Below are 121,896 nucleotides of genomic sequence, written 5' to 3' on the forward strand. Positions count from 1 at the left end.
TAATTCCCTCCGGGATTTCGAAGCGTTATAGTAAACAAACGAAGACGAATATGGCAAAAAAGAACATATGAAATTATTCCGAAAGTATTCACGTTTTAATTTAAGTAGTTCCCGGTAGATGGCAGTAACATGTACCACTGAAGCCAGTTGTAGTAAACATAAGGTTGTAGTAAACAGAGGGAATTATGAATAACCCTGTATATATAAAATGTATACTGCGAAAAATGAAAAATAGCACACTCCGAATAAATTTTGATCTTATAATAGGATTTTTGTCTACTAAGACTCAATCTTAACGGTTCGTGGTTAAATATAATAATTAATTAATGCAGATGATATTTTAAATTACAAAATAAGACACAAAAATTTACTTTTTCAACAAAAAAAAAGAAAAACATACCATTATTTTCGAAGGATTCGGATTCCTGACAATCTAAATATGGGGAGAAGTAGCAGCAATGTAGAAAATATGGCCCAATAGTTTGGCCAGGAGAGTGGTCGAAAGTGCCTACTCCGCCATACTTCTAGAAGTTTTTAATCAAATCAAAAAAAATTCCATGCATTTATATAATCCGTATAGGTATTTCCATGCACACAAAAAAAGAGTTTTTAATAATTATTAATGATTTTATTTAAAAATAGTCAACAAGAAGGAAGTTAAATTGCATATAAATTTTTAAACTAGATTAAATAGCAAAATATAAAAGTTGATCAAAATCAATAGACTAATTCTTGCGAAATCCCATTTTAAATATGTCGCTATTTTGAAACTTGATAACTTAGAAAATAATCGACTGATTACGCTCAAAGATTATATTTGGTTATTTAAAATTACATTTTTTAAAATAAAGTAAAAATTTGTAGTTCTTACAACTCAAATTAATATTAAAGGTTTTCCTTGGATAAAAAAATTGAAATAAAGTATATTTATACGTTTCTGTGTACGTTTTTACGTCGATTTCGAAACTTAATTAAAATATCGTCAGCACTAATTAACTAGTATGTTTAAAGTTAAGATCTGAAATCATTAAAATTGACTCCTTAGATTAAAATTTAATTATTAGTACTTTCAGGGTGTTCAAATAAAAGATAAAAGTTATTCAGGGTACTCCCTTTTTTTCTTGCTCACTGCACACACAGTTAAAGCTACTATTATGATAATTACTATTAATTGATGGAAGTTGCTTTCATGTATGATTAATGGGATATGATTAAAATAATTAAGAATAAACAAATCTTATTCATTTATAGTTTTACAAAATTTTTCATCTTGAGTTCAATGTATTTATTATTTTTAATGAAACTTTTAATGTGAGGGTAAAACAGTGAGTTCGGCAATCTCTACTTTACGGAATTCCTTTCTAATTCGAATTCTGCGGTTTATGCATCATAATCATGATATAATAGTCCATAAAACTGAAATAATGCTCATAAATTGATAAAAATTATTTATATTATACTATTTCTAACGCAATCTTGTATCTTAAAACGACAACTAGAAACCATATAAACAGTGAGCATATAAACAGTTACAAAATGCATGTATGTTTTTAGATTTAGTCACATAAAATTAGCATAAATCTGCCAATTGCTTAAAATAATTATATAATATTTAACTTCGATTTACTTCGGTTTTGTTCGAATTCATATAAATATTTTGTCTGTGCTAAGTGTATGCTTGATTAACAAATTAATTTTAATTTAAAGAATATTGCAGACTGGCATCCTAAATTTATGATTCTTGTCTTAGATTGTATCGTAAAAATAACTTTACCAATTTTTCTGTGTATCATATCTCACTGTAATTACAAATTTTAGTGTTACTGAATAACAAACAAGGTAGCAGCTGCTTTACGCCAAATAGCGTAAAAGAACATTTCTGGTGTCTCACTGCGCCATAAACTATCCTTAGTTTTGATTTTGATGTAGTGGAACACTTAGGGAGACACCACTTTGATGCAAAGTAGTTGCAACCAGTGTTCAACTACACAAACATGTTTTATTTGAATGTTAAATTTGGCATTTTGCGCATCTTCATGCATGAGAATAAGTTAATTGACTACATTATACACATCTTCAGACATGAGAGTCAGTATTTGCTAAAAAAAATATTTTTTCAGCTAATGGTTTTAAAATAAATTCTAAAAAGATTAAATTAAGTTTTAAACTAATGTTTAAAAGTAAATTTCTTTTTTTACTTAAAATTACTCAAAAAATTTTCCTCCCATCACCATTTTTCGAATGTATGCAACATTTTTTGAATGACATTTTTCGAATAAAAATGCTTCGAAAATACTTCTCGAAAAATGTGCGACCTCTCATCTTTATTTCAGTCAGTAGTTCTTGCGTTAAACGACCACCGTTGTTTGTTCTAACCGTTTTGCGTTAGGTTTAAACAAAAATGTTCTTTGCATTTGCGGAAAATATTTGACAGCGCGAACATCGAAATTTTTCTGACACAGCGATAGAATAAAGAACTTTTAAAAATAGAGAAAAACTAGTTTTTTTTTGTTCTGCTTTGTTTTATTCTTAATTCTAAAGGGTTTTTCTAAGACATTCCAATATCTAGTGCTACACCCTGATTCGTATTCTATTCAACTCATGAATAGAAAAATAGAGAATGGCCATAAATAAATGATAAAACTTTGTTATTTAAATAAATATATTACTTTGGTTTCGTGGAGAGAAAAAACAGACATAGCCCTGCTTAAAATCTCCTATTTTTAATTTCTGAACCACTCAAATAAATAAACAAGTTACTTTGCTCAAAAACCGTGATAAGTCATTTTAACTTTTTATTCACTATATAATCTTCCTTCTATTAAGGAAATCATAAAAACAAATTTCACAAGTCACCACCTCCGAATCAAATTAAAACCTTCTTATTAAAGCGTTCCCTCCATTTGCTTTTATTAAATAAATTAATTTCAAAATAAAAAAGTTAAAAACTAATTCAAGAGAGCCTATTTTAAAAAAATACTTAACTGAAAAACATAATTACGATTTAAATTAAGCTTTCAAGGTGACGGCGTGAGTAAAAATATAAAATAAAACGTTACTTTGAAACAGGATTTAAAAAACATATAAAAATTAAAACACCGCCTTACCCATATTTAAAATTGCTTTTTTATCGAAAGAAAAGAATTTTTTAAAAAAAACCATTTTAAGCAGGTAATGAATTGTCATGATGATTTGACATTGAAGAGGAAATTAATAAATACAACAGTACGTGCAGACTTAAAACAAACTTTCATTTATCAACGAGATAATATTTTTTTAATATCAATTAAATTTATTTAATCTTTTATTCACCCTTATCTTAATAGCTTGACCTAAATAAATAATGATGTTTAAACTCCCATATTTTATTCTCAGGTTTTAGTAAATAGGAGCAATTAATTATCTTTACACTCTTGACGACGTATTAAATTATTTTCATGGCTTAAAAGCTTAACCAAATATCTTCATTTAGCGAATATCGTGTTCAAACTTAATTACTTAATCAGATAAAGGAAGTGCGTTTGAACTAAAATTACATTGTTAAATATTTTTATAAGATTAATATGAAAAAAAATATGTATAACACGTTTCATTCATTTGACTGACTTTGATTTTTTAGTTCCAAGAAATGAAATTTTTAAAAAGAAAATAATAATTATTAAATCGATAGAATTAAGACTGTTTAAACGCCATTCTTAGACATTCCTGCTTTAGAGTTAAGTCAAGTCCCTTATAGATATCCCGAAAATGACCTATTAAAATAAAAAAAAAGAGGGATATGGAAGTGTGTGATTTGCTGCGTGCTATATAGCTAACCAACTAATTTATTCTCGCCAAGCTTCAAAATTAGTTACATAGTTGATCAACAGATGGCACTAAAAAACTATAAAGCAATGTTTTCAAAACAATTGTTTTTCTCAACAACAGCGTGGCACAGTCTACGGTCAAAATTTGCAGACTGAAATAGTTCAGTTTAGATGGTTTGACATGCTGCAAAAACATTGTTTTATAGTTTTTTTTTACCAGTCAGTAGCAATTGTTCCATCCATTGAAGAAATTTTTTAATAATTTTCAAATTTTATGCTAATAAATTTAACTTCTAGCAGAATGGAACAAATCATGCATATCTATTCCTCCTACTTTTCTTTAATTGATTTTCATCATATTATTCGCTTTTTCGACACTCGTTAAAATCTCATACTGTCTTAGTTTTCATGGAAATGTCACGAAAACATTAAAGAACAATTTTATGTTTATTCATTATTATTGTCATTCTACTTAACTTTTAATATAATTTGTATTAGTTTTTACTTTAAAGGGGATGCCAACTTGCTCCTCTTTGTGGAAATAGTTTTCCCAGTGGAAGAAAAATTTATGTTGATTCTCAGGTTTTAAATTTCATTGCAAAGTTTTCCTGTTCATCACTATACATTTAGATAATTCAAATATTCATAAAAAATGCTACTTTGTTTGAGTTCTTTTTCAGAAAGCCTTTTGAAATATAGGCGTAAGTATTTTATATTTAATTTCCAAATTAATGATATATTGCCAAGTTACTTATTTTATATTTTATTTAGCAACCAGTGTTGAACAGCTGACCAATTGCTTGGACATTCGACTTCAATATTCATTTCCATAGTCTTGTAATGGACAACTAGTATTATTTTCCCTTTGTGACGTTGAGAAATTAATTATAGTCAAAACGTAAATATTTGCCACAACTTTGTTCTAAATCTAAACAAATACTGGTTCTGCAATGTACCCAGAACCGGCTTAACCTCTATCCTAATTTAAACTCTATCCTGGTTCAAATATCAACAAAAATTGCGATAAGTATTTATATATTTACAAAGAAAACGAAGCAGTTGAGAGGTACCATCCATTACGCGTTGTCTATTTTTAAACCCAACCCAGAAGACAAGAGAACTCCAAGATCAAACATTAGATTATCAAACAAACTAACCTTCGTGTCTTTTTTAATAGAACTAATCCGCTTTTGTGTTACATGGCGAGGATACACATAAAATCTCCGGCTGTTACGGTAAAGCGGGTTCTAACCCATGACTCATCTACCACTGAGCGGAGTGATCAGTGAGAACCGTAACACAATTCGTATCGACTAGTCATCGCTGGGATTCGACCCTGGGTCACGTTATGGGGGTTAAGCTAGCAAGCATAAACGAAACCTGGCTATGTTAATAAGCGAAAAACTGACCCCATATTATGCTATTCCGCACGTACGTATATATATATGTATATATATATATATATATATATATATATATATATATATATATATATATATTTCTTTAGAAACATTTATACGTTATTTATACGTAACTTTATGTTTTATTTATACACCAAAAAAGCTACAAATTACTTTCCCGGTAGCCAGATATGAATAAACTAAGAAATCACCTCTCCCTTAATTATATCACTTACCTGAAGCGAGAAAGGTCAAACGAATCAAAGTTTCGGTCACCATCTGTCAGTCAAAGTGACGTCATGCATATAAATCCCCGCCCACTTCAACAAACGAAAACTCCAAGGATGAGGAGGAAGACTTTCTTCTCTCTTTTGTATCTTGGAATACCTTCTAAACAGCAGCTTCAACTCACCGTTTGCAGCTGCACATTAGCAATTGCTAATTGCAACAAAAATTTCTATTTCAAATTATTAAAAAATATAATTGTGCAAATATGTTTAATAACAATGTATTGAAGTTTTCTTTGATTTTCATCATTTCTTCATTTTGGAGCGTGGAGTCCAAACGAATCCCGAAATGGCACTTAAAACTAGCCCAGAGTCAAGGGTAAGTTAAAATAAAAATTATTATTTGCATTTGAAATTTCAAAATCAGTTTGTATAAAAGTATAAATGCTTTAATGTAAGATAATTATGGTTATGGTAATTACGTTCAAATTTCTTCTTTTAATAAAAACAAATGAGTTTCTTTATTTAATTTTATGCAATGAAAATAACAAACAGTGAAATTAAATTAATAAACAATTTTTTCTATAGGCGTGCTATTTTTTACTCAATATCATTTGAGCAGAAAAATTATTAATTAAAAAAAACAATATTAAAACTATTTGTTTTGAAACCAGGTAATAAATTATACTCGAATAAATGATGATTAAAAAATGTCAAGAACTTTTTGGTACATGCAAAATATTATGATTTTTTGTTTGGTTTTCCAATTTTTGATCAATGATCATTACAGCTATTACAGCAAAAATTTCATTAACATATTAACAAAAGACAACGAATTATTTTGAAAATATTTAACGTGATAAATGATTTTTTTCATTAACTTACAAATAATAGTTAAAACATCAGATTTTATCTCAATCAATTTAAATTTTAGGACTGGAACAGTATCCTATCTAGTTTTTTATTTGTTTTGGAGTACAAATAAGCAGAAAACGAATAAAATAAGCTAAATTAAGATTTTCGAGAAGGAACTTTTATAAGTGGTATCAATGTTTTTTAAAGAAGCCTAATTATTTATTGATGAATTTAGTTATTTTATTTTGAATTGAAAAATATGATGAGAATACAAATTTTAGTAAATGCATGCTCGTTTCTTAATTTATTTAATATATTGCTTCAATTGCCTTTTGTAAAAAAATATTTTTTAAATTATATAAATATTGTAATAAATAGAATTACAAGTTTAAAAAATCATCACTTGTTACAAAAAAAACTAAATAAAATCCCAAGTGTTCCCGACTTGTCCCTACTTGATCTACCGAATCCTAGGATTCTGCAGAACGTCTTTTAAAAACCATCTGAGTGAAGAGATGTAACCAGAAGGAGAAATACGAAAAAATTTCCCAAAACATGTAAAAAAGGCTTTTAAAAAATCAAACAGAAATAAAACTTTTTCTGGCTAGATATGATTTAAGCATTATTCCAATGATATCCATAAAAAACAAGTTTTAATCTTAAAAAGTTGAAAACTATAAAACTTCCAATGAAGTTATAAACATGAAAAAATTATTAAAAGGAATAATTGAAAATACGTCAACCACAATATAAAAAAAATGCAATGGACATTAAAGATTTAAGAAAAGTAAATAGATTAATAAACACTAGCTCAGTGATTCCCAAAGTGTGTGCCATGACACCTAAGGGTGCCATGAGTTGCCCCCGACTTCGAGCTAATATTTATGTTCACCTGCTCAAATCATGATCATTTGCTTCGTGTTCATCAATTTAATTATTCACTTCTTTTCATTTGCCCAAGTGCGAAAATGAATATCGAAAAAGAAATGTGAGTAGCTTTATTCAACGATTCCACAGTATAATTAATGAGCGAAAAACTCACACATCATAAAAAAGGAATTCACAGTACATTTGAGTGTATTTGTCTTCATTTATATTTTCTCTTATAAATACTTTTAATATTATGTATTTTAATTAGTTTCTAATTAATTAAAATACTTGAGTATACTTTAAGTATAATTTATTGTATTAATTATGTTTATATTTTCGCAACTTACTTCCATAGTTTCTGTTTCATAGCTTTACGCATGTGAAACATACAGTTTAAGAAGAAGAAAATATTATATTTCAAACAAAGTGCCATACAGGGGTGCCAGAGATAAGCTTAAATTTCGGAAGTGTACTGTCACATGGAATAATTTTGAAAACCCTTGCCGCAAACAAAAGTCATTCTTCTTAAAATCAATAAATTAGTTCATTAATGAATTAATCAACAAATTAGTTTTGACAATTACAAATTGTTTGAAATATTTTGAATGTATATTTCATTCGAAATATTTCAAACAATTGTAATGTAACTATTTTATTCGCTACATAAATTATAAAGGTGGAAAAAGTTGTCATGTTTCAAGAGCTCAATATGAAATTAATAAACAAAATACAAAACGCCCTTGAAACAAACAAAACAGAGTGGGAAAAGGAAACGCAAAGTTGCTCACGAAAAATGAAAAATAAATTTAAAGTGATAAACCAAATTTGAAAAACCACGGTAGTCACGAGGCAAATAAGCGCAGGAAGCATTTCCAAGGATCATTGAAGTGTAGTGAGGAACTCACATCGTTAACTAGAGAATCGGAATTTATGCGAATTATTTCCTCTTCTGTTTCGTGGAATTATTCACACCAAACTGTGAATCCCCAAAGTTATGTTACCCCACAGGTTTTAAAATTCTGTTTTAATAATTAAGTTTATTTTTACAAATTAGAAAAGAATAATAATAATAAATATGGACTTTCTTTTTGTTCAAAATATGTGTCTTATTTCATAAGGTGAACAGAGGAAGAAAATCACAATTTCAAACGAAACGATTATCAAACTACTTTAGAAAAATAAATCTTTAATTACCGTACCGGTCTCAAATGTATCACATAAGAAATAAAATTTGATTACAATTAAATTAAAGATAAGATTCTTCCGCCAGAATGAAAGCAATGAGGAAGTTATTTGTTAAAGACCTTGCTCTCTCTTCGCGTTTATATCCTATTTCGAGGCTTTGTGATTCACCGTGAAGGTTGATTTATGAATGAATCCTTATTCTCTTCCAGCCACATAAGTGAATTTTTTACACAAAAAATTTAATTTCAATTAACAAGTGATTAGGATTCTATTACACGTGAAGATAACTAATTGAAATAACATTGATTTGATACGATTTAAATTAATTTTACTTATAATTAATCTATATAATTGTTATCTACATGCATACACTGTAAAAAATTCTGGATCAAATTATGGTATAAAGTACTGACACACAGACTGCATCCACCTTAACATCCACTTTACCGTAAAATTCATTTTTACTGTGATATTAAATTTGCTAAAATTTCAAACGATATATTATGGTTTAAACTGCTCTAAAACTTTTAACGGTGTACGCAATTCGCACATACACTGTAAAATATACCAAATCGAAGTACGATAAAAAGTACCGGTATCATATAATCGATGCTTTTTACCGTAAAATTCATTTTCACCGACACATGTTATGGATCAAAATATCTGATATTCCGTAATTTTCTCAGTAATAATTACTGTAAAATCAATAAATTACTCGAATTAAATTAATATTACTAAAAAATTACTGTATAATATTTTACCATAAAAATGGATTTTAATGTTAAATGTATTTTGCGGATGATGCACCCAAAGTGCCGGTATTTTATCCCGTAATTTGATCTAGAATTTTTAGCACTGTATATTCTAGTAAAATTACCGTGATGTATGGTAATGACAATCTGAAGAAAAAAAATAGTCCTGGTAAAAAAATATATATATAGTATTTATGAACCAGTAATTTAATTAGTAATTTTGCCGTTTATATGTTTACTGGAAACACTGGGTTCCAAAATTATAGTTCTTATTACCACATATTTAGTAAAAATTGCAAAACTGAAAAGTAAATTAAACCGAATAAATGATTTTTATTCCATGCTCTGAAAAATCCTGATAAAACTACCAAAATTTGCCAAATTTATTTAATTTTATCGCATATTATAGCACTACATTTTATGGTGAATTTGACCAAAATCATTACCAAAGGGCTCTAGTAAAAATTGCCGAGATTTTACTGCTCCCATAGAGATAGAAACACGGTAAATTTAACCATATTCAGGTAGTTTTAACTATTCTTTTTTTTTTTTTTTGCTTAATATAACTCATACGTTTTCAAAAAAAGCAAGTTTGTATGTTGTCAATGTAGGAAAACTTTTTCACAAATAGTTTCTTTTTTAGCATTCCTTAATATATATTTTTTTAGCATTCTCTAATGTATTTTTTAGCATTCTTTAATAGATTTTCATTTTAACATTCTTTGACATATTTCATATTTAGCATTCGTAAAATTATTTTCTTTCTAGGGCTTACAGGTGTGTAGATTTTGATACTTAAACTGATTCCCTTGAAAATTATTTTTATAACCAAAACGCTAACTTAAGAAAAAGAAGAACATCAAAATACTATTTAGAGTGTTACACAAATGGCAAAAAAATGACAGAAATAAAAATAAAAACAGTTTTCTTAAAACAACCATCTTCAAACTCAAGAGTTAAAAAGCACTTCTGACAGATATTATGATCTGCAGGAGCATTAATAATTTCCGTATTTTTTCAAGGCTTTTGTTTTCTTTCTAAACACCATCAATCTTATCATGACACATTTCTATTTTAACAGGAACGCGAAGACTTTATCAAATTACAATTCCTTCAATAAGCATTAAAATTGTCATTTGTGACACTTAAAGGATTTTTTTTTGCATTTATAATTCTAAAACAACTAGGCTCTAAATTTAATATTATTTTAATTTAAAATAAAGATTAATCGGAATAATAATTATTATATAGGGTGTGCCGGAATCCCCATCCTATGTATATATTTTCTGAATGAAGAAAGTATCTCTATTAAGTGATGCAAATTAATATTAAAACTTGAAAAAAGAACGCTATTGAAATTTAACAAATCACGAAGAAGGTGGGATAAAAACCAGTTTAATTGCTTGTTAAAACTCGAAGATTTTTCCCTGTCATCTTTCATCACTTTTCTGCTTCCTCCAGCAAACAAAAAGGCTGTGTTGTTTTTAATTCCAACTTCTGTAGGGATTCGCTCTATTCTTTAACGTTTTTATTTTTTCCTTGTTTACATATTAAATTGAAACCTCTAATGAGTGCTCGAGCGCTCTCTTATGGCCTCAGTTTTGGCAGGAATTCTGAAAATATAAATTAAGGGTGGTGATTACAGAAAACCATGCACACAACCAATAATATAATAAATTATCTAATAGGGGATGATTCCATTAGTAAGAAGAATTCACACCTTGGCTTTCAAACTGTCCGCAATTCAAACTATTCTAATAAATTACTTATTTAAAAAAATATTAAATTTTTTTTATTTAAATTTTTAAACAGATATGAATTTATTTATTTTTTTAATTGCGAATTTTTGTTTAGTTCTTAATTAACAGAAAAAATTTTGATATTTTTATTTTATGATTGATAGCAATAAAGAATAGTCACAAATAAACTTGAGATATATTATACAGAAAAATTGAATAAATTTTAAAAAATTTAAATTAAGTATTTAATTAGATTAATATTAGAGCTTATGTCATATACTTCACATTTAGGTTTTAACTTTATCTTTAAAAAAAAGTAAGAAAAAATTGAGTTTTTTCTCTACAAACGAGTTTAAAGATTGATTGTTACAAGGGACAGTTTAGAAGTTAATATAGCAAATTTGTGCATGGTGCTAAAACTATATTTTTAAGACCTTAGTAGATTTCGCATGGCATTCTTTAAAATGATGCCAGACATTTTGCATTGGAGTTGTAACCTTGCCTGAAAAAACAAGCAAAGATAACGTTTTTTTTTTCTTTTCTTCTTTGTAAACCTGTTTTAAGTTTTAAAGTTACATGGAACACTTCAGAAAATAATTTTGCAATCTGGAATTGCGAAACTTACATTTTTTGGACCTAAGTAGTATCAGTCTTTAAACCTGCTTTAAATGTTAAAATTACGAAGGAAAATTTAGAAGTTAATGTCGCAGATTTTCGCGACAAAATCTGTATTTTTTAGCTCATAAGTAGTTTCTTATTAGGTCATCCTTCAAAATATTACAATGCACTCTGCATCAGAGTTGAAACTTTGTCAAAAAAAGGCAATCAAAAGTGAAGTTTTTTTTTTCTTTTGCATTAAGCCTACTTAAGCTTTAACGTTGTCAGACACAGACAAGGGATTGTGGGAAGAAGGAATTATCTGAAATTTTTATCTCAATGTATTTCTTCTTTTAGTACTTAATTTTTCTTTCTCTTGTACGCAGAGGATATTTAAAAGAACCATTTACAAAAGTTAAAGAGAGAAAGAAATTTTTTTAAACAAATAATAAGAACGAAATTCGAATTTACGATGGTGTTGAGCTGCGTTGAAAATAATAACTGAAATACACAATTCGAGATTTCCATGTCGTACTATCTTATTAAAAATGAATTCGATCCAATTGTATCCAAACAGAAAAGGGACAAATATGTCTCAGCGATAAAATAATTCTTCTGTTACAAATCGGAATTTTCAACAAAAGTGCTACTCATTAAAATATAATTTTTTAAAAAATGAGAAAAACGCCATTTTTTCTAGCGAACAATCTTTTAAATGCTTGACATTTCGGAATTACTTTTAACCTAACCAATTTTATATTTCTGTGCTTGCCTCAGTAGTTTATTAAATAAATTTATAATTTATTATTAAATTTATAATTTATTATTAAATTTATAATTTATTATTATTAATTTTATATTTTAAAATTAAATTTATAACTTATTATTAAATTTTTTTTCTCGAAGTTTATCCGAAGTTGCATTTTTCTCTAGCAAATCAATGTAAGAAAAAAGTCGCTATGTCGTATGAAAAGAACTTAGAAAAAAAAATAGGATGACAGTTAGGGGGAAATACACTCTATAGCAAAAAAATCGACGCACTAAGAAGGAGTTGTCCGGTTGAAACGAAAATTGGTGGATAGGAAAACAATGTACAGAATAGTAAATGATTAAAATTTCAGAACAATTGAATAATTTATTGCAGAGTTACAGTAACAAGTTCAATAAGGTGTTGACCCGCCTCTAGCCTGGATACAAGCTGCCACACGGCTTGGCATAGACCGATAAAGCTCCCGGATGGTCACTTGCGGTATTTCCTGCCAAATTCGATCCAATTGTCGAACGAGGTCATCAACATTCCGTGCCAGATGCAACCGCCTTCCCATCATATCCCAGACATGCTCGATGGGAGAGAGATCTGGTGATTTGGCAGGCCAAGAAAGAGTTTGACAAGCATGCAGACAGTTCATAGCAACACGTGCCGTATGTGGTCTGGCATTGTCCTGCTGAAAAACCAGCCCAGGGCGCTGCAAAAGGAACGGTAGCAAAACAGGTCTTAGGATGTCGTCGACGTACCGCTGTGTAGTAAGTGTATCACTAATGACGACCAAAGGGGTCCGGCTGTCAAAGGAAATGGCACCCCAGACCATAATGCCTTATTGAGGGCCGGTGTGGCGTGCAATAGTGAAGGCTGGATCCCCCCTCTGCCCTGTGCGTCTCCAAACACGTCTTCGATGATCGTCAGGACACAGTTGGAAGCGGGATTCGTCGCTAAAGACTATACGTCCCCAGTCGGCATCATTCCAGCCTGATCGAGCGTCGATTTTGCGCGTCTTAGTGCGTTGTTGGTGCGTCGATTTTTTTGTTATAGAGTGTATATGCTTCGTAAACGAAATTTTAACGAAGTAACAAAAATTTAATTTTAGATTAGTAGAGCTCCGAGAAAATTCTGTCAGAATATAAATTACTGAGCACGAATCAACGATCTTGAGATTCGCGGAATTACGCTAATTAGGAGAAGAATCATATGCCTTAGTTGTATCGGACATTTTAGATCTTAATTTCACAAATGCTCACATCGAAACCTATATTTTTTGGACATAAATAGTTTTTATGTGAGTCATTCTTAAAAATGGTTCATTAACTTTCCATTCTAGCTTAAACTTAGGACAGAAAATGACAGTAAATTCGAAATTTTTCTTATTAAAGTGTGTATTAAGTGTTCATGTTACAAGAGACGCTTTAGACATTAATCATTCAAATTTTTTCATTAGATTTTCTTGTCATGCAAATGTCTTCACAGCTGTATGCGAAAATGTAATTTGTTGTGTTTTATTTACCATACTGCATGAAAAAATGTATTTTATTTACCATACAACAAAGTAATTTCTCCAGACTTCTTTTTCCGCATAGTTTTGTGTCCGTTTGTTTGTTTATGTCGAAAAAGGGTCAAAATTTCAATTGGCGATAAATTTCCTTTGCCTATTAAATTGCAATAAATTCTGTTTGTAGAGTCAGAGAGTTCCAAAAGAGATTTAAGAACTCTAATTAGCCGGTTAGTCTAGTTGGTGAAAGAAAATTTTTTTTCACAGCAATCCAGAAACGCCCCAATAGATGCATAAATCTTCTAGCGTTTTGAAAATCGTCGCAAGTGTTTGTGTAGTTTTGTGTCTGGAAGGGTGCAAGAGTACACCCTTCCAGACACAAAATCAAATAAAAAAGACATCAAAGTATATTCAAATCTCTTTTCCAAAATCTCTTTCCCAAAATGTTTGGTCCAAAATCTTAGATAAAGCATATATGAAAATACATACCAAAAAAAACACGATTTCATTTTAGATAAGAAAACCCATTACAGATATAAAAAATGCATTTAAATACATTGAAATTGCTTCATTATGCTTGTTCCAAACTCTTTTTTCAAAATCTTTCAAGCTCTAAATTATGAATTCAAATCAGAATGAGCTAAACGCTAAATTAACACGCCCTCTCGTTTTATTCTCCTGATTATAAAAAAAATAAATGAAGTGGTCTGCAACCGGGTCATCCCTCCTTTCAAGGGCATGTTTAAGCATTAAATACCAACTAAAAGAAACTTCAAGGTCCCGAGTGAGTCGACATATGTCACCCATCCGTCCAATAAAATAGTATGTGGTCCATCGCAATAAACATCTGTGGGCCGAGAGCAATTTTTTACGACCTCGTAAAATAAAGAAACAATTTAGGTGACAAAGAAAAATCAACTGTGGGCGGTCTCAGTTAACGCATTTATCTTTTAACTTTGCTTAATCCAGACGGGACTTTTCAATTAAGATGTTTTAAATAAATCTTTTTTTTGTAATTTGTATTGTAATTATGTCCGTGTTACATTATTTATCGCTGAACAAAATCAAAGAGATTAACTAAGTATTTATTATAAAAAATTTCAATGATTGTATGACCATTTGACGCAGTTAAGTCACCGGTGTTCCTTTTATATATTTTTCTAACGTTCTAATTACGAGCAGAAACATATTTTGGTATTTTTTAACTCTAAAAAACAATCTAATAGTTAATAAAAAAAATTTATTAGATTATCAGAATTATAGATGTACTAAAATATAAAATTTAGTTTGAATTTTCTTTTACATTCATATTCAAAAATTTATCAATGGTAGATTTTGTAGATCTCTATGGTAAAATTTATCAATGGTAGATCTCTTAGAACTAAATAACTGCAACAAAATGTGAATTAGAAAAATTATTGCTTGGAAGTGTGCCTCCTTATGAAGATTTTCCATTTAAAGCAGAAAAAAGCACTGGTGCTTCTTGCTGTATTTCATAACCACAAGTTTTTAAAATGCTAAATATAATATTGTTCACTTTTTTATCTCATTTTCTTATCGAAATTTTATTATTTATAGTAATTAACGTTAGATTCAATTGTATTTTACTCTGTGGAATGCTTTTTACAAAAGATAGCAGGGAATAAAAAATATTTACTATATGATTCAAACTAGAGATTTGCTACAAATATACTCTATTATACTTTAGGTGTTTAACGTAAGCTAACTATTTAAAATAATTTATAATTAAATGTAATAAAAATAGTAATTTTCAGTAAATAGTAAAATTTAAACTTTTATACCGTATTTTATGGAATCGAAAGGTTTTTTATTTGAACTCCTTTTTGAAAAATCTTTTGAATTTAAATTACAAGAAAATGTCATACAAACATTTATAATAGATAAATAATGTATACAAACATTTGCCATAATCTCAAATTATTAATGTTTCATGTGTCATAATGTCATACTAATGTTATGATCTCAATTTAAGCTTATTAATAAGAAATTAATGAATGTTTTAAGCTTTCTGATTGCTTTTTAAGTCTCCCAATAGCTTTTGAATATTCACATTTTTACAATATTTTAAGTTAAGAAAATAATAACAAAATTGAATCAACTTGCTTTAATTGTCTGCTTGATTTAGGACGCCAAAGAATACACTTCAATTTATATTTAAAAAAATAATTGTCTAATGTTAATGAATGAGGTATATAAGTGTGGAAAAATTCGTTACATGGACGCAAGATTCCCTAAAATTTCTATCACAATGATTCTATAAAAGTGAAAAGAATGGGAAAAGCTCCTTTTTATGAAAGGCATTTTGAATTATTCTCAGAAATGATCGCAAGGCCTTGCAACAAATTCAAAAATAAGAATTTCTCTTCCTCGTCGCTATTTAACTTAGACAGGAGTGACATAATCCTTCTTTCGGTTTTTCCCAATTTTTTTTACCAAAAAAAAATACTAAATTTACTTGCTGGTTTAATACGGACAAACCCTAACCTAACAGCCAAGAACAATAGTTACAAATCGCACAACTCTTATTAAAATTGACATTAATTTGTCAGAAAGTGTTACGTCATATGATGACCAAACCTTCGAGGAATCACCGTACGAAATATTACGTTTTTATCTAGATTCCGCTAAAAAATCGTAAATAATTGCAAACAAAAAATACCAGGAGTGAGGGTTGCTTGAACTAGTTACAATGTATATACCTCGTGGGATGTGAGGAAATGACACTGTTCTAAGATTAGTTGTTGACTGATGAGGTAAGAGGGGAAAACTTAAATGTAATTATTCGCATTTAGATATGACAGATGGTTGTGATGAAACATCTTCATCCAGCTCGGTTTTAGTTCATTAACACTCCTAGAAATCTGCTTCTTTTTCATTTTTGTAGCCAAATTGATGTCATAAATTTTTAGGGTTCCGGAACTTTTTATGGATTTGAAAAGAAAACTAATTTCTGAAAACGTTAGAGATTAAACTTATGCATTTTGCTCTCATTTATTGGAATTTTGAAGTAAACAAAAAGTTATTTATGTAAAAATGTATAGTTTATTGAGCACGCTATAGACTAGAAATCTCCTTTTTCGTTTTTGCAGCCAAATTACTGCAATAAATTTTAAGGTTCCGGAACTATTTGTGAATGTGAAAATAAACTTTTTAACGTCAGAAATTAAACTTTTATTTAATGCAAAAATGTATAGTTTGTTGCGCAAACTATAGAAGAGATATCTCTTTCTTTTTCGTTTTTGTAGCCAAATTTCGGCTATAAATTTTAGGTTTTCCGGAACTATTTGTGAATGTAAAATAAATTGATTTATGAAAGCGTCAGAAATTAAACTTTTATTTATATTTTGATTTTATTAGAATTTTAAAGTAAAGACATAGTTATTCATGTAAAAATGTATAGTTTGTTGCTCAAACTATAGAAGAGATATCTCTTTCTTTTTCGTTTTTGTAGCCAAATTTCAGCTATAAATTTTAGATTTTCCGGAACTATTTGAGAATGGGAAAATAAACTGAATTATGAAAATGTCAGAAATTAAACTTTTATTTATATTTTGATTTTATGGGAAATTTAAAGTAAGGACATAGTTATTCATATGAAAATGTATAGTTTGTTGCTCAAACTATAGAATAGAAATCTCCTTTTTCTTTTTTGCAGCCTAATTACTGTAATAAATTTTAAGGTTTCCGAAACTATTTGTGAATGTGAAAATAAATTGAATTATGAAAACATTAGAAATTAACTTTTATTTATATTTTGATTTTATTGTAATTTTGAAGTAAAGACATAGTTATTTGTGTAAAAATGTATAGTTTGTTGTGCAAACTATAGGAGAGATATCTCCTTCTTTTTCGCTTTTTGTAGCCAAATTTCGGCTATAAATTTAAGTTTTCCGGAACTAATTGTGAATGTGAAAATAAACTAATTTATGAATTATGATTGTGATGATTTTTGATCTTTAATATTTGGCTTTCATTTATTTTATTTGTTATTTATTGGCCTTCATTATCATTATTATTTATTTTGAAGTAAAGAAATAGTTATTTATGTAAAAATCTATGGTTTATTCAGTTTAGTTTTAGCTAAAAATATAAATAGAAATTCAAAAATTATTATCAGACTAAAATATAGCTTAAATTAAAACTTTGAAGCGATATAAGTTTCATGACGAACTAATAAAATTTGAAAGAATGCGGCAGTTTTCTTGTTGTTCTCTAGACAAAGAATAAAGTTTTTTGAAAGTGAGAAATGAACCAAGGAGTTTTCATTTACAATTTTAAGTTTACTTGATCGTTTAGTTTTATTTCAAAAGGATAATTGTAAAGAAAAATAATTTCCTCAATATTTTATAGTATTAAATACTAAATTAAATCTTCGATAAATGCTTCAATAGAATTAGTTAATCTTCGATCCAATTTATGCTACTTTAGATAGCATATGAGTTTTTTTGGATCCCATATAGTTTGCATCCCACTCCGATCCTACTCTACATAAGTAGGGGAGAAAACTCTTATGCTTCTCTAGATAGCATATGAGTTCTTTTTTTCTTTTCTTTTTTTGTAGAATCCAATGTCGTGTGCATGGTGACATATGAAATTATTTTATGTAATCTTAAATAGTTTAAATCAAATTGATAACGCAAGATTGTATTTTATATCATTTCAATGTATGCACTATCTACACAGAGAAAAGGGTATGGTTAAAACTAACAGAATATGGTAAAATTTATCGTGTTTCAGGATCTATGGGAACACTAAAAAGCTCTGTAATTTTTACCAAAGAGCTTTAGTAATGATTCTGGTAAATTAACTATAAACTATGGTTTTACAATATGTGATAAAATTTGGTAAATGTGGTAAAATTTGACAATTTCCTCATGATACTCGAGAGCATGGCATACAAGCCATTTATTCGGTTAAAGTTGCTTTTCAGTTTTGTATTTTTTTGTTCAAAATAAGTGGTAAAAAAGCAAAATTTTAAAAACCAGAGTTTCCATTAAACCGTAACCTTATGTGATATGAGAGGAAAAATTATGAAATGAATATTTTAATTCCGTATATTTCGGTCTTTATTACTAGAATTATGCGGGGTTTTTTTTTTACCAGAAATGTCATTACCATGTAGTACGGTAGTTTTACTAGAATTTTTTTCTCCGTTTAATGGCATCAAATAAGCGTATTTTATATCATCCCAATAAATGTGTACCCAATTATAGCTTAAGATAGATTTGTTTTTTATTAATCACAAACTATCGTTTTACCAGAACAGCATTTCAATGGAATATTAAAAAATACAATTCATGAAAAAAATTATTAAAAAAGATTAAAAAAGCAAAACCTAACAATACAAAAGATATATTCTCCATTCTGAATATATTGAAATCAAGTTAAAATTTCAAGCATATTTGAGGTTACCTCCTTGAACCATTATGTTTGAGTCCTAGAACGTGAAGATCAGATCATTAGATCAAAAGTTAATCAGGGTAGTCTTTTTTTTTGGCTCACTGTACAAATATGTATTTATTGCAAATTGTAAAATGATATGCCGGCTTAAACAAATGAAAACAGCTAATTCAGATATTTCTAACAGGTTCAAACTGATTTTAAAAGTACCACACGTTCACCAAAAGTCAGTAAACAACTCAAAAGGGTTTATTTCATAGATCTGATTCCCTTTTAAGGTCAGCCTCAATTCTGCCAAAAATCAAATCAAGCTATTTCACATGGTTTCATGAAAGTCAAAATAACAACAGGTTGGGAAACCGCACGCTATCGCTTACTTCTTGCTGAGAAATTAGTAAACGGGTTGGGCGATAATTATCTCGCGGTATGTTATACCGTTGATAGGATTTCTTTCGATTACTTCAAGAAGGAATAATTATTATTCCATCAAAACATTGATTTATGATAAATGGTAATCCGACGTCAAAACATGATAAAAGGAAGTATAATAGATACCACTATAACAAAATGAATGTTTGATGTTTTAATTATTATAATGAATAGAGAGAAAAAAATAAGTCTGATAAAAAATATATATTACGTCATTATTTTAACCTACTTATCAGCAAAATCATTCAGATATTATTTAGTTATACCGTTTCAGAAAATTCTTACGTAACTTTTATTTGTGTCCTCTTAAAGCCAATAGTAACCACCGTAGCTCACAATGTTTTATTTATGTTTTCGAAGCTTCTTCAACTGCCGCAAAATTTTTTACAGTTTTTCTGCTCTTAAAAATGCCTCCTATGAAAATCTCTCTCGAAAAATTATATCAATTTGAGAAAATAATAGTTTGATAGAATTTTAAACATGTCTGAGTTGTTTCATCAAAAGTATTACGTATTCGCTATATTTTTAAAAATATTATATAGTTTAGTATCTGATTTAATCTTTTTGAAAATTGCCATAAAATGTGATAAAATCAGGAACTGAATTTGCAAAATAAATTTTGGGTAAAATAGAGTTCCGTCGTCAGTTTCGGAAAATGCTGTCCCGATCATGAAACAAGAATACAGAAAGTGTTAAGCAAATCATTCAATAATTAATCATTGGCTGAATTTAACACAAAGCAAAACAAATTCTATAATTTCCTACCTAATAACTAAGATGTCAGCTCAATATTTCTACTTGAAATGTATTTGTAATATTTATGATGCTTTCCAGGTGTGTAAGCAAAAGTTTCTGAAAATGGTTACAAAAATTAAGACATTTCAACGTTTCAGGAAGTAAATAAAAATAGTTCTGGGATCACTTCATTGCTTCTCAATGCAATACTAAAAAAAAAAGCCTTATTACTATGAAGAAAATAAAACACCTATGTTTAAAAATTCTAGATCAAATATAACTTGTTCATATCTGAAAGAGCATTTACACGATACAAATACTCGAAAACTAGAATTTTGAACAAAAAACATCAGCTGAAGTATAAATCAACAAATTTTTACAAAAGTATAATGCGAGAAATTTGTATCTATGTATGCTCTTCACGTATGCTGAAAATACTAGTTCCAAATTTTCTTAAATGTGAGACTTTTCGAAAATATTTCAGCATCATATAAATTAACGTTTTTGCTTTTAACACACTTTAGTTCCATCCCCAATTTTAAATGCAATATTTCTTTCTTAGACGAGATTATCCTCTTAACAAGATAGGAAACTAAAAATAGCTTTCTAATGCCGAATATTAACTCTTTTTACCACTGTGTTAGCAAAAGTTCTTGTTTATGATGAAATAAACTCAATTTTTGACTCCATGACTGCGACAACTTGGGATTTAAGGATTAAACAGAAAGAAAAAAAACTTTAATAAGAAACATGACTTTGGGTACTTTGTATTTTTAGATCCATACCTTCATTGGATGTGAGATGTTTGGAACATAATTTTTATCCGGGCTGTCAAGTCAAGTGTTAAAGATAGAAAATAAGTAAATGAGAAGAGGGGGGGAATGAGTCCTTCCAACAGCTGAAGAAACTTGTTTTTTAGTAGATCCATCGTCTTTTTGAATCAAATGAGTCAAGACAGAAACACCTTTTTCCCTTCAGGATGAAAAGAACAATGAACGAACATGAAAAGAGAAACAAAATTCTTGTTCTGAAACAAGAGCAAAAAATAAATAGGAGTATTGGATGTGGCAGTTCGTTGCCAATAGAACTTTTCAGAATATAAAAAAAACTGAAGAATAACATCCTGTTTTTGAATGCGAGACTATACGATCGATTTTGAAAACATTAATGAAAGCTGCTCTAATTTTTTTTTTACTTCTTTTGGTATTAGTCTTTACGCAGACGACATTTAATTATGATAATATTACGGATATTTCTGCAATCTCTAACTCATAAGACTATAAACTTACACTAAATAATTATGCCTTCTACATAACCTACACTAAAGCAATCAGTAAACGTTTTTTCTCACACTGAATATCATCTTTTTTACGGTTATTTAACTGTTTCGATTGAATATGGTAAAATAACAATTAAAAAAATTACTATTTAACCATTTTTTCCGAGAAATTTTTAACAGTGAGAACTGAAAACTTTTAGGATAGTGTTAATAAGTTTATATGTATTTGGAGAGTGTTAGGGATTGATAAAGGATCGTTAACAAGCTATGGATGAAATTATTATTGGATATGCATAAAATATTCCTGAATGTTTTGTTCTGGAATAAAAAATTTGTTTACATCAACTAAAGGATGTTCCGCGGTACCCTAGGGCTTCGTGGTAGAGTTAAAAAGGTTCCGCGAGTTAGTACTATTTATAACCTATGTTTTGAAACCTCTGATTATACTTAGATCCAACTTAGAGTTCATAATTTATTTCAACTTTCGGTTGTCTTTATGGAATTATTTTAAGTAGAATGCTAATGAAATAAAAATAGCATTTTTAGAGAAATATAATTTTTTTGCAACATTATATTGAACAAATTATGAAAAAAACAAGTACACATAAAATATTGCATTTTTCAAATCAAAATAACTAAATTCTTTAATAACGAATTATGCTTCCCTAATAACATTTTCAGCTTTTATAACAGTTCTTTTATGTTTTCATTTCGAAGTAAACCATAATTCAGGTTATTTTATTCACTTTCAGCTTGTGAATATACACCAAATACAAATTTTTAGCTAGATTATATAGAGTAAAGTACTACAAATTGAATTGTCGGAGATATAATTTAATTTAAGATTATTAATGATAAAACAATGAAAACCCTTCATTCCTCTAATTAGGTATTTTTAAAATAGTCTTTTGTAGGTTATACCGTTCACAACGTTATTTATAAAGTCGGGGTTTTGCCGAAAAAAGATTGATTATTTATTCTGGAAAAAATTAGGAACTGCTGGTTTACATGTTTGCCATTAAATGTTTGCATATATTTTCTTAAATTTATGTATTTTTGTAAATATGTAATTTTTTTTTAAAAAAAGTCTGAAATTTATTAATCAAAAACTTTAACATCTGAGCACATTAGTCCAGTTTTTTTCTTTGAACTTTTAACTGCAGCATTTCCTTCATCAAAGTATTGCATAGTGTAAAAATTGACAGTATGAAGAGGAGTAAAGAATTTAAATTAATGTTCACTGTTTCTCAATGAATAACTCATTTTAGAGGGAATTTTTAAACATATTTTTAATCGAAAACCAAATTCAGGTAGCAGGGAATCCTTCCAAATACTAAAATGGTCGTATAAATGGTAGAAAATTACTGATAAATCATGTTTTGAGTCTTTACCAACAGGATCTCAGCCTCTATTCACCACTCACACCTTGAACGAAAAAATTGAGAGCAATGAAATTCAGCCAAATTTATTTAAGACGGTTGTTGAAAATTTTAACAAAAAAGTGTGTGCGTACGTGCCAAAAGCCCCATATTACCCTTTTTACTATTCTATACTTAACCTTATATTGTACAGTTTAAGAATGAATAAAAAAAAATTTAAATTTTGCGACTCGTTGTATTTTTGAATATATTAATTGGTAAATATGATGTTTAATATCACTCTGTGTTAATTTTATTCTTAATTATAACTGATTAATTTTTCAGACCAAACACGTGTGCTGTAGAAGAAGTTCCAGGTACAAATAAGAAATATTGGACGGAATGCAAGTACTGGATGAACAGAGAAATTTGTGGAGTCAAAACGCAAGTCATTTTTTTTTTTACTAAATTCTTTAAAAAAATTTTAACTTTACTCCAATTTCCAAATAATTTATTCCGATTGCTCATTAAGTTGATGAAAACTTTTGAAGTTAGTTTTTTTTTAGTTTCGGTTTAATATGCTGTGTTCTCTTATAATTAACAAACAAAAATTACTTTAGAGAAATACAGTAATTGCGCCAACGTACTTTTTTTTAACACAAAAATCGCTATTTTACATTAAACAAAAACCGCAATTTTATCTGAACCAATTGTAATTACTTAAATGTCACATATTATATGAATAAAATTGCAAATTATCAAAAGCGTGAATGTTTTATTTATACCTCTTATCCATTTAACCTGAATGTATGTGTATGCCTAAGGTGTTTCGTAATGATCATCCTTCGTGCATGTTTTTTAGAGTTTCTTGTAAGAAATGAAATCAAAATCTCTTCCGAGTTTTCCTCCTAGCAGAGCGTCTAGCGGTCCCTTAAAATTGTTACAGTGTTAATTAACTTAACATCAAAGCAGTGGAAATTCATTCAGTTCAAGAAGCATTTAAATGCTAGAAATTTTCATCCCATTCATAATATAATTCTTTATATGTGTTTGAGTTAACGAATTATTGTAGCAATCAGGAAAGTTAATTTATTAAAAATCCGAAATACGTTTTAAGTCACTGTAATAATTTTTAGGGGTGCCCCGTCATGGCACCATAATTAAAAACCTTTCTCATTCAGCTGTGTAACTTATATCTCTGTCTCAACCAGAGAATCTCAGCACAGTTTAATGTTATATTATTTATTTTAAATGTGTGAAAAAAAAGGAAAATTTTAAAATATGTTTCTTGGATTGAAAAACTTTATGGATTAAAATGATAAGCCACATTTTAAAGTTGCTCAGTTGCGAGCGTTAAGGAAACAATTTCATGAATTTCACATTAGTAATAACATATCACTGTTTGTCCTGCTGTATGAAGAGTATATTTCAGAATCTATCAGGAAACAATATTAATGATTAGCTTGATGCAAAAATGTCATCTGTGTAAAAAGTGTGACCTATAACTACATTGCTCCAAGCCTTATGATATCAGATACTTTATTCGTGTGTTCAAATCATATTACCGATTCAGAAAATGTTACAGGAAAGTTTCAATGATGATATTAAATTAGAGCAGTATTCATTAATTTTTTACAAATTAGCTTTTCAAGAAATTAAAGAAAAACTTTTTTTTTCTTTATCTTTCATTTATTTGAATATTAAAAGCAATTCCATTCATTTGCAATTCATTAGCAATATTAAAAGCTTAATAGGAATTAAAACTAATTTTGCTAAATTTTGATTACAATAAAATTTATTTACCTAAATGTTAATTAACTACAAAGTTAAAGATTTCAACATGTTTAATATGGTTAGAGGTGAAGTAAATTCAATAAATACTAAAAGTCTGCATGCATTGCAACTTTAAGTTTCATTGCAACTTAAGACATTTCATTTTTCACATCAATTTTGTTTAATTTCTTAAATCTTGATAAATAACTCTATTATGTTATAGTTAAACTAGTTACCTGTAGCTAAACTGAAATAGTTAGAAAAAAATTAACAATATTATACCAAAAAATTTAATTAAAACTCACGAGGCTTTAACTATATAAAAAAAATAATTTAGCTATACAGAAATCAAATATACATTTAGATGTATGCTTTTAATTTGCATTTGAAAAAATATGTAACAAATATGTTTTCAAATGTTCTCATAAGTTTATCAAAATGAATTTTGAATAAGTCTTACTAATTAAACTTCCCAAGCATTTTTCATAATATCATAATATTAAATTAGTTTCACTCAAAAGTTAATTAAGCTAGCTTCATTTTCAGTATTTTAATTTCACTAAAGTAGTCATTTAGCTTTTAGTGTTTAATCCCTTTGCTCGAATTGAAATGTGGTTAAGTGCTACAAAAAAACTTTTTAGTATGTAAAACTATTCTTAACATAGTATTTTAAAAACATCCATACGTGTGATTTGCAAGGAGAAAAAAATTCAGGAAAAATTACAGTACTGTATGATATTGACATTTCTAGCAGAAAAAAAAATCAAAACTCTAATTAATAAAACCAAAATATAAACTGCTGTTTGTAGAAAATGCAACACCATGAAGGAATCATCAGAATCAAATGAAATTCGCAGCAAATGTCAATTATAGGATATTATGCAAATTAATAAAGTTTCAGAGCCATCGCGCGTGCGTGGCGCGCGCAGCGCCCTCTGAATTGATGCTGAAAGCGTATAAATAAAGTGCTGTAGCGGGACGTTGAAAATAGTCTATGATTATTTGTTAGTGGCAAACGTTTAGTGAGACCTGAGTATGCCTCCACGACGGAAGAATAAGAAATTCAAGCAACTTACGGAGTTTGAACGAGGGAGGATAATCGGCCTTCGAGAAGGAGGATTTTCCTATCGCGCAATAGCAGCTCGTATGCAGCGGAACAGTTCCACAGTGATGCGAGTTTGGAAGCAGTGGACCGACGAGCACCGAACAACTCGAAAAACAGGCACTGGACGACAGAAGGTGACGTCAGAGCGCGATGATCGACACCTGCTCCGCATGGCGGTGAATGATCGCACAGCTTCCTCCAGGCAGCTGGCAGCACATTGGTCTACTGCTACAGGTGTACAATTGTCGGCTTCGTCAATTCGTCGTCGTCTGCTGCGCCGTGGATTGCGTGCAAGGGTGCCATTATACAGGATTCCCCTCACGGCGGATCATCGACGGCTGCGTCGGCAGTGGGCTCTTGAGCACAGAGACTGGCGAGCTGATTGGCACCAAGTTGTCTTTTCAGATGAATCACGCTTCAATTTGTGGACCCATGATGGCCGTGTTCGTGTTAGACGTTATGCCGGTCAACGCTGCCTTCCTGAGTGTATTATTGAACGACATAGTGGTCGAACACCCGGAGTTATGGTCTGGGGTGCGATTTCGTATCATGGACGATCCAATTTGATACGAATTGAGGGTAATCTCAATAGCAACAGATACGTCCGTGAAGTGCTACAGCCCGAAGTCGTTCCTTTCCTTCAAGGCATCCCTGGAGCTATCTTTCAGCAGGATAATGCACGCCCACATGTTGCGCGGACTGTTAGAGACTTCTGTTCAGCACAACGCATGCAACTTCTTCCTTGGCCTGCTTATTCGCCGGATATGTCGCCTATTGAGCACGTGTGGGATATGGTTGGTCGGCGTCTCACTCGTGATCCGCGTCCTGCAGTTTCCAAAGACGAACTTTGGTTGCGCATACAAGCGATATGGAATTCTCTTCCTCAAGCAGATATTCAACATCTGTTTGACTCCATGCCACGTCGTATAGCAGCACTTATTGCAGCGCGTGGTGGCTGCACCAAATACTGATTTCGGACGCTTAATTTGTTTCTTTTGTTTTGAAAATTTCATCATTTATTTGTATCAGTACAAGTCGTTTCTGCATTAAATTTCATTTGATTCTGATGATTCTTTCATGGTGTTGCATTTTCTACAAACAGCAGTTTATGATATTTAAATCATTCATTTAATAATTTTCCCATTCATATGGTAAACGTTTGCTGGGGAATTCTGGTTTTTCAAAATTATACATCTTATTATCACGCATTTATAGATCTTATTTTTAATAACGTTTGATCTAAGGATCTGATTTTCGTACAATCTTAATGATTCGAGAGACTAACACTAAATATACTAAAATATTTCTTCAGGCGATATTTTGAGTTACAAAATCAGACATAAAAACGTACTTTCTCTGAAAGAAACAAACTTTTTACCGAGACATTGGGATTCTTGACTCTCAAAATAAAGGCGTAATAGCAACTCAGAAAAGAAACTTAACGTTCAACTTAAAGTTCACAATAACTAAATCAGAAGATAGATTATAATTTTGGGTTCCTCCACTTTTCACGTTTTTCACCATATCTTTAGAATTGTTTAAAAAAATAAAATAAATTCTTCACACAGTTATAAAAATCATTTATTTTGACATAATTCAACTCAAAATTGTTATTTATTTTTATTTATTACAATTTAATATTACGTATTTTAATAATTGTCAAAAAAAAATTTTAATGACAAGGTGTGCACAACGCTCAAACAGAATAACTTTTGATCTAATTATCGGGTTCTCACGTTCTACAACTCAATCGTAATGACCTCAAAGCTAATTAATTAGTGTTAAAGATAAGCATTTGCAGTTATGCTAATTAATTAATGGTAAAGTTGACCTTTTAAATTACGAAATCAGACACAAAAGCGCACTTTTTCTGAATAAATATTAATTTTTTTAATGGATTCAGATTTTTGACCCTCAAAATGCAGGTGGTAGACGCAATTTGGAAAATATTTTCCCCGTAGTTTGATCTGGAGAGCGGTTCATAGTTTGAACCACTTAATGTTAATTTTATTTTTTGCGTATTTTGTCATATCTAGAATACATTTTAAGCGAATTTGAAACATTTTTGCATACAATTATAAAATTAATTCATCTAAATATAATTCCATGCAAAATACAACTTTTAGTAAATATATCTTATTTTTTATTACTTTATTTAAAGATGGTCAAAAAAATTTGAATTGTAAAAAATACAATTTTTTACATCATTTTAATGAATGTAATTCTACATAACTAAATACAAAATTTGAGCGAAATCGGCAGAAACTTGAGAAATCTAATTTTAAAAATGTCAGATATTTAAAATTCGATTTCTCAGGAATCCATCGAAAAAAAGGTATTTTTATTCAGTACATTTTTGCGTACGTTTTTTAACGTTTTAAAGTACGTTTTTGCGTCTGATTTCGTAACTTAAAATATCGTCTTCTATAATAAATTAGCATATTTGAGGTCACCCCTCAAACTATTACGATTGAGTCCTACAACGTGAAGATCCGATCATTAGATCAAAAAATATTCAGGGTAGTCCGTTTTTTAAAATTAGATTTCTCAGGTAGTATTCGACCGATTTCGCGAAAATTTTCACTTGCAAAATCACCAATGTTGGCACCCCCTGGATACCGCCAGTAATTTGCAATCCAGAATGAACTGGCGAGATTTTGTTGTTCTTTTCTACACTGCCATACATCAACAGACATAAAAGTTTGATGTTAAAATATGTATGTATATTTTTAATAGTATAATAAGGATAATCATATTTAAGTTTTTAAATATCTGTGAACTGTTTTAAATGATTTTATAGTATATAATTTCCATTTGCTTCCATTCAGTTAAGCCTAGATCAAATTTGTCTTAATATTCTAGCTGTGCTATGCTCATGTTTGACTTACAAACAAATCTTATTTTAAGAATTAATTTATATATGCATTTATTTAATGATTCTTAAGTATCGTAAAAATAAATTTACTGACTCTTATGTGTATCATATCTTACAGCAATTATAAATTTATTGTTCTTGAATAACAAAATGGTGGCGGCCATTTTACACCAAGTAGTGTAGAAGAATATCCTTGGTTTTTGGTGTATAGGAAAACACCTAGATCCAGGATTTATGTATGAGGTTTCACTGCACCATTTGAGTGAAAAGTAGTTGCCACCACTTTTGGTTCTGTGATACACTAAATTTTTTCTTACAATGTGCATATATTTAAGTAACTAAATGATCCTTATTTCTATGTTTTTAGAGTTTTGAGATACGAATGCTGTGAGGGATTTCATCAAATAGCAAGAAACGAAGGATGCAATGGAGGTAAGTGGAAAACACTTTTTCGTATCCACGTGGAATTAAAAATAAGAAGCGTAAAATTTCACTTTTAAAAAAAATTGTTTATTGTTCTGAAGGGATCCTGCAATAAAATACCCTCTGTCGTTTTAAAAATCGACTTGAAATTCGCTTATTTGAAATTTTTCAAAGAATGACAAAATATTAAAGTAATAGTAAAATTAAACGTAAATTAAAACAACTTTTCTAATTATTGATTTTATGGAACTTAATATTTTTCGGGGGATTCTAAATTCTTACTCGATATCTCTCAATTTTTATGCGATTTACTAAAGGATAGACAACAGTTGAGACTCTCAGAATAAAAATAGCTGATCAAAACCAAACACTTGAATTTTTAATTAAATTTTTCAGATGTACTCTTGCCATCACACTCTTGTTTCACAAATTAAAGTACTAAGGGAATAAGGGCGTGTAATAACTCCCACTAATTTCACAATATTTTTTATAACCGACGTTGAACAGCAGACTACTAATGTTTAATACTACGAACTTTCAACTCTGCCGCCCTGTAATTTTGAACCCAATCCAGAAGACAGAGGAACTCTTGGATCAAGTATTGGAAGAAATATGACTTCGCGGAAGAGTTTTTGATGAAGCTAACCTGCATTTGCGTTACACGGAGAGGAAAACCTTAAAAACCTCCCACAGTTAGCCTGACGGCAAGGGTACTTTAACCCATGATCCGTCTACCACAGAGGATATTTTACAACAGCACAGTTGTTCGTCCGAGCCGGGTGCTTAATTCATATCGACCAGCTATCGCAGGGATTCGAACCCAGTTCACCTCATTGGAAGGCGAACGCTGTATCCCCAAGACAGTGTTTCAGAAACTTATGACTTTTGTGTACCCTTTCTAAATTTTTCGTAACGCTGTGTACCACTAATAAAAAAATGAATGTATTTTTTTACTATAAAAAAATTTCACAAAAGTTAAAAATCACAACTGGCTGTTGACACAAATTATTAACTATTAACTCTGAAAAAAATAGCCAATAGAAAAATAAGTAATCGTAAATTTTAATGGCTAGCTTTGTTTTTGAACAAAATTTTTTGAAATTTTCGTTTGTTGCAAGATATTTCGTATAAGAACGCGTACCCCCGCTAAACTGTTCCCGTACCCCTGGGGGTACGCGTACCACACTTTGGGTAACACTGCCTTAAGACACCGCGGCTCTTAATTTCACAATTTGTCTAAATTTAAAGCAAACATATTCTAAAAAAGGTTTGACTCACAAAAAGTGAAAATAATGTTTAATCACTCGCCAAACTAAATTATTGGAACCATATTTTCTAGATTTGAGCTACAACTAGGATAAAAAATGCAAATCCGTAGAAAACACATTTTTGTGTCTGATTTCGTATCTTAAAACATCGTCTGTACAAATTTATCAGCTTTTTCATCTTAGTAAGAATGCATTTTATTACACGGCCATTCATTAAGATCGAAAGTTATTAATGTGTTCCGTTTATTTATTTATTTTTTTCTCACCTCACTACTTCACTTCATATTTAAGTAAGCTAAGTAAGCTTCATTTTTTTAGTAATTTTTTTAGCATATTCCAAGTAAGCTAAAATACGTTTTATTTAAAAATTACCAAACATTCATATTTTTTTAATTATTTTCAGTGAAACCTATGACAGATGTAGTACGAACAGCTCGGGATATAGGAGCTACAGTATTCGTCGATTATCTGAACGAAGCAGGACTGACCGATCAACTGAAAAGCCCCGGTGAAGCAATTACTTTATTTGCACCGACAAATGAGGCTTTTGAGGTAAGCATCCAAAATCACTTCAAAATAAATTTCCTCATTTTTACAATATTTTTGTAATGAGGCAGATTTAATGTCATATATAATTATCGTCGTATCATGTCATTTGTTGACTCAATTATTCTATTATTCATTCTGATCCATTTAACCTTTTGACGCAGAATTTTCATTAAACATATTTTTCACACTTTTTTTCATCATTTTGCGCAAATTTAGGTCAAAATAAGTAAAAATATTAAATTTACCATTTTAGTAATTTTTTGTTATGAAATACGGCATTGGTCACCGGTGTCTCTTTATGCATAAAAAAGTACAATTTTCCAAGCATGACTCACTTCCGAACAATAATTTTTCCGATTTGCTCTTATTTAGATCTAAAAGAAACAGTAATTTGTGATAGAAATTTATTAATAAATTTTTAAATATAAATGAAAAAAAAAATTCAAACTGCTTTTGTTTGGATTTTATATTTTAGAACAAATATAATTCCGAGAACCTAACAGATTTTTTAAGCCACTATTAGACTGCTTTTTATGTTTAAAAAATATCAAAATTTATGTTTACTTGTCATTAGAGTGCAGGAAAAAAAATATTTAAAAGGGTCTCTGCCGGTGAGGCTAATAAAAAGTAGTAAATTTCACTCTCGGTACTTTCGTTAGTCGACTCAACTTATCTATATACACTTAACCAAAAAATATGTTCTGAAATTAGCTAAATATACATTAAAACGTGATAATTATTGTTACAAAATATTATTAAATTAATACTTACTGGTGAAGAATGCTATCATGAAAAGACTGGTTATGTATTAACGGTTAAATAACGTTAACATTAAATAACCGAAGTTTAGTAGCTAACACTTAAGTATACTAATAGACACTTATAGTAGCTAACACTTAATTTTTCAAAAAAAATATCGCAGTTCCAGCAATAGATTCAAATTAGAAGCTTTATATTAATACTATTCCTCTAATAGACATGTTTTGTTCATCCTAAATAAAACAAACTATTAAAAAAAATTAGTATGAAATGCAAATCTAGAGAATGGGTACCTATTTTTGAGCGCCAGTTTCTTGGGATTATTTGCTTACTATTATGTTACTTGTTACTGCTCTTTTGAAAATAAGTACTCTTAAACGGGATGCTGGACACTAAAGAGTTTATTATATTAAATTATAATTTTATTTATTTCAGCAGATTTAAATTCATACAGTGAACGAAATGCCGTACTTTTTAAAAAGGATTAATTGAGCAGTTTTTGTAACAGGAACACTAAAAAATTACACTTCATATTGCATTTTCTTTACAGATTTGTATATAAATCTTTTTTATAATATGGTACTATTTATTTCACTATATGACATACTATTTCACCTACCAAACTTTGGATTTCTTGATTTCAACTGAAACTTTTTATTTGTATGTTTTCTTTAATTCTCCAAACAACAATAAGTATTATCTTTTGACTTAATGTTTTTCCTGATAGAAATATTTTTTATAGACTAAAACTAATTCAGCAATAAACAGCACAGGATTTCCTACTAAATCCAAAGACAAAAGATGGAAACATAATCATTAAAGAAAAACAAACAAAAAATTCATTTCTGTCTTTTTCTGACAATCATCCTTATTAGTGTCATTAAAGTCATTTCTTAGAATAGTATGGCATGCATCTGTATCGGTCATGATATTTCAATTGTTCTTAAGGAAATGCAAAGTGCTGTTATCCCCACCTTTTAAATTTGTTGTCTATTAAATTAAGGAAATTTACTAAGAAAAAATTATTTGTTAATTTAAATACTAATATGACACAATTTTTGCTAATGTTCGTGATGATTGTTACAAAAATTGCTTGCTCTATACAATTATGAAATTCATACTTATAATCCATCTCCATAAAATATAGTTTTAATTCTTTCGTTATTGATATAATCAAATATGTAAATTTTGAGATAGTCTCAGAACTTTTTAAACGAGAGCAATCAAAATATTATAATGTGTTTTATAAGAATGATATATTTTCAGCGACTAAGTCCAGCTGATCAGGAAACCCTTCGAGTAAGTCTTTTAGAACGTGAATCGCCATTTTTATTGTATCACGTGGTCAGCGGCAGAAAACTTCATTCTAAAGATTTCAAAGGTGAACAAGAAATCGAAACCTTAAACAGAGGACATAAACTGAGGATCAACAAATATAATCATGGAGTAAGTGGCTTTATTAAAACATTTAATGCAACATTAGTCCACTCAATTTTATATATGGCATGATACAATCTAATATCAATTGCTACTTATAATATCAAAGTAATTTAACTTTAAATACTTTGATATTATAATTACTTATAATAACATTTCATAATCAAAGTGTTTACTTATTTCTTAATTTATATTATTTTGTAAGTAATATTTATCAATGTATTTAAAATAATCTTCGGGAGAAATAAATAAAAAATAAAAATGCAATCATTATTGCTTTAATTTATTTTACAACTAAAAAAATAATGTGAATCAATGGCAGTCAGTTAAGAATAAGTGACAGTCAAGCAAATTTCAAGCAGTTGTCACTGATATTAATTTCTTACATGAACTAGTTATTTTGTAACAGTTCTTTTCGAATATAAAAGGTATACCTCAAACTCCGCTCTTGACACATATTTCCAGAATCCTAACAAGAAATAAAAATTCTTCATATCTCTCAGCATTTATTAATTAACAAATTATGTTCTTCATTACAAGAGGTTATTGTAAAAGCTTTAAGATAATGTTGCTTTTTTATACTTATTTTGAATTTGTATCAATAAAAATATTAATTTATCGGGAAAAAAAATTTCCCATCATAAATGTAGGTGCGATTAATCTAATAAAATTTTTTTATTTCACTTTAATTCTAATTTATATAATTTATAATATTTTTAAGCAGAGCTTTGGAGTTGGTGGTTAAAATATTCGATTCCATTATACGCACATTTCTACATAAATAACCTAAGCATATCGTTATAAAAAGACTTCTTTGATTAATATTTATGAATTAGAAAACTATTATAAATCATTCGTACAATTCGTTTATTAATTATTACTTCATTAATATCGGTAGTTCAAAATTTTAAAAACATGTCTGTGATCTCTTTCATAACAAAACAGGAACTTAAAAACGTTGTAATAAATTAAAATCTTCGAAATTCGATTGTAATACATTTGCGATAAGTTAAAATTTAAATAATTATCATAATATTCTTTAAGGTAAACTTTATATTCACTTTTTTAAAAATATTTACCTCTTTAGTTTTAATGACATTTAAAACTTCTTTTCTTTTTTTTAACTTATGCGACCTCACTTTCAACTAACTGGAGTCGGAGGTGATCAAATCTATCCGACTCCAACTCTGAATCTCATAACCCTAGTTCTAAGCAATATTGTTGTATGCATGTAATATTGTTCTATGTATATCATGTTCTATGTATATCATGTTCTATGTATATCATGTTCTATGTATATCATGTTCTATGTATATCATGTTCTATGTATATCATGTTCTATGTATATCATGTTCTATGTATATCATGTTCTATGTAATATTATGCATAAGTTTTATTTTGAAAGACCTAGACCAGTTTTTAAGTCCTAGCATCATTTCTACCAGTCAAATAGATGACGAAATTATTTTATTATCAATTTTTCTCTTTTTACCCTGATTGTCGCCACTCTATAGTAGTTATGGCAGGTACAAATGATCCAAAATATATAAAGATTTAATTATTCTAACATTCTTTATAGATGACAACAGTTAACTGTGCTCCAATGGTCCGAAAAGACCAGCAAGCTACAAATGGCATTGTTCATCTAATTGACGAGGTTCTCATTCCTCCGTTTGGAGCTGGTGGTCGACCCTCCATACCTGAAACGCTATTCAGTGATGGCCGCTTCAGAGAAATGTCCAGATTTATGTTGACATCCAATTATGTGAATGACTTGCGCCAAGGTGGACCTTTCACTTTGCTAGCACCAACAGATGAAGCTTTTCAGAGTATTAGTGCTAGCGAACTAGATAGAATTACCAGTGATCCGGAAGCTCGTTTGGGTGAGTTTCTACCTCTAATACTAGATGTCCAAAAAAGAGTGTATGCTTTTTTTTTCTTAAATTTCAATGTTGTAAAAATATATATAATGTTGTGAAAAAGCAACAATTATATAGGAAGCAGCACATCTGATAAATGTGCCACTTTTAAATACGAATTTCGAACCAGCTTTCATTGATTTCTTTTTTGTGTAATCACATTTATGTGACAACAATTGATCTTGTCGTAAAGATGACCTCGAAATCACTTTTAGAGATGCACCGATCTAATTTTTTTGAGGTCAAGTCTATCCTAAATCCAGATTTAATGCGTCAGAAAATGTCTAACATTTTAGAAAGTTAGGCTTCGCAGATAATAAAAATTATTTGAAATAATCTATTTTCTCATCAAGATACTTTATATAATTTCATATTTAAAGCGTATTTAAGTAATAATTTTTATACTTCTTTATATTTAATAACTTAGCAGAATAGATATATAGATATATGTTTAGTTTGAGGATCGTAATCACGTGCATCAGCAGCCCGAAAATTTCTTTCATTTGATATGCCCGTCGAATTTCTATCATAAGTATGATTGATTGAACGACATTTGACTCACATTCGAGTATTTTTAAATTAAAAATTATAACACCAAGTCTATAAACATTAAAGGAAGATATTTGACGTTGTATCTGTTGTATTTTCATAATTTCCGAACTTCAAAAAAGTCGAAATACAAAGTTAGTAGGAAAACTAAAACTAGTTTTCCTACAGACAATTATGAAATTTTAGTACCCATAATGGCATATCGTACTTGAGAAAAAGCACGAAACTCGTCTAACGGTAATAGGACTCTAATCTAGAATCTGTCACTTGCATATTTCATGTCGTCACTAGACAAAAGTGACTTCAAAGAGGCTAAGAGTATTCAATTTTACTCACCAGGAAATCTGAATATTAAAAGATTTAGTTTCAAATATTATTGAATTACTGGCAATAAATCCAAATTCAATTCCTCATTCACAAACAAATTCTATCATTTGTTTCTTCCTCTATAATATACTTTTATTTTATAACCACAGTTGAACAAACAGCCCTGTGTGTGAAAGTGACCCGCCCTATAAACGGGTTGTGGTTGAGTGAATGGCGTGGCGGAAGTCGAATTCCTGGCCATAGATGGCACCACTGAAAAGCAGGAACAATCGCACCCCCACTGCCCTAACAGGCATACGACAAAAAAAAACGGCCCTATTTAGAATTTAAGACAACCGATGTTCAACTACCAATGTTCAACGAGGCTCTAACCCATGATCCGTCTACCACTGAGGATATTGTTCGTCAGCACTGTGGTCGGTGCGAACTGGGAGCGGAATTCGAATCGACGAGCCATCGCCGGGATTCGAACCTGGTTCACTTCATTGGAAGGCGAAAGCTCTATCCCCTCAGCTACCAAGGCTCTAAATTACAATTATTTTATAATTTATAACAGTCGTTGAACAGTCGACCGAATTTTCAGTTTACAACTACCAATGTCACGACTCCGTAGCCCTGTAATTTTGAACCCAATCCAGAAGAGAAGGATACTCTTGAATCGAGTAAAGAAGAAATTTGTCTTCGTGGAGGACTTTTTGAAGGAACTAATCCACATTTACGTTACATGGAGAGGAAAACCACGAAAACCTCCCATGGTTAGACTAACGGCAAGGGGTCTATAACATATGATCTGACTACCACTGAAGTTATTTTACGTCAGCACTGTGGTCGGTGCGAACTGGCAGAGGAATTCGTATCAACCAGGAATCGCTATGATTCGAACCTGGGCCACCTCGAGAGATGTACTCTATCTCCTGAGCCACTACGACTCTATACAATATACTTGTTGCACGAAGTGTTATTGACGAACCTTGTTGACTTCTTCATTCGTGACTTTGTTCATTTAAATTAAAGCAATTTAAAATGTAGGCTTTATAGCTTTAAGAGAATTATTCATGTTTTGAAAAACTTAAAAGAACAAAAAGAAATGTAATCATATTTAACGCTACTTTGCCTAAAGGAAGTTATTTTGACTGCTTTTTAACTGCTTTTTCATTTGCAAAAAATGTACAAATAATAATGCATAAATTAATATTTCCTTTCCAAGTGAAGTAAATTTTTTTATTGTTAATATTTACTAATAACTTGTTATATAACTGTAAATAATATAAAAGATATTAAAAATTAATTAAACAGATTTCTTTACGCATTATTTGTTCTTTCACAATGCAATCATTTTGACTGCTTTTGGACAATATAGGTATATACTAAGTTTCAGTCCTTCTAGTGTTAAGAAAACATTGATCTATGTTTTTTTTTTCTTTCTTTTTTTCTTCTTTTTTTTTAAGAAAGAATATGGTTTTCTTGCTTTGAAATTTTCAAAGGCGCTTTTGACTATGGTCAGTGCAAACCAGGAAAAGCAGTACGATTCAAATTTAAATAACCTACGTTGAGTGGAATATTTTCACTGAGTCATATAATTCCCAAAAAAAAAAACGTTGGAAACTTTTTACAAATGACCCATAAGATAAAAATAACCTTCAAGAATCACTTCCTCAGAAGCATCTTGAATATAAACTTATAAGTTAAGATGACAGGGAAAAATAATGAGAAGATTAATTTAACTTTATACTTCCGGTTTAAAACACTTTTTAAGTTATTATATTTAGTAAGTATTTAAGTTATAATACTTGCATTAGTTTCTCGATGAATTATAAATAAATTGCGACCATAATGTATATTTTATGTAAATTTTGTTTATTATATGAAATTTTGTATTGTTTAAATTGTTCTCTTCATAATTTTGAACATCTTATTTATATAGCTCTGATGAAAAACCATATAATTCCACATACTGTTTGCATACCAGCTGTGATTGACACTCACAAGATGAAGAATATTGCTGGTCAAAAGCTGCAACTCTCCTGCAACCAGTCCGGCGTGTATGTAGAGGATGCAAAAGTGTCAAAAGATCAAATGATGGCTAAGAATGGAGCCATAAGTGTTATTTCTAAAGTACTGATACCCGACAGATGTAAGTCTTATAATTTTTGTAATGAAATTAATTAAGATTAAATTATATTTTCATGTTTTTATAACCGTTGTTGAACACCCAACCCAATTTTTTGGATTCACGACTACTAATGTTCAACTCCGTAACCTTGTAATTTTGAACCCGATCCAGAAGACAAGGAAACTCATATATCAAGTATTAGGAGAAGTTTGTCTTTCTGGAGGACTTTTTGATGGAACTAAATCGCATTTAGGTTACATGGACAGGAAAACCTCCCACGGCTAGCCTGATGGCAAGGGGACTCTAACCCTAAGGATCCGTCTACTGCTGAGGATATTTTACGTCAGCACAAGTCGGATGTGGAATTCGTATTGACCAGCCAACGCTGAGATTCGAACTCGGTGCACCTCATTCGAAGGCAAACGCTCTAACCCCGGAGCCATCACGGCTCTATATTTTCATGTTGTTTAATTTCGGTTTTTTTTCTTAAACTATTTCAAATATTTGGACGATAGCTTTGACATGTCATTATCAGGACTCCACGATGGATGCGAATTTTTTTTTCGGTTATATCACGTAAAATCATCACGTCGGTTATATCACGTCGGTTTTTTAAAATAACTCAGGTACCATTTAAGCTTCATCAAAATGAATAACGATTTCAAATTCACTACTTTAAAATCGATATAAGAAATTTTGTTTAATACCAAGATTTTGTGCTACATTTTTAAACTTTATGTGCCCTTTATGTTACCCTTCTTCTTTAAATAATATGTTTTAAAAAAATTATAATGACATAAAATTCTTAGTTGTATTGTACTTTTCAGCCCGTAGCGTGATGTCTTTACTGGCAAGGCGTCCGGAACAAGTATCGACATTTACTCGTTTGCTGAGGAAGTCTGGCGTCGAAGCTTATCTCAACAAACCCAATATCTCAGTTACTGTCTTTGCACCTTCCAATTATGCATTCAATCAAATGCCAGAAGAAGAATTTTCTCTACTGGATGAAGATCAGAGGTGAGATTTCACTTAAGTTTAATTTTTTTTTAGACAGTGCAAAAGGACATCAAATTTCTCATTCTTATGGAAAAAAAATGCTCTTTAAACTGTTTCTAAGGCTTTTAGAGCTGATATGAAAAGACATATAAGCGAACTTTTCATAGAATGCAGAATTTTAATTGTTCTGTAATGCTGATCTATATCTCTTGCTTAACCTAAAACAATCGCATGATGTTTGACAATTAAATACCTACAAGTGACGTCATCGTTAATCATAAATCATGGAATTTGCCGCTTCAGAAGCTTTAAGGTCCAATATACACGCGTGACGTAGCTTACATGCATCCAATTAGATCCGATTTAAATCACGTGGTTAGGCATAATCACTTCACCTCTTTCTGAGTTGCAAGTGTAAGTACACAATTTCTATGTAACCAACAAAGAATTCCTAGCTTTTGTCTACAAGAACTGCCAAAATTTAACTTTGAAAGAATCAAAATAAAACATGTCAAAAGAATTTTTTTTCAATGACGTGCACTTGGGTTTATTTCCCATTGGCCTCAGAAATGGCAGAATTACTACTCTCTCATCGTGGCTTAGGCACCAGTGCCTAAGCCACGGCGGTAGAGTAGGGTTGCCCACGTCATACAACCGCAAACCCATTTATAGAACGGGCTATATTCACACAATACATAACATTGAACACAAAAATTTTAATATTTAGAAAAATAAGAATACAAGTTCAATGGCGCACTAACAACGTGTCCATAATGGGAAAGCGCCCCTAGCAGCGTAAGATGACATTTCCGGTCATGGTTTCTTATGTAATTCTTAATCTCTATGGTGTGTCTTACTTCCCCTTGAAGTTTGACGCAACATTTACGGAACATTACTTATAATGTCTTTAAACTCGTACATTTCGACAAAAAGTAGACTGAAAATTTCGTTCAGAAATAAAACTATAACTTGAAGAGAGTATCTGGCTTCAGATTTAAAATCAGCGATATGAAAGTATCTAAAATCTGTTAAAAAATCTCATGCAACGAAAAATAAAAATTGTTCGCCAGTGTAATTTTAAAAGAATACAAATTGCAATGTTTAATAATAAAATCTAGTAGCGTAATGTTAAAAAGAGGTGTCCATTTGATGAGTTACTCACGCATTTAACGCTTTTTTTAGAAAACTTGAAGAACTAATGAAGCACCATGTAGTCATAGGAAGAGTGAAAACAGAAAGTATTTCAGATAATCAAAATGTGGATTCAATTGATGGTCGAAATGCCCTCCGCTTGAAAGTATACAGAAAAGTAAGTTGTACTCTGTATGTACTCTGTAAATATATATGTTTTAGTATGTACTCTGTAAATTGATCAAACAAGTTATTTGCGAACTTAAATTATATTTTTTGAAGAAAGAGTTATTCCATTTCAATCGAATACATAATTCCATAATGATTTAAATATTCCGAAGAAGAATCAGAGCTTTGATAAAAGAGGGGTTACTAATATAAACGAGAAAAAAAAACCAATTTAGTTATTTTTCTTAACCTTTTCAGGGGCGGCAATATAAACCACAATGAGAAATATAATAGGTTTTATCTCTTAAACAAAGTGAGTTTTAATACCTCACTTTTTATTTCGAAAAATATAAAGTAAATCGCTTCATTGTGGATATGCATACGATGACTATAATTCTCTTAGCTTTTCATTATAACGAACTGCTGCTAGCAAAACTTTTTCAATTTTTTTAAATCATTATTTTTTTCTATTGCAGTTGAAGTTACTGCGTCTAACGAAATTTGAGAGTGATAACAAACAGCTTCAACGAATGAGAAAATTTCGGAATGAAAAAGAAAGATATCGAGTCTGGAGAGCTTAATTTCAAACTTCGTCTAATTGTATCAAGCTATTTTTCGTTTCAATTTTTTACTACCAAAAAAACGCACCAAACGTCACCGAAAATGCACGAATTATTAATTTCTTTAAAAATGAAAATTGAAATTTATTTTAAGTTAATTTGAAAAATTTTACAAGAAATAGCAAAATAACATTAACTGTTTATATGCCATATAATTGATAAAAGTGTTAAGTATAGCTATATTTCTCTCCTTCTCTCTCTTTCATTTTGTTACGTTTGAACTAACAAACTTTATTGAACAAATCAGAAAATGGATAACTTCAAAAATAATTAGAATAAGCATATATTCATCCCCCAGACGATGCATCCTGTCCAGATAATTAAGTAGAAAAATACATCATAAATTTATTTTAAAAAAAATAAATAAATAAAATAGAAAAACTAAGAATTACCAAGTATTTATACGCATAATACATACACTTATTGAAACTTGTTCAGACACATATTTGAAAACTAAATACATATCGCACACAACATACTATACATTTATAAATAATATGTTGTGTGCGATATGTATTTTTACTTCTGTCAATAAATATTTTTTTCAACCATAGATAAATTTTGAAAATTTCATGAGTGCCTTTTCTTTAAAAAATTATGTGTGCTTTTATTTCATGATGTGTGCTTATGAGTGCTTTTACCTTTAAAAAATCCTTACTGAATACTAGGAAAAAAAACTGTATGTTTTAAATTATTGTACATTTTATTAGTTAGAACTTTTCTACAATTTTTGAGAAAACTGTTAGGTATTATAAGTAAAATAGGTCTATAATTTGATAAACAGTTGTCACTAGATTTGAAAATGGTAGTTGGGAAATGCTGTTCTTTTTTAAAGAATTTAAAGATACGGATGAATTAATTAAAGTGCTTATGAAATTCGTAATTATAAATTATAAAATTGACATTATTAATAGCAAATAATCGTTTATTATTTTTACATTAAAACCGTCATAATCATAGGAACTATTCTTAGTTACATGGGAAATGTTGATATTTTTAAGGAATTTCGAAATGCAGATGAATTAAATGAAGTGTTTATGAAATTTGTAATAAAATTGGCATCATTAATAGCAAATCGTTTATTAATTTTATATTAAAACTGTCATAATCATAGGAACTATTATTAGAAAAAGAATGTATTATGTCGAGTACATCACACTCATTTAGTTTAAAGAAGACAAAAGAGGTTAAACTTGGCAAAATATAAATTTAAAAATTGCTAGAAGTGCTGCTTGCATTTACAAATGTTTTATTATATTGACAAGAGGAATCATAGATGCTTAAAATTTCAGGCAAAACAGAAGACTTATTTTTGTCACCAATATATTTACAAGATTCCATTTTTGATCATTTGAATTATAATTCATAAATTTGCTTTCAAAGTGTATTCTGATTTTGAAGATTGAATGACATTTTTCAATTCACTGACCAGATCCCAAGGATTTTTTCTAATTTCTTAAATGGTTTTTTTTTTCAACGAATTATAAGCAGATTTCTTTTAGTTATCCAGTTTTCTTAGGTCGTTTGTTTAGTTTAACTGAGTATTTGGAGGTACTTTTTTGTATTGATAGGTTTAAAAACTAAATTCTCAAGAGAATCCTTAAAATTCCAGTCAAAATTGTAATTCAACAAATAATTATAAAATTCAGTACAATTTATTGACATTACATTTATAGTTTTGTTAGTTGTTATTTATTATTTTAATTGTATACACTACAGAGAATCGAATAATGATTAGTAACATCATTTATAAGTATTTTTGATTTAACTAAAAATTTGCTAGTTTTGACTAAAGTATAATCAATGCAAGTGGAAAATTAAGAATTTGCTCTGGTGGATTTGTCAGTATAGTTTTGAAAATCAAATTGCCTTAAAGTAATATATTCATGAGTATGAAATTTAATATTTAAATCTTCTATGAGTACAACATTGGGATATTTGAAGTCACAGATAATTACATTTAGTTCAATATTAAAAAAAATCTATTGCAAAATCATGCTATCGATAAAGAGAGAAATAATAACTTTTACTCTTTACTATACAGTAATAAAGATTAAGCTGATATAAAGTGTAATTTTAATTTAGTGAGGTTTAGAAATTTTTCAGCAAAGACAGCAATACCATCAACGATTATTATTTCTATAATAAAAAAAATTATATCATTATTATCGACTGAATGAATCTTTTTTCATTCAGTCGTTATATAATTTATAATTGTAGATCCAATAATTGTAGATCTAATTTCCTAATTCATAATTGTAGATCCAATTATAAACGATTATTATTTCTACAATAAAAAAATTGTATCATTATTATCGACTGAATGAAAACTTTTTTCATTCAGTCTTAATATAATTCATAATTGTAAATCTAATTTCCTAATTCATAATTGTAGATCCAATTTTCAACAATTATTATTTCTACAATAAAAAAATTATATCATTATTATCGACTGAATGAAAACTTTTTTCATTCAGTCTTAATATAATTCATAATTGTAGATCCAATAATTGTAGATCTAATTTCCTAATCCATAATTGTAGATCCAAATTTCAACGATTATTATTTCTACAATAAAAAAATTATATCATTATTATAGACTGAATGAAAACTTTTTTCATTCAGTCGTAATATAATTCATAATTGTAGATCCAATTTCCTTATTCATAATTGTAGATCTTATTTTAAGTCAGAATTATAACTGATATATTATCAAAAATATTTGTGAATTCAGAAATAAAATTGTCTAAGTTAACTTCTTATATTGACATATGAAATATTAACTATATATTATAATATAATTACATAAAATATTAACTTTTAACTTACCGGTTGACGTTCGAAAATGACTTAAATCATCCAAGTTTTCAATGTCTCAATAATTTGGCAGTCCGGAGAAAATTAAGATATTTCATTAGATGAATGAAATATTGTTGATGTTACTTTCTTGTCTTTACACTGTAAATTTTGGATAATTCATCTTTTCGTATAAATATTTTCCCGTCTCGAATCTAACAGAACTTCAATCCCTTTTCAACTTTAGTTGTTCGCGAGTAACAAAACAAAGCGTTAAAATCAGGAGTGCTTATTGAAATAAATGGGCGTTGCAGTGTTCAACTTCAGATGCTGTTAGTTTATGATATTTTAGTTCATCTCGTTTAGTTCGTCTCGTATTGTTTTGCATTTTACTTAAACAACGATAGATTTTGGTTTTTCTTAATTGAAACTGGGAACTCAGTGGGCTATGATTAAATTCTCGACTGTCTAGGTATTAAAAAGAGTATCAAGCTGGGATATTTTCATTTTCAGATTCTTAAGCTACTGTTCAAAATTCGGTCTGCGAGAATACTGTTTTAATTAAAGCATATAACTTCGTATAGTTCGCCGATTTCTTTCTTTATTGCGCAGTTTCCGCGAGTTAGTTCATCATTCCTTGCTTGTAGACTTTTGGTTTTATTTTGAAGTTCTGTGATAGAATTTTTTAACTCCTTCATAACTTCGCTGCTGAATGCAAGTGAATGGGTCAGTTAAGTGAATTAGTTATTGATGAGATTCTTGAGACCTTTGTTTCATCTGAATATCTCTCAATATCATCTGAATATCATCTGAAATATCTAAATTATGACTTGATTTACTAATAGATTTACTTAGATTTAATTAACTATTTTTTTAAAAGCTAACTCAAAATATTTGGTTATTTAGCATTAATGTTATGTGTAATATATACTTTGGATAATTAAGATTAATTTTGAAAGTAGGAAAAAAATACATGCCTATGATTTCAAGATTCCATTGGATAAAAATATAATATATATTTGTATATTAATATATATAATAATACAATAGTTATAAAGTCTAAAAATATTTTTAAAAAAATAACGGGCTAGCAAAAGCATAAATAAAATAAAAGAAACACATAAAGAGATAAATTTAAAAAAATAAAAGCAGACGATAAAATTAGAACAGAGAGTTTGATAAATTTAGACTTTCAGCCAATCATTACAAACTATTACCTGGATGTATCTAATTACGTTAGGTACAGGAAATCTATTATAAATCAAATGTTCGATGCAAATAACAAACTGCTGCAAAATATAAATGAATACATTGCAAATTCTCATCAACTATTTGCGTTATATTAATTAGTACCCTACTCCCCAAAATTCTTAAATTTTTCACAGAAAGAAATGGTATCAAATTCTTTTGCGAAATACCTCAACATTATGTTTGGCCTCACATACAAAGAATATTACTCAAAAAATTATTATTACAGCAAAAAATATTTCCGTAGTAGAATTTCGCAGAATAAAAAGGGCGATATTTTTAGTTTTGACCCTGTGTGTGACCCAACTTATATTTATTTCGTTATTCGTAGAAGTTATTTATTTACTAGTTTATATTCATTTATTGTTGGATTTATTCATTCATTTAGGAGTTATTTCATTCATTAAAAATTTCAGTTAGTAACTTCTATTTATTTTATTTCATTTCATTTGATCTATTTATTCATAGGAAGTAGGAGTGGAATCTGCAATTCTCGAAGATTCTGACATCGAAGGTCAGAACGGCGTTCTTCATATTATAAATAGAGTATTAACACCACCAAATCACAGCGTCATGGAATTACTGCAAAGCAAGGTTGAATATAGGTAACTTATCGTTCACCAAAATTAATATTGCCAATTCTTTCTTTTTTCCTTAGTAATTTATAATCTTTAACTGTATATATTTTTGTTTTTATATAATGCATTATAAAACATTTTATTTTATTTTACTTTATTTTATTCATTTTTTTTATTTTATTTATTTATTTATTTTATTTTATTTATTTATTTATTTTTTATTTATTTTTTTATTTTTTTTTATTTTTTTTTTTAAGTTTGGAAACTCTAACAATAATTTTTTAACTTCTTCCGAGATAGGGTGCCATCCCCTCTGCAGAGGATCAAAATTGTGATGGCATGTCTTCGGATCATCCTCAGGGATGTTTCCCAGACCGTCGCCAATAGCCCATTGTGCAGCTCTAGTGCGGCGTAAATTAACTACAACAACAACATCTTCCGAGATAGAAGTTAGAACTAATTGAACGAAAAACAGTTTTTAAACTTTCCAACAACGTCTGATTCAGAGCCGCGGTGACTCAGAATTCGAATTCCAGGGGTGGCTGGTCGATAAGAATGCTACGCACGTTTCGCACCAACCACAGCACTGAGATAAAATATCCTCAGTGGTAGACAGATCATGGGCTAAAATCTACTTGCCATCAAACCAACCGTAGAGGTTTTCCTCTCAAACACAAATACATGTTAGTTTCATCAAAAATTCATACACGAAGGGCTAGTTTAACCCAATGCTTGATCCAGAGTCGTGGTGGCTCAAGGGATAGAGGGTTTTCCTTATAAGGAGGTGATCCACATCCCAATCCCAGCAGTGGATGTTGATATGAATTCTGCTCTGAGCTTGCACCGACCACAGTGCTGACGTAAAACATCTTCAATGGTAGACAGATTATGAGTTAGAATATCCTAGTCATCAGACTAACCGTCGAAGGTTTTTGTAGTTTTACTCTCCATGTAATGCAAATGCGAGTTAGTTCCAATCAGGGGCCCCCATCAGGGGGGAAGGTGGGCGTACGATGCGCCCACTTAAAGCTTGGGGGGGGGGAATTTTTACACTAAATAAAACGAATAGTTTGGAGGGGATGGGGGCCACTGGTTCCAATGAGTCTTCCACGAAAAGTAGTTTTTCCCAATGCTTTATTAAGGAGTTTCATTTTCTTCTAGGTGTGGTTCAAAAATACAAGGCTACGGTTTAACATTGACAATCGTAAGCTTCAAAAATGATCGACTGTTCAATTCTGATAATTAAATAAATTGAAAAGACTGATTAGAAATTTCGGTTTGTCAACTATTTCCATTTTTTTTCTCTTTTATAAACGAAACGTGCAATGTATGTTATCTTGTTTTCGATATTTATTATAAAATAACTAAAATAAGGTTTCAATAGCATTTTTTATGATAATGACTGGAATTGGGTTCTCAATCATAATAAATGATGCAAATCATCGACATAAGTTTGTTAACTCGAATCAATGTGACTCTCATTTGAATCAATAAATTCGAATTACATGATTGGAACCAAAATTCTAACAACTTAATCAGGCTTCTTAAACTTTCTGTATTCGACTCCCTTTTACTAATGGTCCCGCAGTGGATCATTAAAACACGGTTCCCAGCAAATCACCGAAATCAAGCATCACTGGCTGCGGTTACTGTGCGGGTGGGTGACCACTTGAATCAGTCTAAGTAGGGACCGAGGGTGTGCGGTATTGTTCCTCGTTAAACTGTTCTACCGTAAAGTGCTCGACTTCGCGTGCAGATCGTCGGGCTACCGAAGCAGGAGTGCCATCCCCTCTGCAGATGATCATCCTCGGGGATGTTTCCCAGACCGTCGCCAATAGCTTATTGTGCAGCTTTAGCGAGACGTAAATGAACTACAACAACAGCCCTTTTACTTATGATACATTGGGATGGTTATGTTAATAAAGTTACAAACTGTAAACTTCATAATACGTTATGATGAATGATTGAAATTTATTTTGGCTGAGGTTATGTCGTTGTTGTCGTAAGCCATCAAAGCAAGAGGTACGATTTTTCTTGTTTTCCAGTGGCGCCATCTATGATCAAGAATTTGACTTCTATCACACCCATGCGTCACACCCGTTTTTAGGACTGGACGGGCCCATTCATACATCCACATATCGCGATTTTGACTTGAACCAGAGAACGATCAATCTCCAATTCAGTACCCCCAGAGGTTTAATTTGTTGTGTGAATATAGAGAACTTTGTGATCCGACAGATTTAACGTGCTCCAGTCACCATTTACTACACAGTTTCGATCGGCTGGATGCGAACCCCCGTTCTCACTAACGTAAGTCTATCGCTCAGCCAACCATGACATACCGGCCCATCTGAGATCATACACTTGTAATATCATCTGATGTCTTACTTTCCCGACCCGGAACATATAACTTAACTTACTCTCTTTTAATTTATTTCTCACTATTATTTTTAATTCGGCGAAATCGCAACTAACTTATTTCATTCTAAAATTCGTCCCGCAGTGGACTGATCGTTAAGACACGGTTCTCAGCAGATCACCGAAGTCAAGCATCACTGGCTGCGGTCAGTGTGCGGGTGGGTGAGCACTTGGATCAGTCTGCGTAGGGACCGAGGGTGTGCGGTATGGGTCCTCGTTAAACTGTGCAACCGTAAAGTGCTCGACCTCGCGTGCAGGTCGTAGGGCTACCGAAGCGAGGATGCCATCCCCTCTACAGAGGATCAAAATTGTGATGGCATGTCTTCGGATCATCCTCAGGGATGTTTCCCAGACCGTCGCCAATAGCCCATTGTGCAGCTCTAGTGTGACGTAAATGAACTACAACAACAACAATCATTCTAAAATTCGATATTGCAACAATCATAGATTTTCCAACAGAAAAACCTTTGTTCAAAAAATTATTATTATTAAATAACTAATTTGCCTGAACTATTCTATTATCAAAGCATTTTATCTGTTAAAAATCAAAAATTATTTTAAAGAAACGAAAAGTTGACTACAGAAATTTTTTAGCTAATTTTTGTCAAGAAATAGAACAGATTTTGTAAAGCAACACTCTCTCTTTATAATCAATGATTACGATACATAATTCTCTCCATCTCCAAAATTGACGGAACACATTATTTAAAAAGCTCTGGTCAATTCGTATCTTAATCGTTCCTATTTCTTTAACTTGGTTGATAATTCATTTTACAATTAATTAAGTTCGGTACCATTTCGGAGATTCGAAACTTTATTTTAGCATCAATTATTGTTTGGAATATTTAAGTGTCGAATAATAATTCGGAATTCGAATCAAATTTCTTTCATTCGAATTTATTTAATAATCATTTTTAATTAATTTTGTTATAACTAGTATAATAAGATATCCAATCTGAAATCATTGGTTACAAAGACGCAAGAACAATTTAATTTAAATCCTGAATATTAGTTATCGATGCCTGTGAGACGGCTAGAACGAAGTGTGTTTTTCAAGGCAAAATTTTCATTTTCAGTCTTCGCATATCAATTCCAATCAAGAGCAGTTCTTGCAGTGATTGCTAATCCCATACATTACAAAAATGTCACGCGCAACTTTTATTTACCACAACTAAGGTATTGAAAATACTCCTTTCTCTCAACTTGGCATTCCGTTTCAATGATCTGAAAATTAACATTAATTAACTCGAACAAAAAAAAAAAACAAAAAAAAAGGTTCGGATCGAAAGGTACAAGATATCCTCTTTCGAATGGTCTTAATCTGTTGACATTTGAGAGGCCATTTTTTGAAACGCAGAATGTTACTATTTGTTACACATTTTTACACATTTGTTTACATTGTTACACTGAATGTTACACATTTTACTATTTATAATGAAGTGCACCTCGAATATTCATCAAGGTTTAATGACCGGGTTTTTACACAATAAGATGCGATCTTTTAAGTTACTTCTAAATAAGCATTTGTTTTTTTACGGATGCAAATGTTTGGCGTGCAAGATATGTGGAACCTGCTTTATGGAAGTAAAGTATCACAGTTGAGTACAGAGGCGAAAGATTTTCGAACTAATTGCGTGAAACAAAAGTTTATGGAGTTGAACGTAAGTAGTCGTAAACCCATGAAATTGGGTTGGCTTTTCAACGACGGTTATAAACTAAAATAAAATAAAAACAAAAGTTTATAAAACTTGTTTACCCAAGGAAAATTTTAAACACAAAAATTATTCTTAGTTAATATTATTTGTTATAAATCTAACAATAATTAAACAAAAATTGAATGGTAAATTTGATTATATATCCTCTAAAATTATGTTAATTTTAAAACCCTAAAATTTGATTGAAAATTGTCGCATGTTCCTAGTAAGAAAAAATTCATAATTTTTTTTTGAAAAAATATCTCACAAAAAAATTTTGATATTTGTTTGATTTATTTATTTTAACAGCACGATGGCTGATGCTATACACCATGTGCAAGAATATGAACCTCATTTCCTGAACACGAGGGGAAACAAATCGTTCACAATTTTCGTTCCCACCAATGATGCTTTTATGCAATTAGGAGAAGACAATTTACATTCACTGATGAAAAATCGGAGAAAATTGAAAAAAGTAAGTTCATTTATATCAAGATAAGTTTTAAAAATAAAATGAATAAAAGCTTTTCTAAAATAGTTTTTTTTTCCATTAAAAGCGAACTTTCACATTTTATAAATAACTACAAAAATAAATAACAGAGTAAAAATAGTTTGTTTTTTTTTCCAATAAAAGCGAACTTTCACATTTTATAAATAACTACAAAAATAAATAACAGAATAAAAATTTAATCGAGATTTAAAACTAAAATACACTAACGCTTAGTGACAATAAAATATTCTCATTTGCTACATTTTATTATAATGCTCCGCGTTGTTGATTCATGTAGGGTAGGTTAATCGTGATTTATAGTTTTTTCAGTTAGCATAACCATCTGTTGATGAGCTTCAACACTAATTTTTTTTAAAATTTTGTGGAAAGACACTTGGTATATAGGCCGAATGCAGTAAATAATGCTAAGCTTTCAGTTTTTCTGTGATTGATTTTTCAAATTGTCATATGTTAGACACCTTATAATATCTAACCATACTGAATTGACCACATAACTATTTTCCTTTCAGATGGTCCAAAACCATGTGGTTGACAATATGTTTTCTGCTGGATCAATTCACCGCAATTTACAATACAATGTTCGAACTGAATATCAAACTGTAAATATACATAAAGAGAAAGATGGACTCATGGTGAATAAAGCCCATGTTATTGAACCAGATGTAGTAACAAAGGAAGGAATAGTGCACTGCATTGATCAAGTATTAATACCAGAAAGGAGGCGAAAGTCATGATTTTAGAGCTTTATCATTTTCATTCATCAGTAAATACTTATTACTTCATGAAAAGAAAAGGTTAAATTTGTATCAGTCAAAACATGATCCATTTTATAAATCATTACATAAGGATGACAAAACTAATGCCCATAACTGTCTGTAGGGATTATAGAACTTAGCAAAACAAATGACTTACATCATACAATTAGAGAGCAAAATAGCGAGTCAAGAGTTGCCAGCTTGGTGAAAATAAAACGAATAGAGTTTTCACAATTGATAACAAATGTTCAAATAAGCAATATATTCTTCACCTAGACATCAATGGTTGATAAATTTTTGGTGATTTACAGCTATGATGCGAGACAATGTCCTCTGGTAGATCTCACGAAAATTACGTTTTTTAAATGCTTTTAGAGGGGGGAAAAAGCTAGACAAAAAGAGACCAGGATATTAAACTGGTCCACTGTGGCCAATCTATCTGTTTGTAAAGGCAGTGTTGAGGTAATTTTGCACTATCCTGGAGAAGCTCATTCTTAGCTCTGACTCTTTAATGTATTGTCAAAGTTGGTTGCTTTAGCAAGTTCTATCTCTCTTTACAGTTACCAGCATTAGTTTTGTTGCACCCTTCATATATTAAAAGGTAAAATAAAGAAAACAAAAAAATATTGCACATTGATATCGAAAAAAAACATAGTATAAGAGTAACATAAGTTTTACCTCTTCCATTGATAAGTATTTTGTCTCATAAATAATGCCTTGTATTGTTAATATTTGTTTTGATCTGAACTAATATATGTGTAGTAATAGTACATTTATTTCATTAAAAATCATAACAAAATGTGTTTTATGTTTTTGTCTAGTCTTGATTGAATGATTTCTTCAAGTTATACTCCTTAAAATATGTAATCAATTGAACAAAAAAAAATAAAAGTTCTTTTACAGTTTACTGAATATTATTTTTTCTTAATTTCTTAACACTAACATCTATTATAACAATTAGTATTTCACAAAAAAATAATAAAAAGTTTAATATTAGAAAATTTTTAGTTCTATAATGCATTTAGTGTTTTATCTATTTATTTTTTGAAAAAACTATTGTGCAATTTAACTTTTTTTTCATACATTAGTTACAATAAATCTTGGTGTTTAAATGTTTTGTTTCAACGAAAGTTTTAATAGAAAGATTCAAAAGTCTCAATTATAATTGACATAAAAATTAACCAAAAGTGATGTTATAGCATTTTAATTTTACATAATAATAAATTTTTACTAACAAAATACTAAACTATATGTTCTAAAAATAGTAAATTTGTGCACCAATAAAATTCAACCAAGTATAAATTAAAGAGAGCATTAAGTAGAAATCAACACTTAATGAATTAATAATAAATTCTTTATACTATCTTTTATTCATAATTAAGTTTTAGGGCAATTCAGACATAGAAAAAAAATTTTTTTTTCATTTGTTTTTATATTAAAATATGAAGCAACAACTTCATAACACACCTAAAAGAGAAGACAAAGATAAGACTTATTAACTTACATTAAATCTGACATGAATTCATAAATTAACTAATGCTTTCAGAGGAAAATTGACTGGCCTTTTTACTTTAGTATAATTTCAAGTATATTGAGCTTTAAAATCACAGTCAAAAATTCATGACAATTTATAACAACTCTTACTGCATCAGAGAAAATGGTTTTATTTTTACTCTTACATGCTTCTAATTGCAGTTCTCGGTTGCTTTCACACATTTTTAAGTTTGATTAGAAAAAATCTGGTATTGTCAATTTGTTATAAAAACAATTATTAAAAGAATCTATTAAATTATTAAACTAGTATTTAATACCACTTATTATAACATTTCAAAGAAAAAACTTACTTACTACTTGTATAATCTCACTTTGATAGAATGCTTTAAAAAAAAAGAGCAATTATATAAAAATTTAATACTATTTTCAAACATTGATAATTGGCACATATTTTAGCCAGGTAATGACTTTTATTTTTAAAGTTTCCCCCCCCCCCAAGACAAAACCAGCTTTTACTATTACAAATGCTTTAAAGTCTAGAAGAACCTATAATAATAATTCCTTTTAATGCAAAAAATTAATTAATAATTTAGCTTCATGCGCCTTTTGAAAAGTTACAAAACAGCAGTACCAAACAAATGAGTGAGTATTAACGTAAAAATTCTAAAAATCAATCTTAAAAACTTTATATTTCTTAATGAAATAAAATTTTACTAGCCAAACTAACATTTTTTAGAAGAGAAATTATTGCTACCAAATTTTTTTCTTTTATTAATATTGAGACACAGGCGTTGAGATTTAACTGACCTTAGTTTTAAATAAGCATAATCAAACCTATCATCACATTTTGGCACCAAAAAAATAAGCGCACCACGCTGAATAACTTTTGATCTAGTGATCGGATCTACACGTTTTAGGATTCAATCTTAATGATTCAAGAAGGTGAACTAATTAATTAGTGTAGACGATATCTTAAGTTATGAAATCAAATACAAATATGTACTTTCTCTAAATAAATATACCCTTTTTTGATGGATTTGGATTTCTGATCCCCAAATTATAGGGGGTATCGTAGCCACAATCTGGGAAATATGGTCCCCATAGTTTGATCAATCTCAAATTGAATTTTTTTTTATATTACATCAATATCACCCTAACATAAACAAAACAAATAATGCAAATGAAAACACTTTATTAAATAATTTTGAATAATAGATAAAACAGCATATATTTTTTATAAAAATGCAATATTTACATAGGAAGTAGTGAACAATATTTACAAATTCTGCTTAACAAGTCTGTTAAAAAGTAAAATGACAAGACTGATTAACAAACAGAATAGATATGCTTTGATGATATGTGAGAGATGAGTAAACAAATCCACAATTCTGTTGAACTTTTTAAGGAAGAACAATAAGACAAGAAGTATACGGTTGAAAACGCTTCAATATAAACAAGTTTTCTTCATTATCCGTAAGAATTCTTCTTGGTTGACCTCACCATCATTATCTCGGTCGGCTTCAGCAAGCATTTCCTAATTTTAATTAAAAATAAATCATAGATATACAGGGTTTTCAGTAATTACCACCAATAATATGTGTGTGAAAAATTCCATAAAAAGTTACCTATCACAATATTAAACAGAGAAAAAAGCATCCAAAATTCCATGAATAATTATCTAAGTCAATAACTATCAAGGAAGAATTAAAAACATGAATTAATTTGATTTAAATAATAATAAATATTTTTTTCTTCCTAACGGCAGGCACTGAACTTTTAGGTTCTTTGCCTAGAAAGATGACGGAGGTGTTACTCATTTAACGTTACTCAGTGGGCACCTGTGAACCTAAGTGATGGAGGAGAGCAACATTGCCCACACCACACTGCCACAGATACCCGCTTTATAGGGTAGGCCACATTCACACAATAAAGAACAATACACAGAGAGAAACATCCATGCCCAGAGCGGGATTTGAACCCGCAGCCACTGGCTTCGCAGTCAGGTACAATAACCACTCGGCCATCTGGCTGGTAAAATAATAATGAGGGGCATATTAAATTCCAGCTTTTCTAACTGACTGGTATAAACCTAAATATTCCCTTCAAGCATACCATATCAGTGATCAAATAAAACATTTAACAAAAATTAGACATTTAAGCAGTTTTTTGTTATTTCAGATTAAGTATAGATTTTGAAATTCCAGATATCATGTGAATTCAGCTACAGTTATGTAGATGAATGCATAACCATTGGTTTAATGTAAGAAACAATTTTTCAAAAAAAAATTAAATAAGCATTCCCCTAACAGTTAAATATTAAACTAAAAAATTGTACGATTGCTTAAAAAATTAACAATCAGTAAGGATATTAACTGGACATTAAATATATAAAATTATTAAAGTTTAAAAGGAAAAAAAAAATTCCCTCCATTGCATACCTCTTTTGACAGAATTAGAAATTTAATGAAATCAATAATATAATTTTAATAAAATAAAAATATGTAGCTTACTCTTAATTCTTCATCCGAAATATTTTCTCCCAGCTCCATTGCTACTCGTTTCAAATTTTTGAAGGATATTTTTCCAGTATTGTCATCATCAAACAGCTGAAAAGCTTTCATAATTTCTTTATTTGCATCCTTATCACTTATCTTTTCAGCCATCAACCTCATGAAATCATCATAGCAAATTTTACCTACATCAAATACATAGGAAATTTTTAAATTTCACAAAAATGTTCGGCATTATACTTATAATTGTGGTATTGTCAAGTTCCAATTTATTTTGAGAAAAGACGTAGTTCATTAAATTTTTTGTAAAGGAAAATGTTTTGAAAAAACAACAAATTAAGATGAATCAAAAGCCAAACATTTTAAAGTTATGCCAAGTTCTATAAAATTTTGAAAAATAAAAATATATATTTGATTGTACTAGGATTACATGCACTCATATATTGATTTTTGCATTAAGAAATGTGTTTTTTTTTCATGGCAAATTAAAGATATGCATAACCTATAAAAATATTGTGAACAATAGCAGGAATTATTATGAAACGCAGAAAGAAATAATGTGCTGTGCTGCTAAAAAAAATTATGAAAACCAATTAGGATTGATTCTGTTAATAAGGGAGTAGCAATACATAATAATTCCTGAAATAAAACAAAATTGTTGTTTATCACCAAGTTTGGTCAGCAAATTTGCAGTGTAATGTAAAAAATTTAATTAATACCAAGTTTACATTGCATAGGCTCCGATTCATAAAGCAAAAAATTAAACAGAGCACGACTGAAATAGGTTGCATTTTTGTTAAGATAGCAAAACTAGAGGGGGCTATTCAGAGAGAAAATATAATAAGAAAAGATGTAATTGTTAAAAAAAAATAATCATAATAAAACTTGACCACAGAAAAATAAAAAACTTCAATTGCAAGGCTGCCACTCAAATCTGGAGAAAAAAAAATTCCCTGTGTTTTCCCTGTACATATTATACCCTGTACAACAATTACTGTGCTCTTGTGTGAGCTATATTGGGCCAGAGCTCATTCTAGGCAGGGTAAACAGGGCGCAGCACCCTGCTGCCCTTTTAGTCAAAAGAATCCACCCTGTTGCCCCTGAAGTAAATTAGTGCCCTGATGTAATAGTGTCCATACCCGTTCTTTCCTCAACCCTTCTTTATTTTTCCACCAAACTGTACAATGGGTTTCTCAAACTTTTCAATGCTTTTTATTTAGTTTGTTGTTGCTGTCAATACATAGATTTATATGGGAAAGGAAAAATAGCCATCACACCCCCTTATTGCACTTATCTTTGAAAGTTTGCAGTTACTTCCACTGTCATTAAATCATAATTATTAATCATTTTAATTATTAAATCATAACTACAGACACTTAAAAACGTACATTTATTATTTTATTAATATATGCATGCATTTTAAATAAATTACTGAGATAATTAGCTCATTAACTCGATATATATGTTAATTTATTAATAAAAATTAGTAATTAATATGATTGCTTTGCTACTTCTAGTAAAATTAAAAATAAAAAAAATTCTTTTACTAATTGAAAATGTTTTTTAATAGAACGTGTAAGACCCAGAGAAAGAAATTGTTGCCTTTTTAGAATAATAATGTCCCTTTTTTAAACTTTTGCACCCTGCCCTTTTTCTGCCTAGAATGAGCTCTGTATTGGGCTAACTATATTTATTAGTTTTAATTGCTGGAAAAACAACTAAACATACTTAAAGAAATCTATCACAAATGAGATAGTTTTGTATAGCTGAAATATCATGGTTAAATATCCCATAGATTATGCTTTGAGTGGTCACCCTTTTTTAAAAGACAAAAATAAGGAACAAAATTCCCTGTATTCTCCCAGTTTGTTAAGAAAAAATCAAAATTCCCTGTATCTTCCCTGTTATTTTAGGTGATTTTTAAAGTCCTTGTATTTTCCAGGTTTTCCCTATTCTCCCTGTGAAGTGGCAACCCTGAATTGAATTAACACAAAAAAATAAAATATTTAAAATCAATATTACAACCTGAGTTGTCCTTATCTACTTCTAATATCATTTTCTTAATTTCCTCCTTTCTTGGTTCAAATCCCAAGGCTCTCAAAGCTACCTAATATAAAATTGTAACAGAATTTAACATTGGAAAAATTTTATAATTAGTACTACAGAGATGCCAACTTGCTCCGGACAGCAAATAAATATTTTAAAGTGGTAGTTCATCAATTATGATTCTTGGTTTAATAAATTCCAATTTAGTAGATTTTTATCCACCACTATTTCTAAATAATTCGTAGGCTTATATAATTCACCACTTTTTAGTACTTATGTCAAGCTATACCTGTTAAACAGCAAGCAAAAATAGCCAAATGTTTGCAAAATTTATTTTGTAGTTATTTACCGCTTTTTTAGTAGTTTTGGTGTGTCCGGAGCAGTTGGCATCTCTGCTACTATGTTAATTTTTTGGAAAATAAATTTTCATCTACTACACTGCAGTATTTTCATAAGTTGAAACTGCTTGTATATTTTTAAAAAAAATATAAAGCTTTTATAAAGAATGCAACAAAAGATTTTTGAGATGGGATTGTTAATGAAATAAAGCTTACTTTTCACCTTTTTGAATAACAATGATTTTGACAATATTCAATTTTTTAAAGCTTTAACTTGTGAAATCAAGGTGCACCTTATTGGTATCCTATAAACTTTAACTAGTAATAAAAATGGATCTATCATGAAATGGAAAGTTTTTAAGGAAAACAAATTTTCATTTAACTAAAATAGTTATTGGTCTGGACCTTTGCAAAATATATGAACATATTCCGCATATTAAACTTAATAAAACTGCACAAAAGTTAACTTAGCAGCGACATAAAACTATTTTCAGGGATGAGCTTGGTAAAAAAAGAAGAAAAAAGGCTAAAATAGAAATTTATAAATGTTGTGTGCGAAACACATTTTCAATAATTTTAAAAATAACTGAAATTTGAGCAAGAGTAAAGTGTATGTATGAACCACATATCCATAGAATATTATCAACATTTTAATCAAATAAATGGATGCATGATTTTTATTTAAATTCTGTGTAATCTGTAAAGTGTAGTTTTAAACTATGAAAAATACGAATTGTGATAAGTGATTTTCAATTCATGAATATGAATTGCGATATGTAATTTTAAATTACAAGAATATTAATCGAGATCTGTAAACAATTGCCCTTTTTATTGTTACTTGCATGAATACGAATCTCAACGTGCGATTTTTAAATCCTGTAAATAAGAATCTCGATATGGGCCTTAAACCAAGTTAATATATAAATCGCTTTGCATAATTTCACATCTTGTGAATGCCTATTATGGTACGTAATTTTAAATCATGTGAATATGAAGCATGATTCATGACTTTAAATTACACAAATATAATAGTAAATTATGTTTATATAAGTAAAAGAAAATTGTAAAAAAGTAAATTTTTTTACACAATTCAAAAAAGAATTTCTTGAAAAGGTGGTATTTTTCTAATTAATAAATTGTAAAAAGGAGATAAAAACTCATCCTAGTACTTTCACATGAATAGAATTTAAATACTTATTATTAGGCCCCAAAAGAAAATATTTTAAATATTTATGCCACAGAGATGCAGAAACTATTTAATAGAAAAATGCAGATAGATTGCAAGATGACCTAGAAAACAAAAACATGAAAAATAACTTAAATTAAAAAACACTTTTCCTTTACTCCCCTATTTTAAATACAATAGAGAGATTTTAACTAGGAAACTTGGGAATAGGATAAATTGAAAAAGCAAGTGAAGTTGCACTAGAAAAAAATTTAAAAAAAAAAACAATTTTACCTGATAAATGAAGATAATATGAAGAAAGTAAAAAAATTATATATGATATTAGGTAATTAAGCACAATATATTGGATTTAGGCATACCACTTATTGAAGTTAAAGTCAAAAATACATTTTGGCTTTGAGTAATATACAAAAACATTATTAATTCTTGCATAGATTTTTATACAGGTTCGAACTGCCTGCTATTTAGCAAATATACAAATAATACGTTTACAAGTAATACGAATACAAATAATACGTTTGTTTTCATAATTACCTTAAGATCCTTAGTTTCAATATAGCCAGCACCTTTAGTATCAAATAAATTGAAAGCGTCTTCAACATCTTTCTTTTGCTCGGTTGTCAATTCGATTTTTACGTTAGCTTTCTTTTTTGATCCACCAACAGATGATTTTCTGGAAGAGGTCTAAAAAGAATTTGTTTCCAAATCAAACACTAAAATTTAATAATAGTAATGTGGAAAACAAAATTTAAAAATGAAAGTTACAAATGATATTTTATCTTACTAATTTAATAATATATTAATGTATACCATATTGTTTTTGGCCAAGAATCTGTTATCCGTATGGAAAATATTTATTTTTGTTTATAACAAGAGAAGCGCCAAAACTGTTGTGAGTTGAGATAGACTTTCCTGAATCTAATAAATTTATTTCTTAAGAAGTATTTTCTGAAATAGGATTAATTTACTATCAAAGCCATTCATAATAATTAATTTTAAAAGAAGTAATAAAAAGAAAATAGAAACAACTTTGTATCAAAATCAATATAAGCTGTAAGCTTATGCATATTACTCGAATAGCTCTAAATCTGGTAACAGTAAGCTTACTTGAACCACAACAATTAAGATCTTTAAAAAAGATTTCCAATTTTTTTCTTTTATTAAATAAATAATTCTAGAATATTATATAATATATAATTATAATTAAATAATTTAGGAAGAAGTATCAAAGTATTTGTAAAAATGGATGTTGGAGAACTATTAAGTTATAAACCAGCTAAAGAGCCCAGAAGGGTAGCTATAGAAGATGATGATGTAGAAGTTAGACCGAGATCTAAGAGACTTGCTAACATTCCTGAAGCCCACCATGATCGCCGACCAACTAAGATGATGAAAACGCAAGATGAAAATAAGGAAAATTTTAAGCAAGATTTGGAGGGTGAGTCTGAGCTTCCTGAGGGAGAAAGTGGAGTACTGGATGACACTACTTTAAAAAAACTGTTGTTGTCTTTTGAAAAGAAAGTTTTAAAAAATCAAGAGCTTCGTATCAAGTTCCCCGACCAACCCGAAAAGTTCATGGATTCCGAAATCGAATTAAATGATATTCTCCTCGAAATGCATGTAATTGCTACACAGCCAGACTTGTACCATATATTAGTTGAACTGAACTCTGTTTCAACCATACTGGGTTTGCTTACTCATGAAAATACGGATATATCAATTGCAGTTGTCGATCTCTTGCAAGAAATGACTGATATTGATACTCTTAATGAAAGTGAAGAAGGTGCTACAACTTTAATTGATGCGATGTTGAATGCACAAGTTATTGCAGTGTTGGTGCAAAATTTGGAGCGACTGGATGAAAAAGTTAAAGAAGAAGCTGAAGGAGTACACAACACTCTTGCTATTATTGAAAATCTGGCAGAATTTAAAACGGATATGTGTGTAGATGCTGTTGAACAAGGTCTGATGCAGTGGATATTGAAAAGAATCAAATCTAAAATGCCATTTGATGCCAATAAACTCTATGCCAGTGAAATTCTGTCAATCTTGCTTCAAAGACATGATGAAAATAGGCAATCTCTTGGAACAATGGAAGGCATTGATGTTTTATTGCAACAATTGGCTTATTTCAAAAGAAATGATCCGTCAAGTGCTGAGGAACATGAAATGATGGAAAACTTGTTTGACTGCATTTGCTCCTCTTTGATGTTTCCTGCAAATCGGGAAAGATTCTTAAAAGGAGAAGGTTTACAACTTATGAATCTAATGTTGAGAGAGAAGAAGATGTCTAGAAATGGTGCTCTAAAAGTTTTAGATCATGCTATGTGTAATGCAGAAGGAGCCGACAATTGTAATAAATTTGTTGATATATTAGGTTTAAGAGCTATATTTCCATTATTTATGAAAACTCCAAAGAAGAACTGGAAAAAAGGGTTGTCTATCGAGCAACACGAAGAACACGTCTGCTCTATAATTGCATCGATGCTGAAGAATTGTAAGGGTCAACAACGTCAACGACTTTTAAACAAATTCACGGAAAATGATCACGAAAAGGTTGATAGGTTGATGGAACTGCATTTTAAATACCTTGATAAGGTGCACTATGTTGATGTTCAAATTGAAAAAGAAAAATCTAAACTTAGTGAAAGTGAAATTGATTCTGTCATGGAAGAAGAATTCTATTTACGTCGCCTTGAAGGTGGTCTTTTCACACTTCAACTTATTGACTACATAATGGTTGATATTTGTTGTTCCGGACCCCCTAGTATTAAACAGCGTGTGCTCCAGATTTTAAATTTGAGAGGAGGCTCTATCAAAACAATTCGAAATGTAATGAGAGAATATGCTGGTAATATGGGGGATGCTAATGATGCTGCTATCAGAGAAGCAGAACAACAAAGACTTTTGCAATTTGTTGATCGTTTTTAAAATCATCTGTTAATGGTCATGATTAATCTTTTACATATTCTCATATCTCCATTCTGAATTTTTACTTTTGAAAGTATGTGCTAATTATTTTATGTTTATGTATAATATTTTGTTACATTAGAAGCATTGTTTAAGGTGCATTTCTCTTATAATAAAAATTGTTCTCTGTTTGTGTAGTAATATTTACACTGCTATAAATTGCCACATTTGATAAATTAAGAAATTAAAATGACTTATCATTTTAAAGAAAAAAAATTGTTTTTTTTTTTACTATGAATGAAAGAAAAAGCATGCTGTATTATTTTTTTATAAACATATATGAAATCTTTATTAATAAACTGTTGCTTAATGCAATGTATTAATAATCCATTTTATTGTCCTAATAAGGGAAAATTGTAATAATTAGTGAGGAACTGAATAGTAGTTTGGACAAACACAGAATATTCGGCCATCAAATATTATTTGGAGATTTTAATTTTGACCAAAATATTATATATTAATACCAATATGAATATTTTATAAAACATCAATAGCATTAAAGATTTAGTACTAGCAAAATTTTAATAAATGACTGATAAAATTATTTTAATAACACCTATAATAAAAGCTCACTATTTTTGAGTTTTATTTGCTTTAGGCATTATTTAGATATTATAATCACAGTAGTAGATTATTAATCAAACAGCTTTATTGTTTTTTTTTATGAACATATATTAAAATAATTTGTTATTCAAGAGTTTTATTAAATGATATAATTGCCATTTTTTTAATTAAACCGAAATAAAATGAAAATATTATTTATAACAATGTCTTTGGCCAATAAAGTAATGTTAGCTCTTTTGAGATGGTGTTTTATAATTTTCGTACCTTTTAAATTTTTTATGTTTTTAATATTTTCCCTAAAAACTATCCTTATCTCTTCTAGTTTCCAAAAATTTTCTTTATCTAATTAAACCTGAACAATTGCAACAATAACTGTAAACTTAAATTTCATTAACATGTAAGACCACAACAATGATTACCAGATAATTTCTCTTGGGCTGAAATTAATTCGGTATTTATGATGAAGGAAAATTTTAAATGAAATTTATTACATAAAGAAGAGAAAGCAAGATTGTGTTTTTATGATTCGGTTAAATTAGGAATTTTATTCTTCGAAATCGGAATTTTTCCCCTTCCCAAAAATTTTAATTTGCTATACCCTTGGCAGGTCGTCCGGCTACCAAAGTGGGAAAACCATTCCCTTTGCACAGGCTCAAAATTGTGACAGAATGTCTGGACCATCTTCAGGGATGTTTCCCAGATCGTCGGCAATAGCCCATTTTGCATTTCTATAGTGACATGCTGCTCAACCTTAATTCTTTAAAGAGTTCTCTTGTGTTTTGAGTTCATTAGTGAAATAAATTAAAGATGTAAAGATAAAAATGAGCTAAATTCGTGAATGAGAGTAAAAAACTGTACTCATTGAATGCAGTTTTCGGACTTCCGTTCATTGCAGAGGAAAATTGAGAACCCTATTGGTTAATTTTTCATAAGAAATATTTGTCACCAATAGGTTCTCATTGTCTCTCAACAGTGATCGGAAGTGTGTGAACCACATTCAATGAGATTGGCCCTGAAGAGCCTATCTCACTTCTCGTGGGGAAAAACTTGACATACGAGCTTGAACCTGGTTGGAGAATTTTTTAGTTGTATAAATATTTCACCAATCACGTTCTTGTTAACGTCTCCGAATTCACATACGCGAATTTTTAGCGTACTTTGTGAGTGGCGCTTGGCTCTAGTTTGCACTTCCGAATAGAAATGTTCAAGTAAGGCTGGCATAACCTGACTGATAGGGGGTTAGACTAATCATGGAGAAGTCATGAATTTGATCTTTACCAGCCAGAGACTCCCCATGTACAAAATTATGACTAGTGTACGTTAAATCTGATGTAGTCACAAAGTCCAAGTTCCCGTAACAAATCTGTACCGAATCGAAGATTGATCGTGCTCTTGTTCAGGTCAAAATTACGATAGATGGATATTAAGTAAATGTGTTCTCTCTGTAAAACGGGATGCGACGTATGTACGTAGTCTCCAGAGGTCGAAATGGGCTACTGGTGGCGTAGAGCAGAACTCTCTACCTATGGCAACACCTCGCAATGCTTCATCATTAGCATATGGAGAGTCATTGGCGATCGAAATGGGCTGCAGGTGGCGTAGAGCAGAACTCTTTTCCTATGGCAACACTTCACATGCTTTCCCCATTAGTGTGTGGAAAGTCATAGAGGAAGGAAGTATGTTAATTTCTCTCTTGATTTCCATATAGATTGAAATCTTTTAACTTGAAAAACTATATGGAACTGAAAACTACATTAAACATAGTTCTAAAGAAAAGTATTATGGAAATTTTAAAAAATATTCTTATTTAATAAAATGGAAAAATATTAAGAAAAGGGAAAATATCGTAGTACATTCCTATACAACTGAAAAGAGGAGGAGAGGGAAGGGAGAAGGGCTAAAGGCATGAAACCGGTCTCTCCCCTGATGGCGTATTCGAGTGTTGCGATCGCGAATAGAAGAAGGAAGTACGTTAGTTCATGTCTTGATTTTTAAACAGATTAAAATCTTTTAAGTTAGGAAACTGTATGGAACTGAAAACTACATTAAACATAGTACTAAAAATAAACGTCTACTTTATTTACGTAGCTTTAGAACAGCACAAAGGGCTGCTATTGATGACTGTCTGGGAAACATCCCTGAGGATGATCCAAACACATGCCATCACAATTTCGATCCTCTACAGAGGGGATGGTTCTCCTGCTATAGTAGCCCGAAGACCTGCAAGTGAAGTCGAGCACTTTATGGCTTAACAGTTTAATGAGAACCGATACCGCGCTATCTCGATCCCTACGCAGGCTGATCAAAGTGATGATCCACCCACTTACAGACCGCAAAAAGCAATGTTTGACTTCGGTGTTATACTAGAATTGCGTCTTTACGATCAGTCCACTGCAGGATGAGTGATGGATTTATTTTCAACATTAATTTTAAAAGTGATGTCACCTTAAATATCTCTGACGATATTTTTTTTTTTTCATACGCTTGGCCACCTTGTCATTTTAATTTTTCCGTGTTTATTATTTCTCGCTGGCTGTACTCAACTCAACTCAACTTTACTATTAATGTTGTTTTGGGTTTATTAGAGGCTGTCTGGTAGTTGCACTGACAGCTGGGTAAAAGAAATATAGAACAAATCAGGATTATTTGTTTATAAAGATTTCGGACTTTTTGTTTTTATTAGCAATGTATTTGTTACCTTTTATTCATTTTATTAAAAATTAAATCCGGTTCTTATATGCCTGAGAATGGCTGGAGCTAAATCAGGCGTTCATGTTGTTCAATTAAAACCCATATCTGTACCAAAGAGTTTAGTTGACGGAAATAAGTTCGTTAAGTGGGATGATGTGAGTTTGCTTTTCTAATGTAACTTTAATTATAACATATGCGATCACTAAAACTGTACCTTATCTTACGCTTCTAATGTCTTATCAGCATATTATCAATGATCCTTAATAGAGTGATCTGATTGAACAATTAGATTCTGTTATCTTATGGTCTCTAACATATTTTCATTAAACTACGTCCTAAAAAATATTTCTTTTCCCAGAAAGCAAGAACAAATCATTAATATAATTAAAGTTATAAAGGTAGCTGCCAACTATATCCATGTTTGTTTATTCTTTTGATCTTCAAATGATTTCAAAAGAATAAAAATATAGTTATCAAGAAATAACAAGCTCAACTAAATAAACTTACTCTTTTTTGTATAGATTTTTAGATCTACACATTATTAACCAAATAAGATGTTTTTAAACAATTTAAAATCTACTTGTTATAAAAGTTAATGTTAAGATTTACATTGATTGCTTACTGTTTATCAATACAAATATCACAGCTTTTGAGTTTTCTATTAAGATAATAGAATATAAAAAAGCATATTTAATATCACTTAAATGAAAATTTTAACTAATTAATAATTTACAATGCTTATTGGAACTGTTTAGTTACTATTCTTTTGATTTATATGAAAAATACTGGTTTTCTGCATAGTATGACTAAACAACTGTTGTTTTCTGAACTGAGTTTGGGGCCAACTTATATAGGGAATAATATTTTGCAAACTAACATATGTGGCCCTAAAATGCAAATAGTTTCTTTTATGTTATCTGAAATGTTTCTAAAGAATTTAATTTTTAGGTAGTTGAGGAAATTCTTAAGTAAATTTACCATAGGGGGGCACAATCAGGAACCTAGGGTTCAAATATGTTCTCTTCCCACTTAGTAATATGAAATTAATTGAATAAACTTACATAACTAGCACAAACATTTTATGACTAGTGACTGGTTTGCAGAATTTCAATAAAATTTATAAGAACACTGAAATTAAAATCCAAAAATGTTTCAAAATCTAAAAGTAGTAATTCAAAGTGTCAAAATATTTGATTTTTTTAACATTTTCATTTTTTTAAAATTCTTTCTAACAAGTACATGATTTTAACAAAAATTTAAAGGTTTATTCAGAGATCACTCTAGGAATTAAAAAGGGCAGGGTGCTTCCTCACAAAAAAAGGTACTTTAAATTTTGAAAGTGCATTCACTTAACACTGTAAAAATGTATCAAAATGTGTAATATATAATTACTTAATTTGATCCTCAACAATTTTAAGTTACTGTCTTATACTGTTTTATTTGTATATTTCAAAAAGCAATTTTCACTCATTATCTAAATAAGAAGAAAAGTTGTAGTTTATAAATAATATTTAAAAGCATGCTGGGAGACAATCTGTGTATACATTTTCAGAGAAAAAAAAAGTAAACTAAAAAAAAATATTTTTTGATTAACAGTTTAAAAGATTTTTTCTGTAATTTATATTGAAAATTATTAGAATATGCACAGATAAAGGTGCATTTTTTTTTCTTCGAAAAATGTATTTATTTAAAAAATAGTTTTAAAATTAAATTTAATATACCACTTAAATAATTTATATACTCCTTTCAAAAAAAGACTAACAAAGTAAATATTTGTTATAGCAATCAGAATTAAACCTATAAACACACATAATTTTTGTGTGCAAATATTATTTTAACCGTTAATTAATTTTTCTTAAAAATGGATTATAAATTAAAAGGCAGTGATTTTAAGGGATGGCAGCTTATACATTTACAAAAAGGGCAAAGATTTAAAGACATGTATAACAATCAAAGGGTAGGTAAGGCGGGTTGCCAATCTAAAAATGCTTAAGAACACTTGTTCATTTTTAAAAATAAAGAAGTTAGAGGTGTACAACCTTTTTTTAAAGAGTGCTGATAGAAAAAAAATATTTTTCAGGGACCACAATTAAATTCATTTGTCATATCTATTGATATTAACTTGTCTCTAAAATTACATGATAAAATATGTGTATAATGTTTTTGATTTAAAAAAAAATATTAGCAGTTTTGCACAATTAGTTTTCGTTATTAAAATTATATCACCACGAGTTCACTTTCTTAGTAAAAAAAAAATCACTTTTATTAATTTTTTTACTGTCTATAAATTTAATTTTTAAATAAATCTTTAAATTACATTTGTTCTGAACATAGAATTGGCAAGTTTATACCTCTGTAAAAAAAAAAAAAAAAAAAAAAAAAATACCCCTTAAGAAAAAAGTTTCTTAAAAACCAAATGGAAAAAAGGGTAGAATTTTTAAAAAAGAAATATCAAATATTAAAACAATTTTTTAAACAGTTTAAATGCAATATATTTGAAATAATAGTTTTTAGAGTTATTTAATATCTTTTTTAAATATGTGAAAATATATAGCAACAATTAACAAAATAAATGTAATCAATTCCTTAAGAAACTAATATAACTGAAGTCCTTCAAAATATTTTACATGAATGCATATTATAAAATCTTTTTAACAATACAAAAAGAAATTTTAAAATATCATTGTCAAGTTGCTACTAAATTAATGAATTGCTTTCTACACAAAAACAATATTTCAAGTCACTTATATTAATTTTCATAATCACACATTAAATATAAATAGTCAAGCTTACTCTTTAATACTTTGTTTAATAATTAGTCTGTATAAATCTAAAATAAATAGTATCAAATATTTTTTTAGTAGAGTTGATTTAAAAAACAATACGAAATTTAATTTATTTTAAGTTATTTTTATAATACTTATTGATAAACTTATTGATATTGCTTATTTTTAGTTTATTCCATATCATCCAATTTCTCCCATTCTGTAAGAAATAAGTTTCTACATCAGTTATAAGAATAAGTTTGTTGCAGACAAAATTTAAATTTTGGTTTTGAATAGGTTTCTGTTAAGGAAAATTTCTTTAGAAAATCGAAAGACGAATCTTTTGTCACAACAAATGAGTGCTTTTGCATTTTCAAATATGTTTAATTTTGACATTTGCTTCGAGTAAATTGAAATTGGTTTTAAAATAGTCATAAGATGTAACACTTGTTTTATAGTTTTTAATGGTTAATTTTTGGATAAAAGGCACAGTAAAATAATGCTAATTTTTCAAGTTGAATTTAATATTGAGTTTTATTTCTAGAATTTACTTATTTATCACATTCTCTATATCATATACTTAAAATAATATATATATATATATTTTTTCTTCATCTAGGATGCTGCAGTTGGAACACCTGTTACTCTTAAAGTAGATAATAAAGGGTTTTTTCTCCACTGGACTGATCAAAACAAGGTTCTTATACACTTAAATTTTCTTCAAAGTAATTTTATAATGAAATTCAAAGGAATTATTTTAAGAATTTTGATCTGCGTTTCTAAATATAAAAGAAAATTGAATTGAGATAGATGGAAAACTCGCGAAATTTTTTATAAGTTTCTATATTCTAAGTTTTTACTAAACATATTATTCACATAGTGTTTTTTTTTTCTTTCCTTATATAAGGATACTTTTTAATACCCAGGTTTAATTTTGGTTAATTTCTTTACTTCTATAGATAGAAGTTAGCATGAAACTTCTAAAATGTATCACAACTTTATTAAATGTGTGAAATGTATTTTTTTAGGAAACTGAATTTGTGGAAATATCGTGTATCCGAGATGTTAGAACTGGCCGATATGCAAGAGTTCCTAAAGTAAGATATGGGCAAATTTTTTACCTACATTTTAATTTTGTATTTCGTTATTGAATTTATTAAAATTTCCACAGGAAGGGAAATTACGAGACTCTGTTACAATGGGTCCTCAAGATATCCCACTTGAAGATAAAACTATTACTGTTGTTCATGGATTTGACCTAGTCAATGTTAATTTTATTAACTTTTGCTGTATTGGAAGAGATATCGCTCAAGTAAGTTTCATTTTAGTTTATGAAACATCATTTTAAAACATGAAACAATTTAGCCTCATTGCCAAACGCAAAAAATTTAGAATTGAGTTATATTTCATTTTTTTTAAGTTTCATTTTATGTTTATTTTCTAAGTGTAAGTATGTTGGCGTTGTTTTTAGATGCATATCTTAATTTAAAAGTGTTATGTTCATTAAAGGAATTTCCTAACATTACATAATATAATTAATTTTATGAGCTTTTGTTTCTAAGTACTTTTTAAAAAGGCCATCTATTTCCTGAACCTAACAAATAACTTTTGTTTTATACTATCATATTGTATAACCACTAGCATCAAAATGTTTATTTAGCTAAATTTATTATTTTTTCCAGGAATGGACAGACACGTTAATGGAAATGGCATATAATTTACTTGCGTTAAATGCTCCTGCTACTACATTTTTAGAGAAGTTATATACAAAAATTCAATTTATGACCGATAAGGAAGGAAAAGTTCCTGTTAAAAAGTTAGTGTTTTTTTAATTTTTTATTTACCAATTACATGCCTTAAAAAATAATTTCATTTAATATTTTATAATTGTTACTTTTTAGTTTTAACTTGTTTAAAAATGACATATTAAACAGCTTGTCAATGAATAGCATTATTTAAACTGGATTGCTATGATAAAATGTTTAAATAATTGTCTTAATATTTGATCTTTCTTTTGAAAAAAATAATTTTTTTTCTTCCTTTTATCGCACTTGGGTGAGAGGAAATCTATTTTTTCCCATGCTGTTTTTTTCATGATTTTTTTCTGCATTTTTTTTCAATGTGAAAGAAACTTGCTGTCCTTGTTACAAATTAAATTTTAACTTAAGTTCATACGCTGTGGAAAATTCTTAATTATATAAAGTAAATAAAGGCTCTTCGGACTGATCTGAAAAACACTGGGTCAATTTAATTGATATATTATGTATCATTAGTGTAAACTCATCAAAAGTAACAAGTTAAGTTTAAAGAAAAACAGGCTTATAGCTTCATATATATAAATAATAATTTTATTTAAATATGTGAACATTTTAGATATAGATATTATAAAATGTAAATTTCTTATTGAAAATTATCGCACTTGGATAGATATTAGATATAGATATTATAAAATGTAAATTTCTTATTGAAATTTATTGCACTTGGATGCGAGGAAATCTATTTTTTCCCATGCTGTTTTTTTCATGATTTTTTTCTGCATTTTTTTCAATGTAAAAGAAACTTGCTGTCCTTGTTACAAATTAAATTTTAACTTAAGTTCATACGCTATGGAAAATTCTTCATTATATAAAGTTAATAAAGGCTCTTAGGACTGATCTGAAAAACTCTGGGTCAATTTAATTTGCATGTTATATATCATTAGTGTAAACTCATCAAAAGTAACAAGTTAAGTTTAGAGAAAAACAGGCTTATAGCTTCATATATATAAATAATAATTTTATGTAAATATGTTAATATTTTAGATATAGATATTATAAAATCTAAATTTCTAATTGAAAATTACATTGATTTCAACTTTTTAGTAATATAGGATGATCATTTTATATATATATATTTTTTTATTTTTCATAGTTTTTTTGTTGTTTTTCTAAGTACACTCCTGATTAATACTTCTGGAAAATGTAAGCAAATTCATGCTCTATATATTCCCTTAGTTACAGAACACTCTTTCCTACCAAACATAGAATTTAAAATAGTTTGTTTTTCTCTGAATTTAAAATAGTTTGTTTTTCTGTGAATTTAAAATAGTTTGTTTTTCTCTGCATTTGGTGTACAAACATGTACTATAGTGTTTTACAGTTTATCCTCAGTATCACAAACTTGAATACCCCAAAATATTCAAAATCTGTATTCTTTAAATATCTGTTGCATTGATAGTAATTACAAAACCTCTTTTAATCAGAGTTATTTCTTAGTTGATTTTACAAAATATTTGAACCCTCCCCTCCCAATTTTTTTTTTTTTTTTAATGTTTTCTTTAACTTAAATTCTTGAATAATTTAATGAACCAGCCCTAATAAAAATGAGATTGCCTTGTTTGAAAAGAGGTTGCACGAATCATCCAGTAGAATTGTAAGATATGCCTGCTAAAATAAGAATATCCACCCATAAGTTAGGATGGAACTTTTCTAATTTAATGATTCCAAAACAACATAAAAACTGATACTTATGAGGAATTTGTTACTGTAGCAATAATTTTGCAGTATATGAATCAGGAATATATAAAAATAAAACAAAGTAGAAGAATTTCATCAAAGCTTATAAAATCTGCGAAGAACCAAAAGTCATTGACATTGTTTGAAATTATTGTGTTCCTAACTAAATAAACGTTATAGTGCTTTTATATTGTCAAAACTTTAAAAGCACTATAACATTTATTTAGTGTGAACTATAACATTGGCAGTACCATAAAATTTATTAAGTATAAAGTGTTATTATTTTGTCAAATTTAAAAATACTTGTTTTTGCTAATGTAAATGGTTAATATCTCAAAATATTTAGTGTTTCCTTTTGAATTAGTGATATCATGGTTGACTGTGTATATATAGTAGAAGGTCTTTAGAATGCAAACCTTGAAATGTGTGGCTCTGTGTTATATCGAATTTTGTGTAATTTAATCCAGTTTACTAATAATTAAATTTACCTACAAAACATGATAATATATATCTGATATGGATCAATATTAATGATTTGAATTAATATTTAAATGAAAATGCTTAAAAACACTAAAATAAGCACTTAAGTATTCATAATTGTTTTGAAAAAAATTTATTAAGTGTAGTAGAAATAATATCCAACAGATTTATTAACTGTCTCTAAAACAAACCAAAATCGTCTTTCTTTAAAGATTGTAAAGTTATTGTGGTTTATAAAATTGTGTTAGGTCGATCATCTACTGCACATACATGTATGCTTATGATCTACGTAAGTAACTTTCAATGTTTACAATAAGATTTTTCTTTTTACAGTGTTGTAAAACTGTTTGCTCAAAATAAAGATGATAAAAAGAGAGTAGAAAAGGCATTAGAGCTTTGCGGCATCTCTACTGGAAAAGTATTAGTTTTAAATTTTGAAATTAAATCTGTGTTGCTGTTCTTTTATTAGCTTGTACCCTTATTTTTAATGTTTTGTTCATATACTTACAGAATGATACTATTTGTCCTGAAAAATTCACCCTTGAAAACTTCCTAAGCTTTTATCGATATTTAACAGGCAGAGAAGAAGTAGATGCTATATTTGAATCTTTGTAAGTTTATTATAATGTACTTTACTTTAACATATCTTGCTGATTGTGATATCCATGGAATGGAACTTAATTATTTTTTAATCATTTTAGATAGATAGTTATGATAGATAGTATATGATAGATAGATAGTTTAAAGTATATCTAAGGAAATCAGACATGCTAAAATGGCTTTATTTTCACGACAAAAATCTTTTTGTCAAGGATCAGACTAGAAACAATAATATAATCTTTAGCTGTAATCTGTAATCAATAATAATTTAAAATTAGTATTTATAAGTATATTAAATACAAAATGTGTAATTGGACATATTGTTAATATGTTTTAACGAAATATGTGGAGAACTTTTGCAAATATATTGCCAAAACACTGAAATATTTATCTTTCTATAAGTTTTATCTATAAGTTTTCTAATATATAAAATTTTTTTAATCAAAATCAATCTTAAATCCATGATTATAAAAGCTAGAATTCAGATGCTGCCAATTTAGATTTTCAATATTGCTTATTAATGGTCATATGCTTATCAAATTTTGAAAAGTTACATTTTTTGTTAATTTAAAGTTTATATTGTCAATTTCATTAAATCTTTCTTATATTGAATAATGATTTCATTTTTATACAATAATTTAATATTATTCATTTCAGAATAATTTATTTTTCAAATGCTTCATTTTATAATTTATTGATATATTAATCAATCATTATAACAAAATTGATTGATACATTGTTATTATTATGTATCATATGTGGTAGATTTCTTCCCATAAAACAGCATTTATTCAAGAATCTGAGCATTAAAAAATTAAATTTACTACTCACTAAATGATGTTCGTATTTTTTTAAAAAATTAATTTTATTATTTATTTTTTATTTTACTTTTGTCTCACATACTTCTCCATTTTTTATTTTTTGCAATTTCATGCTTGATTTCCATTATAAATTTCACATGTAGTTTTGAATGATATGGTATATACAAGATATCTTAAATTAGACTGTCAAACTGGAAAATGGTTAAGGTTAAAAAATGTAATAATTTTTGCAACAAATATGCATGACAGAGTATAAATTTTTCTTCATGGATTTTTTTAGTTCAAATGTTCTGAAACAAATGGAGCTACTAGTAGTCAACTTGTAAATAAAAATAAAATGAAAGCGAGGTAATAATTTTATCAAAATACTCTAATTCTTTCAATGAATGAAAATCACATTTACGATATTTTTGAAATGTCCGCTATCAGCCACAATAGCATATCGTAGCAGGAGAACTGAACAAAATTTTTATTTATCAAATTGCAATGGGGGAGAAATTGCAGAAACAACATCTGTTAGAAAAGTTTTGAACTGAAACCAATAACTCTGGGAGAGAAATTTATGCCTTATCAAGTGAATTTGCTGCAAGAACTGTTTATTTATTTGTTTTATAGTAGTACATTCTTTTAAGCTGAATTCTTTTTTTTTATATGGATTTCAACTTATTCAACTATGCATTTAATTTATAGGACTGGTAGTAAGAAAAAAGGAATGACTGTGGATCAGTTAGTTGAGTTTTTAAATAAAGAACAAAGAGATCCACGTTTAAATGAAATACTCTATCCTTATGCTGATCCTGCAAGAGTGCGTGAAATCATAAAACAATATGAACCTCACAAGAGTTATGCTCAAAAAGGTAATTTTTCTTGAATATACACATTAGATATATATATTTAGTCTGTTTTAGAATATCTATTGGATATATATTTAGTTTAGGAACATTTTGAGAATTATTTTTTTTAAATAGTATGTTTGTGGGAAATATAAGCTTTAATTTACATATTTACAATCAATTAATGAAATTTTATACAAAAGTAATTATTATGATTTTTCTTTTTGCTTAAAACATTAAACATTGTTATTATTTAAAGACTTTTGTAGTTTGTTTTGCTGTTTTGACCAAATTTTTTTTAACTTAATATTTATGAAGTTACATATTAAAATGCCATCACTTAATGAAATTTAATAAAGATCATGTCTAATTCTTTCATTTGCCATTTTGGAAAACTATTTATTAATCAAAAAAAGAAAAGACAATAAACTTAAATTTTTTTTTTTTTTTTTTTTTAAAGCATGAAACATTATTATTCTTTAAAAACTTTTGTAGTTTGTTTTGCTGATTTGACCAAATTTTTTTACTTAAAAAGTTACACATTAAAATGTTACACATTAAAAGTTACACATTAATAAAAGTTTAGTAAAAAAATGAAATTTTCTTGTTGGTAATATTTTTTACTTAAAACATAAATTTTTTGTTTGTTTAATTTTATATGATAAAATATTTATGTCTCAATTCATCCCAATTATGTAATTCAAATTCTTTTATCTATATTAATTTTGAAGATCATGCCCATTTCTTTCATTTGCCATTTTGGAAAACTATTTATTAATCAAAAACAGAAACGACAGCAAACTTATTTTTGCTAATCGTTATCTTTTTTGAAGATTTATAAAAATTCTGTGTTGGTTCAAAGTTATTATTTTTGAAATCACCCTATCTATCTATATATAGTAAAGCAGTATACAATAACCCATTGTGAGATGGGATGTCATGGAAGTTAAAGTTCTATAATTTTGTGACCAACAGCATGATAGTGGCTATGTGATCAGCACTGTGTGCAGGTCACATTCACTTCCCAGGGAAACTGGTACCCATCGATCTAAATCTGGGTGGACTTTAAACCGTCCTTGGAGATGGAACTCCAGTTCTTTACAATGACAGTTCAGTGCCTTAGCCACTGAGCCATCAGGGCTCATCTATATGTAGTACCTGATGTATTTATATGTATATTAAGTTTATGTATTAATTTTTAAAATGTATTGATTTCTAAAGACAAATCAATCTACACGTTTTTTTTTTAGAAATTCTTACTTAAAGTAATTTTATTAATATTTATCAATAAACTCTTTTTTAAGGATTGTTATCTGTGGACGGCTTTTTACGATACCTTCTGAGTGCAGACAATGTTATAGTTGCTCCTGAAAAGTTTGACTTGAATAATGATATGGACCAACCTTTAAGTCATTATTTCATCAATTCATCCCACAACACTTATCTTACAGGTTAGTGTGCTTGTAAAAATTTGATATTCGTCACATAGCGTCTTAACTCGTATCCCTCCACATGACGAAAATTCCTCACCTAGAGGAATTTGTATATTGCAGTAAATAAATTATTATCTGAAAATGTCGACATTTGGGCCATATTGTTACAAATGTGTACCAAACATATATGTGTTAAGTGTAGGATTTCTGTCTATTGAACTAAATTTGTCAATTTTTTAAAATTTAATTTTAACAAATGAATCTTTAACTCGTGTGTTTTAAAAGCTTAAGTATTTTATGTTCAACGAACATAACTTAACTATGGCATTTTTTTATATTTAAATATAGAAATGTATTCTGAATTTGTTGTATCACAATTATGATACTAAAAAAAAAAAATTTTTTTTGCTTTTTTTTATTTTTTTTAAATTGTTGTTAGTACAAAAAAGTTTTTTTTATACCCTTTTTTAGGTGATTTTTCATGGAATACCAGCAAATATATGTATCTTTATTACATTGACTTGAGGAACTATGACTTTTAAAACTCGAGCATTTTAAATCTCATTAAGTTGCTCTCATTAAAAGCTCTTAAGCCATATAATTTTAGTTTTAAATTTTTAGGCCATCAACTCACTGGTAAGTCTTCCGTTGAAATTTATCGCCAGTGCTTGCTTACTGGATGTCGGTGTGTGGAGTTGGATTGCTGGAATGGGAAAAATTCTGATGAGGAACCAATTATCACCCATGGCTACACAGTTGTTACAGAAGTTTTATTAAAAGTATTGTGACAGTTATTTTCATTATTGAGCAAAAGTAGATTAAGCTAGTACTAGAGGAAAAAAGCAATACACACTAAATAATACAATTCCAAATTTAATTTGTGAACTATTTCATTTTGTATTAAAATTATTTTCAGTGTAACAAAAAATGCAACAAATGATACCTGTATTTGTTAATTTTCATTATGGCATTATAGCCATGTTAATTATTTAAATTTAAAAATTAGTTTTCATGAGAAATGAATCTTTTTTGTTGATGTGTTGAACAATATATAAAACACAATTCTTAATAATTTAAAAATGTAAATGATTGCATTAGTCAAGAACAGTGAGATAATTTAATTTAAAAAAGCATATTTATTCTCTAATTTTCCCACCAATTTTTTTATGTGTGTTTAATTTAATGCATATACATAAGAAGATTTTCTAAAAACAATTTTGAGAGAAAAATATATTTAGAATCTTCTATTGAAAATATTTTTGTAAGGTAGTCAGAATTCATATTTAAAATTTTTATATAAAAACTGAATAAAAAAAAGATAATTTCAATTTTTAAGAAATATTAATTTTTATTAACTGAGTGTTAATTTAACTTCTAAAACTTTGTTATTTTTATTTAAAAAAATTAAAAAATTTTTTAATGAAATTTTTATTTTTATAAAGCATAAAATTTTTATTTTTATTAAAAAAAGAAAAAAAAAATTTTTTTTTTTTTTTTTTGCAGGAAGTTCTTGAAGCTATTGCTGAAAGTGCTTTTAAAACTTCTGATTATCCAGTATTGCTTTCATTCGAAAATCATTGCTCGTAAGTTTATTTTATCTGTTTAGATAGTAATAATGAATTTCTTTATTTGGCTTTTATTTATTATTTAAATGTATCTATGTGCAAGTTGTTTTTGACAGCAAGTAGGATCTAAATGGCAAATCTGAAGGATAAAATATGTTATCGAATCCAAGAAAATGTCAGCAATAAATTACATTATAAAATATTTCCTTATCTAATTGAATGTTATGAAATCAAAATTAAAAGATATTTATTAATAAAGAAAAATTAAACAAAAAGGAAGATAACATAAGAAGAAAAGCTATAACTCTATTTCAACTGACCAATACCACTGTTAAAAAAAACTCCTCTGGTTTCATCTACTTCATTCTTCCGCTTGTCAAAATTGAGTCGCCACACATTCCCCCCCCCCCCCATTCGTTCCTTCATTTAGTTTTCAGTACCAAAGCTTATGAAAGAGGAGACAATAGCAAATTTGTTCATAATTTTAAAAAGTTGTTAAAAATACTAACCAAAAATTTAAATATCATACTCTAAGTATATTCAACAGAATCAATATCTACCTTCACATTAAATAACATGTTTTGCTCAAGCAAATTAACAGTGTCCCTTATTTTTTTTTTTATCAGTTTATATGCCTAATTTAAGGCGATGTTGTTTATCTGTAATTTCATGTGTACTGTATTTAATGTACTTTACTGTTTATTGTACTGATTTCATCAACTTTATATTTTTCTTGAAGTATTTTATTAACATCAGTATTTATCCTTTTTTTTTAAAATTATTAATAAACTATGGTTTTAAAAGTTATTTTGAAAAATAATAATTTAAGCCTTATCATTTTATCTTTCTCAAAAATTTGTAATTACGTCTTTGTTTTCTTGTCAGGCCAAAGCAGCAAGCTAAAATGGCTATGTATTGTACAAAAATTCTGGGGGATCTTCTTTTATCTGAACCATTGCCAAATTTTGAGGTAATTGCTTCTCTTCTATTGTTGTTAATCAAAAGTGTTTGTATTTAAGTAAATATCATCTCTTTTTAATTTTGTACCTCTTTAAGCTGCATATTTTTTTTTTACAATTCTACCATGGTTTTTTTAAAATTATAACATGCCAATTTTACAAACATAGATCGTTAATATACGTACAATTGAAATTCTCAGGATTGTATGAAATTACATTTTAAAATTTTGTTTGAATTTTAGTTCTATTTCATGCTATAATGTTCTTAAAGATATTTAAAAGAGGAAGATTAATCTAATTATTTTAAATTTGCCGAAGTTTTTTTTTTTTTTTTTTTTAAATTCTAATGGATAAAATTATTAAAATAACTGGAGCTGTAAAATAATACAAAAACAAAAAGGAACAATGAAAGCAGTTAGAACATGGAAAACAAAAGAGTTAATTAGTTGTACAAATAGTGGATGAATCTAAAAGTCTCCTGGCCTCTCAATGACGATTCACAAATGAAGGCTTAGTCAGATCGTGGTAAGGCAACAGATGATCCCCATCCGTAATCTATGCCAGATTACCAAGTTTTTTGATACATTGGAAACTATGCTAAGGCAGCTTAACTGCTTCTTTGGACTATCATGGTGAAACTAAACCAGGCCACCATCTTATGTCATAGCCATTTTGTGACAACAGATAATTTGTTTATTCAAAGCTTTTGAAATGTTCTAACAGCAAGATTCTTTCTAAATTCTTCTGACACAGTGTTTTTTTTATTATTACAAAAGAGACTTTGGAAGGAGATGTTTGCAGAATCAAGACACTTTTTCAGTAAATAATCAAAATTAAGCTACATAATTACTTCACCTAATTAAATTGTATATTTCATCTGTTTAATTTTAGAATTAAAGTCTTTTTACTATTTGATCTTTAAAAATAGTTGTTGCAAATTAAAAATTGTTTCTTTAATTAACTTTAAATTCTAGTTGAAGCCAGAGGAACCTTTGCCATCACCTAACCATTTACGTCGAAAAATTTTAATAAAGAATAAGAAGAAGCACTACCCTAAAAGTAAGATTTTTTTCTACCAAAGATATTTTATTTTGGAATAAAAAAATGTGATGCATTTTTATGTTTGGAGGAAAAATTGTGTGAGAATTTCTGCTGCTGAAAATAATAAGAAGGTGATCACTAGAGATAGAAATCGGGTTTAGTAAACTACTATGGGAGGAATAGAAATATGATTAGAATTGAAGTTTAATTAACATATTGCTTATTTCCAGAACAATATATTTTGCAAAAATGTGAAAAAGTATTATATTTCAGTTTAATTTTCTTCGGGTGTCATCATGGTTGTTTTGCAAGCTAGGAGAGGCACATAAACCATAGTTGAGCCATTTTGGGTAGGAAATAGTGCTAACATTTTGCCAGTGATTTTATTTTATTACAATTTTATTTTGTTTCAAAATTTAGGTTAAAATGACTTTAATGGTAATTTGAATATAAGCTAGACACTAAGTGTTATCCTTTTAACCGTTGTTAGTTTTTGTAATTTAGGTTTTGTCCCTTTTATGCATAAAAGAATGAATGTTATGATAGTTTGCTAATTTTTTCTTTGTCTTCCGAGACAGTTATAAAATTATAAATTTAAAGAAATTTTAATTCATGATACTGACATTCATCCACACATGTTTTGGGAATGTTATTTGTGATGACTATAGTAAAAGTAAATATATGCGATGTGACTAGTTTAGATTCTTTGATATATAAAAATTTTAATCTATATTTAAACCATTAATTCTGTCTTTAAACAATTTAATTTTAAATAATTTGTACTGTTTTGTCGTTTTACAAACAGGCCTATTTGAGAAATTGTGTCCTCTTTTTTCTCTTAAACATTGTTTATCTTTCTTTTTTGGGGAGAGAGCTGGCTTTGCAATGCAACAAACAGTACAGGTTAAAGTGGGACTTTTTATGTGCGTGACCGCCAATAAGTTTCTAGTTCATCCAATAAATATGTGTTTTTTCCTGTGCAAGTATAAGAAACATTATTGTTAAATAAGATTCAGATATTTTGAACATTGAATTGGACATTTTAAGCTTTATTATTTTAAATTTACATCTTTGTCTATTAATTAGTTTTTTATTCTTTCCTTGCTTTAATGATATATGTAGAATATTTTTTAATGTTTTATTACTTTTATATTAAACCCTCTGAGTACAAAGAAAAAAAAGTGTGTCTGCAACTGTTTATTTATATTTTCTGTGAGAGGAAGAAACCAGATTTGCTTCAAATTTCAATTTTTTTTTCTTGTGAATTAAATTACACATTAACATTTTTCCAAACATGATAATGTAACGATTTAGAAAAATGTAAAACTTTTTGAGATTAGTTCGGCTTTTATAGTTGTTCTTTCAACATAGTAATGCCTTATTGATGATTTATCTTTCAAAACATATTTTTTATCTCAGAAGCTGCATCTTCTAAATCATCTGGCTTATCAGAAAAGGAAGAGGAACCAGCGCTACAGCCTTCCACAACACCCGAGAAAGTTCGACCAGTTTCGTCTGCCCCTGAAGGGGAGAAAATTGTTCCTACTAAAGAAACTGTAATAACTAATGGAGTTCCAGAAATGGAAAAAGTTCCATCTGAGATGGATGACTCCAGTTCAGATTCTGGCTCTGAAGAAGAGGAACAGGCAGAGGCAGAACAACAAGTGGAAGATCAAAATGAAGTAAGAGAAATGTCAAGAATTAAATTATTTAGACAGAAGGGAACCAGTTATCTGGAATGCTCGGGACCATCGCTATCCCGGATATCTGAATTTCCCGGTTTTCTGGATCAACCAAAAAGTGCCGTTAATCGATGTTTTATCGAACCCGAATTACAAGGAAAAAGTGTAACACATTTTAAAGTAAGATAAGAAAGAAAAACACTCTTAAATTTAAAAAGAAAAAAAAGGTAGAAAAATAAAATTTTGAAAGAATTAAAAAAAATTTGCAAGTTTAGACTATAAACAAGTTTAAAAAATACAAAATTCTTATATTTATTTTTTAAAAATAATTACAATTCCTAAATTCACTAGTATAAACAAAACCAATGATTAATTAACGCATTACATTTCATACCTAATTATAGGGAGGGGAAATGATAAAATAAAAGGAAAACTTATTAATCAAAATAAAAACAACACTTGAAAATTATCGAACCGAAACGATAGGCACTAACGTAAATATTAAAACCCGGAACAAGGCAAGATCAACGGAATTTTTTCTTTAAAAAAAATAATAAAATTTATGAATAAAAAGAATTAATTTACTGAATGCAAAATTTATCATGAAAAAAGAAAATCAAGCGTAGTGGAATCAGAAAAACAATACTGCAATCTGCTTCATAATATAATCATATGTTTAAATTAATAAACAATTCTCCTTTTATTTTTTTATAAAAACACGATTTTTAACGGAAGTAGATGTGATTCCACATCAAGAAAAACTTGCAAATGATACCGTGCTTCCAAAGAATCAGAATTTATTCAAAAGAAAAATATTTTATTTTTATTAATCGATGTCAAATAGATAAATATATTTTTCTCTTTCATCTTCTGTTTACCGATATACATGTACAATGCATTTTCCTCACCCCCTCGTAAATCAAGGAGAAAACGAAATCAGCATGCCACTCCTTTGAGTTTGATTGACGACCTAAATGAAACATTCGTCCCTTCCCTGCCTCCTCTCGATCTAAAGATCTTCAAGGTAACGGAAGAAATGACGTTTCTCTGGGTTAAACGGGGGGGGGATTCTCCCCTTCCTCACATTTTCCTCTACTCAACTTCAAGGATGAGTTCAATTTCCCCTTTTTTTTCCATAATCGTTCTAGTTTAAAATGGCAGGAAAATTTAGCAAAATTTTTCCCGGTTATCTGGATACTGGATAAATGGTTCTCTACTGTACTAATTTTTTTAAATATATTTTAACTAGTTTTAGAGATAAAGTTTCAACTGAAACTTAAGATTAGCAAAAACATTTTATATTAAATTTTGTGTAATATCTATGAATCAAATTCTAATTAATTATACAGGGTGGATGAGATTTATGTGATCAATTTTGCTATTCAATTAAGTGGAAAAAGTGATCATAACAGTAAACATGTAATGTTCAAAATAATGTAAAAATCTCTCTATTGTGTATATATATATGTTTTTATTGAGTTATTATTAACTGTTACAAGTAACAGATATTGATATATTACAAAATATTGTAGGGAACTGCAGCTAAAGAGTCAGAAGCTGGTGCTGAAATGTCTGCTCTTGTTCTGTATACTCAGCCAGTGCGATTTCATACATTTGAACATGCTGAAAGTAAGTTTCTCTGATATTTTTACCTCACAGAATGTTTTATAATTAGATAACCATTAAGTCATCACAGTCTGTGCTGTAACGATTAAAAAATATTTAAACTGACCGAGAACACTTCCTCTAAACGTCAAACAGAAGTTATGTCATGTCAGCTATTATTATGTTGTAATTGAATATAGTGTGGTGATGTTCAGTTCATCACCACACACATTAAGATAAGAATAAAATTGAATAACAATTTAAAATAATATACTCTTAAGTAAGAGAACAAGATCATTAGAATGATCACTAATTGCAAGGTGTTAAAACTATTTATTTAATATAGATCATTTAAGATATTTAGAGTTACAAATTTTGTTCCAGGAAGGCATTCACTCCAATTAATAATAGGTACATAAAAAAAATTAACATGAAATTATACATTATGAAGCTGCACTGCTAATATATAAAATAAATAGAAAAATAATTAAGGGGTGATAGAAAATTTTATAATATAACTTAGCTGTTGAGGATCCTCATATTTTTTTGTGTCTTAACCTCAGCTCTCCAAAACCATGTGTCCTTTCCTTCTCTCTCACCTCCTCTAACCAAGCCCCCAAAGCATACTCAACTCTTATTGGCTGTTACCACCATCACAAAATAAGTAGGGCTATACTTGCTATTTCTTTTTTTATTTTTGGCTAAATTATTTAAGGGCAGAAAAGGGCAGGTGAAAACTTATGAAAGAGAAACTAAAACTTTAAAGTAATTATAGCAGTGCAGCAAAGATAAAAGTAACAAAACATCATAAAAGCAATACCACATATATATAAAAGTAACAAAACATCATAAAAACAATACCACATATATATAAAAGTAACAAAACATCATAAAAGCAATACCACATATATCTTTCCCCCTGGGGAAAAAAAAATTTAATAAATTTAATTTTTTTTCTTTTAAACAAAACAAAGGTCACTGACTAGTAGGATCTTTTGGAAGAAGTCACTGATTAGTTATTCTTGCATAAGGATGGTTACCGTTACAACACAAACTATGGAGTCTGATGTTGAAGAGAAGTGAGGTGGGAGAACTGAGTGATCAGGATGAGCAGTGTGTCTGTTTGAAAGTTCAATTCAGTAAATTAACATGAAGGTGTTGTGTTTTATGGATGAGGTTGCAGCAGGGATCAATGATGCATATAGATATCATGAAATATTATTTTTTTAAGACAATGGCTACCACGCAGCTGAGCATTTACCAATGAAAAGCGAAACAATCAAGAGATATTTGTGGCCTTATGATGCCTCAGGAGTACCTATCTTTCACACGCCATTGAAGAGTTCAGAAGTTAGAGTGGCCGGCATGATTTTCTGGCGAGGATTCAGCAAACACTTTCACTTTGAGACAGATCCATTCACAGGCAACAACTCAGCAGTCACTTCCATAGGACTGATCCACTCAGACTCCCAACCAGACTAATTCTGAAAGAGTTCCACTTAAACGTCCTTAAAGTTCACATTAAATTGCTTTTAGTTCAGTAACATGAAGAGATTTAGTCACGAAGCTTTCTCAATTATCATGATAAGCACTTTACACATACACAACATAAAGAATTATAATATATATATACAATGACAAAAACATAGTATAAAATAGCACATTAAATACACATTATTACAAAGTAGTTACACCCTTTTATTTTTTAAAAATCCCTGAAGATCTCTAGGTCTGACATTATATCTCGGTTCTACCACATCTGACGAATCAGATTCTGATAAAGAATCATTTAAAAATGAAACGGGTGAAATAGATGTATCACGAAAGAAATCATATAAAGAATTACTTTCTTCACTTTGAACATCTGTTTGTACATCACGATTTAATTGAGCCCTACAGGGTTGTGATACAAAATAACCAAAACTTAGTAATTCTTTCTCATTAATGGGCTTCATTAAGGCAGGATATAATTTTTTATCCGCAGCAGTGTGTCTAACCTCACACCCTTTAAGGTTATCACTAATTACAGAATTTTCTTCCTCAAATATGGAAGACGATGGAAATATTTATCTCTCTGGAATTTTTATTATACGATTGACATGAGATGTAGTAGTTTTTAATGGGTTAGCTACTAAAGTTAATTCAAACAGGACAGGGGAACATTTCTTTGACACCCTATAAGGACCATGGTTTAATTTTGAGAGTTTTTTCGAGGTGTGAACTTTAATTTTAGGTGTATGAAGATAAACCAAATCACCTAATTTTATATCTTTGATATGTCTAGTTGTGGCAGTAGAAGCAACCTGGTTATCAGCAGCTTTCTCTAAATTTTCTTTTACAATGGCAAATGCCTGTTGCAATCTAGGAATCAATTCTTGAACATAGGTAGGATTATCATTGTATGTCCTAAACTTTGACGAAAATATTAAGTCATATGGCATCACCAGATCACGACCATATACTATATATGCTGGGGTTTGCTTTATTGTACGATGGAATGCTGTGCGAAAAGCCATTAGAGCCAAGGGAACACGTTCACACCAATCTGTTTGGTTTATACTAACAAGATGGCTGAGGGAATCAATGAGTGTTTTGTTTAATCTTTCTACTACACCGTTTCCTTGCGGATTATAACTTACAGTATGCTGCTTTTGAATGCCAAGTGTATCATATACTTGCTGCATTGCTTCGGAAATGAAATTCGTTCCTCGGTCTGAGTAAAAAGTTTCCATGAGTCCATGACGTGAAATGAAATCAATCAAAACTTTAGCAACAGTAGAGCTTTGGATGTCAGGTACAGGATATGCCTCAGGATACCGTGAAAAATAGTCTGTTATAACAAGTAACCATTTATTTCCGTTTTTTGAAGTCACTAGGGGTCCAACTGCATCTATGCTACATTTTTGAAAGGGTCTACTGGCAGTTGGAATCTTTTGTAAAGGTGCCTTGTTTGAGGCTTTAAATCCTTTACGTTCAATACACGAGGGACAAGAAGCAACATAATTTTTAACATTTTTGTACATATTATACCAAAAAAAAATTTCTTTGACTCTATGAAGGGTTCTAGACAAACCTGGGTGGGCAACACTGTTATTATCATGACATTGTACTAATACAAGTTGAATTAAAGTTTTGGGAACAACTAGTTTAGGATTTAAGGAATTAACCCTAGAGCACAGTAAGACACCATTCTTTAGAAAAAAAATTGGAGAAGACGGGGAAAATTTTACATGAACACTTAATTTTCTCACAATTTTCTGGCAATGAGGATCATTTTTCTGTTCATCTATTAATTGGTTTTGTGATAGGTTAACTAACTGAAAGACTTTTAAATTGTTTTCTTGGGACTGTACACAATTTATGGTATCATTTGTTTTTAACCGCGATAGGTAGTCTGCCATAAGATTCAATTTTCCTGCCTTATGTATTACTTTGTATGAATAAGATTGCAAGGTCATTATCCAACGTGCAATCCTTGAATTATGATCTTTTAGATTTAGTACGTAAGATAAGCTCTTTTGATCGCAATAAATGGTGAATTCTTTTCCGATTAAATATTGTTTGAAGTGTTGAACACCAAAAATAATTGCCAATGCTTCCTTTTCAAAAACAGAATAATTTATTTCACTATCCTTTAATTTCCTAGAGGCAAAACTGATAGGATGCTGAAAACCAGTCTCATCTTCCTGAACTAATACAGCACCCAACGAATGTTTACTCGCATCAGTACAGAGAGCAAACTGTTTATCGAAATCTGGTAAAGCCAGGCACGGTTGAGATATTAAATGGTTTCGCAATTTTTCAAAAGCGTTTTGCTCAAGTTCAGTCCAAACAAAAGGAACCTTTTCTTTGGTAATATTAGTAAGGGGAAGAGCTAATTTCGAGTAATTTGGTATGAACCTACGATAAAAGCCTGTCAAACCAATAAATGCTCGCACCTCATGTTTACTCTTAGGAGGAAGAGCCCTTTGAATAGTCTGAATGTTTTTAGGATCTGGCATTACTTTTCCTTCTATAACACGGTGGCCAAGATAAGTTACTTCATCTTTTAGCAAAGAGCATTTTTTTGGTTTTAACTTTAGGTTTGCCTGATTGAGACGTTCAAACACAATACGCAGCTTTTCCATGTGCTCGTCAAATGTCCGACTTGCTATGATGACATCATCAATATAACAGCCAATAGATAAGTCTGACAAACCGGCCAATACAATGGACATTAGTCGTTGAAAACTAGAACTGGCATTTTTTAAGCCAAAAGTCATGCGCACATATTCAAAATTTCCAAGTTCAGTGGCGATTCCGGTTAAATGAGCATCATTGGGATGCATGTGCATCTGGTGAAAATACTCTTAAGTAAGAGAACAAGATCATTAGAATGATCACTAATTGCAAGGTGTTAAAACTATTTATTTAATATAGATCATTTAAGATATTTAGAGTTACAAATTTTGTTCCAGGAAGGCATTCACTCCAATTAATAATAGGTACATAAAAAAAATTAACATGAAATTATACATTATGAAGCTGCACTGCTAATATATAAAATAAATAAAAAAATAATTAAGGGGTGATAGAAAATTTTATAATATAACTTAGCTGTTGAGGATCCTCATATTTTTTTGTGTCTTAACCTCAGCTTTCCAAAACCATGTGTCCTTTCCTTCTCTCTCACCTCCTCTAACCAAGCCCCCAAAGCATACTCAACTCTTATTGGCTGTTACCACCATCACAAAATAAGTAGGGCTATACTTGCTATTTCTTTTTTTTTTTTTTTTTTTTTGGCTAAATTATTTAAGGGCAGAAAAGGGCAGGTGAAAACTTATGAAAGAGAAACTAAAACTTTAAAGTAATTATAGCAGTGCAGCAAAGATAAAAGTAACAAAACATCATAAAAGCAATACCACATATATATAAAAGTAACAAAACATCATAAAAACAATACCACATATATATAAAAGTAACAAAACATCATAAAAGCAATACCACAATAGATGTAAAGTAAAAAAATTCTAAATGTTGATTTCATGCCCAAATGTCGACTGATAGATGAACCAACACATTTCAAGTGCAATTACGAATTAACTGGTCATCACTCAACAACTTTTAGGCATGAGCAAAAGAGTGCAGTAAACTCCCAAATATCTACACTTCTTTTTCTTTTCTTTTTTTTTCAGTGATAAACAACATAGCATTTAGAATTGAAAATAAAATTCATAAAGATGGAATTATTTTAAGAACTACATGCTAGCAAACATTCATGTTCATAACCCAGGTGTGCACAATTGATCAAATAATAGGTATACTTTTAAACATTGCATCTTCAAGTGCAATACTTAACTAAAAACGAGCATTGAAAGGGTGAAAATGAGGAGGCATTCGTAAAGAGCAAGACAACATGAGTCATGATTTACAGTTGTTAAACTCAAAGTTGTCCTTCAAATTCAACAAATAGATTCAGCATCCAACAAAACAGTTTATTTTCCTGGATCATATTCTTACTATTCAAAGCATTGCTACTGATAGTTAGTTAGGAAATTAAGTTTTTTCCCTCTTGCCTTCCTATGATGAATGAATAATTCATATGAATAATAATAGAATTATCCTCAATCATTTATTTACTCAACGTTTAACACATTCTTGGAACTCTTATCAGTTATAAAATTGACAGCTAACAAATGATGGTAATCCCCTCACAACACTTATCCCCTTGAAAGAAAAAGAATGAAGCAGGGCTTTGAATAATTTATGGGCCACATGCATGATTTCAGAACTGCATGTGGTTGTTACATTTGCTTATTTTTAGTTTGTAGCAGATATGAGTTTTTAAAAATCATGTATGCACAGTAACTCTTTATAAGAACTAATTCACATGTTTCGAACAATGTTTTGTGTGTTCTTTTTTTCCATAGTGTATGAACACTCTAGTTAAAAGTCTGCTCCTGCAAGACCAAGAAACAAAAAAGTTGATAGACTTTTAAACAGAAATGAAAAACAAATTTATAAGGAAAAAATGTCAAGAAAATTGCTAATAACAGATATTAAAATTGATTATTTATATTTAAAAAGTTTATGATGTGTGTCTTTTTTAAATGTCTTGCAGAATATCCGTGAATTCGCTTATCTGCACTTTGTGGGCCACTCAATTCCGGGGATGATCAGGAGTTTACTGTATATTGTCACCGTTCAAAAATGTATAAATGTAGTCTGAAAAAAATTGTTTTTAAATGTGTTTATTCTAAAATTGCTTCTGCCATTTTCATGTTAATTTTTTTCAAAGTCAGTTTGGGTCAGGACTTGTTTGTTTTAACATCATAGTTTTCTGCTTGTTTTATTGAGTAGTTAGGCAGACTTTGTACATATTTAATCAAAGATATCAGCTTTTTATGTGTTAAAACCAATGAAGCGTTTGAGTTTTAAATAATCTTTATCTCTTTTTATGATAAAATAACACTCTAAAAAATAGACCTATTTCTAAAACTGTGCCATAATTAAAAATATGAAAAATTTATATTTCTAAATTACAATTTATTCGTTTGCAAACTTAATTTGTTGATTTTTTTAATATTGTTAATTTACTTAACAAATATGAACTAATATAATGTCCCACTAAATATAAAATTGTTTGGATTACTTGTAATTCTATGCAAGCAATACAAAGCTTTGTATTACTTTTATTACCATTTCACTCCGAATTCACTTAATTTTAACTTTTTCTTAATATAATAAATATTTTATTTATTAAATAATTAATAGCGTTTACCTTTAATTGTTATCTCTCTAATCTTTCCATTGCTATGTCCAACTTCTTTTTCACAATATCATTTTATTTTGCCATTTAACAACATTATTTTTGTACATAGAAAGGAACCGGTGTTATGAGATATCATCTTTTGTTGAAACACAAGCTACAAATCTATTAAAGGAGCATCCTGTGGAATTTGTTAAGTAAGTAATTCTTGATACAACGAAAACAGAGAATTCTGTTTTAAAATGTTGTTAAATATTATCTGGAAAATTTGTATATATATATATATATATATATATATATATATATATATATATATATATATATATATATATATATATATATATATATATATATATACAGTGAAACATGTGTATAACGATACTGTCTATAACGATAAACCTGTCTATAGCGATATTTCCTTGAGGTCCCGGTAAAATTCCTATTTACTCAATGTATTTTTAACCTGTTTATAGCGATAACCACTTTTCAGTTAAACATGTCTACAACGATAATTTTTCCTCTTTTGATAGTTGATAGTTCGATTCCGATTTTTCTACCGTTGGAAAACGACTCCCCATCGAGCCTAAATGTGAGATAAAAAAAATTTTTTTTTCCATCTCCTTTGTATGCAATATTCTTTCGTTGTTTCTGAGAAAAAAAGCCACTTTTAGGGGAAATTAGAGCAGTAGAAATGGGTGAAGGGTCTCATTCATGAGTAAGTCCTTATCGTTACTCACTACGGACTGGCATGTTTTCCTTGCAATAAAGTTAATTTTAATTTTGAAGTGATGGCTCGGCGTAAAGCATTATCTTTTGAAGAAAAATTAAATATCATATCGGAAATTGATCAAGGATTGAAGCAAGTTGACGCTGCTAAGAAATATGGGATTTCACAATCAACAATAGCTACTTTTTTGAAGAAAAGAAAAGATATCGAAGATGCTGTGGAAGGAAGCAAAATTGATGGTAAAAGGAAAAGATTTAAAGGTGCAGTTAATGCGGATGTAGACAAAGCTACCCTAAGGTGGTTCCACGAAATGAGACAACAAAATGTGCCAATTAGTGGTTCAATGATTGCAGAAAAAGCAAGAACATTTGCGTCTTTGCTAGGCAACAACGAGTTTAAAGCCAGCAATGGGTGGATTACATCATTTTGAGAACGTCATGGTATTGTTTTTAAAACCATCTCAGGTGAAGAAAAGTCAGCTCCAGTCAATGATGTTGCATCCTGGAAGCAACGAGAAACAGAGACTATTAAAAAAACTTATTCTCCAGAAAACGTGTGCAATGCTGATGAAACTGGCTTATTTTATCAGCTCATGCCAGATAAAACTATGGCATTTAAGGGAGAAAATTGTAAAGGCGGTAAAAAATCAAAACAGAGGTTAACTGTTCTACTTTGTGCAAACAGTACTGGAACCGATAAACTGAAGCCGTTCGTTATAGGCAAATACGCTAAACCTAGATGTTTTAAGAATGTGAAAAGTTTACCAGTTGACTACAAGGCAAACAAAAGAGCCTGGATGACAGAAGAAATATTTAACAACTGGCTGCTTGATGTGGATAAGGAGATGAAAAGAAAGAAGAAAAAAATAGCTCTCTTAGTTGACAACTGCACTCCTCACAACAATCCTCCAAGTTTGAAAAATATAAAATTGTTTTATTTTCCCCCAAATTGCACGTCGATTCTACAGCCATTAGATTTGGGAATAATAAAATGTTTCAAAAGATACTATCGAAAAAGATTAGTTCAGAACGTTGTTTATAATCTGGATAATAAACTCTTAAATCCTTATGCAGTTGATGTAAAAAATGCATGTGATTGGATTTCCGGAGGGTGGAATTCATTGACACAATCCACCATCCAAAATTGTTGGAAGAAAGCTTCTTTCGTTGAGGATAAAAGCAACGGAAACACAGAAACTGAGCTTACTGAAATCACTGATGAAGAAGAAAAATGTGTGGCAGGCTTAAATTCGATTGTCAGTGATTTCCAAAGATCATCTAATACATCATTTCTCTTTAACGCAGATGAATTTTTAAATTTAGATAATGATGTGTTGGTTTTCAGTGGTGCAAGTGATGAAGAGATTTTAGCAGAAGTTATCTCGGGTGATCAAAGTGATGAGGAAGAAGCAGCTGACTGTTCTCAAAACAGGACTCAAATTTCACCCGAGAATGCCATATTGCTAATTAACACTTTGCATAATTTTGTTGCAACATTACCAAATGTAACTGATGTTCATTTGAATTCATTAGATGGACTAAAATCTATGTGCATGGAAATGGCAATTGCTTCCAAAAATAAGCAAACAAAACTAACCGATTATTTTTCTAAATAATTTCTGTTTTGATTCATAAAATTGTAAGTAAATTTTTCTTGTGTGCTGTTTCATAATTCTAAGTAAAATTTTCATTTGGAGTCTATAAAAGAAGTTTAATTTATCATTAGTTTTAAACGTATACTCTTAAATTTCAAACCTGTCTATAACGATAACCTGCCTATAACAATATTTTATTTAGGTCCCTACAGTATCGTTATAGACAGGTTTTACTGTATATATATATATATATATATATATATATATATATATATATATATATATATTCACTTAAAAGATAAAATCAAAGGTGTTATTTTATTCCCATTTTCAATATTTTCTTTATTATAATTATATTACATTTCAATGTTCATTAATTACAAAAATAAGAGAGTGCTAATTCAGTTATAATAATTTCTCTTGACTCAACAACACTAATTCTACAATTTTACTACTCAGAATATTTATATTTTCAGAATATTTGTATTTTTATATTATTTTTTTGTGCCTTATCTCTGAAGGGTAAGAACCCTCTAAAGTTAAGTTACATTTTCTATCCGAAAATTATAAAAGAATTAATAGATTTGTGCCAAGGCTTTGTTAAGCTTTCTGTAGCTTTCAAATTAAATCTAAATTACAATTGAATATTTAGAGATTTTCTCTACTGGATTAAGTTATTTTTCTAGACATAATATTTCCATTTATATTCTAAAATGTACTCTTTTTTTTCTCTTCTCCCCATTGTAGTTATAACAAAAAGCAACTAAGTCGTATATATCCCAAAGGTACCAGAGTGGATTCAAGTAATTATATGCCTCAGGTAATTGTGATGTAATATTTGTTTATAAGCTTAAAAAATTGTGTTTAATTATCATTAAAAAATTTATTAAACATTATTGTTAAGTATAGCATGTAAGAATATATCAAATATTGAAAAAATTTAACAAATGAGAACTTTAAAGCGTTAAAATTATTACATATTAAGAGTAAAGTTTTTCTTCCTTATTCATTAAAAATAATTTGCAAAATATATACACCACTGTCCAATATCTCATCGATAATGTGTCTGTTTAAAGCTGTATTAGAACAATTTTTTTCTTCATATTTTATGATTAATACAAATTTTCTACAGGTATTTTGGAATGCTGGATGCCAGTTAGTGGCCTTAAATTTTCAAACTTTGGGTAAGAACTTCATTCATTTTTATTCAGTTTAATTATTTTTATTTGTGTTAGATTTAAAATAAGTAGACATTTTTATGCTGGTTTTGACAGACATTTGAAAGAAGCTTTAGTATGTACAGATTGCAAATAACACTTGACATGTTTATTTTTGACTGTTATTTCCAATTTGTATATTTTTGAAGCAAATGAAGTTTTTAACCGAGAATATTTTACCACTTCAGTTTCTTGGAATCATTTATTTTATTTTTAGTATGGATTTATTGCTTGTTATAATATGCAAATAAAAGCTAGAGCTTTGTGTTTTTATTGTGATTTTATATAAAACTGACAGATGTTTAATGCAATAGAAAGGAGATTTCCAGGTTCCCTAAACCAAAAATGCTATTGACAGGGTATCCGCACACCTGGAAAGTCATGAAAATCATGGAAAGTCATAAATTTCGGTATTGAACAAAATTTGTCATGAAGTGTCGTGATTTTAACAAATCATGGAAAGTCATGGATTTAGGTCGCTGAAAAATCTAATTTTTAAAATGGAATTTAAAAATTCCCTCCATTTCATGGTGTTCTAAATATCTGAATTTGTAATAAAATCCCCACTCGCAGTCATATTTTATTAAAATATAAAATGTTTTTATCATGTTCTCTAAAAGTTATGGTGTTCTTTCAAAAAATGAAAAAGGAAACATTTCTAGAGTGAATTATCTTTTAAACTTCTGTGATTTCAGAATTTTTGTTATTATTTATTTTTATTTTATCAATTTAAAATTCTAAGCTGAAGCAAGCATATTTTTTTTAAATTCTGAAATGAGAACAGAAAAATCAGGAGTATTTCTTTCTTTCTGATGAACAAGAAAAGTATCTTTAGAATATTTTTTTCTGCAGAATTATATTCTAAAGCTTTTGCTTTTGTATTTTTTCAGTTATTTTATTGCTTAAACTCTTTCTTTACTCTGTTTTTTTAAATTTAAAATCTTTAAATATGACGATGCAGAGTGCAACAGTTTTGGTTATACTTATCATTTCTGTTATTATAATGCTTTTTTAAATTTCTTGTGTTTTTGCCGGAGAAAATAGTAACTTCGTTAAGTCATGAAAAATTCTAGTAATTAGTCATGAATTTGAAAATCTAAAATGTAGCAGATACCCTGTATTGAGACTAGACCTTTCTTTATTAATTTATAAAAGTCTCATTTGCTAATTTTAGTTATTTAACTTTTCATTGTCATTTCATTAAAAGAACTAAACTGTCTCTGCTAATTTTGATCTCTTGAATATAATCTTAAGTTTTGATGTATTAAGATATTTTTTACTGAATACTTATACATATTTGTTTCTTAAAATTAAAAAATTTAATTGTTTGAAGTCTACGGAAACAGCATTTCCTCTCTCATTGAATCTCATAATAAGTTTTTTTTAAAGTCAAAACTGTTCAATTATTTTATCCTGAATAACAGTGAACTAACCATTTCATTTGATTTCTCTTTAATAAATTGATAGAGAAAGATTGAAGTATTCCGCTAAAGTTATGCTTATATGCCTCAAAATTTGAACATTTCTAAAAATTACTGTCATTCAAAAAAGAGAAAAAACAATCTATTAACATTTCTGCTTCCCATAAGCTTTGTTTGCATAAAATCAGATTCAGTCATGATTTTCAAAATAGTTTAACAGTTTGAACTTTTAGGAGATTTCCAGAAGGGTAGAATGCTTTTTTTCTTAAAGTTTACACAATGAAGTTCTGAATTTTAATCATTGTTAATTAATATTACTGAAAAGTGGTTTTAAAATTTCTGCTTTTCAAAAAGAAATAAATTGTAACATTTTTCTTGCTGAACACAGTTGGTACTAACTTTTGGGGGATAAAAATAGTATAATTTTTATAAGCTTTAGTTGTATGATTTTCACAATAATTTTATTGTTTTAGTATAATTAGTTTAGAAGTTTATGAGAAGAGGAAAAACAGTTTTCAAGTTCGAGGAATTTTTCAACGTACGGAAACCAACATCAAATGTTAATTGTTAAAAAAAAAAAGGATCTTAATTGCTATAATACCTTTAGTAGCGAGAGAATTTAAAATATATCCATAGTAAAGGTAGTGTTTATTGCATTCTGTAATGTGACTCTATATTAATAATAATCAAATATAAATTTATTGTTATTTATAATTTTTACATTTGCGTTATAACTATAAAGTACTTCATTATTTTCAAAACATCTTTTATATCCATTTTAATAAAATAAAAAAATTCTATTCCTGTATATTTTTATAGATACTTAAAATCATAATTCACATTCTTTTGGTTTTTTCTAAAATATAGATATATAAAAGTAATTTGAAAAACAATAATTTGAATAAAGAAATCTTTTTTTTATAGATCTTGGTATGCAGCTAAATTTGGGAATATTTGAATACAATGGAAGAAGTGGATATTTAGTGAAACCTAATTTTATGCGCCGAAAAGATAGAAAATTTGATCCTTTTACAGAGTCTACTGTTGATGGCATTATTGCGGGTACTGTTTCCATTAGGGTTGGTATTTTTTGCCTATAATTTGAAATAAATTTTCTCCTTTAAAGACATTTAAATTAAATTGTGAGTGTTTTTTTTTATAGATAATATCTGGTCAACTACTAACTGACAAAAGAGTAGGTACTTATGTAGAGGTTGACATGTATGGCCTTCCTGCTGACACTGTAAGAAGAAAGTTTCGAACAAAAACAGTTCCCAATAATGGTATTAATCCAATTTATGATGAAGAACCTTTTGTATTTAAAAAGGTACATATAATTTTAAAAGTAATTTTTCAATTATACTTCCTAGTTTTCAATTTTTTTTTTATTAACTGTTTTAGAATATTTTTAGTCAAGTAGTAGTTTCATGTAAAATGAATCTATTAATGCATTTTTTTTACTATTTTCTTTAACTTCTCCCCTCCCTATTCCTCTGAAGAATGAGTTATTGCTGAATGAAATTTTCTTGTTAAACACCACGCTTCAAATAATAAAATTGTTTTCTATTTTACACATCAAAAACATCACAGGGATTTTACCTCAAGGTCAAGCACTGAAGGTGTTTTTCACACATAGGATACTGAAGAAGAGCAAATGTTTCTTTTCCTTTTTGAAGTTCTATCTATAAAGAGTTAAACTTTATGAATTTGATTAAAAATCAAGAGATGTTTAGTGATAATTTCAAAGCTGTGGTATTAATGCAATTATTTGTTATTTCAAAAAAATTAAAGTTAAATAAAAGGGCAATAAATATTGTTATTTAAAAAATAAATGAATAAAAAACTTGTTAATCATTTTTAGAAATGAAACAATAATAAATATAAATAATTTAGTTTAACATTTGTGTAAAAATCCTAAAGATGTTGAAAGAAAGTATTTTAAGGAAACGTTTTTCTGAGCTGTTTGAATTCTCCCTGCAATCTATAGGTTTTTGATAGCTTTCTGGTAGGACAGCAATCATCACATTCATTTATCAGCTGGAAAATGCAGTACTACATTAAGCAGGCAAACTACTTTTAATATAAATTTAAATAAAATATGCTATTCATTTTCTTTTTGGAATATATCTAGCCCTCATATTCCTATATAAAATTTAATTTGCCCTTTGGCAATTAAACATTTAACCAATTTTGCCTTATGTTATAGTGAATGTATGTAAAATATTCAAAAACTAATTGTATTTATTTGATTATAAAGGTTGTCTTACCTGACTTGGCTTGTTTGAGGATAGCTGTTTATGATGATAATGGACGATTTATTGGTCACAGAGTCTTACCAGTTGTGGGTCTTAGACCAGGTATGTAGAATATGTTGAAATCTAATTTAATGAGTTATAATAAAGTATAATCTAATGTGATAAAAAATTCCTAAAATTTAATAAAATACAATTTATAATATTTATTATATAATTTTAGGGAAAACACAGTTTTCACAGAAAAAAAAGAGAAGGATATTATCAGAAAAAATATAAACTTCCTTTGTCATTGCATTTTAATCAGAACTAAAAATAGAAACTGGTGCAATTATTGTTTTATTTCTTTCCATGTAATTATAAATAAAAAGAGTGAAAAGTCTTAATAGAAATAAATTATTCCAGTGTCTCTTATTAGTGACTTTTTTCTTAATGTAACCCTATCAAAATCATTCACTGGAGTTTTTTTTTTTTTTAATGTGTTTCTCGTCAAACATATTTAAATCTAGCAACGAAAAAAAAAAACATCCTGTAAATAAATATTATTATTTGAAGTTTAGTGCTTTTTTTCTTCCTTTGTTTAATATTTTGAATTAGCAATTTGCGGTTTTAGCTGATATGTAATATTTGCATTGAATAACACATGAAAATTAGGTTTTGAAATTAGATCGAAATTAATCCTTTAAGTATACTTGAATTGAAGATAATGTGCTTGAAACTTTAATGTTTCATATGTTATCTAATTGAGTAGCTTACTTTAAAAACAGAAATTATGAATAATTCTTAAAAATTTATCTAGGTGAAAGCACTTGAGAATATGTCATTAATGTTTTTAGTAAATTAAAGATTAAATTATATTTAAAATTAAACGTCAAAAAATTTTAAAAAATTCACATAGAGAAAAATTTTACATAAAATAAATTTCTTTTTAAAAAAGTGTTAATGGCCTTTTATATATTGAGCTACTTGTAAACATTTGTACATCAGTTTCACGACTGAGCAATGTTTACATCATGTGGTCAAAAGCACCTAGATGTAATTACTGAATTGGGTGAATTACTGGTAAGAGAGTGATATATTAATCTACAACATTTTGTCACCTTCAAAATATTTTTATAATCTAAATTAAAACTTCATCAGTTGTAAATTAAATAAAAGCTCATAGAAGTTCACAATTTAAGAATATATTGTTTAATTTCAATTTTTGTTCACTTTCATAATTTATTTCTTTGTTTAAATTTAATTACTCTTTCTTTCCTGAAAAAAGTTATTTTCATAACTTTGTGATAAGCTTTATGTTTTAATGGTGCTATCTAAAATTTTGTGATTGATTTTTAGGCTATAGACACATATCTTTGAGGAATGAATCTGGACAACCTCTTCAGTTTCACACGTTATTTGTACAAATTACAGTTAAAGATTACATACCAGATGGCTTCTCTGGTGAGTAAGATTTGCATTTTATTATAATTAATTCACTGACTAAATGAATATTACATTGGCCTGCAAATAATCAAGATAGTTTGTTTTTATATACTTCAGGACTTAAAGTATTTCATAACTATTCTTTTTAAAATAATTGAACAGTAAGTTTTTACTCAACTGATTGTAAACTAAGGTGTGAACCAAGACTACTTTTAAGTACTGTTGCGTTTCTTAATCCTCTAATAATATAGTGATAACATTACATTTTATTTTTTTTTAGAATTGGCTGATGCTTTAGCTAATCCTATAGCCTATCAATCCATCATGGAAAAACATGCATGTCAGCTCATGGCCTTAACTGATGATGATGATGTAAGTTTATTCCATTTTTGCAATTAAATCATTGTATTTAAATAAAATTATTTATATTCTAGAATGTAAATCATTTTATATTCAGGAATATAAATATGAGGCATACAGTACATAAACCTATCGTATAGCTAGAAAGTCCTATACCTAATGTTTATGTTCCGTAATGTATTCTAGCAATTATGAGATGAACCCTTGACCTCATTGTGAGCAACCTGGCTGAGAGTGCCTCTCGCGATTACCAGACAGTACATAAACCTATTGTATAGTTAGAATGAAAGTCATATACCTAACTTTTATAATCCGGAATATGAATCCATTTTATATTTTAAAATATAAACATTAGGTATGGGACGTTCAACTCAAACTATTTAATGCAATCAAAATTTCCTTATAAATTCAAATTTATTTAAATTTCTTTAGAATATCGATGATGTGAAAGGATCAGGAAAATCACCAGCTAAGGTTAGTATTGGATCAATCGACAATACTCAAAGTACTCGCAAAGAGGACCAGACAGATTCAAAAGGATCACAGCCATCCTCTAGGCATAACACCATCAATGGAAATATTCAACGTATGACATCATCTGGCAGCACATCACCCGCCGCAATGCCTGCATTGAAACGGCAAGAAACTTTAAGAAGTAAAAAATTTTTTAAACATGCAGCTATATTTAGATCTACTAATTTATTAATTGATCACTTGAAATGGTTATTGATTAAATTTTTAACAGTTGACTTTCTTATAACTGTTCTATGTGGTATCAAGATAAGCTTTTTTAATAAAACATCTGTCAAAGTGAGGGATAAAAATGTGAGTTAATGAAAATCACGCATTTTTATCCTCGATTTGATTTGATTTTTGATTATTTTACTAATTGTATATTACTAACTACTACATTTACTAATTTAAGCACTGGTTAAATATAAATAATAATCCTTATTATTATTTAAAAACAATGCTGAAAGTAAAATATTTAATAATAATAAAAAATTGTTAATATTATTAATTATCACGAACTTATTACTGAAGAAATCGAATCACAGTTTAGATATATTTATTCGAGCTGAACACCCTCATGATTTATCAGTAATCTCATATCAAATCAAGAGTATATCAGAGTTCTTCCTAGGAAAAAAATGGAGGGGCAGGGTTCTTCCTTACAGAAATTTGAAAGGGCACTCACTTAACACCGTAAAAATGTATCAAAATGTGTAATATTATGTAATAATTGAATCTGATCCTCAACAATTTTTAAATGACCCTTTTATACTATTTTATGTATGTATTTCTAAAAGTAATTCTCAACTTATTATCGAAATAAGAGAAAAAAAATCTGTAGTTAATAAAAAGTAATTAAAGGCATACTTAAAAAAATTAAAGGCACGCACAAATTTTTTTCAAAAAAGTAAACTGTAAAAAATAAAACCAAACAATGATTAATTGATAAACAATTTGAAAGCTTTATTTCAATAATTTAAACTGAAAATTATGAGAAAATAAACATTTAAAGGTGCACATTTTTTTTTTAAGATAAAGGTATTTATTTAACATTAACAAATGATTTTAAAATTAAAAATCCTTTAAAAAATTTATTTACTTACCATTCTCCTCCAAAAAAAGAGAGAAACTAATAAAAACTGAACCAATCAAGAATAATCCTAACAAAATAAAAATTCGTAATAGTAATCAAATTTAAACCTATAAACATAGATAATTTTACCAGTGTATTATTATTTAAACAGTGAACTATTATTATTATTTTTTTTTAAATTGAAATGAATAAAAAAGCAATGTATAAGGGATGGCAGCTTATTTATTTATATTTTGCATGTGTCTTAAAAAAATTATAATTTAAAAGTTAACCTCAATTCTTAATTTTAATCTCCTTCACCATATTCTCTAAAACCCTCATTAAATGAGATTTGACTTAAATATCTCAACTTTAAGATATATTTAATGATACATAAAAATTTTTTTTTACTTAAATGAATGTTTTTATTTTAAATTAAGTGATACAAGTCAAGCAATCAAAGCCAATCCAAGTAGAACCATTTATAGCAGAATCTGACAATATTTTGTATTTTTAAGATTTGGTTCTGCTAAGCAAAAACTGAAACAAAATGTGATTGGACTTAAAGATCAACTTTCTCGTTCAAAAAAAATCGGCTTATCTGTTAATGATTTAAAAACAAAGTCTTAGATAAATACAAGAAATAAAGAAAAATACCAAAATATTAATGATCTTAACTTTGAGGGAAGTTACTATGAAAGAATAAAGAAATTTATTTATCTGGGATTGCTTGTTATCAAAATTAAGTTTAAGTTAGAAATTTGTGAAACAATTGCTTCTGGAAGGAAATGTTATGGAAGGAAATGAAATGCTTTACTTCCGAAGTAAACATTAAGCTAAAACTCCTTATTTGTAAAATTATAATTCTACCAATTGTGCTATATGGATCTGAGATATATTTTTTAAATTATGAGTGATTCTGACCCTTTAAGAATCTGTGAAACAAAATTTTATTAAGATTTTTTTTGCTGAAATATGTGAGGATGAACTTTAGAGATCCAGAACAAATAAGAAGATTTACGATAGATATAAAAAATCAGACATTGTACAGAATAAAAGGAATCCATTGGTTTGGGACATATACTGAGAATGGACTTGGAAAAAGTGTTAAAGGCTATTAGATGAATATCCAGAGGATTTAAGAGGCCTGAAACTAGATGGAAATAGCAGATAGAATTAGACTTGAAATTACTTAGAATTACCAACTACATAAGAAGACGATCTACAGAGGAGAATGGTTCGAAATCTTGTAGACCTAAAGCTTTAGAGCTTGAATAATGACCAACTTGATGTACCAAGTTTAGTTGACAAGGATGCAATTAATTGATTAATTAAACATCTTTTCAGTTTCTTAAAGGAACAACTTTGGAATTATATTTCTCTCCCTATATAATAGCATCTTTCGCTATATAATGGCATGGGAAAGGTGATTTTCTTTCATAGGGGAAAAATGAAGCCATATATTCTGGGCTGTCAAAATTTAATTTAAAATATCGCAAAAAGCAAACAATATTGTTTTCAATAAATTTATAATGCGGAAGTCAATAATATCTTCTCTTTTTAAGACCTTCAAAAGCTTTCTTTATTATATTTTCTTTAAACTGTCTACTATTATATGGGCTGTATCTGAGATAACAAAAATTGTTAAGTGGAGTGGCCAGTTAAATTGGGATCCAGTTATACAGGAATGTTGGTAATAATAAAATTTAATGTTTTTTGATGTAGTTCTTTATGTACTTGTTAATTTATACATTTTGTTCATCAGTTTTTTCTTTTAAGGGGGTCTTGCACAGTCAGTAAGAAGTTTGTCGGATGAAAATGCTCAAGAAAAGATTCCTTCCTTATTAGGTAATGATTATTGGAGTACATTTTTATTCCAGATCATAGATAAATGAAAGAATCTAGAAACAGAAAAAATATTTTGCATATTCTATAATTTGAATGCTCATCAATTTGAAATAGCCTTAAATTGCATAAATATTTTTTCATTATTTGATTATTAATTCATATTAAGGTTAATTAAGAAATAAAATAATATAGTATGAAGTATGTTGATTTATCTACTATTTACAGTTGAAGTAAAAAATCGAGATAGGCAATTTTCATTTTCTATTTTATTTGTACCACTAAGAAAAGAATAATAAAACTGATTAGAAATATACTTTGTGGTCATATTTTATAAATATTATGTGGCTTTTTTATAGAATCGGAAGAAGCTAATTTAGCTGCTGAAACTTTAGACAAAATTAGAGAACAAAAACCTGTACAAAAAGTTATAGCCAAACTTGAAAAAGACTTATTGGTACTTCGGAAAAAACATGAGAAGGTATGATGTTTAGAAGGGTTTTCTTTTTTTTGTTGATAAAATGAAACTTTTGTATACATTATTATTTCTTATGTAAGTGTAAATCTAATAGAATTTTATTTTTGTTAGCTATTTTTATTTGATTACTGTATGATTAAGAAAATTTGTAGGAACATTCAATATGTAAATAATTTGGTATTTACAAGTTAGTCAATTTCAAATATTTCAATTCGACAACACTGAGCTTTTTTTTTATTAAAGGATTTGTAATTTATTTTAGTAAATATTGAAAATTTTTACTATCAAAAAATTTTAGTAATTATACAGAAACAATACAATGTTTATGTTTTCTTGTAAAAGTTAAACACTAAAAAGAAAAAGTAACATTATAACTTGTTCTTAGTACATTTATCTTAATCTCATATTCTTAGAAACGTACCTTGTACTTAATGTTTAAAATTTGCATTTTTTTTTATAATTTTTAGCATGTATTTTTCTATGAAATTATATCTTTTTAATGTTTATTAATAATTTGATGCATCAAATTGTAACATCATGCTAATAATATAAAGTCAAATAACTATAAAGTCAAATAACTAACTATATTTTTTTTCTTTAGATAATGTCTTTTTATATATAAAATAAAGAATATTTTTGTTTAAATTTGGTTAACAAACTTCTTTCAGCTACGAGAGAAAGAAAAAGAGCAGTTACTTCTAAAAGAAGAGAAACTGATGAAAGCCCAAGAGCATCAAAAAACACATATTGTTAAGAGCCATTCAAAACTCGCAAAAAAAAGCTCGGGAATCGATGTGTAAGCAATAATTCTCTCTTTCAACTTTTATGAATTTATTTTGCCAATGATTTAAAAATATTACTTTTTTTGTTTGTTGACAGGCAGCTACTTAAGAGAAAGAGCGAAGCTGGTCTTCAAGCTATGAGTGTAGAACACCAAACAAAAGTGTGTACAAATAACAAGTACCTGTTTCACTTTTTTGTTTGCTGAAATTAACAGCTTCCCTGATTATCCTGAGTTAACTCGGATGTGTATATACAGTAGAGAACCATTTATCCGGTATCCAGATAACCGGGATACCAGAAAACCGGGAAAAATTTTGATCGGTTTTCCCGTTATTTTAAACTAGAACTATTATGAAAAAAAAGCGGAAATTAACTCATCCTTGAAGTTGAGTAGAGGAAAATGTAAGAAAGGGGAGAATTTTTTTCCCCGTTTACCCAGAGAAACGTCATTTCCTCCGTGACCTTGAAGGCAGGGAAGGGAGGAATGTTTTATTTTCTCCTTTAGGCCGTCAATCAAGCTCAAGGGTGTGGCATGCTGATTTTGTTATCTGTTTAATTTACGAGGGGGGTGGGGAAAATACATTGCATGCATATCAGTGAACAGAAGATGAAAGAGAAAAATATATTTATTTATTTGACATCGATTAATAAAAATAAAATCTTTTTCTTCTGAATAAATTCAAGTGCGGTATCATTTGCAAGTTTTTATTGATGTGGAATCACATCTGCTGTAATTAAATATCGTGTTGATGCAGATGATATGAAGCAGATTGCAGTTTTGTTTTTCTGATTCCACTACGTTTGATTTTTTTTTCTTTTCACGATAAATTTCGCACTCAATAAATTAATTCTCTTTATTCATAAATTTTATCATTAGTTTTTTTTTAAAATTCCGTTGATCTTGCCTTGTTCCGGGTTTCAATATTTATGTTAGTGCCTTTTTTAACTATCGTTTCAGTTCGATAATTTTCAAGTGTTTTTATTTAGATTAATAAGTTTTCCTTTTATTTTATCGTTTTGGTATTGAATTAGGTATGAAATATATTGCATTATTTAACCATTGGTTTTGTTTATATTAGTTAATTTAGGAATTGTAATTATTTTTAAAAAATAAATACGAGAATTTTGTATTTTTTAATCTTGTTTTTCTTGTCTAAACTTGCAAATTTTTTTATTCTTTTAAATGTTATTTTTCTCTTTAAAGTTAGGAGTACCTTTCTTTTTTTCTCTTACTTTATGCATTGCACTTTTTCCTTGTAATTCGGGTTCGATAAAATATCGATTAACAACACTTTTTGGTCGATCCAGAAAACCGGGAAATTCAGACATCCGGGAAAGCGATGGTCCCGAGCATCCCGGATAATTGGTTCTCTACTGTATTTCAAAAATTTATCATCCCGAGAAAGCTCGGGCGTAGCAGAATTTCTCAGAACATTTTGCCGCGTTTTTACTCGGTCGGAAGCAAAAAACTTAATCTGCTGTAATTTGGGAGTTTTGCTGTTGGATTGTGGAATTGCACACATGTTTTGTGGAATTGTATATACAATTGTTGCTGAATTTACATAGAAAAAAGAGTTTTAAAAAAATGGTTTGTCGCTTCACTGACGTTTGAAAAATATCACTTTGTGTTGTTCCTTGTTTTAAGAACTATTATACAAAGACTAATATTTAACTTTTTTCATTTTCTTGAGATAACTTGAAATAGTAAACTGATAGTAAATTAAATGTTTCTTACACATAAAAAAATTAAAATTTCAACTTAAAACTTGTGTATTATGTTGTGTTTCAGTTCCTTATATTAATTAATAAAATAAAAAATGTTGATTTTTTTTTGCATTTTTTCTGAAAAAAATTAGTAAGGAAAGCGGTTAACTCTAATAAGTTCTTTCATTTAATTGCGGCAATTTTTTATTGTTTTCACAAATAAAAAATATGACTTATGTTTAAGTAAAGACATTATCTACATTTTCAAATTAAAAATTAAGAGCATTTCATAAACTTGTGGAGATATATTTTATAGAATAATTGTTTTTCTATGAATACAGTTCATTTAATAATGTGCTATGAAAATTACTGTCATTGAAATATATAAAAGGCTTGAGCCAAAACTGTAATAAACATTTTTTCCTGTTATGACACTTTTACCTCTAACTGTTCCTCAGGATTAATTTCAGATCGGCACTTTACCAGTTTTCATAGCTTTTATTTGATATCTGTACAATATACAGAAGTATTTTATTTTCTAAATGAAATTATGGTATTTTTCACTGAAAACTCTCTTCAACAATTTAAAAATGGAGATTATTATTTTACTGCTCTTAACTCTTCATCCAATGTTATGTTCAGCAGAAGAGTATCTGTTTTTAAGTTAAATAACTTTGAAACTATTAATTATCAAGGAATGAAATAAATATTTTTTTTAATAGGGAGAGCTTTAAAAATTTCATACTTAATTTTTTAAATTAATTAAAAATGTTCCCAACAATCAAAATGGAAAAAGTAAGAAAAATGGCTATAATAGTAATGTACAACTCTAAAGCCTAGAGCTATCAAACAGATATTAAGAGCTTAGAAAGAGGTTATGTCTCAATAGAAGTAACGGAATCATATATCAACTTGTGCTTTTAATTTAGTCCTTATTTTTTTAAACTAATTTTGAAAATAATGTTTGAAATTCTTACAGCTATCTCTATCAAAATTTAATCATCCCCTTTTGTAACTACAGTAGAGTCTCGAAAGTTCGAGTCTCAGAAGTCCGAGGTTCCGCTTAATTCGAGGTGCCAAATGTTCCCCCTATCAACCAAAAGCGTAGCAAAGGTACTCCTATAAGTAGCCCTATTCTTCAGGAAAAAGCTGTGTTTTTCAGAAATCAGTTCAAAGAAGGAGAAGAAGATTTCGCAGCAAGCGTTGGTTGGTTAGACAGTTGGAAAAAACGATATGGTGTACGTCAACTAAATATTTGCAGTGAAATACTCTCGGCAGATACGTCAGCTGTGCAGGCATTTCAAAAACGGATTGAAGACATTATATTGACGGAAAAGCTCACACCTGACCAGTTATATAACTGTGACGAAACAGGTTTGAACTTTAAGATGTTGCCCTCAAAATCCCTTGCTTCAAAAGAGGAAAATTCAGCTCCAGGTCACAAAAAACGGAAGGAACGATTAACCATTTTAGCAGGCGCCAATGCATCTGGAAATCATAAAATGAAACTGACTGTGATTGGGAAATCTGCCAAACCTAGAGCCTTAAAAAACATCACTAAAGAAGCCTTACCAGTACATTACCCAAATCAGAAAAGTGCATGGATGAATCGAGAAATTTTCAAACAATGGTTTTCAGAACATTTTGTTCCAGAAACACGGAAGGCATTGAGAAAAAAATTTTTTCCTTGCAAAGCAATTTTGTTTTTAGATAACGCTCCATCTCATCCCTTAAAACATGTAGAACAGCAAACTGAAGCCACCCCTGCAGATGTTTTGCTTTTGAAGCGTTGGCTGACTATCGCATCAACAAAGAGAAGTAATATACTGAAGCAACAAAAAATTGACAAATTTTTTAAATTGTAAAGAATCTTTTACGTCATTATACTAAAGAATAAAGGATTTTAAGGTAATATGATCATTTTATTTAATTTCATTTGTAGTTATTAAAAATTTTCTACTTTTTCGGAAAATCCGAGTTTTCAGTAATCCGAGGTAGTGTCAGCCCCAATTACCTCGGATTTTCGAGACTCTACTGTAATTATTGCAACGCTGTTTAGTTTTGAAACTGTTGGGTATACTTTTGCTACACACCTTTCATTTTAAAATTGAGGATTTTTCGCATTGAATGGGACAAAAAGAATATCATAGTACAAATACCGTAATTGATTTATTTAGTCAAAGCAAATAATTTATGTTTCTTCAATTATCAAAAATAAGGACATCCTTGCAAAATAAAATCTTTAGAATTTGTCAAAACATTGTTTTTTTTGTTCAAAGACAGTTTCCCATGCAATTTTGCATAGAACCACTACATTGTCACGACAATGTCACAACACTACATTGTCAATGAATGCAGCAGTTTCAGGATACTTGCTGTTAACAATCTCAGGACCAGCAGCAGCCAAAAACAAAATGGTTAAAATAATACCTAAAACTTTTTAGGCATTTGAGAAGTTTGGAATTCAATGTACCTCATAGAATGGTGTAGCATATGTTCTGGAAACTTTGACAATTCCAGCCATATATCTTTTAGGTAGCACAAGTGTTTCAACAAACTGTTGCGACTCTTTGTTTTGTGAACAAGCACATATTTACATATAGAGCTATTTTTTTCCTCGTTTTTGTCAAAATTGCTCTCCATTATTTACAATTTTGGATTGCATAAAGTACACTTGTTCTTAGGGAAAATCAGCACAGTTCTCTAAAGTTGAATATTTTTGTACCATTTCTAACATTTGTGTTTTACTCCTTTTTTTATAATAAGATTAATGAATACATATTCACCAAGATATGCAATCAAAATGCTTGTTTTATCAGTGGTTCTTTGCTGCAATCTGCAGAAAGACCATGTTGTGCCTTATTGACCTTGAGACATAAATCAGTACCCAAACGATCTCTACTCCAACATGAGATCTATATTATACAAGATCTGAAGATCTCTACTCCAACGTAAGATCTATCCTGCTAGTTCTAAACCATTGTGTATTTTTCCTATGGGGTTTTTAAGAAACAAATGTTAATGCCTCCATTTCCCCAAGACTCGTGGCAATTGAAGTTTCATACAATTGAAGTGTTAGAATAATTTACAATTTCCATATTGTTCCTCGCAAGTAGAAATGGAATTGAAATACTATATGAATATTTTTCCTGTCATAGGTGGGAAACACATAGAATATCTATAGAAACTTAGACAACTGTAGTTTAATTGTAAATTTTGTTAATCTAATTAAAATAAATGCAATTTTTTCAAGTATGCTTCCTTTTTGTACTTTAAAAAATGAAACCCCTTGTTTATAACATTGACATAGATATAATATAATTTCTAAAGGAAAAATGAAACTAGTAGTTATTTAAATTTTAAGAATTAAAGCTCACATGTGTATTGCATATTTTAATAAGAGGTAACGAAAGGAAAAGGATTAAATATTTAGACCATTATTTCCTTTACTCTTATTTTCAGCTTTAAAGAAAATTGTATTTATTTCTCGTTTTTTTTATTTATTTAATTATTTTTAATAATATTTTCTCCTATTAAAAAATGTTAAAAACGTTTCTTTTTATAGTTGGATGAATTGCAAAAACTCCATTCCCACACATTGATCAGTTTAACAAAAGAACTTTACAAGGCTGAACTTGAACTTCACCAAAAGTATCAGGAATCTGTAAGTTTGCATTAAAAAGATTTTCTTAAATAAGCTCTGAAAAAAATTAACTACATTATATTCTAAGAATTTAATCTAGGGAAGCTATAAATATCTAAAAATTTACAACTACTTGAGTTAATAAAAGAAAATTGTTACACAATATTTGATATTGTGCAATTAAATTGCTAATCTTTGAAAAATATTCATTAGAATTTTGCCAGAAATTTTATTTAAACCTTTGTAAAACTCTATTATTAATTATTTAGTTTTAAAAAACTAATGCAATAACTACATAATATAAAGTAATTACATTTTAGCTAATGGATAATTGAAGATGTTTAAAATAATGGATTTACTTCTTTGCATTTACTTGTTATAATTTTAAAGATCCTTGACTTTTTTTTTATGTTTAAATAAATGGCCTAAATTTGTTTTTTATAGTTATTTTTCTTACCTTTAATTCTTAATTTTTTGTTTAAATTTTATTTTGTGTTCAATACTTTGCCAAATTTTATAACAAGCTGCAATAAACTTTGATTAATAAATGTCCTAGTTATAAAGCCTAGATTTTTTTATAAATTCTTTGAACTTAAAAAATTCTAACCAATAAACAATTGATCTGTCCTAGATTCAAAGTTGAGTCTGTAAAAAGTTTTATTTTTTCTTAAACTATATCTTTTGTATTTAAAATTTGTGTTTGATTAAATGTTTGGCTTACAGATTTACACTGCTATGGAAAAATCATTAATGCTTTCCCAAACTGCTCAAATGGATCATTTAAAAAGTTTGCATGACAGGTAAGTTTAGCAATTTAATAAATGGTGAAATAAAATAGTCATTAATATTTTTCAACACATATTTTTCTAAATTATTTTTATTATTGTTACTTGTGATAAAAGCTGATCCAGGAAGTAAGTATGATATCTTCTTTGCATCTGACAGCAGGGAAGTCACATATGGGTTGTTACATCTTTCAACTTTAACAATACTTAAACTAATCATCTTGTTTGATTTTGTTTAAAGCCATTGTTTGTAGCAATCAATGGAAAAATCATTGATGCTTTCACAAACTGCTCAAATACAAAATTTAAAAATGTTTGTGTGTCAGTTATGAAATTTATTTTGTTGGGAACGAATTCTGTCACCCCCCAGCCTCTATTATTTGGGTTTTCTCATTTCAAAATATTTTTTGCTCACCAGCTTTTTGCAAGTGATCTAGAACAAGATAATCATACATCCATAACTATTTCGATTCATAAGTGGCTGAATACTACATAGCTGGTCTGTTGTTATTTATGCCAAAATACTAGCCCTGCCTTAATTCTCATGATGAATACGTCTTAAAATAGTTTAAAATGTATAGAATTTTCTGTAATAAAATATAAATGAAAACAAATAGCTAATCTTTTCTTTAGTTATTTTATTTATTAGTAAGTTATTGTAAGTCAGGATGCGTAGTGTTTTTTGAAGGTGTTTATTTTGTTTTTTAAAAGCCCTTAAAGGTGCTTTTTTTCATTGGGTGTTTTTAAAAAGTGCTTAATTTTCCCTTTTTCGAAATGAGATTTTTCCTTAACCATGTTGATTTTCGCTTTGAATTATGCAAAAAGACACATTTTACGTTGTTCTATTCAAGGTTCTCACAATTGATTGGACCCCAATTTATTTCGGCGTATTGTCAGTCCGTAGCGTATGAAAACGCCATTCGTTTTGTATGATTCAAAATTTCATGATTTTTGACAATTGTCAAAAACAATGCCAAAATTTTTTTATATTTTTGACATGATGGTTAAAACAAAATAAAACCGTCAATTGTCAAAAACTTTCCATCCCTGCCTAATTATGATATTTTTTTAAAGGGCTTAAAAATATTTTTTGAGTACTTGAAAAGTGCTTAAAAGGTGCTTATTTTTTGTTGAATAATTTGGCTAATCAGGATTGAATTATATAATTTACTCAATATTTTTTTGTACTTATATTTTTAGTATATTGCTTGATCTGCTAAGGGTTTTGATAGTTAGCTACTTATTTTATGTATTGCTTAATAAATTTTTTCGTGATAATTTTATGACATTTCAAAAACAAAAAATTTAGAGACTAAACCAAACATTTCATTAAATTTAATGCCCAACACAGAGCAAATGCATGACACCAAAATGAAGCAGTTATTATATTAAATGTTTGGACTGGAAAAAATATAATAGTTTATACATCAAAGGATTTCATGATCTATTTACACTTATAGCAGATAGCTGTTTAAGACTAATATAAAATTGCAGAATATTTCATCAATTAATGCCTGTTGTCTAGTATTTAAATTTATTCTCATATTTTCTATTATTATAGGGAAGTTGCAGAATTAATGAAAAGGTTAGAAGTGCAGAATAAGGAAGAAATGAAGGAACTTAGTAAAAAACACAAGGACAAGAATGAACTAGCTAGGTATATACGTTATATTTAATTTATAATTAAATTTTGATGTTTGTTTTCTAGTTTTCTTTTTCTTCATAAAAATGTTTGATGAAAAACAAAAACTTTTTTGAGAATTATTCAATAGGACACTATATATATATATATATATATATATATATATATATATATATATATATATATATATATATATATATATATATATATATATATATATATATATATATATATATAATATATAAATATATATTTTTTTTATATGTATATTATTATTTTTTTAAAGGTGTTATTTTTATTAGATTGGTCCAAATAATGATTCATAACTTGAAGAATTCTAAAAAATTTCTTCAAACATGTTAGGAAATATAAATTTTTGTTGAGTAATTCTGCAGAAGTAATTAATTCTATACATTTTTCTCTATTTATATATTTATTTTTTACGATTTACTTTTTTTATTATTTAAACTTATGAAAACCAAAAAATTATCTAAGCATAAATTACACAGTAACAAAGATATTTATCAAATTTAAAAAGCAAACAAAGGCATAATGCCAAACTATATTTTCATATAATATTAATTACAGAATTGGTATATTTTGACAGAAAAAAATGCATTGAAATTTTAGAATAATGCTAGCCATATTTTCTTTATTCTAATTAGGTGTTGAAAGATACTGCTGAGGAGAATAAACATTCAACATCAATTTGGGAATATTAAATAAATATGATTAAAATCATACCTAGAATTTTACTTTTCCATATTGAGTTAGTACTGTCAGAAGAAAAATGACCTGTTCGTATAGTAAAAATATTAAAAACAGTATACTAACTTTTAACTATACTTGAGCAATTATTTGTAATTAATTATAGCTTAATGAACTGGAAATTGTTAATTATAATTTTAGAGCAAAGAAAATTTTGACTCAAAATTTCTGAGTATGCCTGTATACATGACATAATGTCTAACTTGTAAATTGCGTGAATACAAATAGTATGAGATTCATAAATTTTGAAAATTCTTATACTTATGTTGTGTTACAGATATACGATTTTGTAAAATCAGCATACTAAAAACTTTGTTAAAATTTTGAAAAAAACTTATAAAACTTTAAACTTACTAAAATTTCACACCTATAGAAAGGTTTTATTTATAATGTTTGTAATGTTGCTGTACTTTATTATTACCAACCATTACCATATTGTTACCACTTGTATTTTTGATTTTGGGTCAGTTTTTTTTTTTTTTTTTTTTTTTTTTTTGGTAAAATTTTACATGTTGTGTTTTAGGATAAAAAGAGAATCCCATCAGAAATTAATTGAACAAGCTGTAGCTGAGAGACAGAGGGTACGAAAAACTTATTTCTCTTCATTTATTTATTTTTTAACTCGGATCCTTTTTTTTTTCAATTTTAGTTCTACAATTAACTATTTTAAAATTATTTTTGCTAATTTTTAGTTCAGCAGTTTACTTGACAAAAGAAAGAATGAACTAGAAAGGCAGCATATAGAAATCCGAAAGCAACTGGAAGATGAAAAGAACTCTGTATGTTTATTTAGTTCTATATAAGCTTCACCTAAATTGTTAATTTAAGCTCCATTGTCTGTCTCCATTGTCTTAAGCTTAATTTAAATATGTAACATTTTAATTTTCTTATAAACTGGTATTCATTTATAGTATTCTTTTCCTTTATAGATAGTATAAACTAACCAGTGGAGAAACACTTAAGCGTAACTTGTTTTTTTAAAAAAAATCATAATAATTTCAAAATTTGTAATTTAGTAAAATGACAGTGTCAGCATATTTGTTATTAAATGCAAATTATGTAAAAAAAATTTATAGGGAACTAACATAATATTGTTTTAAGTTTTTGGTGGTACAAATAATAAGTAGTAAGATAGCCAAGTGAAGGAACAGTTTTTACCAGTGAATGAACACAAAATTTTCCAGCTAATGAACACTTAATTTTGTGAATTTTTAATGCTCTTTATGAATTTGTATAAGCCATACAAATGTCTACAAGCAAGACTTTTCTTTGAATTTAAACATATAACCACAATTAACGTGGAAAATGCTAAAAAAAATTTCCAGTCATAAAATGGAAAGTAAAGTGTGATTGAATAAAAAAAAATGTTTTTCATTTTCTTTCTCATAATTTGATAGTCGATTCTGAATTACGAATGTTTACTTGATGATGATTTTTTTAAATTTATTATTATTATAATATCACTTTTTTGTTTACTCTTTTTCCTCTTATTTTTTGAAACTTTTCTTTCTTAAGTATTTTTTCTTTCTTTCTTCTCTCTCAACTTCTGTTCAGCTCTTTCAGTCTCTTTAAATGTTAGCCATTTTTCAAAAGTTAATGCAAAAGGTAATTTATTTCTTTTTCTGTTTATTTCTTTAACCTTTCTCTTTTTTCCCAATATTTGGCCAATGTAAATGGTTCTTCCAAATTTCTTCTGATTTTAAAGTGCCATTTCTCATTGGATAATAAACGGGGGAAAGAAGTTTCAAAAATTGAGAAAGATCCACATCTCCGTTGACTTATATCTAGTGGGTCCTCAGCAGTACTTACCTGTTTCTGACTTTGATTACTTGTTACTTGTTTGAATCATTTATTTTTGCAACTAAAAAAGCTACAAGAGGATCTATCTCAAAATCAATTTTCAGGATACATTTCTTATCAATGTTAGTTGTTTCAGCTTCAGTACCAAAGTTTGACTTAACCAAGTGTTCTTTTTACGATACATACTTCTACCATACTGAAAAAAGCACTGGCTATTGGATGTTTGAGAGATTAGATTCCTTGCGTTAAAAATTTACAACATATCTTGAGGAATTTCATTCTCAAGCTTTTGCATTCAAGCATTACTCTTGAAGTATGTTTTTTTTGTTGATAAGCTTTCTTACCCATTAACTCTTTGTGTCTTTTTAGCATGCATTTGTTTTTCAACATTTTCAACATCAAATGAAAAAATATCACATTTCTTAAAAGCATTTTAAATTCTAACTTCATCAATTGATGCCTCAAAAGCTTATTTAAAAATGGGTGAAAAATTCCCTCTATTGTCTTACAACTTTTTTGTTTCAAGATCTAGTGGAGGATTTCGATGAAGCTTTCAAAGCTTAAAATACACCTACATCACAAGGCTAGAGTACATTAGTAGCATTAGGTAGAAAGCTAAATAAGAGAATTTGCTTTTATAAACAAAAAACAGTTTCGAATATGAGTTTATACTCATCTAGTAGAAGCAAAATAGGGAATTTGATAACATTTTCAATTAGCCATAGATAAAGGCAGTTTGCAATATATTCGTAAACTGCTGCTGCGACCATCAATTCTGAATCACTTTTTCCGATGAAATATTTAACAGGAACTGATTCTGCAATATCTCGAGGAATTCTTCGGTAAAGACAAACTACCATTGGAGGTACTTTTTTTTTCACTAGCTGAAGAGTTGGTGAAAACTGTTATTCATTCTTTTTCTTTCCCATGAACTATGGAATATAAAGCCTTATAATTTTTAGGACCGAACTCTTATTTTATTCAACTCTGCATTCAGCTCTTATTTTATCTGCATTGTAGATTCAATCACTTTCTAAAAGGATGTCAGAGCTATTTTCTACTTCAAAGCTTCTCTGAAGTTCTTTAAAGCACTCTCGAATATTAACCTCTGTAAGGAAAGCCTTGCTTTTTGAAATTATCTATGCATTGTTCTGAGTTATTAGTGGATGTCATCTTAAAGTAAGTTTTACACATTTTTCACCTGGACAATTGTCTTTAAATGGATTTTTCCAACCCGTTTCTGCCATAACGTTAAAAACTGTATTAGGATAATTATCGGCGCAAAAGCCAGCAAAGAAATGTTCTCCAAGTTTTTATTATTATTTTTATTTAGTTTTCGATTAACAAACATAGCATATTAAGTTGCCTAACCTATGATGTAACCAACCACCACATTTATTAAGATAAATTATAATTCTTTTCATAAATTTGACCATTAAATTAGCATTTTGGAAAGAAATTATTTTAATTCCTTAATTATTCATACAACTTTTAACAGAATTTTAGGTGCCCTCTATCACAGAATTACTAACTATCTCAGAGTAAGGTTAAATCATATTTCATACATACTGTTCATTCACCAGGAAATCTATTCCCATTGAACAAGCCTGTACCTTTACTGGTTAGAAAATGTTTTTTGTATTTTTAACAGAATTTTGATGTATAATATAACTAAAGGTACTTTAAAATTTTCATCTATTTTTTTTCTATTTTCATTAACATAGAAAAATCCCAGTACATGCTCGCTTGTTCATTCATTAGTTTTTCATTGTTTGGTAATCCAATTAATAAACACCTCCTAATTTCAGAATCTTCTTATGCTATAAAGCATAACTTCAATAAACATTAAGTGTAATTTTAAATTCTCTTTTTCACAGTGAGAAAAATAAAACTTTTACATAAAATTAATTACACTTAAAACACTGACCATATAATTTTGCCAAAGAAACTAGGTGTTAGAGATATCCTAACAAATTTTTCAGCGAAGACTATGTGACCAGGTAATCCAATGCATTGTTAGATGACTTCCTATTGTTAGGTATTAAGCTACTTATTGTTAGGTATTAAGCTTTACCAATCAATCTTACTAAAAAAACTTTTAAAATCTTATTTTTAAAAGATATCTATGAAATGTTCATTCACTTGGGGGTGTTCCTTCTCTGATTGGTTTACTCTAATATTTAGAATGTAAAAGAAAAATAGAGCTAGAAAGTTTTTTTTTTTAATTATGAAATATTGAAAGAAGAAATCTATTTTTAAGTGTATCTTCTAATTTCTGTTTTGCATTCTTTAATAGTATTTTTTTTAGTAAGATAAACTTTTTTTAAATAGAAATTAAGATAATCTTTAGTCGTACTTATTTTTTTAATACAATCAAATTTTATCTCCTTTTATTTATTTATTTAAAAGCTATCATTGTTTTCTTCATTCAAAATATGTTGTTAATGATTTTATTTTGTGATTTACTTTAAGATCTTAATAGCAGAAAGTTTAAGACAATTTTAAAAATGCTCAAAATTTTGGGTTTAAAAAAAAGTTATAGTCAGTTGTGTGTGTAGAACTTATTATTTTTTTTTCTGCCCAAGTCTATTAAAGAGGTACAAAAGTTAATAAATAATGGGAAAATGTGTTATATAAACAGCTTCCTAATGTTATATTTTCTAAAGCTGATGTTCCTAAATTCTCTTAAATGCCATTTAGAGCCTTCTTCCAATAAGTTCTCTGACTAAAAATTTGCTACCATTGCATAATAAAGAAAAGTGACAAAATAAGATGTTATTCTTTTTTTTATTGTTTCAAATTCTTATTAAACTTAAATGTAATTATTTGTTTTAAAAAAGTTGTATCAATAAAGTTCTAAATCATTAAATGTTTTATCAATAAAAGTATACCTTTTATAAAATATTTTTAATCTAAATACATTAAAATTAATATTAACCAAGCTTTTTAGATGTTATTATTCTAAATTTTCACTGATTACACTACTCTATGTTCTAACTTAGTTAATGTTAAAGTTTTCTCTTTAAAAATGGTTATAAATTTACCTTTCAATTATTGTTTATTGTCATTAAAATGTAGTTACAAGTTTCCGTCCAAATTTGTTGATTTGCATGAAAATTTTAAGTATTTTCTTTTGATTCAGGCTCACGAAAGATTGCAGCAAGATTTCCAAGACAAAGTTTCCAGACTATTAATACATACAGAAGAATGTTCTTCGGATTCCAGTCCTGCAATCGAGCCGATTGAAAGGACGACATTATGAAAATTCTTGAAAGGTTCATATCTTTTCTTTCTTGAATTTAGTGTGTGAAAAAGTCATGAGTGTATTATAATATATGTGAGTATGTTTATGAATTTTAAATTTTTTTTAAAATAATGCATGATTAATTTCTCTTGCTAAACAACATGTCTGAAAATTTGAAAAATCATTTTCATAAAAATGGCAAGAGATGGAAACATACATTGTGCTACAAGAATTTGCTGTCATTGTTTTAAAATTACTTGCAAAGCTGTAACAACGTTACTTTTGCACTTACAGGAGCGAAAATAGTTCTAATTAGAATGATAAATTTTAGTATGATTATTAACAATGTAGTGAGGGAGAGCCATGACGGCTCAGGGAATGGAGCGTTCGCCTTCCAATGGGGTGAACTGGGTTCGAATCCCAGCAATGGCTTGTTAATACGAATTCTGCATCTGGCTTGCACCGACCACAGTGTTGATGTGAAATATACTCAGTGGCAGACGGATCATGGGTTAAGAGTCCCCTTGCTGTCAGGCCAACCATGGGAGGTTTTGGTGGGTTTTCTCTCCATGTAGCTGTAATGCGGGTTCTTCCACAAAGGCTAATTTCTCCCAATACTGGAGCTCCCTTGTTTTCTGGATTGAGTTCAAAATTACAAGGTTACAGAGTTGAACATTAGTAGTCCTAAACCCAAATTTGGGTCAGCTGTTCAACGACCGTTATAAATAATAAAATAAAATAGTATTAACAGAGCTGTTGTGGCTCAGGTAATAACGTTCACCTCCCAATGAAGTGAACCAGATTCAAATCTCAGCGATGGCTGGTCGATATCCTCAGTGGTCGACGGATTATGGGGACTTTTAATTTACTGTTTAAAATATTTAAAAGTAGGGGTGGAAAAAAGTTCATTTAATTCTAATTTACACTGTCTTTGCTATCATACAAAAAATATTTTACATCACTACGTTGAGTACACAATGTCACTACATGTATTTTAAGTCATGAAATACCGTCAAACCTGGGTAATATAAAACACTTGGAGACCTAAGTTTTTAATCTTCTTTGTATTGGTAGTGTGTAAAAATTGTATTATTCTTGAAAATAACATAATACACAATACAAAAATTAAAGTATGAACGTTTTTATGCATAACCGTGTAACTTTTTTTTTTTTTTACAAATGTGCTCAAAAATTGCTTATGACTGATAGCAGAAAAAAATTAATTAGTGCATTTGTTGTTCTGGTAAGCATTCAGAATCTAAATTTAACTGAGTTTGAGAATTATAAGAATAATAAGCCAGAAACAAACCTAGTTCTCTAAATTATTGTTTACTTTATTTTTTATGTTTGATTTTCTAGAAATATGCATAAAAATTTATCTAAATTTTTTGTATATTGAATGACAAAGCAAAATCGGTTTATAGTTAAGGAAAGACTTCAGATTTTCCATTAACTCAGTTCAAGAATTAAAAGAATAATATGACAAAAATAACTGTAGCATTTTAAACTCTCCTTTGATGCAAAACTATTAAATTGGTTTCTCTTCTTTGTTTTGACCTATATTTCCAAAAATTAAGTCAATCTGTGTATAAGTCGAAAAGTATGCTTTTTATTTGGAAATTCACCCAAAATTCAAAACTTTTATGTAAGTGGACGTAAAAAAATAAAATAAATAAGGTCTGCTACTCTTGGAAATAAAAATGCACCCCTCCCTCTTCTTGTAGTAATGGTAGATCTAGTAACAATTGCACAGTGGGTAAAAGAATCGTGGACCTTTTCGACATTGTAATTCAATCATTTAAGAAATGTTGCATCAATAACCATATATTTGGGAATGAAAACACAAGTGTAAATGAAAACATTCGAAGTGAGGATGATTAACTACATCCAATCTTCCGATGAATGAACTAAAATTTGCCGAACTTTATGGAGGATCTGATTCTAAAAAGGAATTAATTGGATTCTTAGTGTGTTCTTTTTCTTTTGTTTATGTATTCTCATTCACCTAAACAGATAATAATAAAAAATAATAGTATTCCTTTTTATGTGTTTCTTTTTTAATTGTTACATTTAGATATTCCATTTTTAACTATTATTTTATATATCTTTATGTTTTGTATGTACGTTTCGCGATATTTACTCAGTGTCGCTAATGCTTTCATGCTTAACAAAAAAAGAAGCATTTCTGATGACGGTGTCCTCTTGGAATTTTTCTAAGTTAGTGTATCCGACTTAACTTTTAAAAATTTGCTAACAATTCCCGTTTTATATTCGGAAATATGCAGAGTATGAATATTAAAAAAATGGACTAAATAAACAGCATTTGTATTAACGATTTTTTTTTTTTTGCAGGCAGTGGAGGTGCCAGTATTATTAAGTGAGAGAAGCTCCCTGCCTTGTGGTCTGCCTCAGTCTGATGAATTCCATCCGCCAATGCCAGGGGTCCTCTGGATTTGTGTGATTCTTGCCAACAGAATATATCTGTAACACAAAGCCAGGTGACCAGCACAACCACCGTTATGTAATATAATATATAATATACATATAAATTATACATAACATATGTACACATATTCTTGTCACAGTATTGGTGTTCTTCTCTTCAAAGGTTGTGGTTTTTATCAAGTTCCATTTTTTCTGATTATACTTGCATGACTTCTGCTGACGTCTAGGAGCAGACATAGCATCTGATGGTGAACGTTTTAAGTATTAATAGACTATTTTGATAGTATGGCAATCACATATATGTAGATTATTAAAAAATGTTATTTGCTACACTACCAACTGTAATGAATGCATTTCTTAACGTGGGAAATATGTAACATTGTAAAATAATTAACTTTGTTAAATTACTTGGAGGCTCCGCCCCCTGCTCACAACTCTTGTGATTGCTTCTCATTCATTGTTAATAAAATTTATAATTTTCATGAATTAATATAAATTAAGCCGAAATTATACTTCTTAAAAATAAATTAATTTTATTAAAACAAGACAATATTTTCTAATTTGTTTATAAATTTCTTTTATTTTTAACAAAGATTTTTATAATAATTCTTTTAAGATGTTTTCTTTTTTTTTTCAGACTTGTCTATAAATAATCAATTGCGCAAATTACTTATTTTATTTATGTTGATTGTTACTTACATTAACTTTTATTTGTGTTTGAAACAAATTCAAATTATGTGAGAGGAAAATAAATTAATTGCACACCTAGATTTCATTACATGAATATTTAAATTGATACTATTGGTAACAATTTATTTTTGAACAATTTAGAACAAAGAAAGCATTTTATAAGTTGGTAGCTCTGCATTTATTGTGATATCTACAGTGGTTAGCTGTTTTATTGTCTTCAAGTCTGCAGATCATGCAAGTTGTTCAACATTTTAGATTGTTCCTTTATTGAAAAAAAAGTATTTATTAGATACTGTATTATTTTGTAGACTTATCTTTCATAAGGCTTTGTAATATAGATAAGACTTTAGATTGCCAAATGAAATAGATTTTTTTTTCTACGTTTATGTTTTTATTGAAAGGGAAAAATTGTCTAGTAGTATTAGGGCATGTAGGCTTTTTAGTTATTTTGTTTCTATCTGATTCTATTTTTCTATATTTTAGGGAATTGATCATTCAAATTATTCTACACTGATGTGCAAAAATTAAAATATTTTCATAATCTCGACTTTTTGGTAGTCACTTGCTGTTAAATTTCTGGAAATATTTCAATTTACAACTTTTTGTGTATCTTGAAATATCATGATAAAAGCAATAAACATTTTATTTTAACCTGAAATAAGTTATAACATATATTTTATTCAATAAGGGAAACTCTTTATATTGAACTTTTTTGTAACTAACTGTGTGCCATAAATATTTCAGTGACTAACTTAGATAAATGTTAGCCATTGATTGATTTATTAGCTCAAAGAAATATTCATAAGAATAATAAGTATTCATAAGAAATATTCATAATAATTATTGAAACAATTATATGAATATGAAACAAGTTTTGGACTATCTAATTATATTTTATGTATGAAAAAATTTCCAAGGCACTCAACACTTTAGATTGTGATCTTTTAAAGTATGTCAAATTTTCTGTTATTATCTTAAGGCAAGTGTTCTACTAATTGAGTCTAGATTAGAAACTTCTTTTAATATTGCCAAGTATGTTAGAAATCATGAATTATTTTTAAAATCAATTATTTAAAGAACTAATCTTAAATTGTTGCACTTATGGATGTTAGTCCTCGAGAAGTTTGTAACTCAAGCATAGATAAAAAAAAAAAGTGTACATACTAATTATATTTGAAGAATGATAGTTAGGAATTCTAGTTTTGTGTTTGTTAAAAAATAAATAAAATTGGTTGATCAATTAAATGAACAATATGAGAAAAGAATGTCATAGTCTATTGTATGTAAAATTATATTGAAAATTTATTATAAGAAATTTTTATTACACTTACCTTATTCTATATCAATCAGTAATTGAAACATATTTAAAGAAATAATCTAGTTGAGACATTCAAAAACAGGTTTTAGTCATCTTCTAATAAAAAACTATTACTAAATTTCATAGACATTAATGTCGTTTTTATATATAAATTAATTCCTCCCTTAAATTCATAAAAAAAATTAACTTAATTTCTAACCTTTTTGCTGATGAAACTAAACAAATAAAAATGAAACTGATCGCATTTAGTTATTTATTTATTCTACTATTATTTACTCTTTGATAACTTGTTCTTTTCAATATTCAAATAATAGTAATAAACTTTTTGTGCATTTGATGACTAATATTATAATTAGTAAATAATTTTAAAAGATTTTGAAATTTTTAATTTTCTAAATGTGTAAAATTTTATACAGTGGTACCCCGATTTAATGATAACCATCTGACTAGTGTTAAAGATGCAGGAAGTGAATTAAACATATGTAAAGCCGGGGTAAAAATAGAATCCAAGTATATTTTTCCAAAATTGACATTTATGAGATGAACTGTTAAAAAAAGTTACAATTTTTTATTGTTCTTTGATTTTAGATATAATTTCAACAATATCCTTTTCAGCAATTGCTATAGTTTGCAAATTTGCTTTTTGGTAGATTTTAGCAAATGAATATTGTGTCAGAGTTTTTATTCTTTGAAACTCTCTTTTTTGGTTGTGTTTATATCCTCTGATACTTTTATTATCATCAGGACTAGGCATTAATTCAGATATTGAAGGAAATGAAAAGTAATGGGAAGCATGATATGCACGTCATCAATTTCTTCCGCCAAAAATTTTATTCTGAAAAACTGATGTTCCAGGTGAATTTGGAGAGGCCTGCTTTATTAAGCTGATTTGTAATATTTATAATATATATATTTGGAAATTGTAACTTTACATATAGGCAGTTTTCACAGACTAACAGAAAATGACACAGAAAGCGGGATGACGTACTAAACAGACACCTTAAAACCCGGGGTTCCACTGTACTTGATAGTCTAAAGTTACTTAGTTTTTCACACTTGATGGTTTAAATCCTGATTAACGAAAAAACAAACAAACATTTGTAACTGTCAAAAGCTATAAATTCCTCATTCTCATAATAATGTCTTACTTTTGCAATTTTTAAATTCATTTACTATCATTTCATAATTACACTTTCATTGAATGATTAAAATTATGTGTATTTCTAAAACTTAAATTTTAATTTTGAACAAAATACTATGAGATCCTTTTCTCTTTCATGTTGTTGTGCCAATTCAGAAATAGATTTTACTCAAGGTTGGCAATTTTATAACAGAAATATCTTTCTAAAGAATACTAATTTATTTTAAATAGAAGATTATAATATATCTGACTCTTTATAATAACTGTACTAAACA

At 28.7% G+C, this 121,896-nt stretch overlaps 4 protein-coding genes across 5 annotated transcripts; 3 read left to right on the plus strand and 1 right to left on the minus strand.

Annotated features, from left to right (window-relative positions):
* Positions 1–5,524: 5,524 nt before the first annotated feature.
* On the plus strand, positions 5,525–51,732 carry LOC107448735 (transforming growth factor-beta-induced protein ig-h3). Its single transcript, XM_016064040.4, has 12 exons — positions 5,525–5,812; positions 23,263–23,361; positions 29,038–29,102; positions 30,765–30,913; positions 32,936–33,115; positions 34,686–34,989; positions 37,826–38,035; positions 38,842–39,031; positions 40,193–40,319; positions 45,442–45,578; positions 49,973–50,138; positions 50,684–51,732. Exons 1-12 carry the CDS (start codon positions 5,700–5,702, stop codon positions 50,906–50,908), a joined length of 1,965 nt encoding a protein of 654 aa, XP_015919526.3. The 5' UTR covers positions 5,525–5,699; the 3' UTR covers positions 50,909–51,732.
* Positions 51,733–53,598: 1,866 nt separating this feature from the next.
* LOC107448731 (uncharacterized) lies at positions 53,599–59,452 on the minus strand. Its single transcript, XM_087159610.1, has 5 exons — positions 59,314–59,452; positions 59,038–59,187; positions 56,959–57,040; positions 54,934–55,118; positions 53,599–53,957 (listed from the first exon to the last, which is right to left on the minus strand). The coding sequence occupies exons 1-5, from the start codon at positions 59,314–59,316 to the stop codon at positions 53,868–53,870; spliced, it is 510 nt and encodes a 169-aa protein (XP_087015736.1). The 5' UTR covers positions 59,317–59,452; the 3' UTR covers positions 53,599–53,867.
* A 151-nt stretch (positions 59,453–59,603) lies between these two features.
* LOC107448730 (beta-catenin-like protein 1) lies at positions 59,604–61,605 on the plus strand. The gene has a single exon (XM_016064032.4). It carries the CDS (start codon positions 59,746–59,748, stop codon positions 61,432–61,434), a length of 1,689 nt encoding a protein of 562 aa, XP_015919518.1. The 5' UTR covers positions 59,604–59,745; the 3' UTR covers positions 61,435–61,605.
* A 2,927-nt stretch (positions 61,606–64,532) lies between these two features.
* On the plus strand, positions 64,533–119,205 carry LOC107448739 (1-phosphatidylinositol 4,5-bisphosphate phosphodiesterase classes I and II). Of its 2 annotated transcripts, none has more exons than XR_015432608.1 (35): positions 64,533–64,883; positions 68,113–68,190; positions 68,522–68,590; positions 68,665–68,805; positions 69,176–69,309; positions 71,801–71,885; positions 71,978–72,078; positions 73,579–73,745; positions 75,026–75,172; positions 75,776–75,933; positions 76,658–76,737; positions 77,605–77,689; positions 78,653–78,737; positions 80,139–80,401; positions 81,934–82,030; positions 88,867–88,951; positions 91,823–91,895; positions 92,208–92,259; positions 94,638–94,792; positions 94,876–95,040; positions 95,971–96,070; positions 97,304–97,408; positions 97,671–97,762; positions 98,183–98,405; positions 101,115–101,183; positions 101,540–101,661; positions 102,327–102,454; positions 102,538–102,601; positions 107,711–107,809; positions 108,512–108,588; positions 110,135–110,230; positions 111,507–111,564; positions 111,676–111,762; positions 115,926–116,120; positions 118,380–119,205. XR_015432608.1 is itself a non-coding variant. In XM_087159611.1 (35 exons), the coding sequence occupies exons 1-34, from the start codon at positions 64,785–64,787 to the stop codon at positions 116,043–116,045; spliced, it is 3,759 nt and encodes a 1,252-aa protein (XP_087015737.1). In that variant the 5' UTR covers positions 64,533–64,784; the 3' UTR covers positions 116,046–116,058; positions 118,380–118,517. The 2 variants fall into 2 exon arrangements, 1 of the variants encoding a protein (XP_087015737.1); XM_087159611.1 differs by having other exon boundaries at positions 115,926–116,058; positions 118,380–118,517.
* The last annotated feature ends 2,691 nt before the right edge of the window (positions 119,206–121,896 follow it).

This window comes from Parasteatoda tepidariorum, chromosome 3 (genome assembly GCF_982258835.1).
Source record: "Parasteatoda tepidariorum strain Cologne lab strain chromosome 3, Ptep-v5.0, whole genome shotgun sequence".
NCBI lineage: Eukaryota > Metazoa > Arthropoda > Arachnida > Araneae > Theridiidae > Parasteatoda > Parasteatoda tepidariorum.

Coding starts and splice junctions, on each gene's coding strand:
- LOC107448735 (XM_016064040.4), top strand. CDS start 5,700: ATGTTTAATAACAATGTATTGAAGTTTTCTTTGATTTTCATCATTTCT. Junction 34,990..37,825: donor TGATCCGGAAGCTCGTTTGG/GTGAGTTTCTAC, acceptor TTATTTATATAG/CTCTGATGAAAAACCATATA. Junction 40,320..45,441: donor GCTTGAAAGTATACAGAAAA/GTAAGTTGTACT, acceptor ATTTATTCATAG/GAAGTAGGAGTGGAATCTGC.
- LOC107448731 (XM_087159610.1), bottom strand. Junction 57,041..59,037: donor TTGAAACTAAGGATCTTAAG/GTAATTATGAAA, acceptor ATTTTATATTAG/GTAGCTTTGAGAGCCTTGGG. Junction 55,119..56,958: donor AGTAGATAAGGACAACTCAG/GTTGTAATATTG, acceptor TATTTGATGTAG/GTAAAATTTGCTATGATGAT.
- LOC107448730 (XM_016064032.4), top strand. CDS start 59,746: ATGGATGTTGGAGAACTATTAAGTTATAAACCAGCTAAAGAGCCCAGA.
- LOC107448739 (XM_087159611.1), top strand. CDS start 64,785: ATGGCTGGAGCTAAATCAGGCGTTCATGTTGTTCAATTAAAACCCATA. Junction 68,806..69,175: donor TTGGAAGAGATATCGCTCAA/GTAAGTTTCATT, acceptor TATTTTTTCCAG/GAATGGACAGACACGTTAAT. Junction 96,071..97,303: donor AGTTGTGGGTCTTAGACCAG/GTATGTAGAATA, acceptor ATTGATTTTTAG/GCTATAGACACATATCTTTG.